The sequence below is a fragment of the Bos taurus genome, chromosome X (genome assembly GCF_002263795.3).
Source record: "Bos taurus isolate L1 Dominette 01449 registration number 42190680 breed Hereford chromosome X, ARS-UCD2.0, whole genome shotgun sequence".
NCBI lineage: Eukaryota > Metazoa > Chordata > Mammalia > Artiodactyla > Bovidae > Bos > Bos taurus.
In genome coordinates this window covers 119795629-119939807 of record NC_037357.1, presented here as the reverse complement: position 1 = coordinate 119939807, position 144179 = coordinate 119795629, and the positions used below count along the sequence as shown (strand labels likewise).

The 144179-nt window shown below is 42.1% G+C and overlaps 1 protein-coding gene across 1 annotated transcript; it reads left to right on the top strand.

The window, feature by feature from the left end:
- Window positions 1-66714: 66714 nt before the first annotated feature.
- Window positions 66715-119826, top strand: PTCHD1 (patched domain containing 1). Its single transcript, NM_001192881.1, has 3 exons — window positions 66715-67065; window positions 105798-106458; window positions 118172-119826. Exons 1-3 carry the CDS (start codon window positions 66715-66717, stop codon window positions 119824-119826), a joined length of 2667 nt encoding a protein of 888 aa, NP_001179810.1.
- Window positions 119827-144179: the final 24353 nt, after the last annotated feature.

Here is a 144179-nt window from a genome sequence, read left to right as displayed (position 1 = left end):
GGACTGAAGCAGGACAAAGGCTAATAGAGTTTTGCCAAGAAAACATGCTGGTCATGGGAAACACCCTCTTGCAACAACACAAGAGAAGACTCTACACATGGACATCACCAGATGGTCAATACCAAAATCAGACTGATTACATTCTTTGTAGCCAAAGAAGGAAAAGCTCTATATAGTTAGCAAAAACAAGACCAGGAGCTGACTGTGGCTCAGATCATGAACTCCTTATTGCCAAATTCAGACTTAAACTGAAGAAAGTAGGGAAAACCACTAGACCATACAGGTATGACCTAAATCAAATCCCTTATGATTATACAGTGGAAGTGACAAATAGATTCAAGGGATTAAATCTTATAGACGGAGTGCCTGAAAAACTATGGGCAGAGGTTCATAACATTGTACAGAAGGCAAGGATCAAGACCATCCCCAAGAAAAAGAAATGCAAAAAGGCAAAATGGTTGTCTGAGGAGGATTTACAAATAGCTGTGAAAAAAAGAGAAGCAAAAGGCAAAGGCAAAAAGGAAAGATATACCCATTTGAATGCAGAGTTCCAAGGAATAGCAAGGAGAGATAAGAAAGCCTTCCTCAGCAATCAATGCAAAGGAATAGAGAAAAACAATAGAATGGGAAAGACTAGAGATCTCTTCAAGAAAATTAGAGATACCAAGGGAACTTCTCATGCAAAAATGGGCACAATGAAGGACAGAAATGGTATGGACCTAACAGAAGCTGAAGATATTAAGAAGAGGTGGCAAGAATACAATGTAAGAACTATTCAAAAAAGATCTTCATGACCCAGATAATCACGATGGTGTGATCATTCACCTACAGCCAGATATTCTGGAATGTGAAGTCAAGTGGGCCTTAGGAAGCATCACGATGAGCAAAGCTAGTGGAGGTGATGGAATTCCAGTTGACCTATCTTAAATGCTAAAAGATGATGCTGTGAAATTACTATACTCAATATACCAGCAAATTTGGAAAACTCAGCAGTAGCCACAGGACTGGAAAAGGTCAGTTTTCATTCCAATCCCTAAGAAAGGCAATGCCAATGAATGTTGAAACCACTGCACAATTATACTCATCTCACAGGCTAGCAAAGTAATGCTCAAAATTCTCCAAGCCAGGCTTCAACCGTATGTTAACTGTGAAATTCCAGATGTTCAAGCTTGATTTACAAAAGGCAGAGGAACCAGAGATCAAATTGCCAACATCCACTGGATCATCAAAAAAGCAAGAGAGTTCCAGAAAAACATCTATTTCTGCTTTACTGACTATGCCTAAGCCTTTGACTGTGGGGATCACAGCAAACTGTGGAAAAAAATTTTTTTTTAATTTCTTTTAATTGGAGGCTAATTACAATATTGTAGTGGTTTTGCCATACATTGACATGAATCAGCCATGGGTGTACATGTGTTCCCCATTCTGAAACCCTCTCCCACCTCCCTCCCCATCCCATCCCACAGGGTTGTCCCAGTGTACCAGCCCTGAGCACCCTGTCTCATGCATCAAACCTGGACTGGTGATCTATTTCACATATGATAATATACATGGTTCAATGCTATTTTCTCAAATCATCCCACCCTCACCTTCTCCCACAGAGTCCAAAAGTCTGTTCTTTACATCTGTGTCTCTTTTGCAGTCTCACATATAGGGTTATCATTACCATCTTTCTAAATTCCATATATATGTGTTAATGTACTGTATTGGTGTTTTTCTTTCTGACTTACTTCACACTGTATAATAGGCTCCAGTTTCATCCACCTCATTAGAACTGATTCAAATGCATTCTTTTTAATTGATGAATAATATTCCATTGTGTATATGTACCACTGCTTTCTTATCCATTCGTCTGCTGATGGACATCTGGGTTGCTTCCATGTCCTATATTGTAAACAGTGCTGCGATGAACATTGGGGTACACGTGTCTCTTTCAATTCCGGTTTCCTCAGTGTGTATGCCCAGCAGTGGGATTGCTGGATCATAAGATCATAAGGCAGTTCTATTTCCAGTTTTTTAAGGAATCTCCACACTGTTCTCCATAGTGGCTGTACTAGTTTACATTCCCACCAACAGTGTAAGAGGGTTCCCTTTTCTCTGCACCCTCTTCAGCATTTATTGCTTGTAGACTTTTGGATAGCAGCCATTCGGACTGGCATGAGATGGTACCTCATTATGGTTTTGATTTGCATTTATCTGATAATGAGTGATGTTGAGAATCTTTTCACATGTTTGTTAGCCGTCTGTATGTCTTCTTTGGAGCAATGTCTGTTTAGTTCTTTGGCCCATTTTTTGATTGGGTCGTTTATTTTTCTGGAATGAGCTGCATGAGCTGCTTCTGTATTTTTGAGATTAATTCTTTGTCAGTTGCTTCATTTGCTATTATTTTCTCCCATTCTGAAGGCTGTCTTTTCACCTTGCTTATAGTTTTCTTCATTGTGCAAAAGCTTTTAAGTTTAATTAGGTCCCATTTGTTTATTTTTGCTTTTATTTCCATTACTCCGGGAGGTGGGTCATAGAGGATCCTGCTATGATTTATGTCAGAGAGTGTTTTGCCTATGTTTTCCTCTGCTGCTGCTGCTGCTAAGTCGCTTCAGTCGTGTCCGACTCTGTGCGACCCCATAGACGGCAGCCCACCAGGCCCCACCGTCCCTGGGATTCTCCAGGCAAGAACACTGGAGTGGGTTGCCATTTCCTCCTCCAATGCATGAAAGTGAAAAGTGAAGGTGAATGCTGCTGCTGCTGCTAAGTCGCTTCAGTCATGTCCGACTCTGTGAGACCCCATAGACTGCAGCCTACCAGGCTCCTCCATCCATGGGATTTTCCAGGCAAGAGTACTGGAGTGGGTTGCCATTGCCTTCTCCGATGTTTTCCTCTAGGAGCTTTATATTTTCTGGTCTTACATTTAGATCTTTAATCCATTTTGAGTTTATTTTTATGTATGGTGTTAGAAAGTGTTTTAGTTTCATTCTTTCACAAATGGTTGACCAGTTTTACCAGCACCACTTTTTAAAAAGATTGTGTTTTCTCCATTGTATATTCTTGCCTCCTTTGTCAAAGATAAGGTAGCCATAGGTGCATGGATTTATCTCTGCAAACTGTGGAAAATTCTTAAAGAGATGGGAAAACCAGACCACCTGACCTGCCTTCTGGGAAATCTGTATGCAGCTGAGAAAGCAACACTTAGAATTGGACATGGAACAACAAACTGGTTCCATATAAGGAAAGGAGTACATTAAGGCTGTATATTATCACCCTGCCTATTTAACTTATATGCAGAGTACATCATGAGAAATGCTGGGCTGGATGAAGCACAAGCTGGAATCAAGATTGCCGGGAGAAATAGCAATAACCTCAGATGTGCAGATGACACCACCCTTATGGCAGAAAATGAAGAACTAAAGAGACTCTTGATGAAAGTGAAAGAAGAGAGTTAAAAAGTTGACTTCAAACTCAACATTCAGAAAACTAAGATCATGGCATCTGGTCCCATCACTTCATGGCAAATGGGGAAGCAATGGAAACAGTGAGAGACTTTATTTTTGGGGACTCCAAAATCACTGCAGATGGTGATGGCAGCCATGAAATTAAAAGACACTTACTCCTTGGAAGAAAAGCGATGACCAACCTAGCCAGCATTTTAAAAAGCAGAGCTATTACTTTGCCAACAAAGATTCGTCTAGTCAAAGCTATGGTTTTTCCTGTGGTCATGTATGGATGTGAGAGTTGGACTATGAAGAAGGCTGAATGCCGAAGAATTGATGCTTTTGAGCTGTGGTGTTGGAGAAGACTCTTGAGAGTCCCTTGGACTGCAAGGAGATCCAACCAGTCCATTCTGAAGGAGATCAGCCCTGGGATTTCTTTGGAAGGAATGATGCTAAAGCTGAAACTCCAGTACTTTGGCCACCTCATGCGAAGAGTTGACTCATTGGAAAAGACTCTGATGCTGGGAGGGATTGGGGGCAGGAGGAGAAGGGGACGATAGAGGATGAGATGGTTGGATGTCATCACTGACTCAAGGGACATGAGTTTGAGCAAACTCTGGGAGTTGGTGATGGATATGGAGGCCTGGCATGCTGTAGTCCATGGAGTCACAAAGACTTGGACACGACTGAGCAACTGAACTGAACTGAAGAAGAGAGAACGAAAGGGTATGAGAAAATTTTTGAAAAGATTATAGTTGAAAATTTCTCCAACGTGGAAAACGAAATAGTCAATCAAGTCCAATATGTGCAAAGAGTCCCGTAAGGATAAACTCAAGAAGAAACATGCCAAGACACATGCTAATCAAATTAACAAAGACTAAACACAAAGAAAGAATATTAAAAGCAGCAAGGGAAAAGCAACAAGTAACATACAAGGGAAATCCCATACATTTAACAGCTAATTTCTCCTCAGAATCTCTGTAGGCCAGAAGGGAATGGCAGGATATATTTTAAGTACTGAAAGGGAAAAATCTACAACCAAGATTACTGTACCCAGCAAGGATCTCATTCAAAACTGATGAAGAAATAAAAAACTTTTCAGACAAGCAAAAGTTAAGAGAATTCAGTGTCATCAAGCCAGCCTCACAACAACTGTTAAAGGGATTTATATAGACAAGAAATACAAGAGAAGGAAAAACATCTACAAAATCAATCCCAAAAAATTAAGAAAATTGCAATAGGAACATATATATCAATAATTACTTTAAATTTAAATGCATTAAATGCTCCAACAAAAAGACACAGACTGGCTGAATGGATAAAAAAAAAAAAAGACCAATATATAAGCTGTATACAAGAAACCCACTTCAGACCTAAAGACACATATAGATTGAAAGTGAGAGGATGGAAAATATATATTTCATGCAAATGGGAAGCAAAAGAAAGCTGGAGTAGCAATCCTCATGTCAGACAAAATAGATTACAATCCTTAAAATAAAGATTACAAGAGAAAAGGAAGGACACTACATAATGATCAAGGGATCAATCCAAGAAGAAGTCATAACAATTGTAAATATCTATGCATCCAACATAGGAGTACCTCAATGCATAAGACAAACGCTAACAGACATAAAAGGAGAAATTGACAGCAACACAATAATAGTAGGAGACTTTAACAGCCCACTCACACCAATGGACAGATCATCAAAACAAAATTAATAAGGAAACATAAGTCTTAAATGATATGTTAGATGAGATGGATCTCATTGATATCTTCAGGATATTCCATCCAAATGCAGAAGAATACACCTTCTTCTCAAGTACACATGGAACATTCTCCAGGATAGACCACATCTTGGGTCACAAATCAAACCTCATTAAATTTAAGAAAATTGAAATTGTATCAAGCATCTTCTCCAACCACAATGCTGTGAAACTATATATCAATTACAAGAAAAAGCTGTAAGAAACACAAACACATGGAGATTAAACAATACATGTCTAAATAACCAACAGGTTACTGAAGAAATCAAAAGGGAAATTAAAAAAATTTCTAGAAACAAATGACAATGAAAACATGGCAACTCAAAACCTATGGAATTCTGCAAAAGCAGTTCTAAGAGGGAAGTTTATAGCAACACAATCCTACCTCAAGAAACAAGAAATACACCAAATAGACAACCTAACTTTACACCTAAAACAACTGGAAAAAGAAGAAGAACAACAACAAAAAATTACTAGAAGGATAGAAATAATAAAGATCTGAGCAGGAATAAATGAAAAAGGAATGAAAGAAGCAAAAGTAAAAACTAATAAAACTAAAAGTTGGTTCTTTGAGAAGATAAACAAAATTGACAAACCTCTAGGCAGACTCATCAAGAAAGAAGAATCAAATCAACAAAATTAGAAATGAAAAATGGGAGGTTACAACAGACAATGCAGATATAAAAAGGAGTATAAGAGATTGTTATGAAGTACTATATGACAATAAAATGGATAACCTGGAAGAAATGGACAGATTCTTAGAAAAGTTCAATCTTCCACGACTAAACCAGGAAGAAATAGAAATTATGAACAACCCAAGTACAAGCACTGAAATTGAAGCTGTGATCAAAAATCTCCCAAAAAACAAAAGCCCAGGACCAGATGGCTTCACAGGAGAATTCTATCAGACATTTAGAGAAGAGCTAATGCCTATCCTTCTAAAACTTTTTCAAAAAATTGCAGAGAAAGGAACACCTTCAATCTCATTCTGAGGCAACCATCACCCTGATACCAAAACCAGACAAATACAACACAAAAAAGAAAACTATAGGCCAATATCACTGATGAACATAGATGCAAAAATCCTCAACAAAATTTTAGCAAACAGAATTCAGAAACACATCCAAAAGATCTTACACCATGATCAAGTTGGGTTTATTCCAGGAGTGCAAGGGTTCTTCAATATATGCAAATCAATCAATGTGATACACTATATTAACAAGTTGAAAGATAAAAACCATACGATAAGCTCAACTGATGCAGAAAAAGCCTTTGACAAAATTCAGCACCCATTTATGATTAAAACTCTTCAAAAAATGGGCATAGAAGGAACTTACCTCAACATAATAAAGGCCATATATGATAAGCCTATGGCAAGCATCATTCTCAATGGTGAAAACCTGAAAGCATTCCCCCTAAGATCACAAACAAGACAAGGGTGTCCACTTTCCCCACTATTATTCAACATAGTTCTGGAAGTCCTAGCTGCAGAAATCAGAGAAGAAAAAGAAATAAAAGGAATCCAGATAGGAAAAGAAGTAAAGCTCTCCCTATTTGTAGATGACATGCTACTGTACATAGGAAACCCTAAAGATAGTATCAAAAAATTACTAGAGCTAATCAGTGAACTTAGCAAAGTTGCAGGTTACAAAATCAATACACAGAAATCACTTTCACTCCCCATATACTAACAATGAAAAATCAGAAAGAGAAATTAAGGAATCAATCCTATTCACCATTGCAACAAAAATAATTAAATATCTAGGAATAAACCTACCTAAGGAGACAGAAGAACTGTACACAGAAGATTATAAGACACTAATGAAAGAATCAAAGATGATATAAACAGATGGAAAGAAATTCCATGTTCCTGGGTAGGAAGAATCAATATTGTGAAAATGACTATACTACCAAACACAATCTACAGATTCAGTGCAGTCCCTATCAAATTACCAATGACATTTTTCACAGAACTAGAACAAAAAATGTCACAGTTAATATGGAAATACAAAAGACCCCAAATAGTCAAAGCAGTCTTGAGAAATAAGAATGGAGCTGGAGGAATCAACCTTCCTGACTTCAGGTTATACTACAAAGCTACAGTCATCAAGACCATATGGTACCGGCACAAAAACAGAAATATAGACCAATGGAACAAGATAGAAAGCCCAGAAATAAACCCATGGACCTATGGGTACCTTATTTTTGACAAAGGAGGCAAGACTATAGAATGAGGCCAAGACAGCCTCTTCAATAAATGGCGCTGGGAAAACTGGACATCTACATGTAAAAGAATGAAATTAAAATACTTCCTAACACCATACACAAAGATACATACACAAAGATAAACCCAAAATAAATTAATCCATAAATATAAGACCAGAAACTATAAAAGTCTTAGAAGAAAACATAGGCCGAACACTTGATGACATAAAGCAAGATTCTCTATGACGCACCTCCTAGAGGAACAGAAATAAAAACAAAAGTAAACAAGTGGGACCTGATTAAACTTAAAAGTTTTTGCAGAGCAAAGGAAACTATAAGCAAGGTGAAAAGACAACCCTCAGAATGGGAGAAAATAATAGCAAGTGAAACTGTGAAACTGACAAAGGATTAATTTCCAAAATATACAAGCAGCTCATACAACTCAATACCAGGAAAACAAACAACCCAATCAAAAACTGGGGAAAAGACCTAAACAGACATTTCTCCAAAGAAGCCATAGAGATGGCTAACAAATACATGAAAAGATACTCAACATCACTCATTATTAGAGAAATGCAAATCAAAACCACAATAAGATATCATCTCATACCAGTCAGAATGGCTATCGTCAAAAAGTCTACAAACAATAAATGCCAGAGAGGGTGTGGAGAAAAGGGAATGCTCTTGCACTGTTGGTGGGAATGTAAATTGATACAGCCACTATGGAAGATGGTATGGAGATTCCTTAAAAAACTAGGAATAAAACCACCAGCAATCCCACTCCTAGGCATATACCCTGAGGAAACCAAAATTGAAAAAGACACATGTATCCCATTGTTCATTGCAGCACTATTTACAATAGCTAGAGCTAAGAGTTGGACACGACTGAGCGCCTTCATTTTCACTTTTCACTTTCATGCATTGGAGAAGGAAATAGCAACCCACTCCAGAGTTCTTGCCTGGAAAATCCCAGGGACGGTGGAGCCTGATGGGCTGCCGTCTGTGGGGTCGCACAGAGTCGGACATGACTGAAGCGACTTAGCAGCAGCAGCAGCAGCAGCAGAACATGGAAGCAACCTAGATGTCCATTGACAGAGGAATGGATAAAGAAGTTGTGGTACATATACCCAATGGAATATTACTCAGCCGTAAAAAGGAATGCCTTTGAGTCAGTTCTAATGAGGTGGATGAATCTAGAACCTATTTACAGAGTGAAGTAAGTCAGAAAGAGAAGGACAAATATCATATTTTAATGCATATATACAGAATATAGAAAAATGGTACTGAAGAAATTACACACAGGGCAGCAATGGAGAAACAGACATAGAGAATAGACTTATGAACATGGGGAGAGGGGAGGAGAGGGTGAGATGTATGGAAAGAGTAACATGGAAACTTACATCACCATATGTAAAATAGCCAACGGGAATTTGCTATATGGCTCAGGAAGCTCAAACAGGGGTCTGTGTCAACCCAGAGAGGGGGGATGGGGAAGGAGATGGGAGGGAAGTTCAAAATGGAGCAGATATGTGCATCAGATCAGATCAGATCAGTCGCTCAGTCGTGTCCGACTCTTTGGGACCCCATGAATCGCAGCACGCCAGGCCTCCCTGTCCATCGCTAACTCCCGGAGTTCACTGAGACTCACGTCCATCGAGTCAGTGATGCCATCCAGCCATCTCATCCTCTGTCGTCCCCTTCTCCTCTTGCCCGCAATCCCTCCCAGCATGAGTCTTCTCCAATGAGTCAACTCTTCTCATGAGGTGGCCAAAGTACTGGAGTTTCAGCTTTAGCATCATTCCTTCCAAAGAAATCCCAGGGCTGATCTTCAGAATGGACTGGTTGCATATCCTTGCAGTCCAAGGGACTCTCAAGAGTCTTCTCCAACACCACAGTTCAAAAGCATCAATTCTTTTGTGCTCAGCCTTCTTCACAGTCCAACTCTCACATCCATACACGACCACAGGAAAAACCATAGCCTTGACTAGACGAACCTCTGTTGGCAAAGTAATGTCTCTGCTTACCTATGACTGATTCGTGTTGAGGTTTGAAAGAAAACATCAAAATTCTGTAAAGCAATTATCTTTCAATAAAAATTAACTTAAAAATTATATAGTATACCAATCCTCCCTATTTCCCACATAGTCCATATATCAAATCCGTGGTTTTGTTTCTGTGTACAGAATATATATATATATATATGTATATATATATATCTTCCTAGCAGACAGTGGGTAATAAATATACATCTTTTAAAAAGGAAACTTGGGGTTACAAAGAGAACATAGTTAAAGTGGATGACGTCTCGTACACAGGGTTTTTTATGGTGTGGGGAGGGAGGAGGGAGGAGGGTTTAGGATGGGGAACACATGTATACCTGTGGTGGATTCATTTTGATATTTGGCAAAACTAATACAATTATGTAAAGTTTAAAAATTAAATAAAATTTAAAAATAAATAAATTATAAAAAAAATAAATAAAGTGGATGACGTGTTTTTAAGTGTTTTATACTGAAAAAGAGAAGCCCAAATCAACTAAAAGTGTCAGGTAAGGTAAACACCCAGGCAAGAGGAGACTTGTGAAAGGATGTTCTCTTCAACACTGTTCATAACAGTGAAAACCTGGAAACAACATAAAGGTCCACTGATAGGAGGATAGATAATGCACACTATGGTGTTATGTCTATAACACCCAGTGTAGAGAAATTAAAAGGATATATAAGCATTCATGAGCATATGTCAAAAGCACTCTGTGATGATCTGGAAGTATGAGATGGGGGAGGCAAGGGAGGGAAGGGATGTATGTATGCTGCTGCTGCTCCTGCTAAGGCACTTCAGTCGTGTCCGACTCTGTGCGACCCCATAGACGGCAGCCCACTAGGCTTCCCTGTCCCTGGGATTCTCCAGGCAAGAACACTGGAGTGGGTTGCCACTGCCTTCTCCGGGATGTATGTATAATTATGGCTGATTGGCATTGTTGTGTGGCAGAAATCAACATATCACTGTAAAAACTATTTTTTAGTATTTAAATAAAAAATAGAAAAATGAAAGCAATTTCCTGAAACTATATGGCAGAATAATGTTAATATTTACCTTTTGCTATATATGGTAAATTAAAAACCATAACCACTGGGAAAAAAAGTGGATGGCAAAGCAGGAGTGGGGGGCTTCACTGTGAAGCTGAGGACACATAAGCTGAAGGCAGGGACCTGGACCCTCTGGCAGCATCTGGGAAGGAGGGAGTAGAGGCGTGCTTCGAGGCCTGCCTGCTAGATGCTCAGGTGGTTTCTGTGCAACCACAGTGGGACCCTGAAGGAATCAGACAGGCAACAAGCCTTTGGAGGGAGAATCTGCATATAGTCTGCAGTAAAGCAAAATGGAAAACCAACATCTTATTGAAATTCAGGTTCCACCTCAGAAGCAGTCCCTATCCCAACTCTATACACAGTCTCCAGGTAGTTCTCACCTAGGCCCTTCTGCCAAGACCTGGGAAGGGGATGAGGAGTGAGGCATTGGTCTCCTCTGGGAAAGTTCTGGAGAATCAATACAGGTGGTCTGGCCCACCATTCTGACTCAGTTTCACATTGCCCTTGGTTGACTATAGGTTCTGTTTCTAAACTTCAATCCCTAGTTTCTAAACATCATATGTTTGTAAGAAGTATTAGCAGTATCTATGAAAGGGGTTTAATTTCATATTAGATCTTTATGAGGCCCTGATTCTTTTTTAATTAATCTTGACAGAATCTACTGGTCTTTAGCCTGAACATCAAATAGAAAGGCAACAGACATACAAAGAGGAATAAGAGATTTTAAAAGTATGATGGAAAAACATAATAGCAGGAACATTCATTTAGCACTTTGTAGGTTCCCAGTTCTAAGTGTTTTCACGTGTCAACTTTGTTAATCATCATAACAACACTGTGAGGAAGGTAGTGTTATTATCACCATCCCCATTTTACAGATGAGGCAAGTGGAAACAGAAAGGTTAAGTAACTTCCCTAGGTCACATAATCAAGAAGGGAAAGTTTTAATTCAAATCCCATCTCAATGGAAATAGAAATGCAACAAAGAACTAGGAAAGGGGGATTCTCTCCCAAAGGAATATTGTCTTCAATCATGTATTTGTCTCTGTTCTAGTGCTGGTATTTCCTACTTAATCCCACATTTTGAATTCACAAGAACACTTTTCAATAAAATGTTTTCTGCTCAGAAAATGACTTCAAAGAAACATGAGTGCAATAAGCCAAAAATATAGGTCAGGGGCAAGGTAACCAACATAAAAGGAGACATAAAATTGTATTTTCCCACTTTGAATCATTCAGCTTCAAACAAGGCAAAGTCTCTTGAAATCAGATATCCTGTAGCAGGTCCTTTTCCACATTCCAGAAAGAAAACAGAGAAAATAGCTGAACCACCGTACATGTCACACGGCTGGCCCTGTGCATCCACAGGTTCTGCATGCAGATACAGAGGGCTCTGGTCTCCACCATTTTCTAGAAGGACTTCAGCATCTGTGGATTTTGGCATCCACAGGATGGGGTGGGGGTGTCTGTGGCCCCAGTCCCCTACAGGGACAGCTGTGCTACATCCAGTGAAATGGTGTGCTATTGGCCCACAGGAATGGTTCTCAAACATAGATTTGTGTCAGAATCACATACACAGATGATGAAGGACACAAAAGCCCATTCTTGTCAATGTGAACAGGGCCTGGGCCTTGGTATGTGACTAAGTTTCCAGGTAATTCTTATACCCAGCAACATTTGAGAATCACTGGTCTACAGAATTCTGGGTTCTGGTAACTGGTAGAAAAGAGTCCAGGACAGGAAAAGTGCTCTTTTAGCAGACACAAGCTTCATGCCACATAGCTCCCCACCACCTCTCCAGTGTATGTGTTCGCCATGGCTCTCATCAGCCCCACAGAATTACAGTTTCCCTGTCTTCGCCTCCCAGAATCAGCTGTCTTGCCCAGGGTTGTGTCTCCAGAATGGAATTCACTGTCTACACATAATAATTACAAAAGAAATAAATGTGCAGAGAATCAACTGATGAAAACCTACCAGCATTAAAATTACAGAATGGGAGTATTGAGAACAGTATCGAATTGTCTGTCAACCTAACTCCAAAAAGCATAAAATTCAAGTATTTGAACAGTTTTGCAATGTGTGCAGCTACTCCAGGGGTTATTCCCATTCAGTCCCAAGGAACTGGTTGGATATAACTAGTTGGTGATACTGAATTTGAAGCCTGCATTATCTCTTTCAGTGGGGAACCTGGGTACATATTAACCTCCTAGGGTTTCCTTAACTTCTCCCTAAAACATAGGTTATTCTATTACTCCCTCACCACATAAAGAGTATTTGAACTAATCAATTAATGGTTTAGCCATTTTTTAAAAAAATACTGAGTGCTTTTCAAATGTTTATTATATGGTCCTGGGCCTAATAATGCTGCTCTGAGAATTTCTTTTGTTGAATTATGTGCTGTTTAAATATAAAAAGAATGACTTTTTAATCATGAAACAAACGAATTGCCATCAATTGAACAGGAGTGATTTTTTCCACAACTTGAAATAAGCCAGTCTAAATAACCAAATACAAGGAATGCATACAAAAAATACTATCACAATGCTCTGAACATGGTTTCTACTCAACAACAGATCAGTTCCCAGCTCTCCTGCCATACTGGCATTGTGGTCCACCAATGGTGAGGCTGTGGAGGGGTGGTTTAAGGGCATGGGATTGTAAACAATGAGATCTGAGCTTGCTTCAAACTTGGAAAGTCACTGAACTAAATTGCAACTTCGATTTCTTCATCTCTAAAATGGGGGAACTAATTGTATCTTCTTTAATGGTTATCAGAAGAGATGATGCATGAAAAGTGTTGAGCTTAACGCCTCGCACCAAGTAAGTGTTTGATAAATGTTGCCCTGTTGTCACCGTCATTCTTTCCACGACAATTTTTGTCTAGGGCTTGGATAATAATCTATCTCTCTGCCTGTTCATTCCTTTCTATTCTGTCACAACCCTAAGTCAGTTCTATCCTACTGACCTAGACACTTAGGGAAAGTTTTCTGTAAATGGTAACAATTGAATTAGATCTTAAAAGATAAGCAAGACGGACTAAAGGGCCCCAGCTTTCATGCTCATCCATGGTCTAGTCAGCTGTAGCCAAGGAAAACTGGGGACGCATGGGGCAGAATGTGGCCACCTAAGTAGAGTTTCCTTTGAGTGGGACCAGTGTCCCTCATAGGATAATTTAGTTATAACCCTGACCTGTCCAGAATGCCCAGCTCAGGTAGCCTAACATTCTTACCAGTCTTTAAGCTTAGTTAGCTTTCCACATGTCCTTGGCACACTGGTGTGCCTGTGTATGTAATGAACTGAAAAAAAATTCTGGTAGCTGATCCCTTTATGTTTTACACAGACTTAAAGACTTTCCTTGGATCTGTAGCAGCAGGACACATTTCCATTTTCGTTTCTTTTTAAAAGACTTATTTTATTTATTTGTTTGGCTGTACCGGGTCTTCGTTGCAGCATGCAGGATTTAGTTTCCTGACCAGGGATCAAACCCAGGCCCCCTGCATTGGAAACACAGAGTCTTAGGCACTGGACCACCAGGGAAGTCCCCTCTGTTTTCAATATGGGCCTGCCATCAGTCCGAATACTGGCTTTCAAAGCACCACCTTCTCTTCACTGCTCTTTCTTTTTACCACACAGGTATATTCTCGACATTGTTTTCCACAGCACCATGGGAAATAATAACTGCTACTTTCTGGGTACCTACTGGAAACCAGGCACTTTACATACGATCTCTTGAGGTCTGGATACATATCCCATTTAACAGATGAAGAAATCAAAGGCTCTGAGAGGTCAGGAAATTTGCAAGATCATCAGACCTGGTAAAGCTGAGATGGGATTTGAACTGAGAGCTGTCTGACACAGTAGCAAGATCCTTTTCTCTCCCCAGTGCTTCTGGTAGGGTAGGGAAAGGATGTTTTCCTTTGAGTTATGTTTAAAGCACTTTTTCAGCCAGCTGTGTTCTGCTCATATCACTTGGTTTCACCAAAGCCACGTAAGCAGAAATTACTCCAGAACCTGCTGTCCCTAGGCTGGGCTTACATCCAGCTCCAAGCTGCACTGGGAGGGAGCAGTGTTTCTATTAAATTAATGTGCTCCAACACGAGTGCATCATTCCAGTCACCTGAGAAAAGGAAAAGCCTTATCAAGAACTTGCTACTCATTTTAAGCCATTTTAATACCCTCTGGTTTGATGCAAATTCATTTCATTAATAATTAACAGTACTTGGCAACGTTTTCTCTCAGTCTCAGTTCTCGTTCAGCATTCCACTTTGCTGAACCTGAGAGAAATCAGGGTCGAACCAAGGGAGAAAAGAAAACCAGAGAGCCAGCATCCAGCATTAACCTACCCACCCTGACCCCCATGGAAATGGCAAGCTAACTATTGAAGCCGCAGATATTAGCATTATCTGGGAGGCTGTTTGGATGATCCGTGCAGTTCATCTTCTTAACATTACATGTTTAATGAGCTCATCCATGCTTTGATAGTGTGGCTTTAAACCTTCCTTTTGGGTAGATATGATAGATCAGTGGTTTTCAGCCTTGGCCAGGAATCAGAATCACCTCTAGAGCTTAAAAAATGCACATAAAATCTACTAAAGCTGAACATCTGCATACCTTATGACCCAGCGATTCCACTCTTAGGCATATGCCCAACAAAAATACACACGTGTGTGCACCAGAATATGGATTAGAATACTCAGAGCGGCACATTGTAGCTCCAAGTTGGAATTCACCCAAATGCCCATTGACAATAGAAGGGAAAATATTTTTTCACACACACAAAAAATAATATACAGCATGTGAATGAATAATATACAACTACACACAATAATATAGAGAATCTCACATACCTAATATTGAGGATAAAAGCCAGAAATAAAGGAGTATATACTGCATCACTTTATCTGACTGAACAGCAAAAATATGCAAAACTAATCTATGGTGTTAGAAATCAAGATGGTGATTCAAGATGGGGGATTACTGACGGGAAAAGGTTTCTGGACTGCTGGTTATGTTCTATTTCTTACTTGGGTGTGTTCACTCTTGAAAATTCAACTTGTACACTTATGATGTGTATGTGCCTTTCTGTGTATATATTACCCTCCAGTACAAAGTGTAAAATATATACACATAAACCTATTACTCCCAGCTCAGTAGCTTCCACACCCCCAAAACACACATACACAACCACTCACTTCCCCTGGGGAACCTAATCCAGCAGCCTTGGGGCCACTCACATCTTCTTCTTAAAGTTTCCCAGATAATTTGATACTATCAATGACATCACAGTATCCTTAGTTTTCACTGACTTTTCAGCATTTACAATAAATTTTGGTGGGAAAACAACATAATTCCATTGTCATCTGCATGATATTAAAATGTGGGAACTGAAAAAAAAATCAAATCAATGTATTGAGAAAAAAATATCAACTGAGAACATTGTGAGGTTTATTTTCAAGTTAACAAGAAAGGAGCCATGGAGGAACTTGAACATTTTTGTTCATAGCCTCTCCTTTTTCCTAATAACAGTCACATAATAATGACAGCTAACACTTACACAAGGCATTGCTATAAAATGAGTTTACCTATTTATATAAATTTACTTATTTACAACTCATAGCATTATTTGAGGCAGGAATCATTATCCTCATTTCAAAAATGAGTAACCAGGCACAGAGAGGTTAAATAATTTGCATATGGCCTTACAGTAAGTAAGCTCCAGTACCATAATTTGAATACAAATAGTTTGGTTTCAGAATCCATGCTCTTAACCAGTTTACTATATTCCTGTATATTTTATGTTGTTTAGTATCTTGTTCCCATTTTAAATGGGCAATATTTAATATATTTATTATAAGTGGAAAACTATGTCCACTTGGATATTGGCATCTCTGCTAAAAATTACATGTGAGATAGAAATCAATAATACAGATTTTACCATAATTTCAAAGGTACATACACCCCAGTGTTCACTGCAGCACTATGTACAATAGCCAGGACATGGAGGCAACCCAAATGTACATCAACAGATGAATGCATAAAGAAGATGTGGGGTATATTTACAATGGAATATTACTCAGCCATAAAAAGGAATGAAATAGTGCCATTTGTAGAGACGTGGATGGACCTAGAGAGTGTCATACAGAATGAAGTAAGTCAGAAAGAGAAAAGTGAATATCGTATATTAATGCATATATGTGGAATCCAGGAAAATGGTATAAATGAATCTATTTTGCAAAGCAGAAATAGAGACACAGACATAGAGAACAAACATATGAATACCAAAGGAGGAAGGGGGTGGGTGGGATGGATTGGGAGACTGGGATTGACATATATATACTATTATGCATAAAATAGATAACTAATGAGAACCAACTGTATACCACAGGAAATTCTACTCAGTGCTCTGTAGTGACCTAAACAGGAAGGAAATCTAAACAAGAGAGGATATATGTATATGCATAGTTGATTCACTTTCCTGTGCAGCAGAAACTACCACAACACTTTAAAGCAACTACACTTAAAAAAGGAGAGAGAAATAATAGAGGTTTTACATCAATTCTTTTTTTTTTGCAGTTTCACTGACATGTTATTTACATATAACATATGTCATTGAAGGTATACCATATGATGACTTGATACACATATATAATATGAAACATTTACCAAACTAAGGTTAGTTAGCACCTCCTTCATCTCACATAATTACCATTTTATTGTGGTGATAACATTTAAGGTATACTCCCATAGAAGGTTTTAAGAATATAAATAATATAGTATTATTAATTATAATTACCATATACTGTACTTTAGATCCCCCAAACTTATTCAACTTAAAGTTGCAATTTGTTCTCTTTGACCAATATTTCCCCAATCCCTAAGTCCCTGGCAATCATTATGGTACTCTGTTTTTATGAATTCAGTTTTTTTAGGTTCCAGGTATAGGTGAAAATATACAGTGTTTGTGTTTCTCCATCTGACATTTCACTTAGCATAATGCCCTCAAGGTCCACCCATAGTGTCCCAAAAGACAGGATTCCTTCCTTTTTATGGCTGAATAATATTCCATTGTAGATATATACTATGTTTTCTGTGTCCATTCATCTATTGATACACAGAAGCTAAGTCACGTCAGTTGTGTCCTACGCTGTGTGACCCCATAGACGGCAGCCCACCAGGCTCCCCCATCCCTGGGATTCTCCAGGCAAGAACACTGGAGTGGTTTGCCATTTCCTTCTCCAATGCATGAAAGTGAAAAGTGAAAGTGAAGTCACTCAGTCATTTCCAACTCCTAGCAACCCCATGGACTGCAGCCTACCAGGCTCCTCCCTCCATGGGATTTTCCAGGCAAGAGAGTACTAGAGTGGGGTGCCATTGCCTTCTCCACTATTGATGCACACTTAGGTTATTTCCATGTCTTCACAACTGTGACTAATGTTGCAATGAACATAGGGGTGCAGATAAATCTTCACAATAGTGATTTCTTTTCCTTCAACTATATATCCAGAAATGGGGTTGATGGATCATATGGTAGTTCTATTTTTAATTGAGAAGTCTCCAGTCTGGTTTCATAGTGGCTGCACAAACTTATAGTCCCACCAACAGTACACAAGGGTTTACTTTTCTCCACACCCTCGTCAACACTTGTTGTCTCTTGACTTTTTGATAACAGCCATTCTAACAGATGTGAGGTGATGTTTCATTATGTTTTTGATTGGCATTTCCCTGATGATTAATGATGTTGAGCAATCTTCTGATTTACCTGTTGGCCATTTGTATGTCTTTTTTGGAAAAAAGTTTATTCAAATCCTTTGCCCATTTTTTAGTCAGATTGTGTGTTTGTGGTTTGTTTGTTTGTTTGTTTGCTATTGAGTTCTATGAGTTCCTTATACAACTTGGATATTAACCCCTTATCAAATAGATAGATTGCAAGTATTTTCTCCTATTCTGTGGAGTGACTTTTCATTTCCTTAAAATAAAGAATTTCCTTTGGTGGTGTCATGGCTCCTTGATTTTTCATGATTCATGTGGCTTACACTGGTGTCTCTATGTTTGAGAGGGTAAATGACTCTCAGTTTTTATGAACTGGCTTGGCAGGCAAAGCCCTAACCCGTCAGCCTGTCCAGAGATTCTGGTTGGGCCATCTGGTGGTCTGGATGGGCATTCTTGCTGCTAAAGTCCTTGGACAGGCAAGTCTGGTGCCTGTCAATAGGTAGGCAGGCCTGGTACATGAGTACAGGGACCAGCCTAATGACTGGGTCCATGGAATAGGCTTAGTGCTAGGCCTGCACAGGAGCCTGGGTTCACAGGGGCTGATTGGGAACCTGGGGAACTTCCCAGGGCCACAGAGGCTGGGAAGTCCTGGGATATGCCAGAAGCCCAGTGGCATGAGTGAGGCCTTGGCAACCATCCAGTGCCAGAACCCAGCTGGGAGCCTGGTAACGCAGGGGTTATAGAGGAACCTTAGTTTTCAAGAGCTCTGTAACCACCAGGAGCCTGGAGCCAGGGATGCTACCTGGGACTACAGGAGACACCTGGAGCTGCAGTAGCTGCCAGAGCCAACATGCACCAAAGTGGGGTGGGGGCTGGTTTCCCAGGAGCCGGCTGGAAGCTTACAGCAATTCTTCAACTGTTGAGAGAAACAAGCAGGTCAACCATGAAGCGAAAATTCCCTGACCTCAAGGACATTCATGTAGGTGTCCTTGTTCATTCATTAGCAAATACTGAGTGCCTCTGTGCCAGGCATTGTGCTCGGGGCAGTGGACCCAATGGTGGGCACAGTCAAGGGCAAGACTCAAGCCTCCAACAACCTCCCCATCCAGCAGGCACACTGTTCACATAGCAGAGGAGTTAGTATAAGTGATCACAGTGCCACAAAAGTGTATAAAATAGGAAAGCATCCTAGTCAGAGAGGTCAGGGAAGCCTTCCCTGAAGAAGTGATGATAACATGAAATCTGAAGGATGAGTAGGAGGTGAAAGGGAAGGCAAGTGGAGCTGCAGAAAGAGCTTAATATGACTGTATAAATAACTATAATGCAAATGAGAATGAACAAGCATGGTAATAGACACACAGAAAAGCACGATAGAACCTTTGGATCTTTTTCCTTTTTATTATATAAATCACCTGAAATTATCGTATTTCAAGCATGAACCCAGAAACCCTTGTATTAAATCTGGAGTTGCTCTCAAAGCCTGGAACACAATAAGGCAAAAAATCTGCAGGACAGGAATTTGAAATAGTACTTTCAAATCAGCATATGTTAGAAGGATTCAAGATATCAAAGTGAAAAATAAAATAATGGTGTCTACTATTTCTGGAGAAAACTAGCAACAAAAAAGGAAAAAGAAAAGACCCTAAGATACTAAAACCATCACTCACAGAAAGTATTACTGCTACACTGTAGGCCAGAATCCCCTCATTCCCCACCCACCTACTACTGCTGTCCTTAGTTCTATCAAAAAACTAAGAGCATCCCATTAGGCCAAAAGACCATGCAATATATGAAAAATATGGTTAAGGGCAAGTTCTCAGGTTGCCCAACTGCCTCAGAATAAATCCAGGTACAAAAAATAAATATTAAACCAGCTCCACACCACCTCCTGATATGACCACCTTTCAAACGTCTCTCTATTCACCACAGTCAACCAATGTGCTCTTTTGAAAATATAATTCTGTCCTGGGTTGCAACCCCGACCAAGAACCTTTCAATGACATCCACTGCTCACAAGGTGAAAATGCTGCTGCTGCTAAGTCGCTTCAGTTGTATCTGACTCTGTGAGACCCCATAGATGGCAGCCCACCAGGCTCCCCCATCCTTGGGATCCTCCAGACAAGGATACTGGAGTGAGCTGCCATCTCCTTCTCCAACACGGTGAAAATATATCTCCTTAAATTAGCCTGCAGGTGTGGCCTGGTCTAGCTCCTGCCAACCTCTCCAACCCTATGTTGCACCCAACTCACTTTCTCTTTGTGCTTCCCCAATAACAGTCTTCTTTCAGTCTCTCCCACTGACCATGCTCCATGCTAACTCACAGACTTTGCACATGCTGTTCCTTCTAACTAGAATGTTCTCTTCATTCTGTCTTTCACCTACTCAGTTCCTACCCATTTCCTACTCAGTTCCTCTAGCTCTTAGCTCTTGGCCCCTATTCAAGACAAACCATCCCTGGTCTCCTTGACTACATCAACTTTCCCTAATACAAACCCAGGTAACTCTTCCTCCATGGCACCTGCGAAGATGAAATTGTATATGTGTGCATGCTAAGTTTCTTCAGTTGTGGCCAACTCTGTGCAACCCTATGGACTGTAGCCTGCCAGGCTCCTCTGTCAATGGGGACTCTCCAGGCAAGAATACTGAAGTAGGTTGCCATGCCCTCCTTCAGGGGATATTCCCAATACAGAGATCAAACCTGTGACTCTTATGTCTCCTGCATTGGCAGGCAGATTCTCAATTATTTGATTAATATCTGTCAGCTCCTTAAACATAAGTGCAGAAATTTTACATGGTCTTGCTGCCTTTGTATATACGGTCCAAAGCATACTTTTGACTCATATTAAGGGCTTCACAAATATCCATGATATGAATAAAGAGGTTTCATGGAACTTGTCAGGCCTATGGATCTTTGGTTAGCATACCACTATGCTTCCAGATCACTCTCATAAGAACAATGTATAAAGCAAATACATTCTTTAAATACCAGTATATTATATCCCTGTAAGAGGCAAGAAGGAAGGCAAACAAAAGTTGAGGAAGATTTGGTACTCTAGTCAATTAGCATATTCTAACTATCTTGGTTACTCACAAGTACAGTCCAAAGTCTTACAGTGGAAAAGAGAAGGAAATACTTATTTAATTGTTTTAACCAAATGTTAATCAAGAGGCTTTTTAGTTCCTCTTCACTTTCTGCCTTAAGGGTGGTATCATCTGCATATCTGAGGTTATTGATATTTCTCCCAGCAATCTCGATTCCAGCTTGTGCTTCTTCCAGCCCAGCGTTTCTCATGATGCACTCTGTATATAGGTTAAATAAACAGGGTGACAGTATACAGCCTTGATGTACTCCTTTTCCTATTTGGAACCAGTCTGTTGTTCCATGTCCAGTTCTAACTGTTGCTTCCTGACCTGCATACAGGTTTCTCATGAGGCAGGTCAGGTGCTCTGGTGTTCCCATCTCTTTCAGAATTTTCCACAGTTGATTGTGATCCACACAGTCAAAGGCTTTGCATAGCCAATAAAGCAGAAATAGATGTTTTTCTGGAATTCTCTTGCCTTTTCTATGATCCAACAGATATTGGCCATTTGATCTCTGGTTCCTCTGCCTTTTCTAAAACCAGCTTGAACATCTGGAAGTTCACGGTTCACGTATTGCTGAAACCTGGCTTGGAGAATTTTGAGCATTACTTTACTAGCATGTGAGATGAATGCAATTGTGCAGTAGTTTGAGCATTCTTTGGCATTGCCTTTCTTTGGGATTGGAATGAAAACTGACCTTTTCCAGTCCTGTGGCCACTGCTGAGTTTTCCAAATTTGCTGGCATATTGAGTGCAGCACTTTCACAGCATCATCTTGATGAAAGTGAAAGAGGAGAGTGAAAAAGTTGGCTTAAAGCTCAACATTCAGAAAACAAAGATCATGGCATCTGGTCCCATCATTTCACGGGAAGTAGATGGGGAAACAGTGGAAACAGTGTCAAACTTTATTTTGGGGGGCTCCAAAATCACTGCAGATGGTGATTGCAGCCATGAAATTAAAAGACACTTACTCCTTGGAAGGAAAGTTATGACCAACCTAGATAGCATATTCAAAAGCAGAGATATTACTTTGCCAACAAAGGTTCGTCTAGTCAAGGCTATAGTTTTTCCAGTGGTCATGTGTGGATGTGAGAGTTGGATTGTGAAGAAAGCTGAGCGCCGAAGAATTGATGCTTTTGAACTGTGGTGTTGGAGAAGACTCTTGAGAGTCCCTTGGACTGCAAGAAGATCCAACCAGTCCATCCTAAAGGAGAACAGTCCTGGGTGTTCATTGGAAGGACTGATGCTAAAGCTGAAACTCCAATACTTTGGCCACCTCATGTGAAGAGTTGACTCATTGGAAAAGACCGTGATGCTGGGAGGGATTGGGGGCAGGAGGAAAAGGGGACGAGAGAGGATGAGATGGCTGGATTGCATCACCGACTCAATGCACATGAGTTTGGGTGAACTCTGGGAGTTGGTGATGGACAGGGAGGCCTGGCGTGCTGTGATTCATGGGGTCACAGAGTCAGACACAACTGAGAGACTGAACTGAACTGAATTGAATTAATCAAATAATGCTCTACCTATAACTGGATGTGACAGGTTTTTCATTTAATCATAACATGTATGAGGAATCTTTTTTCTGACATGAGAAAATACTAAGTTCTTGCTATAAAGGACAAAGAAAGTAAAGAAGACAACAGTGGGATTCCAGAAGGGCCTTTGCTGCTAATAATTTACACTTTAGACTAGTGTTTGTTTTCCTATTTTATAAAATTAAACATAATTATCTGTACTCCTCACCTGTCCCATTGGGAGTTTGGTGGAATTAATGAGATGATGTTTGTGAAGTGCTCAGAGCCCCTTAGATACACTATTATTAGAACTGTTAAGCAAAACATTGCCTCTGATAATCCATGGGGTGACTTCCAGATGAGCAAGGCTGACATCAGAAAAAAACAAAAGTGAAACATTAAAGGCAAAATTTCTATTTGGTGATTCTTCAGTAATGAAAATCATCGCTTCTTTCTGAACTCCTAACAGCACTCTAATCCAATAGCCACTAGCTACCTATGGCCATTTCATATAAACCAAGGAAATACATTTTAAATTAATTTTAATTTATTAAAATGACAATAACCTCATGTGCATCTTCCTCATCGGCTAGTACAAATGTAGAACATTTCCATCATTGAAGAAAATTCTGTTGGACAGAGCCATGAATCTAGGAGGGTTGTTTCCTTTCAACTCTTTGCCTGGGACTCCTGTTATTTCACACTTTTTTAACCCTTAACCCAGAGTAGTGATTTGGAACTTTATCAGCCAGAAGAGAAATTACTCCTAAAGCTGAAGAGAGATCATTCTTGAAAGACAAATGGTTTCCTTTCAAAATCATTTGTTTTACCTTTTTTTGTGCTGCCATTGCCTGGTTAGTGCTAAGACTATCAGCAGAGTAGGATGAGTTAAATGTTGCTCATTTTCCCCTCTCATATTTCTCAGTGTCCAGAGAGGACAATAAGTGCTGAAGTCTAGGCAGAGAGTCAACAATCTGAGTGACCATGAAAACAGTTTCATAGCTAGAACCTGCTATGTTTGGTTATCCATAAGCTAAAATACAGGTCACTAACATGTCCTCATAAGGAACAAATCCCCTCTTGCATGAAATGTGGCTGCCTTTCATTTTTCTCCGTATACTATTTTAATCTTGTTGGATTGGGGGGTGGGGGTGGGGTAGGGAACAGAAATGAGCCCAATGCATTCTAACTTTGTGTGGGTGTCTCTCTCTGGCTTGGTTACCAAAGAAACCATTATGTTCCATACTATTCGAATAATGGCTTTACTAGTGTTCTAAATACTTTCTTCTTTTCTAACCTGACTGCACTGCAGATTTAGAGTCACCATCTGTCAGTAGCCAAAAAGAAGGGTTTCTGGAAATGCTATGGCCCTTTCCACACTGTTTTAAACCTGGGTCTCAAGATTCCAACCTGAGAAGTCGGCTTCCAAGGCCAATATTTTCCCAGCAAACCCAGGCCAGCGTCTCCACGCACCACTGCACTGCCAAACTGTGGAAGTGAGAGGTATTTGCTGATGTCCCATTAGGCTGCCAAGCCTCCGGCCACCCATGCTGTGAGGTTCCTGTCTTGCTGCAGTTACAAGAGCAATGCAGCTCTGGCCCAGAAGTGTGGAGGGGAGCTGGTTGTCACAAGTGTCTGTCTGTCACTCTTGGCGCTGGACTCAATCATGTCATCCACCCACAGATCTGATTTCCAGAGTAATCAGTGCATAGAGCAGCTGAGGCCACTTCTCCTCTTAGCTGCCAGGTTGTGACCTCCAGAACCTCTAATCCCACAGCAGAATTCCACAAGGAGCCCAGGAAGTTTATGCCCTCGTGAGGGGTTTTGTAGAAAAGTACTTGGTTTTTACCCTCTATCGACGTTTGCCCTTCCCCACCCACATTTCCCCCTAAGTTTATTGAGATGTAATTGACATAACACTGGGTAAGTTTAAGGTGTGCAATGTGATGATGTACATGTACAACAATATGTACAACATGTACATATTGTGAAATGATTACTGCATTGTTAACACCTCCATCACCTCACATATGTAAACTTTTGGGGAGATGGGGGCATGAAAACATGTAAGATTTACTCTCTGAGTAAATTCCAAGTATATACTACAGTATTGTTAACTATAATCATCATGCTATACCTGAGGTCCCCAGAGCTTATTCATCTTATGACTGTAAATTTGTATCCTGTGACCAACTCTTTATGTGGATAGAGGCACAGTGCATTTAGCAAATTTCCTATGAATCTGATGCAACCAGAAACTAAGGAATGAGGTCTTCTTGCAAATCTCCAGGTCTTTGCAACAAAGGGTTCTAAGTTTCTCTTCCAAGCAGCCTGGCTTCTCTTTTGGAGATTTTACATAGATATTAAAGGGCTTCCAAATTTCTCTCCCTTGGGCATCCAAGTATAAATCTGGTGAAATTTTTTAGTTGTTCCAACCACAAGAGTGTTATTGATTGCAAATTAAAAATACGCAAGCTTGAGGCTTTCCCAGTGGTCCAGGAGCTAACACCCCACACTCCCAATGCAGGGGGCCTAGTTTCCATCCCTGATGAGGGAACTAGATCCCACATGCTGTAACTAAGAGTTTGCATGCCTCAATGAAAATTGAAGATCCCATGTACTGAAACAAAGACCTGGCACATCCAAATAAATAAATAAATATTTGCTTTAAATAAAAATAAGCAAGTTTTCCTAAGGCTAGTAGCTATTTCCACTAAGACTAGTAGTTATTTGCACTACGACAAACCCACACTACCACCACCCCTTTCTAAAATAGTACTTTAAGCCAGGGGTCTCCAAACTACTTGGATCAAGCATACAAAAATTGTTTACACAGTGTGGGTTTCCCTGGTGGCTCATCTGGTAAAGAATACACCTGCAATGGAGGAGGCCTGGGTTCAATCTCTTGGTCAGGAAGATACTCTGGAGAAGGAGATGGCAACCCACTCCAGTATTCTTGCCTGGAGAATCCCATGGACAGAGGAGCCTGGTGGGCTATAGTCTTTGGGGTCGCAAAGAGTCAGACACGACTGAGCAACTAACACTTTCACTTTCAAGTATGGTGGTGGTTTAGTTACTAAGTCATGCTCAAGTATATGTACCTTTATTTATAAAGTACTTATACTAATATATTATCACATTGCAAAGCAGGCTCCCAAAATGTAAATATTAAAAGCATTAAAAATGAAAATGCAATGTTATTTTAAAATGAAGCTCAATTTTGTTTCATTTATTAAAAGTACAAAAGTTGCTTTTGCTATGACTGGGAAAATATGAAATTTGGGGGAGCAATATGATCAAGCATGCTTTTAAACTTTTTTTTTAATTTAGCTTAGTTCAAAAGTCTTGTGTTGAGTCCAGTTGATTTTGATACTTGGATTTTAAAGCTATGGCAGCTAAAAAAGAAGAGAGAAAGAGAAAGATTCAAAAGAGATACACAGATCCAAAGGGAAGAAATAAGAGTAACTGTATAATAAAACTTGATAATACATGCTGTAAAAATCTAATAACTTTATAATTAAATATGTATAATAATAATACATTTAGAAAACAGATAATATCTGTAAATCCCTTAACAAGGTACATATAAATGTCAGTAAGTGACAACTCCTGAAAAAACACACATGAATCATGGGACCACTCTCAACTCCTCTTTCCTTTCAGGACATATGACAAGTGACCAAGTAACATATAGGCAGAGTGTGGGCATCTATGTCCATTTAGATATTAAATACTAGTAGAGTTGTCATATTTTGACTATAAAATTGTCAGGTGCCTAGCTAAAGTTGAATTTCAGATAAGCAACACAACTATTTTACCCCATTGGGACTTGTTTATACGAAAGAATTATTGTTTGTCTGAAATTAAAATTTAACTGAGCATCCTATTTTATCTGGTAACCCTGTGTGTGTGTGTGTGTGTGCACGCGCGTGCGTGCACATCGCATGCGTGTTAGTTGCTCAGTTGTGCCCAACTCTTTGCAATCTCATGGACTATAGCCCACCAGGCTCCTCTGTCCATGGAATTCTCGAGGCAAGAATACTGGAGTGGATAGCCATTCCTTTCTCCAGGAGATCTTCCCGACCCAGGGATCAAACTCAGGTCTCCTGCATTGCAGTTGGATTCTTTACCATCAGAGCCACTGAGGAAGCCCATCTGGAAACCCTAAATACTAGGAAAGCTTAATTTGTTTCTTCTTTTTTTTTCTTTTTTACCAGAAGTAAATAGAAATAGGAGTTCTAGCAATGGAGATCACTTCTAAGAAGCAATACCACCAGAACAAACCAGTTACCTTCCTCAAATAGCTAATACAGCCAAGTGCTAATAAGAAAAACACACCCTCCTTTCATTTAAGTTTCTAAAACTACTCCTTTCTCAATCCCTTCACTATATTTTAATAAAATCCCAGGTCAGTGGTATCACAGAAGCTTGAGCCACATGTGAGGGTACATGTGTCCTCCCTGATCCCTGACCTACATCTGGTTTACAAGAGTAGCAGCAGGCACACTCTGTCCTCTCCACCCCCACCACTGACATCCAAGATGTTATCAACATTGATAGAGATCACTCTAGGAATGCAGTGATTATGGCCTGGAAAGTTAAATAGAACACATGGTTGGACAATGTGTCTTTGTGCCCTTGTACTATAAAATTCTGAAAAGTAAATTTGACATGAGTGACTTATTCACTTTCCTGCATAGTTTGAATAAGTCTGTTCAGCATCAACAAATATGGTACACAACATCTGACAGAGTCACTGGAAGCCAATATTTATGGCAGCATGACAGCTGATGCAGCATCATGGGTAAGGAAATAGCCAGCATTAAGGAAAGGGTTCTAGGGAGGGAACTACAGTCCAATAAGATCTAAGTTGTTCCAGTATAAACAGGTTCCAAAGAGTCATGGCACTCAGAGTCTCTCTTTCTCGTGAAGGGAGGAGGAGGATGGGAAGGTGATATTATCCAGACATGGTGTATCTGACAATAAAACACACTAATAGATGGTACCTAGACCTGAGCAAGTGGAGATTATAGCTGGACATGAAAAAGAATCTTCATGCGTATTGATTTGACAATAAGCAAATATGTATATACTCCATTTCTACTAATTATCCTAGGTCTTCACCAATAAACTGCTATAGCTCACATGGGCCTATGAATTTTTTAAAGGCTTTACTCTTTTTAAAATTTTTTACTTATTTATTTATGGCTGCACTGGGTCTTTGTTGGCACACGCAAGCTTTCTCTAGTTGTGGCGAGCAGGGTCTACTCTTTAGTTGCAGTGAACAGGCTTCTCATTGCTGTGCATTCTCTTGTTGAGGAGCACGGGCTCTACAGTGCTCAGTAGTTGTGGTGCACGGACTTAGCTGCCTCACAGCACGTGGAATCTTCCCAAACCAGGGATTGAACCTGAGTCCCCTGCATTGGCAGGTAGATTCTCACCGGCTGGACCACCAGGGAAGTCTGGGTCTGTGAATTTTTATAATACATTTTACACTGAATCACTTACATAAATAGAGGTCCCCCACAAAATATCTGTCAGGGCCCCACACACTTTATGGGGGACCCTAGTGCCAGGTAGTCTCGAAATTCTCCTGTGTTGCTCCACTGTGTAACCTGGAAATGGCACACAGCCTCAGGACATTCTCGTGGGCACACAGCCTCAGGACATTCTCATCTTCCACATTCTAAGGGTTAATACTTATTGAGTGCCAACTTTGTGCCTGGATTTGGGCTCGGGGCTATGCATACGTTAACTCATTTTATAATCTCATTAAATCATGGGAAAGAATAAGTTGCTTTCTTTTAAGCTACTACATCTCAGAATAGTGTTAAGCAAGCAATATATCATTGAAATAGGTTAATTTGAGTTTTTTGTTTGATTCATCTCCCCCAGCTGCCATGGAGCAGGCAGATCTCAGACCTTTTCATCTCCCTTTTACAGCTGCAATAAGTGAGTCCTAAGAAGGAACAGGCAGAGAAGGCAATGGCACCCGACTCCAGTACTCTTGCCTGGAAAATTCCATGGACAGAGGAGCCTGGTAGACTGCAGTCCATGGGGTTGCTAGGAGTCGGACACGACTGAGCGACTTCACTTTCACTTTTCACTTTCATGCATTGGAGAAGGAAATGGCAACCCACTCCAGTGTTCTTGCCTGGAGAATCCCAGGGACAGGGGAGCCTGGTGGGCTGCCGTCTATGGGGTCACACAGAGTCGGACACGACTGAAGTGACTTAGCAGTAGCAGCAGCAGCAGCAGCAGCAGCAGCTATAAGCAAACCTGCCAATGTATTTTAGCCAGAATGTGAATTCTCATAATAAGACTAAGCTTTTTTTAACCAACTTAAAAGAATGGCAATTAGCCATATGGCTCAGGAAAGAAGGAGGGTAAGGTGGAAGGAGTGTTCCAGTCTACTAAATGGGCACTTTCTGTTTAAATAAGGTGATTCATAGATCAGTAACACAACTGTGGAGCCCCTGGTACCTATGGGAGCCTATGGTTAAAGCTTTATAGGACAGTGCCTCCAAGAGCAAGGTCACCTTCTCCCCATCACTTGGATCAATGCCCCACCCAGTTCCTATTTTGTCTTTCATCACGTCACTGACTCTGAATTTTTAAGGAACCCTAAAGTTCCCCATCCAACACTTGAATCCCCCATCAACATTCCAAAAAGATTTCCATCCAGGAGTTCACACTAAAAACCTAGGAGTAATATGGATTCCTCTTTCTCTAATAACACCCAACCTCCAAAAAGCATTCACAAAACATCATTTCTTTTCCTCCTGGTATATAGCTGGATTACCATTAGGAGGGACTGCATCATTAAGTTCTTGATAATGAAATGATAGTGAAATGTTGTGGTTAGTCTATACCACAAGACAGAAGGGAACTAGATCCCTGAACGACTGAGTGGAGAACAGTCACCAACACTCCTTACCTGAGTTGGAATGTGACATGAGTGAGAAATAAACTCTCGCAGTAAGCCACTGAGATTTTCTAAATGGTTTGTTTTGACACTTATCCTATCTTGATTTATACCGAGAATAAAATAAAGACCTTGTGATACTAATACTGTTAAATTTTCAAAGACAGACAATTCAACTTTCGGCAATCTCAGCCATTTTGGGCTGTTACAAATTATGTAGTTTTAACATCAGTGGGTGACAAGCAAAAAGCTAGCGGCTTCTTAGATGACATAAACATACTGTATTTGCTTTTCAAGTGCTGGAAATGTTTCTAACTAAAACATGAAAGAAATTTCTTAACAGGCTGACTTGGGGAAAATGTTCAACATGAAGAGACCAAAATGTTTTCTAAAAAGGGAAACAACTCAGTATGGTCCCAAAGCCCTGCCCGGGCTTTAATAGAGGGGCATCCAAAGTAAAGTAAAATAGCTGAAACTTAAGGGAAATTTTCTCATGAGGGTAGGATGTTATTATCATTTAATTTAATATTTATTTTTCTAAAGTGATTTTTTTTTTAATTAAGGGAACTCTCCAAAGTCTCTATCGTGACCTCCTGGGGATTCATAGGATGAAACTGAATCACTCTTCTACACCACCACCCTTCAGCTATTTCTTGCTAACACTGTGTATTCAGGCCATTACATCTTCCTAATAATCAGGAGACATTTTTTTCTGTGTAATTTTAGTTTTTCCTATCTTGGATTCCTCTCTATATATTAAGAAAAATAGTAATTAACAGTAATGGCATCTGCAGTGGACATTATACTTGACAGAAAGCTTTCACCTCCATTATCAACTTATAATACTTGGTAATTCTCAAAATAATCCATTTCTTTTTATAGTCTACATGTGGCATTTATAAAATTGTAATTTCCCGCTTCCTAATGTTCCCTGAACTACCACAGTCCTACCAATTATATACAGTAGTTAGAGGCATTATAATGTATTTTATTTGTAAAATATGGATATGTTTTACCAGAAAAACAAAAGGATCAATTATCTCTAACAAAACTGAACTTGGACTATTTTCTAAACACACTCATCACAATCCTACAGATCCATTTCTTTAAATCTTTTGTTTCTCTTATCATTTTCATTATGCCCCATTCTCTCATGCAATAGTCTCAAGTTTCCAGCTTCATGGATTTCTGGTTTGAAATCCATGGCCTGTAAATGTTTTAACTAAAGCAGAACTATAGAAAAATATACTAAATGGATACAGATGAGAAGATTGTCTTTGGGTAGTGTGATGGCTTTCTGATAAGTTTTCATCTGGGCTTTCTAAGTTTTTGGCATGGAGCATATAATTCATTTTGTAATTAGAGAAAAAGTGAAAAATTAACAGACATAAAGTATTTCTTTCAGTCACTTAGTTTTTGATACATAATTATATATATAAATGGGTTTTGGTTCATAGTGGTTTTAGGAGTCTCTTGTCCTCAACTTCATATTGAAAACAGTGATACAGCAAAATGCACTATATCAAATGGAATTCTTCCCCTCTAAAGAAGACTGTTTAGAAATGAACATCTTTTTGAGGCACCTGTTCCCTTTCAACGGGGATGACAGATAAAGTTTGATCGAGAGAAATGCCAAATGTGTTATGAGGCAGATGGATTAACTTTCTAATGTTTCTTTCCTGACAGTAAATCTCCAGTTTTACTCCTATGCTTAGCAAAATATTTTTAGAAATATCATTTGTTCAATAGAGATGATGCATTTTACTACTTCTTAGAGCAAATCATTGATCCCTATCACCATGGCATTAGGTGGGCCTCACAAATCACCCAAGCATCTGCTCTTAGCCTCAAATAAATCACTGACAGAGCAGTAAAGAAAAAGGAAATGCTAGTCAGAACTAGGTCCGAGTCAAGAGGAAAAGATTTTACGCTATCTCTATTTATGACATTTCCTTTCTCTTAAAGACTTTGCTTATTCTAATTTTTTTTTTTTTTTTTTGCAATTTCCTCTTGAGGATCTCCCTCATGAAGTGTATTTTAGCCTAGGACAAATTTTCCTAGCAGGTATTTTTGAGTTCTTGAAAAATTCTATGTTGAATATCATCCAAGGTGACTTTGAAATTAATAGGTCAAGCAATGATAAAATGTATAAAATTTACCCACATACACACACACACACACACACACACATATATATATATATATATATATATATATATATATATATATATACCTACACTGGTGGGCTTCCCTGGTGGCTCAGAGGTTAAAGCGTTTGCCTGCAAGGCGGGAGACACGGGTTCAGTCCCTGGGTCGGGAAGTTCCCCTGGAGAAGGAAATGGCAACCCACTCCAGTATTCTTGCCTGGAGAATCCCATGGACAGAGGAGCCTGATGGGCTACAGTCCATGGGGTCCCAAACAGTCGGACATGACTGAGCGATTTCACTTTCACTTTCACTTTCATACCTACACACCTCTCAGCATGTAATGATTCAATTTTAAAGTTCCTATTTTGAAAAACTATCAATTCTCCAACCTAAAAATTCTCATCTACTTTGTTTACATTCATTTTATTATCAAGAAGAAGAGATCCAGCTGAAGTTGCAATCTTTCTCACCTCCCACCAGTACCTTGCTGTTGAGACTTCCTTACTAAGCTGGCGGCCCTCTTGGAGGATACCAACAAGAAAGTTTATGTTCTAGCCATCTTCTGTGGTACCCACTCAGGCACAGGGAAAGGCCCACACTCTTGTCATGCCAAAAGGTGGGAATGCTGGCTACACTTGACACTCTGCCTCTCAGTTCTGACTTTTCACCCTTGCCATTACTGTGTGCCCAGAAACAGCAGCCCAGCACATCATGCACCCTGCCGGCTGGGTGGCTCAGCAATCTTGGTACAGCAGATAATCTTATAGTCAGATTTGATGGCAGTTCTGCTACCTTCAATCTTGTAGAAGGAATAGATAAGTTAAATGCCCCACAGGAAGAGGAGGAGGAGGGGATGGTTGTCACTCCATGAATCTCTAATCCTCCCCCACAAGATGGCTTCACATTCTATAGTCACACTGTACTTGAAGGAGGGGGAGGCAAGTACATGGGGAGGAATGGTGGTGCCTGTTATGCTGAAATGGTACCTCTCCGCAGGCAGGCTCAGGAGGGATATGACTGAGCCTACAGATTGGCAATTCTCTGAACTTGAAACGCAGCGGACTTGGTGACTTTTGTTCTCAGATGTGAGTTCTAGTCAAAATTTCATGGAAAGCCTACTTTGCACTTCACACCATGACTCTAAAATTATTTCTTTGTCAACTGAAGCTTTGACATTTTGGAGCATTTTAACTTGATTTCTGGCTGCCTAATCGGTGGGGTATCTCTGAAAGAAAGATAACATTACCTTATCAAAAACACGAACTATTCTGGACATATCATTTCTACTGTCCCATCCAGGAAAATCACAGCAAAAAACAAAATTTAGAGCATTTTTACTCTTGAAGTCTTATCTGGGATAAACGTAGAAACTGCTATGTATTTTCCATGTGCTTAGCACGTGCTCAGAAAATGATATGAAAGAATAGCATTAAAACATGTATATTACCATATGTAAAATAGATGACCAGTGCAAGTTTGATGCATGAAGCAGGGCACTCAAAGCTGGTGCTCTGGGACAACCTAGAGGGATGGGGTGGGGAGGGAGGTGGGAGAGGGGTTCAGGATGGGGGGACACCTGTATACTCGTGGCTGATTCATGTTGATGGTGAAAACCACCACAACACTGTAAAGTAATTAGCCCACAATTAAAGTAAATACATTTTTAAAAAAAGAATGAGTCTCATTTTATAGATAAAGAAAATGCTTAAGGAAATTTATTTGTTTAAGTTTACACAGCAAGTAAATGTAACAATCTGTTTTAAAACTTAAAAAAAAGAAAATGTCATTGAATTGAGCTAAATTATTTTGAAGAAATGAGGCTTTTAATTGCTCTATATAATTTTACTATCAACTCTCCCCACCGCCAGTCCTTTGGGAAGATACTTGCTTTAAAAATGTGTTAATACTTTGCTCCAAAACAGGGTCTAGAAAACCCCAAGTGGGGTCCAAAATCTGAGGTTCTAATCAGAATTTCTTTGGGAAATGCCCATTTTATAGAATAACATGGAATGGAACAGATAAACACATCCCTCCCACATAGACACACAATATATTGGGTTGTCCAAAAAGTTCATATGTATTTTTCTGTACAATGTTACAGAAAAATCTGAATGAACTTTTTGGCCAAACTAATACATGCATTTATATATTAACAATAGTTCTCTGAGTAGTAGAATTCTGTTATTTTAAGCTTTCTTTATGGCATTTCATATCTTATGAATTTCTATAATTAATATATATTAATAATGAGATAAACATTGGTAACATTTATTAAATTCTTGTATTTGTCCATCACTGTGATGCACTTTTTACATATATCTTGTTTAAACCTCAAAACAGGACAAAAAGTAGAAAAAAAGATTCATCTTACTTTACTGATGGGAAAGCTACAACTTGGAGGTTTTTACTGCACATCTGAAAAGATGGAACAACTAAGAGGGGGAAAAGTCTGTATACGAATCCATGTCTATCTGAATCTACACATGCATTCCTGCCACTACACCATGTGATATAACTGATATGGGAGAACCTTCACTGGACCACACATCAGAAGTGCCTCACTGTGATCAACATGTCCATGCTGATTTTCATGAGTTGGGATGTAAAATGTTGCCCTCCATCTGAAGGCAAAGCAGCAGATAGGCAGAAGGCATGTTTCGCCTAGCAAGCATATAAAGCAATGTGGAGTGAAGGGAGAGAGATAAATTCAGTACACACTCAAGACTATACGAACGCAGTTATGAATGGGAGGCCAACAATTCAAGAAAACCTCAACCCAGAGGTCCAGCTTGCAGCAGCCTCAACCAGCTGTAACCAAGGAGACCCCAAAATTAAAGGACATTTGGGTTTCACTGATACCTCAAAAAGCTATGAAGGCAATAATATCAGAAATATGTACAGATACTACTGGTTTCATCCAGGTAAGCATATGTGTGAAAACAACAACGGACTAACTAGATACAGACCACACTGAGAGCTAAAGAAAGTCTACCAGTGGCAAGGAATAAGAGATTAGCACAGAGGCAGAACAAGCAAGAGTGTCCAAGCAGAGCAGTTGGGTGAAGGTGGACATTTGGTAGAGGGACCATCTGAGTCCTCCAAGCTTCAATAGCCCCTAAAGATACTGCAATATTAGGTAAGAAAGGACACTGGAGGTTATTGACAGTCACCTTAGGACATCCCCCCTCCCCATTATTTGACAATGGAGTTGATAAAGTGACAAAACTACTGCTGCTAAAAATTATAATCTAAGATCATTAGGAAGAAATAAGGATCATGTCAAAATACTATGTATAAGAAGGCTATGGGAGACTTCCTTGGTGGCCCAGTGGCTAAGACTCCCCATTCCCAATGCAGGGGGCCCAAGTTTGATCCCTGGTCAGGAAATTGGATCCTGAGTGCTGCAACAAAGACACAATAAAGCCAAATAAATACGTTTAAAAAAAAAAATTTAAAGAAGGCTACAAAAAGTATAAATAGATGTAATGCCATTTACCCATTCAGTTCAGTTCAGTTCAGTCACTCAGTCGTGTCCGACTCTGTGACCCCATGAACCACAGCATGCCAGGCCTCCCTGTTCATCAACAACTCCCAGAGTTCACCCAAACTCATGTTCATTGAGCCGGTGATGCCATCTCATCTTCTGCTGTCCCCTTCTCCTCCTGCCCTCAATCTTTCCCAGCATCAGGGTCTTTTCAAATGAGTCAGTTCTTCGCATCAGGTGGCCAAAGTACTGGAGTTTCAGCTTCAGCATCAGTCCTTCCAATGAATATTCAGGGCTGATTTCCTTTAGGATGGACTGGTTGGATCTCCTTGAAGTCCAAGGGACTCTCAAGAGTCTTCTCCAACACCACAGTTCAGAAGCATCAGTTCTTCGGCACTCAGCTTCTTCACAGTCCAACTCTCACATCTATACATGACCACTGGAAAAACCATAGCCTTGACTAGACGGACCTTTGTTGGCAAAGTAATGTCTCTGCTTTTTAATATGCTGTCTAGGTTGGTCATAACTTTCCTTCCAAGGAGTAAGCGTCTTTTAATTTCATGGCTGCAATCACCACCTGCAGTGATTTTGGAGCCCAGAAAAATAAAGTCAGCCACTGTTTCCACTGTTTCCCCATCTATTTGCCATGAAGTAATGGAACCAGATGCCATGATCTTAGTTTTCTTTTTTTTAATTTTATTTTATTTTTAAACTTTACAATATTGTGTTAGTTTTGCCAAATATCGAAATGAATCCACCACAGGTATACATGTGTTCCCCATCCTGAACCCTCCTCCCTCCTCCCTCCCCATACCATCCCTCTGGGTCGTCCCAGTGCACCAGCCCCAAGCATCCAGCATCATGCATCGAACCTGGACTGGCGACTCGTTTCACACATGATATTATACATGCTTCAATGCCATTCTCCCAAATCTTCCCACCCTCTCCCTCTCCCACAGAGTCCATAAGACTGTTCTATACATCAGTGTCTCTTTTGCTGTCTCGTATACAGGGTTATTTGTTACCATCTTTCTAAATTCCATATATATGCGTTAGTATACTGTATTGGTGTTTTCCTTTCTGGTTTACTTCACTCTGTATAATAGGCTCCAGTTTCATCCACCTCATTAGAACTGATTCAAATGTATTCTTTTTAATGGCTGAGTAATACTCCATTGTGTATATGTACCACTGCTTTCTTATCCATTCATCTGCTGATGGACATCTAGGTTGCTTCCATATCCTGGCTATTATAAACAGTGCTGTGATGAACATTGGGGTACACGTGTCTCTTTCCCTTCTGGTTTCCTCAGTGTGTATGCCCAGCAGTGGGATTGCTGGATCATAAGGTAGTTTTATTTCCAGTTTTTTAAGGAATCTCCACACTGTTCTCCATAGTGGCTGTACTAGTTTGCATTCCCACCAGCAGTGTAAGAGGGTTCCCTTTTCTCCACACCCTCTCCAGCATTTATTGCTTGTAGACTTTTGGATTTCAGCCATTCTGACTGGTGTGAAATGGTACCTCATAGTGGTTTTGATTTGCATTTCTCTGATAATGAGTGATGTTGAGCATCTTTTCATGTGTTTGTTAGCCATCTGTATGTCTTCTTTGGAGAAATGTCTATTTAGTTCTTTGGCCCATTTTTTGATTGGGTCATTTATTTTTCTGGAGTTGAGCTGTAGGAGTTGCTTGTATATTTTTGAGATTAGTTGTTTGTCAGTTGCTTCATTTGCTATTATTTTCTCCCATTCTGAAGGCTGCCTTTTCACCTTGCTAATAGTTTGAATGTTGAGCTTTAAGCCAAATTTTTCACTCTCCTCTTTCACTTTCATCAAGAGGCTCTTTAGTTCTTTTATTTTCAAAAAATGTTCTTTTGTGAAATATCTTATTCTCTGATGAGGTCAGATATATTTGTCATTATGATAAAACCTAGTAATAATATTAGTGGAGGACATTCAGTTTTTCTTGGTTTACCATCTCTTTTCATACCCTCCCTATGAAATTGTCAAGATAAGTATTTGGTACAATTATCCTCACTTTACACATTTGTCTCAGTGAAGCCATTTAAGGTTGGCAAAGCCACTATTAAAACCTGGAACCTCCTAATTTACAGTTCTGGGCACTTTCTTCCATTTTTCATTGCCTGCAAGCTTCTGAGGAGATATGCTAGAAAAAATAAATATCTAAGAACAGGTGGCTATGTAATATCATTTATATACTTATTTTTTCAACAAATCAATTAGCCATTACCATAAAAATACTAGAAAAAAACACCCCAAGCTAAGTGGCTTTAAACCACAGTCATTATACTGTCACAAATTTATGTGCTGGTTTAGGGATAGATAATTTAGGACAGGTTCTGCTGGGCAGTTCTGCTGGTTTCGGGTATGGACTAACTGACCCAGCCAGGGCTTGGCTGTGGTAATGGTTGATACAGCTCTCCTCCATAATTTTCATCCTCCTTTTGGGGCTGGAGAGCAACCCCAGGCACATATCTCTCATGGCAACAGTAGAGGTACAGGAAGATAAGCCTCATTTCCAAGTTCTTTCCAAGCCTTTGGTCTGCCCTCCAAGCCTTTGACCCACAAATATTCCATTGACCAAAGTAAGTCACATAACCAAAGTCAAAGCTAAGAGGCAGGAAAAAAGTATTCTTTGTCTTTAATGGTACACACTGCAAAGTCAGATGGAAAAGGATATGGATATGGGAGGGAAGAACTGAGCCCATGAATGTCATAGGTAAGTTTACAGTCAACCTGCTCAGTCCAGGCACTGTTCTAGGCACTGGGGAAACAGTGCTGATCATGATGGGAAACTGGCCTCCTGAAGCTTACAGTCAAAAATTCACAATTAAACATCCATCCACAGACTTCACTGAAGTCTGCTACAACTATAATCAAAATTTAACAGGGAAGGTAAATCTGTTACCCTTGTCATATCTTACACTTTCAGGAGGATTAAGTGCTTGAAGAGATTATCCATTATCCTGAAATCCTTTCACCATTGCTCCCCTTCTACTGTCATGCATATATTATATGATATATTCTTTCAAGAAAATCATTGAATTGATTTAGAGAACCAATGGAATAGCCTTTCTATGCTCTTCTAGCTATGGATCTGTATGAGAATTTGTAGGTAGGATGAAAAACTCTCAGTTTAAGAAGCTGAGAGGAGACTTCCCTGGTGATCCAGTGGCCAAGACTCTGCACTCCCAGTGCAGTCCCACTCCCAGGGACTGGTCAGAGAACTAGATCCCACATGCTGCAACTAAGAAAGATCCTGCATGCCACAATGAAGATAAAAGATCCCGCATGCTGCAACTAAGACTTTGTGTAGCCAAATAAATAAATACTTTAAAAAAAAACAAAAGAAGTTGAAGACCTGCATTCTTGGGCTTCATCCCTTACAAGCATCGTATTGAAATCACAAAGTTGTGACTTAATTCCAAAACATTTACTGAGAGCCATCTATGTACCAGGCTCAGTGATCAGGGTTGTTCCATTTAATGACTCATCTAATCCTCAAGATAATGCTGTGAGTAAAACTAGTAGAAAATGCTCCCTATATTCAACAAATGGTTATTAAAGCACCAATTATATGCCAGGCACCCAGCCTGCCACATGAGAAACACATATATTTCTGGCCTTCGGAGAGACAGACGTGTAAATAATACAATTAAAATATAACAAGGTAAGAGCCTTTACAGGAGACAATGCACTTTAAAACATTATGCAAATATACTGTATTATAATTAAGCATAGCTGTAGGTCTCAAAGACCGCATCCCATTTTCAGAAGTGCCTAATTTATAAACAGGGAAATCTGTGGCACTGAGATGATATGAAGTGAATGGAGGAATATCCTGACCCCATGTGCCACCACTGTTTCCATCATCCTGAGAAAATCCAATTAAAAGAGGGGGAAAAGCATGATGTTTGCCAGCCCAGCAGTAAAGTAACAATCTTTGCAGATTCAAAAGAATACTGAAGAAATATATGTGCCCAGGACAGGAGTAAACACTTCAAAATTCATATAGATAGAGGGAACTCAGGGCATAAACGTAAACACTGAGAGTGTGGAGTGATCTTATTTAGGCATTGGTTCCAACTGCCTTGATATGAAATCAATGTCCATGAGTTCCAGACACAAAAAGAGTTTATCAGCTTCAGTACTTCACAAAAACTTGTTTAAGCAGATAATTAACCTAAATATGTATCCATCTCCCTATAAACTTTTTCTCTACTTCCTTCCTTCCCCAAATATTTTCTAAAGTGGAAGTGAAAGTAGCTCAGTCATGTAGCTCTTTGCAGTCCATGGAATTCTCCAGGCCAGAATACTGGAGAGAGTAGCCTTTCCCTTCTCCAGGGGATCTTCCCAACCCAGGGATCGAACCCAGGTCTCCCACATTGCAGTCGGATTCTTTACTATCTTAGCTACCAGGGAAGCCCATTTCCTAAAGTAAAGCAGGCTAAGTTCTGGAAGGCACATGATGACATCAGCCACTGAGTTGGCTTATCTTACCAAAACTTTCACTGACAAATAGAAAATATTTTTCATAAAACATGCACCCTCAGACATAAAAGGAGTTATTTATCACAAATTTAAAAGCCCCATAAAGCCCAATCACTGATGACTAGAAATGTTATTGTACTTAGAATATCAGGACCTCGATCTCAATACTGCTTTCATTAAATGCTTTTGCCAAAGTTATGAAACCTTCATAATTCCATGAAAAATGGGTGTCTCTAACAATACCATATATAATTAAGTATATATTGCTGTGCAGTTGGAAAATTCCATTGTCACCTGCATCAGCCTCAAAGACCAATTTGCATACACAGATCAAAGGGACCCTTACAGCTTGCTGGTTCATTTAAAAGTGAACCAGGACAATTTTAAGACCTTATTAAATCCCTCAAATTAATCAGAATAAGAATGCTTTGACGTGTAAACAGCAAAGTACTTTATGAGGGATTATGAAGGAGTGTACTCATCTATTGCTTGAGTTGAACTTTTCTGATGTGTTCATTTTCATTCCTGGTCTCTCTCAAGCCTCAGTATTCTTGAATCTTGTTTCACATTCATGATGTATTTTAAAGTCAAATCAAATTTGTATTATTCTATTCAATTAAACATCCAAAGCTTGGGCTGGTCCTCCAGCAATGCAGGAGTGGAAAAAATATTGTTGACATAAAGTAGAAACTGAAGCCCATCACATCTTCATGTTGCACAACATCCTTCCATGGGGACCAAGCAAGGGACAAGCCAGGCTGGGGAGTTCTTCATGGCCAGGATAGAGGGAGGGAATGGAAAGCAGAGACCAGGGTCAAGGACAAGGGCCCACTTCTATGGATGATAGAGGGACACTGGGACTGTCCTCTACCTATTGTTCCTCAGCTCTAAGATCACCTTTCTGTGAACCTGGAGCTCTGAAAACCACAGTTTCCCAGATCCCTTGCTAGCTGGCTTCCTGTCCAGTTCTGCCAGTGGGAGATGACGGGACAGGAACTTCTGGAGAAATATAGAACGTGGGAGGAGGAGAAAGGGGACTTCCTACTTCTTCTCCAGTGTCTATCAGCATCACTCCAACAGCAGCCTCACCCTGCACCTTCAGAGGTGGCAGGAGCGGCTGGAGGATCAGTCGTCTGTGCTTTGTCACCCCCTGGGCCATGCTACTCTAGGCTATCAGAACACCCAGAGGACCATCCCCTGCCTGGCCAAGTACCAGAAGCAGTGGGGCACCTGCTCCACAGAGGTCCAGGCACCAGTCCCGACCTGTTTCCTTTTCCATGCCCCTGGCTCTAAGCCACCCCTTCCCCCTCTTGACCTCCCACCCGGGAACTGCTCCTGAAGCTGTTCATCTCAAGCCTTCCAGGCTTCTTCTTTCGCTTAGTAGCCTTCCAAACCCCACGTAACCAATTCCTGTATCAAATCCCTTCCAGTTAAATTCCTAGTGAAGTTTCTCTTTTCTTGCTGCTGCTGCTAAGTCGCTTCAGTCGTGTCCGACTCTGTGCGACCCCATAGACGGCAGCCCACCAGGCTCCCCTGTCCCTGGGATTCTCCAGGCAAGAACAGTGGAGTGGGTTGCCATTTCCTTCTCCAATGCATGCATGCATGCTAAGTCACTTCAGTCGTGTCCAACTCTGTGTGACCCCATGGACAGCAGCCCATCAGGCTCCCCTGTCGACAGGATTCTCCAGGCAAGAATACTGGAGTGGGTGGCCATTTCCTTCTCCATCTCTTTTTTTGACTAGATCCTAATTGATATTCTCACCAAGGCAGCAACTGTCAATGAAGAAAGAAAGTGGATTTTTCCATCGCTGGCGAGGGATTGGGGAAAGGATCGATATGTTATTTTTAGAAGTTGTAGAGGTGATTCTGATAATATCACCATTTCCCACCATTATTCTTCCTGCCTTTCCTCCTCTTTTAACTGTAATGTGATTTCTGAGCCATCTTACAAGGGCATACTGTGTACATCTAAAGGCAGTTGAAGTGGAAGAGATCTATGGGAGTCTTCATGGAGTCTCTTTATCTATTAACCCCATCAGTAAATCCACCTACCACACAGGTGTCAACAGTGATGATTTGTAATGATGCTAGACCATGTACCACCATACTTCTATCACGATTCCTTTCAAAGGCTGCCCTTCATAGCCAGACATGGGAGGGGCACACAAGTCACCAACCTTCACAAGAATTATAGGTCACATATGTAATTGTGTCTGTGCTCCAGGACGAGGACACAGTCAACCCCACAGAAGAGTCAAGTAAACAGAACCTCAGCCCAGGGCTTAGAATAAGGTTCCCAACCCTTGACATTGAACAACCTCACCAGTGACAGCATTTTCAAAACCAGACTAAACATCTTCCAGAAATAAATTTAAGCTAAAAAAAATCATTTTGAAAACTGGAAACTCTTTAGCATTGGCTTTTACACATGAATGCTATAATTATGTTCTTATATCTGTAGGGTATCTTTATTTCTCTAATGTTTTGGTTGCATTCTATTTTGATTAAATATTAACCAACAAATATTTCAACAAATGGAAGAGGATGATTCCCTAAATAAATAACTTTGGTTTTCAAAAAGATCACTTCTAGAAATTAATGCAATGAATCAAGGTGCGTGCTTTAAAACCGAGTTCAGGCAGATGTTGACTGCAGCATTCAGCTTCCCTTTCTGAGCATCACTGAGCTCCTCATGCCCAGAGCTAATATGACCTCAAGAAAATGAAACCAGTCTTTGGCTGAGTGATTTAGAAGCAGTGGGGGGAGTTGGGAATAACTGCTAATGGTTTTCAGTCAAACCCAAAGCAAAATACAAGCCAGCCAAAGTAAAAATTTTTTTTCTTATGCTGTCAGCTGACATTGTGTGGCAGGATAAGGCCTTACCCTGATAAATAATTTTTTGAGTTAACAGCCCCTGCTTCAGTTTACCTGTCACTAGGGGAAAAACACAGGAAATCATTGGAAGCAAACAGGATAAGATGGGTGTTTCACAACAGTTCTACTATATTTACCAAACTCTTAGGCTAGCTGCTAGCTCATCTTAAATTTTGGTCTTTACCTCCACCTAATCTCCACCACACAGGACACACAGCTCCTTCACAAATCAGTATTTTCTCCATTATTTACTAGTATTCTTCCCAATACTTCTTCATTATATGCCTCTTAAGTAGGGCTGGTATCATAAACCCTTGTGTACATTCAGTGTAACAGCTCTTAAACTTGTGTCAAACAGCAGAGAAAAATATTTTTGATAAGTCTATCAGTTTAAATCCACTCATCTTTTCCCCATTCATTGCTGGGAAGTTGTGGGTAAAATATGTCAAGATAAGGATGCACATTCTTCTGACAACTGTTTTGTAATGTCTTTGGTATTTCTTAAATTTGCTCCCTGCCCCCAAATCCCACAAGTTTATCTAAGTGGCAAAATATACCAGTTTGCATTCAGAGTACACTCCTTCTTAATGTATCTAGTTTAATGTTTGTAGTTGCTGAAGATATGCCTATGCCCTGAACATTTACTACATATGATATATCCCTTATATCTGCCTTCCCTGATAGCTCAGTTGGTAAAGAATCCGCCTGCAATGCAGGAGACCCCACTTCGATCCCTGGGTTGGGAAGATCCCCTGGAGAAGGGAAAGGCTACCCACTCCAGTATTCTAGCCTGCAGAATTCCATGGACTGTATAGTCCATGGGGTCACAAAGAGTTGGACATGACTTGCTGAGCAACTTTCCCTTTTACTTTATATCTGCCTGAATTATCATCAATTGGAACCTATGAGCCTTCAGCAAAACATTACTTTCTTTTTGCCACTCCTAGCAACATGGCATAGCAGATATGGCAGAAGCTGGCTGGCACCCTGCCCACATCCTCTTACCATCCATTATTTTTTGCTTTCAACACAAACCCCTGCTGCCCGCTGCCTGAAAGGCCCCTCTAACCAGGAAGCAGGCTCTGTCCATGTGTGGGGAAGGCCTGAAGGTCCAGGAGTTAACACCACCCCCAGTGGCTGTTGATCAATGAAGGATGAGAGTGGACGGATTCACACCCCAGCTTCCTTGTCTCTCTAGTGGAATGACTCTGAGGCATGTTGCACACAATCTTGCAGAACTGACAGTCAGTCACCTACAACACTAAGGCTCTTGTGAGCTCGTCTCTTTATTGACTTCCTTCCCTTCCCTGTCTCACTTTGCCCCTTTTCTATCAGAGCTTTCTGGGATGGCTCCCAAATAAACTACTTGTATCCATATCTTGTCCTAAGGTCTGCTTAAGAGGCACCCCATGTTAAAACAACTCAGCAGACGTTTTCAGTGATATGTATGGGTCTTTCTGCCCCCAAAACTTGAAAAATCAAAGGTCTCATATTTGGGAATGGAGGAATAAAAATGACTTTAGAGCTTTTTTTCTAAATACAATACTCATTCCCCCGTAGGAGGTATGGACAGACACCAAAATCATACTGTATATTACTCTCAGTATCATCTTGCTTGTGACCTATAGGCTAGTGAAGCCTTTGCTAATGAAACACCTTGACTAAATCAGGGCCTGTGCCGGTAGAATTGAGCCAAGACTCTGGTAATACTGGTGGACAAATGGTTCCTGCTCCTCAGCCCATGGATCAATTTACAGCCAGGAATTAACACAGAAGCAGAGGAGTCTCTTGGAAAGAACAATGTAAGATTCCAACCCATTATGTGTGGGTTTCAACGTTATTAAAGCCACTTTATGACCCTGACCAATGGCAACCCACTCCAGTGTTCTTGCCTGGATAATCCCAGGGATGGGGGAGCCTGGTGGGCTGCCGTCTATGAGGTTGCACAGAGTCGGACACGACTGAAGCAACTTAGCAGCAGCAGCATGACCCTGACCATGACCAGATAACAGAAAAGTGTAATGAGGCCATGAGGGTGGCTGAGAGTGACAACTTGACTGGAGTTAGCAGCTAGGACTCATGATTGAAGTTGATGGTCCCTTAGAGTCCTCTCAGAGGCTGGCACTGAAATTTAACTCCACCCATAGTCCACTCCTGCTTGAGTCTAACCCGGGGGAAGACACATTCACCATTGCATCAACAACTACTCTCGTGCTTGGCAAGGCACTGGAGATTCAAAGGCGAGCAAAAGAGACATGTCCCTACCTTTGTAGAGTTTATAGTAGAGAGCAGAAGACAGATATTCAGTGAGCAGGAAAACAGGCAGACACCTACAGAAAGTGTATTTTAACAATATCAGAATTTCAGGGTGAAGGGAGCAGGCTGGAGGAAATAGCATATGTCAAGGTCCTGAGGCAGCAGAGAAGGTGGGACTTTTAAGGAACAGAAAGAATGTCAATGCAGCTAAGGTGAGGGAGAGATAGGGGTAGAGGGAGAGAGAGAGGAATGGAGAGAGAGGAACAGAAAGGGAATTTGGTGAAGGGCAGGGAAGCCTGGCATGCTGCAGTTCATGGGATCGCAAAGAATCAGACACAACTTAACGACTGAACAACCAATTTAACTGGGGATCTCAAACCTAGCTGCTCATAAATAATAATCCTTTTACATCCTCCAATCAATCAAATCAAAATGCTTAGGAGGTATAATGTGAGCCTGAGTATGTTTTAAAGCTCCCCAGTTGCTTTTCTGTGTGGCCAGCTTGAAGAAGTAGGCCAACATTTCAATGTGATTTAGTTTATTGCTGAACAGCTAGCCAGTCTGTCCCCAGCCCAAATGGGTTACAAGAGAGTTAGACTGAACTTGAAGTTGGGATGGGTTTGCAGAAAGCCTGCTTTGATATGGGCATTTTTCATACATTGTGCTATTCAGTATCAAAAACTTTAAAAAAAAATTTTAAGGGAATTCCCTGGCAGTCCAGTGGTTAGAACTGTACTCTTTCACCACCAGTATGTATGTATGTGTATGTGTTAGTCGTTCAGTCGTGTCTGACTCTGAGACCCCATGGACTGTAGCCTGCCAGGTTCCTTTGTCCATGGGATTCTCCAGGCAAGAGTACTGGAGTGGGTTGCCATTCCACCACCAGGGTCTGGGTTAAATCCCTGGTCAGGGAACTAAAATCCTGTAAGCTATACGGTGTGGCAAAAAAAAAAAAAAAAAAAAAAACTTTTTTCAAATTCAATGAGATGACTCTTTTCATCCCATTTCATAGAAGAAAAAGAACTGATACTCAGAGAAGCAAGTTGCCCAGGTCACACAACACATAAATGGGGAGGGGGGGAGCTGCAGGATTCAAGCTCCAGCCCCTTCATGTTCCAAACCCTACCATCTGTCTACTACCCCTACCTGCTTTCCAAGACAGAGGTGGATGATTGCAGCCCTTGAGAAGCCAAAAAGGAGTCCAAGGAGGGGGTGGCATTAGAAGGGTCACAGACGGAAGAAGCAGAGGCCACAAGACAGACTTCCCATAAGTCACTCTTTTTCCCAAAGGACTGCAGAGAGTGAAAAGTGGGAGAAGGTTTGAAGAAGACAGAAGGCTCCTACCCTGTTTTGGGGAATGTAAATTGGTAATAGCCAGGATAAAGGACACTATGGAGGTTCATCAAAATACTTTTAAATTGGGCTACCCTGAGACCTGGCAGTCCTCTCAGCAGTCTCCGCTCTCTCAGAAACTTCTCCCCGGGTTACTGAGGAGTCATCCCTGAAGCCACACTTTCTCTCACACCCTCAACTAACTCATCAGTTCAGTCCTACTAGCTACACTTTTAAAAGAGCTCCAGGAATCCATCCATTTCTCACTCTCCATACCGCTACAACCCTGGACACAGTGGGCATGACTAGGAGCCCCTGTGAGCTATGGTCAGAAAGAGAAAGGAAAGCAGAGTGTGCTGATCAAGCAGGTGGCTCCCCTTCAAACCCTCCAGGGCCTTCCTATTTCCACCAGACCACAATCCTGACTCCTCACCGAGATCTGGGGGCCCTCCAAGCTCTGGGCCTGCCTATGTCATTTCTGGATCCACCTCCTGCAGGGCCCCCTGGCCCTCGCCCCAGCCTCCCACCTGTCCCGCAAGGATTGCTGCCCCTTGGGCAGCCCTACACACCATTTCTTCCCTCTGAGAGGCTTCTGCAGGGCTGCCTGCTTCTCCTTGTCTAGCTCTTCAGAGAAGCCTCATCTGGCCACCGGAGCAAAGGAGGGCTCGATCCACCCCCACCTTGCTCCTCACGGGCCAGGAGTTCAACAACCACTAGCTCACTGGCGTCCATGCTTTCAAAAGTGTAACTAACTGTGTCCAGGGCCAGAGGGATTGCAATTCTTTCTGGTCAGAAATTCCATTCATCACACTCTGTCTGACGAGCTCGTCAGCCTTGAACTCATAGCCTGATCTCGTTCTCTATTTGCAAAATGAGAATAATGGTGAATGTGAGTCTTGAGGCGACCTTCTGACTGAGGATTCAACGTGTGTCAGCAATTAGATTCCCAGTGCTGTGTTCCAAAAAGAGGGACAACCCACAGCCAATCCTTATCTCCTACTTCCCTTTGTGGCTGATGTTGGCTTTTCGTTTGCATTTAGCACATTCAGGGAGGAGGCAAATAAACTTTCCACTGGCTGACACTGTGTGAACACACAGCACATTCAGTCATGGCCGGAAGGCTGGGTGCAAACCGTCCCCAGAAACCCTCATGGACTTGGACCAGACTCTAAATCCATTAATCTCCTGCAAGATAACCAAGTCCACTGCCAATAAAGAATTAACAGCACCATTTCCTGGACTTGGTGTTATCTAAGAGTCCACACAGACCCAGAAAATGGAGTGTGGCTTCTACTCCAGGCCGTTCACGAAAGGATGGATAGTGCCTGGAACAGGAACAAAGCTGGCCCCATGATGAGTGTCTGGGCCCCTGCTTACTCTCCCATCAACCTGCTTTTCTCCTCTTTGTGGTCAGAAGTTCTAAACCTGTGGGCCCCCATGAGGTATATGGGTAGATTTCAGGGGGTCCATGATTTGAATGGGGATATTTTTATCTTTTTGTTTTCAACCTCTTAACTGTCATGTTACATTTTGGTTGTAGAAGAGCTCGAAATACTGCGAGCGTTCATCACTACTTCAAAATTACAGCAGTTATTAGACCTAACACTAGATCTTGTTATTTCCCACATTAAGAAGCACATGTACTACTCTAGCAAAATTCTGGGGTTATTTTTAGTATTTTGATAGCAGTATTTCAATATAATTGATTTCCTTTGTTATCCTATATATTTCACGTATTTAAAAATATTTTCTGAGAGGAAGGTTACAAGCTTCACCAGTCTTCCAAAGCCTAGCTCCCACCTTAGATCCTATATTAAAGTAGCCAAATCCTTGCACTGATCCTTAGAGAAGTTTTTGCCTGAGGCAACTCTGCAATGTAGATAAGTTTGTCTTCCTTGTCTCCACAATACGTCGTACTCTGCCCCGTGTCACTGTCCCTAGCAGTGTTTCTTAGCTTCTGTGGGCCGTGCCACCTTTTCATAAACATTCATGCCCACCTTTAATGCCCTCTGAAGTGCAGGACAAATTAAACACTGTGATTAGAAACCACTCAGTGGGCAAAGTGCTGCTTTGTTTTAAATCATCACATCTATTTCGCCAGAAATCCAGATTTCTCAATCACAACAACTGTTTAAGAGGGTACCCTTGTGAGCGGACACACACTGAGAAGGCACCCTCATCCTTGGCTACCCTCTCCAAGGTATTTGCCTCACTAAGCATCCTTCCCCTACCAGAATCATAGGCTCAGACAGGTTGGCTTCTCCCACTCCGGGCCCAGAACATTATGAACAGGATCTCATTGGTATGATGTGGGCAACTCCTCTTTTCCTTTTGTTTTGAGATGATAACGGTAGGGTTTCTGGAAATGTTTACTAAGACACTAAAGGGAAGGGCAGAAACCATGTAGAAAATGCAGAAGTTCAGAATCGAACTTGTCTTCAGAGAACAGATTTCTTATCCCAGGGTGACTGCAGTCTGGCTTCACACTGACTGGCCTGGCATCGACCATTGGGCACTCAAGCCCCTGTTATTTTCCTCCTTTCTATCTGGCTGGGATGTGAGACTTGGCAACTCTGAACCCTACTCAGAGGGAGCTCATGGTTGGCACAGCTACCAGGCCTGGCAGGAGTCAGGCCTTGCCAATGTCAGCTTCCTGACTTGTCGCCAGATATGGGCAGAGTGAGAAAAGAAGGGGGCCAATGACAGAATAGAAAAGAAAGCCAACATTTGAGGGACAGGGCGGGGATCTGGATTCAGGGGAGCAGTATAGAAGCAACAATGGTGGAGAGGAGCCACCCCAAACAGTCAAGAAATGAGCAGTGTGGGGCCCAGCAAAGTGTCCTTCTCTTTGGTTCCCCCTTGAGGCTATTACTGGTTCTGCACCTAGTCCTGCACCAGGGCACAGAAAGCTCTGCACAGACCAGCAGGCATGCGCTTGCACACACACACACACACACACACACACACACACACACACACACACATAGAAACCCTAGTTCCTGCTTGGTCTTCCCAACACATATTTCCTATATCCTCCATTTTCTGACAGACTTAAAACCCTAATCACTTTCCCAACCTCTCTTGATTTTAGGAATAGTCATGTGCTACAGGTCTGACCATTCAGACATAAGGGGAAATTTGCTGGGGTGCTTCTGGAGAAAACATTACTTTCTTTATTAAAGGAACAGACATAACTTTGCCCCTTTTTCCTGTCCAAAATGCATATCTCATATCCAGAATTGGAATAGTCGCATTTCAACCCTAAGGCAACAAATACAAAGGGCAAGCCAAGAGAAGGGCAGAGATGCCATCGCTAATGTTCTTGAACCACTGAACCAACACCCAGCAGCTGCTTCCAGATTTTGGATTATGCAGACAAAATCAGTCCTTTTGTGTGAAAGCCATTTTTAGTTGTTTTTTTTTTTACTTGTAAACAAAAGCATTCCTAACTCATAAGGCAGAATAGCCTCCTCCTTTCAATATCTACCCATCAGCTCAAAGTAACAGCCCTGCTCCATTCTCCAACTCATCTGTTGTAAGGCCTACTCCTCCCTGGCAAGCCCTGAGACTATTCAAATACTTATGCCACAGATGAGAACCCTTGGATAATACTAACTGGGTTCAGATTCAAGGCCAAATCCTTCTCTTCTGGTTAATCATATCTAGCTCCTACTTAAACTAGATCTCGGGCTTGTCTTATCGCCCAATGCCCTATGCATAGCTGCAGACAGGCGAGGCATGTGCGGTTCTTGACATCAACTTTCGCTTAAACCCCACTCCTTCATGAAGTCCTTCCTCCTCACCCCAGCATGAGTAGCCTCCCCATCTTTGAATGCCACTTACACTCGCATCACTCATTTTGTGCTAAACAGTTATAACACTGTTATGCATTGGTCTTAATCATCTTCCACATCCAGGAAGCCTCCCTAACCCTCTCAGTCTGAGTTAGTCACCTCTAATACCAACTCTTGCAATGGCCTATGAATTCCTTTATTAAAGTCCTCACCAGGCTTTTGTCACCTTCTCTACATCCTCCAGTACACTATGACCTTCTTTAGAAAGGGGTGGTATCTTACTCACAACATTTATTAGTTCTCCAGGTGGACAGAGGACATATTAGGTGCTTAACAAATTGATACTGAATAAATGAAGCATCACATCTCCCCACCAAGATACCAAGTTCACTGAATCTGGATTTGTGCCTCCTTCCATCCCCCTAGTAATACACATGGTGGACTTATAATAGATATTTGGTCACAAATTTGTGTAGAGAGAAAACCATGTTTTACTTCAATAACTTCTACTTGACAACCAAGGAACATGATTTTGTTTGTATATGTACATATATTAACATGTAATTATGAACATGCATCTACACAAATATGCACAAGAGGTATATAGCTAAGAGGTGTTTAGTGAAAGCTTGACCTGACAACTTTTTTCTACCAAATTGGCTTAAATCAACCCTTCAAATGGTCCTCTATCATGTATACATTGCCTCTATTATTTTCTTACTAAAAGCTTTGCAACAAAAACAATCACCAATTAAAAGGAGCTGTTTTGTCTGTAAATGCGGTTGGTTATTGTTCTTTTACCACACTGACTGGATTGACAGGTGGGTTTTGGCATCATAAGGCATAGCCCAGACTCTTTTATGAGTACCAGGAGACCAAGCCAGAGGTTCTCAAATGAAGAGGTTCTCAAAAGAAGCAGAGCAAGAAAAAAGAGTTTATCATAGCTAAGAGCAAACTCTGGGAAATGGTGAGGGACAGGGAGGCCTGGCATGCTGTAGTGCATGGGGTCATAAAGAGCCAGGCACAACTGGACTACTGAACAACAAGAGCAAGTTGCCCTCTAAGGCCAGTTTTACATTGATACAAATATCCTGTGACATTACTTAGAAAAAGTCTACCAGAGCACTGCTAGCGATGTTCTCAGGGAAGAAATAACCTTATAAAGCATAATCCAACACTCACATCAAGGGTTTTCCACTTGATGGTTCTAACCTACGCATTTCAGATATTTAAAAGGATGACCTCCAACTCCTTTATTCCAGATGGGAAATGATAGCCAAGTGATTCCCACAAATCCAAACAGAAAGCCACCCAAGGGAGAGGAAGGGGTAGATGATGGCCATGGTGCTGCATGAGGAATGGGGACATTGGCAGGTAAACAGGCAACTAAGGCACATGTTGTCAAGTAAAGTAGAAGGGAAGACTCTGAAAGCATATTTGTTAAAGATATGAAAATTCATGGGGGGAATGCCTCTTGTGGGAAAGATAATTTTATAAAAATAAAAAAAGAAAATATTCATGAGTCATCTGACACAAAACTTCAAGTTGGACTGGAAAATATATAAAATATACAAAGTAGGAATTTTCTTGTGTTATAATTTTGAAGTCAAGGGGAGACCTAAAGCACTTCCAAAAAACATGGGAGAGTCACCAAAGTTTCTCTTGGACTCCAAATATTACAGTAACTTTTAGTCCAGTTCTCTCACATGTGGAGAGGAGGCATCAAGAGGGCAAGAAATGCAAAATGAGTATTTTATGTCCTTAGTGTCTAGTTGACAGCAAATTTCTACTTTGCCCTGATCTTCACCCTGAACCATCCTATCAAAGAGCTCACAGAGACATCTGGGCCTCTGTGGAAGTGGTATTAATCTCTATACCCAAAAAGTAATCTATACCACATGTGACAGGCTGACCAGTCCACCTCCCTCCATATATTAAAGGCCTAACCCCTCAGTACCTTATTTGGAAATAGGGTCACAGCAGATGTCATTAGTTAAGATAAAGGCATACAGAATAGGGCAGGCCTCAAATTCAACATAACTGCTGTCCTTATAAAAAGGGTGGAATCTAGAGACACACACAGCCAGTGGGATGACACTCCCCTCAGGGGTGCCAAAGGTCGCTGTCACGCCACCAGAAGGAAAAGAGCATGGAATAGATTCTGCCGCACAGCTCTCAAAAGGAACCAAACCCTGCCCGAGACACCTTGACCTCAGACTGGCAGCCTCCAGAACTCTGAGAGAGTAAATCTCTGTTGTTACCAGGTCCCCACCTCTGGGATCTAATGTCTGATGAGCTGAGATGGAGCTTATGTAATAATAATAGAAATAATGTGTACAATCAGTGTACTGTGCTTGAATCATCCTGAAACCATGGTCCTTCTCCCTGGTCTGTGGAACAATCATCTTTCATGAAACTGCTCCCTGCTGCCAAAAAAGTTGGGGACCATGGGTTTAAGTCATGCAGTTTTGGGTGTTTTGTTACAGCGACCCCAGGAATTTAACACAACAGATTCATCACTGCAGGCTCCAATGGGTGAGCTCCCAAGGGTCAGCTCCTCCACATACTATCTTAACCACCGCTAAAGAACTAACACCACCACAGTTTTCAGTTATCTTTAAGTTGCCTTCTGTCTCTGGTCCCTTCTTATATATTTACTTCCTTATCATGGTTAGAAAAATCTGTGTTTACTAATTTCTAAGATGGGACTGATGCAAAGCCATCTGTTAAACGAGAAAAATTTCTGTATATATGAGATAATCAACAAATACGGTTCCAATTAATGATTTTTAAATTACCATTTAAATATTGACTTGGACTGTGCCCATATGATATCAAAATAACTTATTTGCATGTGAATATTTCACTCAAACAATTAACTGTTTCGTCTGTATAATGCCAAGTAAATGTGGTTGGTGGTTGTTCTATTACAATATTGACTGGTGGGTTTTGGCATCATAAAGCAGAGCCCAGATTCTTTTATGAGTACCTAGAGACCAAGCCAGAGATATAAAAAGGTATTTCTTTCCTTTAAACTTCCAAGGACTATTAATAATGAAATATTACAGTGGAGGGAATTTTCACCAAGAAAGCATCACTTATTAACATGAGTTAATAGTCCTTCCTGTGGGATTCTGTCATCACCTTATTTCACCTTTATTGTTCCATAGGGGAGTTCATTACCATGACTTAGGTAATACAACTGCTTTATGGAAACCAAAGTGTTATTGCTTCAGGTGAGGCAAATTAAACAGAATGCCCACCGGGCTGATAATAAATAGGGAGGTGCAGAAGTAGAGGAAGGGTCATGAACACATATGTTCATATTATTCTCTTTTTCACACTCCTTAATTTTCCTCACCACCCACAGGCCAGATTGATGGGGACTGGATGGAAAAATGTAGGGTAGAACTGGAAGGAGTAAATTGGGGTAAGTAGTTTCAACTGGAGAAAGGGCAAGAAGTGAATTTGACAAGTTTCCAAGTAGATTCAAACCAGATCCACTATGGTACCTCAGGCACTAACGCCTCTGGCTACCTTCAGAGCTATAAAGGATAGTTGGCACATTAGGTCTTTATGATCTTCCCACAGCTCTCTCTGAGTTTTTTATCTTCTTTTGGTCTCCCCCTCCTTTCTTTCCCCTTCTGATTGTAAAATGAGAGAGCAAAGATAGTGGCCCCAATGGCCCCAACTGCCATCTTTGCTGTTCCATGACTTAAAGGAATGCCCTCAGATTGGGGATTCTGTGGAGGTTTGGGCATCCCTGGTAAGATGTGGCCTGCACAATCTGAAATTCAAAATCCCCAAACAATGAGCTTCCACGTGTATCTAAGTAATACAGTAATCCAAGCTAGTGTATTTTCTAGACAATCTCATTATTTGAATTTTTCTTATGATATCATGGGGATTTTCAAGTAACATTTTGAGATGTATAAAAAAAAAAAAAAAAAAAAAAACAACTCTTTCACCAAAAAGGGAGAATTTAAAAGACAGGCAAATCCAGAAAGAAATTGCAAAGGTTTTGTGAAACTACCATCTAATAATGGTCTTCCCTTGTGGTTCAGACGGTAAAGCGTCTGCCTACAGCACGGGAGACCTGGTTTCAATCCCTGGGTCGGCAAGATACCCTGGAGAAGGAAATGGCAACCCACTCCAGTACTCTTGCCTGGAAAATACCATGGACAGAGGAGCCTGGTAGGCTATAGTCCATAGGGTCACAAAGAGTTGGACACGACTGAGCAACTTCACTCACATTCACTCACCATCTAATAAGTAGAGAAAAAACTAGCATAAATAATGATTAAAACAAACAAGCAAATAAACAAAAAAACATTGCTGGTGCTAATGTAAAATGGTTCAAGCCCTTTGGGAAACAATTCAGTAGTTCCTCAAAGTGTTAAGCATGGAGTTACTACATGACCCAGCTATTACATTTCTATATGTAACCAAAAGAAGAAAGAACACACATCCATACAAAAACTTGTACACAAATGTTGATAGAAGCATAACTCATAATAGGATTAAAAATATTTCATTAATATTTATAGTGCCCCCATACAGACATCAGTAAAAGAATGAAGGTCTAATACTATAAAATATCGGTGTCTATTCTCTTCAATGTGATTGCTAATTGTATAAATTAAAGTACCCACATGTTGCCTACACGTGCATTTCCTAACAAAAATATAAGTTTCCACCAAGGAATGGGGCCTTATATTTAGGGTATGGTCTTTGGTCACCTTCAGGAATGGGTTCTAAAAGGTTTTCAGAGGGGAAATCCTCAGGGGTGCACTACAAAGAAGAGAACTTAGATGAACCAAAGAGGGAGGTTTCTGGGAAATTTCACTCATGAAAGCCATATATTTCACTTTCCTCCCCACCCCCAGCACCTCCTCCTTATTTATCTCCTTTTCTTTCTCCCTGCAATGAAGTTGTCTCATTTAAGCAAACTGGCCTTAGGATACAATTCAATCCACATGAATCACCATATTATGGATTTGACCTAATTGACTTTAGCCTCCACATTGTTGTCTCCTCCAGGTTACTGACCTCTCTTGTTCAACTCTTATGTCCAAACCATTACATTCAATCCCTACTTGGTGTAGCTTAGAGTTTAGCACAGTCCATTTTTCCCTTCTTCCCTTACCCTGGCAAGAAGCTCTGTTCTCCAAAAGAATTTGGCAAAACAAACTAAAAGTTTTAAGGTTGGATATAGTTTAGACTAGCTCTTTGGAATGAAACTGTCTTCAAAACTCATGATGCAGTGACTTAGCTCCATTCTGCAATCACATCAGTCCTATCAATTCTATCTCCCTAAAAACATATCACTCCTTCTCTTACTCTCCATCCCACTAACCTCCACCTTACTTCAGGCATTAATCTCTTCTTGTCCTAATTATTATCATGACCTCCAATCTTGCTGTCCCTTTATCCACCTTCCATGTGGCCACTGGTATAACTTCATAAAGCATGTTGATGCTAAGTCACTTCAGTCATGTCCGACTTTGTGTGACCCCATAGATGGCAGCCCACCAGGCTCCCCCATCCCTGGGATTCTCCTGGCAAGAACTCTGAAGTGGGTTGCCATTTCCTTCTCCAATGCATGAAAGTGAAAAGTGAAAGTGAAGTCGCTCAGTCGTGTCCGACTCTTCGCGACCCCTTGGACTGCAGCCTACCAGGCTCCTCCATCCATGAGATTTTCCAGGCAAGAGTACTGGAGTGGGTTGCCATTGCCTTCTCCATAAACCTAGCCATAAACTTTCCTGTTTAAAGCCCTGAAATGACTCCCCAAGACCTTCAGAATCAACACAAAGCTCTTCATCTAGGCTTATAAGTCCTTTTCTAACCCAGCTCCTCTCTACTGTTGCAAACTACTGCCCATCCATCTTGAACTATCTGTAGTTCCCACAACAGGCTATGCTTCAAGGTGAAGGAGACATAAAAACTTTCTTAGACCAAAAAAATGACAATTCACTGCCTGCAGAAGCTAAACTCTCTATGGCCATCCTTATCATTGCAAATGTTATTCTCTCTGCAAGAAATATTCTTTCCCTCCATAGTAGCTTGGCCAATTCCTTTTTTTTTTTTTTTTTTTCCCAAACAGATTTACTAAAGTATAATTTACGTACCATAAAATTCACTAGGCTTGACTAACTGCTAACCTTTGAGATTCCATTTGGATGTCATCTCCTGTTCTCAGATAGGTTCCCTCAAAGACAGATCCTGAAACCAAGATGTGGGGGTGGGTGGTTTATTTTGGATGGGATTTTCAGAAAACAGAGTGAGGGAGTGGAAAAGGGAGATAGAGAAGAGAGAAAAGTCAGTAAAGGGTGTGTTCACAATTGGGTTCTTACTGTGGGCAACTGAGGGAGGGGGTCAGTTCACTGCAGTATCTTTGAGAGCCTGTGTGAAACACCTCTCTGAGTTGTCCTACAGAGCCAAAGCCATTGGGGTATTTTTTTTCCTGTCCCTCATTAACTGAGGGTCACTCCTAGAGGTGTTGGCTCTCTGGTGCTTCCAGTGTGCCTGCCATGGTCAGACAATATCTCAGCCAGAGAGAGGAAGCCATCAGCATATATAGGAACTACCTAGAGTGAACTTCTAGAGCAGGCCAAGAGGGTAAGGATGGAGCACCAGATAGCAGCTCTATACACACTCTTTGCGGCCTTTCCAAATCCTACCTCTGCCTTTCAGATTGGGTTAGAGGAACCTTCTCACTGGTCCCATAGCACCAATATCCTTGCCACACTACACAATTTTCTTGTTTCACTAGTTGGCCTCTGGCCACTGTAATGTAGACATCTCAAAAGCAAGGTCTTTATATGTCTTCATTCTCCATATTTAGCAAGATACCTTGGACTTATCAAGCTCAATAATGGGTATGGTTGTTTCAAAGCATTTCATATTCATTATCATGTTTTATACCCAAAAATCTCCCTGCTCTGGAGACATCATCATCTTTATTATTCTGATTTTTATGTATAGAAATCTGAAATCCAGTGATGAGACAGAGCTAGATGGAAGACCATATTTGCTGATGGCTAGGCCAAACAACTTGAGTTTCTGCTGAAGGTGGACCACAGGAGGTAATGGCATTCACCCGAGGCTAAACCTTTCAACTTATGGTAGAAAAGGCTTTTCACATCTAGAATAGTCCCCTTTACAATATTCAGAAGATGCCTGAAGGTGGAAACAAAGCAGCCCTAGAAATGCCAAGTCGTGTGCTTTGTCTGAAAAAGGATTCTTTGATTTTTTTTCTTCTCACATTTACACTCTCCTAGGAGCTGCCTCCTGATGTAACTTTTCTACAATTCTAATATTTGTGAATATGTAAATCAGATTTTACTATTAATTAATTCACCAGCATCATGCCATTCACCAGAAGGAAGTGATCAGCCATGGGGAACAGAATGCCTTGTAGCTCTGTATTTTTAAAAGTCAAAGCAAGAAGTACACAGTTTTAATAACAGAAGGGATGAAGTGCTTTGTTCTTAGGTTATGCTCTGGAGTCCAATTTTTAAAGGGATTAAGTATATAAACATCAAAGAAAGACTGCCCTGAAGCTAAGAACTGTATCAGGAAACCCCCTGCTTTCTTATGTCCCCTATGCTCATACATAAGACAATACATCTGGTGATTATAATGGTCTCTGTTCACTTTATACAGCAAAGCAAAGGAAGAGAATTAAAGAATCTTTCCCTTTGCAGTCTAATGACTAGTGGTGAACCACTAAAAAATGGAAGAATTTCAACAGGCATAAGGTCAGAGTCTTTTTGGTTGCTTTTTCTGCTATGTATTTTGGAAACCACTTGACAGTTTTCCGTTTTAATATTCGAGGGATTTTCCTTGGTAGAATCTAGACAAGGACTGCAGAAGTTTTGCCATCTGCAAAAAGAGTGGGTTGCAAACACTTTGGGTTCCATAACAATATTTTTGTTGGTCCACAGAACTCCTCTAAGGAGTACCAACATCAGAAATGAATACAAACACTGAAAAACTGATTAATGGATCAGCCATTGATATTGCCACTTTACAACACTATTAAATGAATGGCAAATACAGAAAGAGCATCAAATTATTTATAATATTCAGGGCACATTATATTATCTGATTACAACATTTCTGACTGACAGTATGATATCAAGTCAAGGTATTTTAGAAAAGGAATGAAGTGATTTTCTGCTTAAAAGAATGATTCAACAGAAAAACATGAATTTTTATATCAGATAGGCCTGAAAAGTGAAGTCGCTCAGTCGTGTCTGACTCTTTGCGACCCCATGGACTGTAGCCTACCAGACTCCTCTCTCCATGGGATTCTCCAGGCAAGAGTACTGGGGTGGGGTGCCATTTCCTTCTCCAGGGGATCTTCCCAACCCAGGGATCGAAGCCGGGTTTCCCACATTCCAGGCAGACACTTTAACCTCTGAGCCACCAGGGAAGCATTCAGACAGGCCTGGGTTCTATTTATACTTCCATTACAGTACAACACTGCACAAGAGAGTTAATCTCCTTAATCCTCAATTTGCTCTCTTTAAAATGGGTTTGACAATACTTAATAGCTCACAGAGTGATTTTTGCAAATTACATAGGCTAAGATAGGGGAAAGTGCCTAGGGTTAAACTGCACATAAAACACAGGAAAATATTCTTTTCCCAATTTTCTATCATTCCTGTGAGTTTTCAGAATAATCACTCCTAAACTTCAAAAGATTGTATTTTAGAATTAGTTCTAATGTTTTCCTTTAAATGTTGCCCCCGGTACAAACATATCACAAATGAATATATTATTAGGCACAATTTTAAATATGATCATATTGAATTTAGCTGTCTGTTTAAATTTATTTCCATTTTAATTAACCTGGTTTAGAAAAAGTTATCAATTTCCTGATTATGTTAGTTCAAAGAAACTCCTTAGCTCTATAATTTCCTTAAAACCAATATGGAACTGATAGAGGCTTGAAAAGGGAGGAGTAACTCGGTTTGAATGGATCTGTCCGTGGTGCTGAAAATGAATAAAGTACCTAAACTCTCATTTAGATACAGTGGAAGGAAAGCTAGTTTAACTTAAAGAAAAACCTGAGTTGCACTGAGATTTCAACAAAGTGGCATTACTCAGGAATTCCCAGAATGAGAAGTGGTCATCTTCTTTGACCAAGCTCAAAACTTTAGGACCATTCCAAGGGAAGAGAGAAAGGGACGTCTATCAGCCTAGCCCAGCAATCAAAAGCCTATCAAAAACTGACATAATATTTACATCTCATCAACATGTAGATATCTATAACACTAGATAACAAAGAAGCTCAAAACAGCAAGATGTTAACTCTGCTGCTGCTGCTGCTGCTGCTAAGTCGCTTCAGTCGTGTCCGACTCTGTTCGACCCCATAGACAGCAGCCCACCAGGCTCCCCCATCCCTGGGATTCTCCAGGCAAGAACACTGGAGTGGGTTGCCATTTCCTTCTCCAATGCATGAAAGTGAAAAGTGAAAGTGAAGTCGCTCAGTCGTGTCCGACTCTTAGCGACCCCATGGACTGCAGCCTACCAGGCTCCTCTGTCCATGGGATTTTCCAGGCAAGAGTACTGGAGTGGGGTGCCATTGCCTTCTCCATGTTAACTCTAGGCTAAAAGTATTCTAAGACTGGAGACCAACTAGATATCATCTATGTATTTTTGGTTGTGACCTCTCCTCTAAACATTTCCCTTACTCTGGTTCCTATTTTAACACTCAGTATATTTATTCAACCCATTAGACTAAAAATTTCATAACAGCAGGGAATCCCTTGCTCAGTTTCTCCTAGCTGTTGACCACAGTAGAAACTTTCTCACTGAAATAATTCAAATAAAATTGTTCAATTGAGTTAAATTAATCAACATTGTTTTGGCAGTCAGAAAAAGCTTATTAGATATACAAGCTAGGATTTTAAGAGAACCATGAAGGACAGAAGAATTTTGAAAGATAGAGAAAAATGTTAAGGCCATGCTTTCAGCTTTTTAGGAGGAAAAAAAAAGCGAAGCAAAGATCTGGAACCTACTGACGACATAGTGAGCCCAGACACCCAAAGAGTGTCTTCCAAAATGTTTCTTCCTGAATCAGTGCATGAAATATCATTCATTTCCTTAGCCCTGAGTCCTATGTTTATTCAAAAAAATAATTTTGCATGACTTTTTTCTTTCATCATGATTGATCATTTTTCTAAAAGACTCATGATAGGAGAGACTACTGAGTTGGCAGGATATCCTGAAAGACTCAAATATTCAATCAGCACACTTTTGAGAGGGGATCATCTACACACAGCAATGTACCTCTTTATCTTAAGCAACCTATTAGGACATGCCACACACAGGTTTTCTCTTCAGCTGCAAGTTTAAACTCTCTTTAGAAGCCCCCTTTGTGTAAACTTTCTGTGAATACAGTGTTGCTTTACATAAAATTGTTTTTTGGTCAAAACAGGGCTGAGTGCCAGTAGATATTTTATACAGGCATCCTCACACATACACCCACAAAACAACAACAACAACAAAAAAAAAACCTGATGTTTGCCAGGGGACCTTCCCCACTCTGAAAAAAAAAGTTACACTTTTTCCTTCCCTGCATGTGTTCCCAGTCTCCAGAAATCTTACCTGGATGGCATCTTTTAGGATGGCAGAAGCACCCAACACTTAGAAATCTATCAGGGTTATTGAGATTAGGATAGCATAAAGTGATGATAAACACACTATGCTAAGAACCACCCTAAATTGCAGCCACCCAAATATCATTTGCATGACCCTGCTGTGCACAATGATTTCATGGGTGACAGAGATCAGTTTAGGTTTAAGATATATATTAATACATGAAAATATTTTGTTGTTTCTCAGGCAGAAAATGGTGGTGTGATTATTGAAAGCTGCTGCTGCTGCTAAGTCACTTCACTCGTGTCCGACTCTGTGCGACCCCATAGACGGCAGCCCACCAGGCTCCCCCATCCCTGGGATTCTCCAGGCAAGAACACTGGAGTGGGTTGCCATTTCCTTCTCCAATGCATGAAAGTGAAAAGTGAAAGTGAAGTCGCTCGTCGTGTTCTACCCTCAGCGACCCCATGGACTGCAGCCTTCCAGGCTCCTCCGCCCATGGGATTTTCCAGGCAAGAGTACTGGAGTGGGGTGCCCTTGCCTTCTCTGACTGAAAGCTAGTGCTTGACATACTTGTTTCTAACCTTTTCAAACCAAAAAAACTTTTGTTTTGGGTCCACATTCCCTCCACACCATGATCAATCCCTCTAGCATCTCTGAGCAATAGTGAGCCAAGAGACTGATTCCAGAATCTGTAACAGATGACAGAAATTCCCAACCTTGCCCTCCAAGCAGGAATTCTTCGCTTATTTGAGCAAGGAATTTAGCTTCCCAGGTGGTTCATGGTAAAGAATCCACCTGCAAAGAAGGAGACTCGGGTTCGATCCCTGGGTCAAGAAGATTCCCTGAAGCAGGAAATGGCAACCCACTCCAGTATTCTTGCCTGGGAAATCCCATGGACAGAGAAGCCTGGCAGGCTACAGTCCATGGGGTCACAAAGAGTCAGACACAACTTAGTGACTAAACAACACGGTGTTTCCAGTAGTCATGTATGGATGTGAGAGTTGGACCATAAAGAAGGATGAGCACCGAAGAACTGATGCTTTCAAACTGTGATGTTGGAGAACACTCTTGAAAGTCACTTGGACTGCAAGGAGATCAAACCAGTCAATCCTAAAGGAAATAAATCCTGAATATTCATTGGAAGGACTGATGCTGAAGTTGAAGCTCCAATACCCTGGCTACCTGATGTGAAGAGCCGACTTATTAGACAAGACTCTGATGCTGGGAAAGATTGAAGACAGGAGGAGAAGGGGATGACAGAGGACGGGATGGTTGGATGGCATCACTGACTCAATGGATATGAGTTTGAGCAAGCTCCAGGAGATGACGAAGGACAGGGAAGCCTGGCATGCTGCAGTTCATGGGGTTGCAAAGAGTCAAACACGACTGAGTGACCAAACAACAACAAACATTGCATATGCCTTGGCAAATCTCTCCTGCCAAAGACCACCAGGATCATGCCAGTAATTGCACAAGTTGGTTTCATTTTTCTTTGCAGCCATGGAGAACTTGCACCATGGAGAACTGAACGGCATCTCAAGAAGTAGTTGTTAGAAAGGACTTATTAGCAGATTTGAGCTCATGTTAAAGATTTGGGATAAAGTTTAAGGCAGTGGGGCTTGTTCTGGTTTCAGTGCTCTTGGGAAATTGCATAGTTTTATCACTGGGTATCTTACTGAATCTTTATCTGGAGGGACAGAAGACTAGAGCAAGGCTAAAGCTATAATGTGTTTTTCAACATGCCACAGTAGTCTCTCATATTAGCCAGGGTAGAAACATGTTTGATCATTTCTGTGGCTTGGATAAAGTTCCTGTTTTGTCCATGTTCAGACATGATTATGGAGTGTTTCTAACTTTGCCTAGATCTATCACAGTTACAAAATGACCTTATCTGCCATTAGTGTTTGCAGGAATTGATATTGCTCCACAGAACACCAAAGCTTAGCTGTGAGTATCAGGACAGGTCCTAGTAACCCCAAGTCCCAACAGATTATACCAGGCCAACTTGTGGATGGCAGGGACTGATTTTCTTTTTCCCACACGCACATATTCAGTCAGAAAAGACTAGAATGTAACAAATATCATTTACTGTTTGTGATACTCCAGCACAGTGTTAAGTGCCCTACATCTTTAATCTATTTAATCTTCACAGTGACTCTATTGAGTAAGTACAACCAATATTCCCATTTTCCAGAAGTGAAAAGTGTGGCATAAAGAGGTTAAGTTATTACCCAACATAAGCAATAGAGCAAGAATTCAACTTAGCAGCTATAGACCAACAGCTTTAACCTCTCTACCTATTGTAGAGGTTATTGTCTATGTGTACAATAAATTCTGAGCAGAGATTACCTTTTAAAGATGATGGGAGTACAGGGATACAGGTGCCTTTTTCTCTTCTCTTTCTTGTCCTTATTTTCTATATTATCTACAATTAATATGTATTCATTTTCAATCAGAAAAAGGAATAATTTACGAATGTACTTATGGAAGCTCTGTACCCAAGCCAAGGTCACCGTCCTAATGCAAACCCAAGTCTTGGGTGCTGTCAAAGCTCCCCTGAATGTCTGAATCAAAAGAGAAGACATCAAATGGGGAGGAGGCAACGCCCTCTCTGCACACGCGCTTTCTCTCTCTCTCTTACTCCAACTCAATTACTCCAACTCAATTTAGATCATATTAACTGGATTTCCCGCATTAAAAAGTGGCAGGAAGACCCACTCTGGGGCCATTCCGTGTCTCTGAATTAAAGCCGGGAGAGTGGAAGTCCTCCAACATGCCCCATATACAGAAGAACAATTAGGAATTGAATTGGGAGGACTAGAACCAAATACCTTGGTCTCCAAGGAAAGACCCTTTCTTGGTGGGAGAACAACACTCCCACTCGTCAGGTGAGCTCTGCTGAGTTTGTCCCGCTCTAGGACGCAGCCCAGGCACTGAGAGCGGGACGCCAGCACTGCAGCCTGCGTGAGGGCTTACATGAAAGGGCTGAAAATTCTAGGGAGGGCAGTGAACCGAGGTTAGGCGGGAACCATTGGGAGGGACAAAGACTTCACAATGAAAAGAGCTCTGTGGAAATGTTAAAGGTTCCCGATCAGACCTGTCGGCTGCTTTCCCTTCTCTCACTGCGCTGGCGGCAGAGCACACGAAACATCTTTGTTTGCTCCCCGCGCAGAGACCGACTTTAGGCCTCCTGAGAGGTGCCCACCCACCAGCTGCCGCTGGCTCGGCCGCAAAGAACTGGGCTCGCAGTCATTCCCGCTGCCATCGCACCCCCACCCCCCACCCCACTCCCCCGGCCCTTTCCTTCTTTCCGTCTGCCCCGGCCGAGAGCCACGAGAGGCAGCCTCCCTGCCATTTAGCACCTCGGCTGCGCAGTGGTGGGTGGTTTCCCAAAACGTGTGCCCTCGCAGCCGCTCGCGCTCGAGTCGCCGCTTGCAGGGGCACAAGTCAATGAGGCTTTTCCCTCCGCGATCATCGTGAATCAGCAAAGCGCTGCAGAGCCGCGGCGTCTCCGCGGGCAGAAATTAAGATGATGGGGGAAGGGCACAAGTGGAGTGTTGCAGGGGAATTTCTAGCCCCTCCCGGGAATGGCAGTTCGGGGTTGAAGGGTGCGTGGCGGGGGGAGGGGGGGGGGCGATGTCAGCTGGAAGCTGCCAGAGGGAACCTTTGGAAATCGAGAGCGGTGAACCGGAGGGAGCCTTTGGAAACAGAGAGCGGTGTGGGGAAGAGTGAGGCTAAGCTGAGAAAGTGGACGGGAGTCTGGCTAGGCAGGAGGACCCCGGGAGCGCAGGCTGAGCTGAGCCGGTGCGCCCCCGGGGTAGGCAGCCCTGCCGCTGCAGGTGTTGCTGAGGGAATATAGATTGGAGGGTCTGGAGTGGGGGAAGGGAGGAGAGGAACCAAAAAAAGGAGGATTTCCCGGCCCACGACTTCCTGTTTCTAACGTGCAAGTTCCCAAGTTCAGTTGGAGAAGTGGAGGGCCGCTAGGCATTGGGAAATCTGCGATGGGAACGTTAGGGAAATACCTCCCTCAGTCGCGTTCTCCCATCCGTTCCCCTGTCCCTCTTTTCTTTCTCCTCTCTCTCTCTCTCCGGCTTCTTCCTCTTCCTCGTCCTCCTCTCCCCATCCCGTCTTCCTTCAGCTTTGATTAATATGCATGTCCATGCTCAATAGTGCGGGCCACACTCCAGGGACCGCGCCTCCTGTCACCGCCGCCTTTCGCTAGACCCTTGGCACCAAGAGGCCAAGCGGGAAAGACTGGAGGCGTGGGATGAGAAGACCGAGCGCTCAGAGCGCGAAGCCCGGGGACCCCTCTCCGCGCCCCGGTCCCCACCCCCCTAGCTGGACAGAGCGCCTCAGTGGCCCAGACACGCTCGGTCTGCGTGGCAATGGATGGATCCCGCGGCTTGGAGCGCGCAACAAACCGCGCTAAATTGTACCTGTGCGTGGCCGTTCCCGCCGCCGCCGCAGGTCTATCCCGGGCCCGAAGCCGGCGCCCGCCTTCTCGGGGAATTCTCTGGAGGGGGTGTGCGAGGGGAACCACCGTGGCCGCCTGCTAGCTCACGCCTGGCGCGCACAAGCACACGCCCAACTTTGCCGAGCTGTCGGCGGCCCCCCCGCCCCGGGTTCCCCCGCGCCCCCTGCGGCTCAGCACTCTCGGAGACCAGAGCTCTCCATGTCTGAGATAAGGTGTCCCCCACTCCCACACTCTCGCATTTGAGGAGGAGAGGGCAGGGTGGAGGAGAGAAGGGAAGTAACGCTACTGACTCCCTGACCAGCTGTTCACAAACACTCTACGCCCGCAGGGGCGCCCGCTCCAGCCCCGCCAGTTCCCCCAGACCCGCCAGTGACGACAAAGAGAGGAGGAGGAGGCAGTGCGGAGAGGCGGGAGTCCGGTAGCACCAGAGCCCTGGCGACCGGCGGCTCCACGGACTGAACACCATTATCAGCCACTTTTATTACTGGGGTCGGGGTGGGGAGGTTGAGGGGCGCACAGCAGAACTGTCTAACCCACTCTGGAGAGACCCTCATGGAAAACGAGTAGACTCTCTACAGGCGCCTTCGGAGTGGACGTGTCCCAGACGCACAAGCGGACTCTGGTCCCGCGGAAGCTGCAGTGTTGGGGATATTTTAAATGGCTCTTACTTGAGAGGAGGCGTGATTTCCACGTTCGAGCGTCTTCGCTCCCCACCCCCTCTCCGCACCAGCCAGTGCGCGCCACCACCTGAGCCTGGCGAGAGCCGGGGCGCACGCAGTCTTCAGCCTCCTCCTTTCCGCCTCTGGGGGGGATTCGGCTCTGAGCCCGTCCGCCCGACGCCCCCCGGGACAACTCTTTACTTTTTGTTTGGAAAATCAGGGCCATTTCTTTATTCGTCTCTGGGTCTCCCCGGAGGAGGACAGGGGAGGGGAGGGCGCGCGCGGCGGGCCGGGCCAGGGGAGGGGAGTGCTGGGAGGGGAGGGGACTGGGTGTAGCCTGGAATTCTCCGTCCTCGTGTTCCTAGGCTGGCGCGCAGAGTCTCCCCGCGATAGCGCCGCCGCCGCTCCCCGCGCCACCCCGTCGTTGGCTTCGGGGGTCGGGTGAGTGGGGTCATGACGCGCCGCGGGGGCCGCCCCGGGCCCCTCCCGCGCTGAGCCGGGACGCTGCCCCGCCGCGCGGAGCCCCTCGGGCGGGGAGGCGGCGGGGGGTGGGGAGGGCGCACGGGGTAGGGCGGGGTGGGGGCGGCGCGGAGGCCGCCAAGCTGGGGGGCTCTCCGGGCGGGCGCGGCCGCGGGCAGGAGGGCGTGTCTCCGGCCCGAGGGGACCCTCCCGAGGCGCGGCGCGGGACTCCCCGATGGTGGTGCCGCGGCTCCGGGAGAGCACCGGGTCTCGCCTCCGCCGCCGCCGCCGCCGCCGCCGTCGCCGCCGCGGGCGCCACCACCGCCGCCGCCGCCGCCGCCGCCGCCCGAGCCCGCGCCGAGCGTGCGCCTCGCCCTCCTCCCGCGCCCGCTCTGCTCTAGGATGCTGCGGCAGGTTCTACACAGGGGCTTGAGGACGTGTTTCTCCCGGCTCGGCCACTTCATTGCCAGTCACCCTGTCTTCTTCGCCTCGGCGCCGGTGCTCATCTCCATCCTGCTCGGCGCCAGCTTCAGCCGCTACCAGGTCGAGGAGAGCGTGGAGCACCTGCTGGCGCCCCAGCACAGCCTCGCCAAGATCGAGCGCAACCTCGTCAACAGCCTCTTCCCGGTCAACCGCTCCAAGCACCGGCTGTACTCGGACCTGCAGACCCCTGGGCGCTACGGCCGGGTCATCGTCACCTCCTTCCAGAAAGCCAACATGCTGGACCAGCATCACACCGACCTGATCTTAAAGGTGAGAGGGGGGCGGGCGCGGGCAGCCTCTGCCGGCGCCGCTGCCGCGGTGGGGCTGGCTGTGCGCAGGGGTCCGGGCTGAGAGCGCCGCCTCTCCCATCCCAGGCGACTGCCGCAGGGGCTCTGCTGCACCTCGCGCCCCTCGAAGGCCGCCCGGAGCCTCCCAGCCTCCCGGACGGGTAGTGTCCGGGCCCGGCCCGGCCCTGGCCGCCGTCGCCGCCACCCCAGCAGTCGCTGCAACAGTTGGGGCGGCGGCGGCCACCGTGCTGTGATCGGTGCGCTTGTTTTGGATGCAGTGGTCCTGGGGGCGGGGAGGCTGTGGGGTAACTGGGCCAGAAGGAGCCCAACTAGAGAAGACATTCTAGAAAGTCCTGCTACTTGAAAACAAAATACTCTCTGGGAGGGGGGCGGGGGGCGGATTCAGAGAGCCTGCTCCCCTGTCCTCGTTTCTTCTTCCTTGCTCCAGTCGGGGAGTGGAGTGTCTTGGAAAAGGCTGCTCCGAGGGGCTGTGAGTGGGCCGAGGAATGTGAAGCGGGATGGTAAAGAAGAAGTGTGTTCCCAGAAAGCAGGGGCTGCCCTCTTCCCCTCTTCCCCGGGCGAGGTGGCCATCTGTTTTCCCGAGTGGGAAATGATGTTTGTAATTCGCAGTCGGTTCATATTTCACAGTAGCTCCCCTCCTTCAAGATGCAAAAAGTTCTCTGGGAAAGGGGGTAGGTGGTTCACTGGTTCACTTGTATGTGGGTGCGTTTGGGGGTGAGGGTGAGGGTCAGAGCAAAAGAGTAAGGACAGAAGCCAGGGCTGCGTGGCCATGACAAGAGCACAGTAAGCCGAGCAGCTGCTTAAAGGGTGACACTGGAAGAAACAGGTTGTGCCACAGCCCTAGGTGAGAATTTGGTGTAAAAAGTGAGGTCAGTGGTGATAACTTTCAGGAAGTTCCCAAGAAAAGCAGAAGAGTGAGGACTAGAGATGGAAAAGTGAAGACCTTAGGAAAGAAAAGCCAAGATAGGTTAGAATGTTCCATCCCAGTCCTGGTGGGGATTCTGGGTCTTGTTTACTGAAGGTCCTCCTCTGGGGAGGGCACACAGGAACCAGTCCAGCTGGAGCCCTGGGGTGGAGGGGTGGAAGGTGCTGGTCTTGTGTGGGTCCAGATCTAGGATTGGAGGCTGGGTAGATTTCTAATCTACTTCTCCCACCAGGAGTCAGCCAGTGAGCCCAGGGAACTCTTTCCTTTCTTCTCTTTCCCTCTGCAGGTAACCCCCTAGAGACAAGCTCTTTTTCCTCTATAGTTTTCCACCGTCTTTTGTTGACATCAATCAGTAATTAGTAGTGAGGGGAATCTGAGTAGAGACTCAAGGGAATTAGGACCTTCCCACATTGGGTGGCTTGTGATATTTTTAACGACACACACATCATCACACACACTCATCACAGAACCTTAGTAACATCAATCCTGAGTTGTTTGCTTTTCTGATGATTACACTCCCAACATCAAAGTGTTCCCCCCCCATGCTTCAGTTAATGTATTTTGACACACACATAAATACTGCTACAAATGCTTTTCCCAGAAAATATGTAATAATTTCACCATAGGCTTAAGGAAACTATACTTTAGCCAGTCCTGACAGTTAGAAAACTGCTCCATTTTTTGATATATGATCTATTTAAATGATGTTTCTCTTCGTTTTTATTTTTTGAGGTGATGGTTCCACTGGCTCTTTATTTCCCCTAACAATCCGTCACGCAACTGTGATGGGCAGTCACCAGTTACGTTCACTCTCAAGGTTAATGAGACATCAACAGGCACGTCAGATCTCTTTTCAACTGGATTGTTTCTCTCGGATTTGATTTTGATCTGTTCAGGACAGAAAACCGTATTAGACGAGAAAGTTGGGAGTGGAGAGACAGGGAGGCTGGCTTTGCTTCATACCTAAAGGGCAACTTTAAAGGACTGCGGTCTTGTGAGTGAATTGTTTTAAGAAATTGGGTGTTTTTTCATGCTGTAGGTTTCTGGGGAAGATCAATCCAAGTAGACTAGTGGTGAGAACTCATTTCTAGCTGATGGCTCTCTGGTGAAAGTGAATTCACAGAGCTTATGAAAACCCAGACTCGGGCAACTGAGGGAATTGCCTTCAATTTTATATATCCATTGTTTTCTTCTTATATCCAACCTCTCTATGTGGTAGGTGTGGAGCCGGGGGCCAGAAAAATGGACCCCTGGTAGTCATGGTAATGTAAAGTGTAGGAACAAGCACTGACTTTCTTCCTCTCTTTTTCTACGAGAGACATGAAAGATTAGTCCTTTACAAAAGGTGTTAGGAGTGAGAGTCACCATTTTCTACCCTTTCTGGTGTTTCTCTGATACTTTGTTGCTGCCATCAAGGAGACCTGACACTTAACATTGTACACACCACCAGCTGGCCCCTGCCTGTTTTATCACATCACAGGGGAAGTAAAGTGGACAAAGCAGAACCAGGCTTTGAGGCTTTCCCAGGCCCCATGACAAAACTGAAGAAGTAGCTCCCAGGGTTATGTCACGTACTCCTCCTCAGGCTCTGGGCGTGTACCTATGCAATGAAGGCGAGCCTGCTTGGAATATTAGTCCAGCTACTTTCTGATCCAAAACAGACTGAGGAAGGGATGATGACAAACAGTGAACACCCGTTTGATGTTTTTTAAAATATTGGGCTGGCCCAAAAGTTCATTTGGGTTTTCAGCATGCTACTACAAGAAAACCCAAATGAACTTTTTGGCCAACCCAATATAATTGGGAGTATCACAGAAAAAAAAATAATAATCCACATTTGCAAACTCAGCTCATCTGCCTTGGAGGAGCTTTCTCAAATTCGTGCAAGTGACATGACTGCCATACACTGACCACTGACCTCTGCAGTGTAGAATCTGATCACAAACTACAAGAAGAGGGATTCTCCCTAGCAATGGTTTCCTCTGAAGGATACAAAGCAAAGATGTAATTTGGGGTGAAAGTAGGGGGGGCCTGATAATGCTGGTAAGAGGCCAGCCATTAATTTTTGAACCCTTTTAAATACATGTTGATCTTCAAAAGTCTTCATTTTTGCTAGAAGATTAAATTTAGCTCATTATTATATCTTAACAGAAAATCCAGGATGTTCATCTCAGAGCAAATTTCAGAGTAGTGCCTCACAGGCTTATATGGACATGCTTCTTTCTGATCACCTAAAGTGAAGTGTGAGCAAGACCTAGTTGATAACTGATCTGGCTGTGACTACGACAGTACTTGATTTCTTCCAGGATCATCTGTGTAAAGAACCAGTTCAGCTTACTCCTTCTAATAATGATATCACCTTTATAACAGCTTAGTTATAAACCTGTAATACATTTAAATACAGCAAACACCAAAGGGTAGGCAGGCAGAAAAAATGGTGTGGTTCCATTATACAGTTGAGAAAACTGCTCCTTAGAAATTAACTGACATACTATAGAAAAAATAAAAAACTAAGGACAGAACCAGGACTGTGACCCAGGGTTTTGACTCCCAGCCCACTGCTTTTCTCACTATCATATACTAAACTCCTTGAGTGATTTAAAATGTACATTTCTGGTATCCAAATATATTTGATCAAAATCTCATCCCCATCTAACAGCAACAGTAGAATCATAAGGACATTCTCTTGACTGACACTGCCCCGTGTCAATGGAAATCCACTAATACAAAGTCCACGTGCCCAAAGTAATACGTTTATCATTAGCAATATACAAAGAGAATATTTTAGGGGAAAAATCTCTGGATGATTGAACAGCGATTTCCTGTTTGAGTGCTGTCCACAGGCCAGGTCAGGGTGGATTGAACCCCAGTGCTCACTAACACAGTCCCCAGCACATGACAGACCTTCAATAACTGTCTAAGGGATCTGCCCCCATCTGCTCATATGTTTACGTGATGGGCAAAGAAAACGCCACCAGAACTACTCTGAAAGGTATTTTCAAAATGACATTTTTATGTTTACAACTTTATAGGCAGCTTCTAAGGCTTTTCTTCTTCCTAGATACCATCCTTCCTTTCTCTTTTTCCAAGATCACCTGTGTAGTCATATCAAAAACCATCTCAATTTTGAGATTGGGTAGGGGCATCTCCTTCACATCTTGTCCTCTTCTTCAGAAGAACCTCATAGGCTGTTTGACTCCAAACCAAGGGGAGGTCACGTACTCACTCTGCAGACATTCTTTCTGTTACCGGGGAATCTCATTTTGTTCAAATATCGAGTGTCTATGTTATGTAAACTTTTTATGTTTAAATATACTAAGGAGAAAAAAGTTGTGAAATGAGATTAATAGAATTTAACTTGGAACTCTTTAACTCAAGCTTTCCATGAAGGGCAGCACAACTGCTAGCTCAGGGTCACAGAGACCTGGTAGCTGGATCAAGATCTCAGTTTTTCCAAATACTGTCTCAGCACTTTCAATCATTACAGGAAGCGCCATCATTTCTTTCTCTCCAGTCTAAGGATTGGCAAATGCCAGCCTTTTTTTGAGCTTAGGCATTTTTACATTTTTAAAAAATTGTAACAAAAACAAAGAATAATATGAGACAGAGATAGCCCATGTCTCTCAAAGCCTAAAATATTTACTTATAATATTTACATAAAGAAGTTCCTCTACTGTATTCCAAACCTTCTATACTGTATTCCAAATCTCCCTGACTGGAACAATTTCAGAAGTTAATGCTGTTAAATCATCTCTAAGGCAGTGGTTCTGAACCAGGGGGGACTGTGCCCTGCAGGGGACATTTAGCAATGGTTGGAGACATTTTAGCTCACATCTAGGGGTGACTTGCTCCTGGTGTTTAGTGGGTGGAGGTCATGGATGCTGTTAAACATCCTCTGAGTGCAGAATAGCCCCCCACCACTTCCCACAGCAAAGAATGATTTGGTCCCAAGTCCTGCCTGAAAGGGTTCATTTGTATATTTCTTTTGTTCTGTCAGGATTTTTTCATCTGCATTGATTATGTAAAATGAAAAAATGCCAAAGAGACGTTCACATCCAAAAATTTTATAGAAGTTTGACTGGGGACAAATAGTACAACCTCTGAGGACATGCTCGTATGGGTGGTGAGGCAAAGACCAGATTTGCCAGCGTTAACATTCCCCAAGAGACAGCTCTCTTGCCATCGTACAGCTCTGTCCTTTATGGTCCAAATTCCACTCCAGAGGAACCCAGGAAACTGAATACAGTCTAACTGCCTGAATGGTAAAGCTGGCCTTGAGACTGGTCAGAGTGTCTATTACTGGCAGGCCTGGGCCCCAGTCCTGGCCGTCACCCACTAGGCCCGGCTTCTCCTGATGGTACGTAAGCTCCCACTGTGAGCAGTGACCTGCCGAGGAGGCAGAAGGCGGCACTTTATTGCCTGGCCTAGCTGCTTTGCTTTGCTGAACATTAAGTGACAAAGGAAGGGCTTGTATCCAGAGGACAGAGATGGAAGACCCTTGGGTTTGGAAGGCACCTTAAAGGTCATCTCCATTGACACTGGAATGTGCTCTTAGAATCTCGGGGTGCTTTGTCTGGTGACAGGTACTATGATGCTTTGGGTAACCCAAGTCCCTTCAATGAGTGACCCAAGTGGCAAGTACTCTTAGAGAAGACTGAGGCCAGGCTTGAAAGAGTGGTGTGTGTGTGTGTCGGCTGCACCAGGAGCAAAGTAAGGGGAGGGTGAGATCTCGTTTCATTCTCTTTGCATTTCATAGAAGGTGCATCCGAAAAATCCAAGTTCAGTGTCATTCTAGGGTTGTCTGATTTCTAAGCACATGTCATGTGTGTGAATAGCATCCTCCAGTGCCCACGCTGTTTGTCTCATTTAGATTTGAGGTGCCATCTTTTACTCTCCTGTGTAGATAAGCACTGGGGCCAAACTTTGGGTAAACTGCTAATTTAAACTGGAATTTAAATATAAAGCTGTCATGTGAGAGGAAGCCCACCTTTTTAATGGCTCAGAGTATCTTGACAGATGCCACATTAGAGTTAGAGAAGGAGGCTTTTTTTTTTTTAACGAACACAAAGACTGAACCTCTCAGGATTCACCAGACTTACAACCCTACTATAGCAGCTGAGCATTTAGCCGGTGACTTCCTGTGATAATAACTAAGAGAAGGAGAAGAAAGCTAACAGAAGTTATTTGCTTCCTGCCTGAGAGGTTGCAGCATCCCTGGCACACGAGCTCGGGGATCTAATCAGCTGTGACTCTGTGGTATACGCCATCTGGTACCTGACTTTGGGGCTCAGTGTGAGCCCCAAGTGATACCTGAGATAGGCTTGAAGCAGACCTTTGAAGTCACCTGCTTGCTAGCACATCACAGCAAGCAGGCCTGTCTGCAGCCCTGCCTGTGCTGCCGCCACATGCCCGGAAGGCCACAGAACTTCCGAGGAATCCTGCCAGACTGATTTAATGACCAGCAGGGGAGGTGAGTAATCTCTAACCTTTAAAAGACAAAAAAAAAAAAAAAAAAAGGAAATCAACACCAGTTGTTATTTCATATGGGAAGCCCTGAATAATATGTCATACCTTCGACTCCAGAAGTCATATTTTGAACAAAAGAAGGCAGTGAGGGAACAGGGAAGCTATTTTTATCTTCGTGCTCTCTAAGAAGTCCTCCTGAGAATATTGTTTTGGGTATTTTGAATGAGCCTCTTTGTTAGGTCTTCTACTTTAGGTTTACCCTGTGGGCTTCAGATATGGTCAAGGTGAGGACTGGAGTGCTGCCTTGGGATGTGATATCCCAAAACATTGGCAAAGAAGTGAGGACATGAAGTAGAGAGTAGCGGGAAGCCAGTCCAAGGGAGTGTTCTCAAACAAGCATCCACTGTGAGCACCTGGTGCCCAGCCTCACTGGGGAACTCTGGGAGATGCTGGATAACTTCTGTACAACTTATCCCAGCTATGGGTAAAGGACCCGGCTGTTCACCACTGCCCCCCACCCCCCATCCCCAGCCACGTCTCCAGCCACCATTAGTTGATCTGGGACATGAAATAGTCTCTAGCGATCCCAGATGCCACATGTGTCCCTGTAATCAGAATTGTTTTTGTGGTTGCTCTTTTATGAAAGTGAAAAGAAAGTGAAAGTGAAGTCGCTCAGTCATGTCTGACTCTTTATGACCCTGTGAGCTGTAGCCCACCAGGCTCCTCTGTCCATGGGATTCTCCAGGCAAGAATACTGGAGTGGGTTGCCATTTCCTTCCCCAGGGGATCTTCCTGACCCAGGGGTCGAACCCAGATCTCCCGCATTGCAGGCAGACGCTTTAACCAAGGCACAGGCAAAGAGCTGCGGGCGTTCCCGGTGAGTGGCCTTGACCTGTAGAGGTGAGTGAGAGGAGAGAATGTGGGTGGGACTCCGAGAGCATCTCCACCCATCTAGAGACAGACAGCCAGGAGTGTAGGGCCTGCATTGCTAAGGGGTGTTCCTCGCTTCTGGGCAAGAATCATCTAGCATAGCTGTTCACTTATTCCTGAATTTTGATAGGTAACTGCCGTTTTCAGTTTTGCCACTGGATGGTGGTAAAGAGGATTCCAGGCTGGACCTGGACACTACCTGGATGTGTGGTTTTATAAGGCAGGCCCCCACACTTGAGTGGCCGGTGTCCAGCCCCTCTTTCCCTCCCACAGTCCCCTTCTTCACACATGTACCTACCTTGTTCTCTCCCCTAGAAATGCATTCACTCCTTATCATGAGGTCAGACTTACATGCCTACTTTATGAGGCCTTCCCAAATTCAGGGCTCCCTCCCTCCCTTAAATCCATCTGTCTTTCAGTTATATCCACATTCTTTAATGCTTAATTAGATAGTATTATATAATTTGTTTCCCTGATAACTCAGTTGGTAAAGAATCTGTCTGCAATGCAGGAGACCCTGGTTCAATTCCTAGGTCAGGAAGATCCCCTGGAGAAGGGACAGGCTACCCATTCCAGTATTCTTGGGCTTCCCTTGTGGCTCACCTGGTAAAGAATCTGCCTGCAGTGTGGGAGACCTGGGTTCGATCCCTGGGTTGGGAAGATCCCCTAGACAAGGGAAAGGCTACCCACTCCAGTATTCTGGCCTGGAGAATTCCATGGACTGTATAGTCCATGGGGTCACAAAGAGCCAGACATGACTGAGTGACTTTCACTTTCTTTCATATAATTTGCTGTAATGTCATGTGATACTTTCTCTTAAGCAACATCATAAAGCTCTTCAAGGGTAGCACCATGTCTTATACACCCAAATCTCTCCTAGAAACCAGTATAACATGGAGTGTGCAGCAGGTGCTTAATAAATTGTTGCTGCTTGACGGCTCAAAGGATATAGAATGTGATATGCCTTCCCTATTCATTTATTTTGCTCAAATATAATTTTGCCAGATAGCATGGCCATGTGATTTTTTCAGATCTGTCTTTATTTCTCATCCTTGATAAATTTTGGTTTCAAACTTGATGATAAGCAATAAGCATACATTCTGCCTCAGGATCTGCTGACACTTACTTTATATGAGGAGAAACTCATATAAAGAAAAACCAAGCCCAAACCCTGAACACCTCTTTCGCTTCAAGTAGTTTGGCAAGGTGTAAACTTGACCTTGGTCTCCAGGGGTCCATTCCCATTTGGGAAAGCAGAGCACTCTGCAGTTCCCAACAAACACCCTCAAAGTCAGCTGTCCACTACACACATCCTTACTTGCATAAAGTGAAGTCTCAAAAACCACTGGCCAAACCCATACTGAAATGTAAACATGAAACACATTTTTTTTTAAATCAAGGACAAGTGGTTTTCACAGCTATTAGCATCAGAGTTCAAGAGATCACTGTTGTGATGTCCTTCAGCCTTTCATTTTTCAAGAGGGAGCCCAGGGTAAGAGAAAGACTTGTTCTTAGAGATAAACTTAAAAAATGATGCTGGTACAAAATCAGTGTATCTCTGGTGAGTTTAACAGACACACTTGTTGTTCAGTTGCTAAGGCACGTCTGACTCTGTGACACCATGGACTGCAGCACACCAGGCTTCCCTGTCCTTCACTATCTCCCGGAGTTTGCTCAAATTCACATCCATTGAGTCAGTGATACTATCCAACCATCTCACTAGAACTGTTCATTTCTCAGCATTCGAGATTCCTTTGCCCATTCTTCATGGGCTCCACAAATTTGTTAAATACCATGGCTTTGTCAGTTTCTTATAACTGTCTCAATAAAAAATGCATCTCTACTAAACAGCTAGCATAAATGCTCAAAAATTTTTTTCAGATGCTCAGTACCTTAACTTTTGGGTTCTGCATTGTTGTCTCCTGTTTTTATTCTAGTTGTGGTACAGCATGTAGGCAAGTAGTCATATTGAGTAAAGACTGGCTGCTCTTAGATGCTTTATGCCCACACAGCACCTGGGCATCTCGTGAAAATACAGATTCTGATTCAGCCTGGGGTAGGAGCTGCAGTTCAGCATTTCTGACAAGCTCTCTGATGATGCTGCTGGTCAGTGGAGCACAACATTGAGGAGCAGGGCTCAGATCTGGCTGTTGTGAACAGAGCACTGGAGCTGGAAAGCCAAGCTCAAATCCCATTTCTCCTAAAGATTGTGACTTTGCGGAAGTAGCCTAACATCCGTGAGAAGCAGGTTCCTATCTGCAGTGAGTGTAACAGCATCCTGCACACCCGCTCAAGGTGAAGGGTGCGGTGCAATAACGTATGTGAAGGCACTGCATAACCATTTCCTTCTGTAAGTGTGTTACCATCATTTGTATTTACTTTGAAAATGGCTGTTATTTCTGCATATATGCCAGCTCTTTCAGAGCCATTATTGCCTGTTGAGTAAATTCACATAGGCATTTTTTTCCTTTGATCCAAGAGGCAATAATGGGTGCTCAATCTACATTCTCAATACTCACACTGGCAATTTGTTGGTCTTTAACGACTCCATCTGAGTCATTACACATGATTGGATTCATCGTATGCTGAGCATACAGCTCCTAAGTTCGCTGGTGGGCAGAGCCTGTCAGTGGAGATGGGCAGATTGCATCTCAGCTCATTGAGGTGGTTTCTCAGGGCTCAGAACCTCTTCTTCACGCTTGCCAGGGCTTTGCACAAAAAGGAAGCATTCACTTCCTGTCCAGAAGTACCTTTGGAATGAAAACCTCTGGGAGGCTGAGGGGTCCTGTGTCAAGGTTCTCTTCACTATTTTTCACAGGCCGCATGCTAGAAAGGGATTGTCCCGAAACATAGGTGAGAGAGTCAGTAACTCTCCCCTCTCACTTAATTTACATGACTACAGTGCTTCCCTGGGATCTTGCTCACATAAGTAGATCTGCAAGCACTTCAAAGGGAGGAGTGTGTCAGAATGGCCAGAGACCAGGAGAACCAGGCAAAGTGATAATTCTGAAGCCCTTTGAAACTGTGAAATGGAAAATTTTGCTGACTACGGGTTTTAGCCATTTAGGTCAGTGCATTTCCCCATCTTCCCTTTTCTACAATTTCTTTTCAAAGGGTTAGGAAAGAAATCTACAATTATTTAGGATCAAAATCGAATCCACCAAAGAAAACGTCTCAGCCTTCCTGATTCTCTACACCTAAACTCTTCACATGAAACTAACCTCAGGTTAAGAGAAGATGAGCAATTCTTCTCAAATTTGAATATGCTTTCAAATTTCCTGGGAATTTTATTAATGTTCATATTCTGATTCAATAGGTCTGAGACAATAGGCCTGAGCTCCTGCATTTTGAACACACTCCCAGCTCTGCTGCTGCTGCTGGTCTGAGAGCCATGCTGACTAGATCAGTGAATTGGTGGACCTGAAGAAGAGCCTTTGTGTATCCTGACTAACTAGTACCATTTAACTGCCTCCATACTCTGAAGCAGTGGTTCCTCACCTTGAGTGGACATCCCATGGAGGGCTTGTCCAAACAGATTTCAGATCTCACCCCAGAGTTTCCAATTCTTTGGGTCTGGAGTGGGGCCTGAGAACATGCATTTCAAACAGGTTCACAAGGTGATGCTGTACCTGCTGGTCCAAGGACCACAGTTTGAGAACCACTGATATAAAGCATCCTAGTAATTAGCTGCCAGGACTAAACCTAAAAATGCCATTTCTCTCTCAGTTGAAACCTGGACAACATATACAGCAGGGTGAAAGAGTTATTTGTTCAGCCGTTAATTCTGGGTGATGTTGTCATAGCTAGTATGCAAAGGATACTGTTTAAGCCTGAACCTTGAAGCTGGCAGTTTAACGCATGCGTATTGAACAGAGGGACCTGTCCCTGCTGTCTGTCTCCAGGAGCTGGAGTTTAGGAGAAAGGGGCTGAGTAGAAGAAAAGATGCTCAGAGATGAGGGAGAGAGAGAGCCCCCACTTCACACATATACAGTGTGGATGGTGTTGCTACCATCACTGTATGATTCCCAAAGCTTCCTTCCTTCCAGAAGCTTCCCACACAGGGCCACCTGCCATTTGCTGTTGCAGAAACATAATTTACATCAGACCAGAAGGCAGAGCAGGTACAAATAGGAGCTACATGCTGTGTTTCTGAGACAAGGGCCCAGCTCTGTGGTTGCCAGAGGTGAAGGGTCCATGGGGAGGGCCCTGGAAGCTACTGTTCAGTTTCGACTACTGACTGATGTCAGGTGCAGTTAGAGGTGAAGTCGAGCTGGAGCGAAGGTTAGTGAGTACTGATTTTGGAACGGTGGAATCAGCATTGTTTCAGAGCCCTGAAGTTCTGTGTTTGACGCTATGAACCATCAAAGTGTCCATGATAAAGTCATTTATCCTCTCTGGGGTCTTAATTTCCTCACCCATAAAACTGGATCGGCAATATCATCATCATGGTGTTGGAAGAGAGAAGGAGACACAATGTGTGTAAACAAATTGTAAAGTGCAGCATGCCTAAAGCCACACAAATCTCCCGGCAGCTGCACTGAATGCACACGTGTTTGTCTGGGGCAAGAATACAAGCTCCTGGGGATTCCTAGGGGAGACGACTAACCACCTTAGTCACTCAGCTGACACATTCCACATTACCATCTCCTTTTATAAAAAGTGCCTTTACCATCAGTGACTGCCTTTTACTAACCAGAAGCTTTGTTGACATGGCCTCATGCTCCCAGATGATGTAATATTACATTAGTCTGTGTTGTTACTTTGAATTACCCAAGGAGAATTTTAAAATAGCATATCTGATCATCCATCATCTACACTTCTAAAGCCTTAGACCTACACTGTCCAATTCAGAAGCCACTAGCGATGTGGCGCTATCTGATTTAAATTTAAATTAGCTAAGATGAGAAATTCATTTCCTCACTTGCACTAGCCACTTTTCAAATGCTCAATAGCCCCATGTTTCTGTAATAGAGAGAACAGGTAACATTTTCATCACCAGAGAAGTTCTACTCAACAGTGCTGCTTTTCACCAATGAAAAACTGATACATCACATAATCTAACAAACAAGCAGAGGAGTCCAGCAGACTTCGAAAGAATCATTAAAAAATAACTACCCCAGACTGCCCCCATGAAATAGAGAAACAGACAAGTAAGGCATGGCTCCTTGTGTTGGATGGCCTTGAAATAACATTTCAGTTAGTAGCAGAGTAAGCTGAAGCTTTCAGTTTCAACATGTAAAGAGCTTGGAAGTTGTCATCCCCATCCTTACAAAAGGAAAACTCTAGACAAACTGAAAATAAATGATTTTTCTTGAGCACACCGGAGAACTGAGGTCATGGGGCAAACTGACATCCCAAAATCTGCAGAGGCAGTCACGTCCATAGATACAAAGAAACGATCTGCTTACCTGGAACAGATGTCACTGGTAGAAACACTTAATTGGTAATTTTGACCAAGTGCACGAACCTTAGGGTGGAGTAACAGGAGAGTGGGTTACAGTCTCTGAGGGATGAGGGAGCTTATACTTTCTTAAGCTTCCCCTCCAGAAACCCCACCAGATACCCAAGGAAAAGATCTGGCAAGAAGTGGAAGAGAAGTCATCCTCCTGAAATTCACCCGTCTTCTCCATAACGAAGGGCTACACTCTAGGGAAGAGGACTTTGTCAGAGCACAATTCTAAAACTTTATCCTAAGTTTCTCCTTCCCACAGAAGCCCCTATAGCTTTTCTGTCTCAGATAAGTTGAAGATGGGGAGTTCACAGGTGTCAGGAATTTAAGGAAATAGATGCTGCAGCCAGGAAAAGGAGTAGAAGGCAAGGGAAGAAAACTATACCACTGGAGAAATATCTGTGAAGGCCATAGCCCCAGGGCAAGGCCCACTTAAAGACCGAGATTTCTTCAAAAGATTACAAAGCATTTCCCTTCCCAACACCCTACCACCACAGCAACAGGACTCCAGTATAATAACAGTGAGTTACAGGTGAAGAGCTGCAAGACACAGATTCTCTCTGAGAAGGAGTACTTAGGGAAGACAGAGTTAAGAAAAGAGACAAAAAGAATAACAATAGAGAAATTTGAAGCTCCTGGCACTTAGAGCCACAAGAAACATTAAATACATCCAACCTCATAGATTAGCATAAGTCTTTACTATAAAACTCCATATAACTCTATTTACCTCAGTTCCCACAGACTGATACAACATGTCCAGCTTTGGGAAAAAATTACAAGACATGCAAAAGAGAAAAAAATATAGTCTGAAGAGACGAAGCATCAGAACTATACTCAGATATAATACAGATGTTAGCATTATCAGACAAGAAATTTAACTACAATATATCATGAACTTTAATGGAAAAAGGAGACAGCATCAAGAACAGATAGATGCTGTAAGCAGAGAGATGGAAACTCTCCAGATGAATCAAAAGGAAATGCTAGAAATCAAAAGTGTAACAAAAATGAAGAATGGCTTTGATTGGCTATCATCAGTACACTCAATACAGCCCAAAAAAGAATCATTCTATTTTCATCATATATTAAAACCAGAGAAGGCAAAAAAGTAAAGGGGAAAAAATAATGAACAAATGCAACAAATAGAGAATAGTTACAACTATGGTAGATATTAATCCAACCATATCAATAATTATTTTAAACATGAATGGTATAAATATACCAATTAAAAGGCAGTGATTATCAGAGTGGATCAAGAGAAAACAAGACCCAATTCAGTGTTGTCTACAAGGAACCTACTTTAAATATAAAGACTCAGGTTAAAAATGAAGGGATAGAGAAATCTGTATGTATCTTGCTAACACTAATCAAAAGAAAGCTAGAGTAGCTGTATTAATTTCAGGTACAGCTGACTTCAGAACAAGGAAAATTATCAGGAATAAAGAGGGGCATTACATAATGATAAAGAGGTTAATTCTCCAAGAAGACATTAACAATTCTAAACACATATACACTTAAAAAACAGTATTAAAGTACATGAGGGAAGAACTAAAAGGAGAAACAGACAAACCCACTGTTATAGCTAGAGACTTCAACATTCCTCTGTTAGTAATTGACAAAGCAAGCAGGCAGAAAATCAGTAAGGATATGGATGACTGTGACAGAAGTAAGGGCCAGGATGTCTAATACTCTGGGGAGAGTCATGACCCAAATTTTATAAGGATAGTTCTTACAGAAGTATAGGGGTTAAGTTGGAGAGGCAAGATGTTAGAGAGGGGGCGATCTGCTCCTCCACCCATGAGAGTTAATGTAAGTTTGTAAGTAAGAGGCTTTGAGTAGAATAACTGCAGAAGGAGAAAAATGGGGCGAGATTAGACCATCATTTTCCAAAATGTGTTTAGTAAAATCTTCTGTGATACTGCAAAAAAAAATTGGGTTCTGTGACCAAATAACTCTGGGAGACAATGCATGTAGTAGCCTATATCAGATGGCCATATTGAATGCATATTAGCATATCAAAAGCTTTTAAAAGTTCCTTTGTAAAGAAATCTATTTAACTCTACCCAGTTCAGCATTTCTGAAATTTGTTTTGATCATGGATACTTTTTGCATTTTTGGTGACCCTTATTAATATCCCAAGGAACTAATGTGCTTCTGAATATAGACTGAAAATACCACCCCAAAAATAGGGAGATGGAATCAATAGGATTTGACATTCACTGGATCTGTGTATTGTTGTTGTTCAGTTGCTAAGTTGTGTCCAGCTCTTTGCACCCCATGGACTGTAGCATGCCAGGCTTCCCTGTCCTTCACTATCTCCTGGAGTCTGCTCAAACTCATGTCCATTGAGTTAATGATGCCATCCAACCATCTCATCCTCTGTTACCCCCTTCTCCTCCTGCCCTCAATCTTTCCCAGCATCAGGGTGTATAAAAAAGGGAAAAGGATAATGTCGGCTTAGAAGTTTCATAACTGGCTAAGGAGAAAGAGGAGAAGGATGTTAACCATAACAGGAAACAGATGAAAAAATTTGCAGGAAAAGATTCAGCTGTTGTATATATGCCAGTTGAAATATTGCCGTAATATGTATTTGCAAATCTTTAGAAGGCAGATGGAAATTCAGATTAGGAGTTTGGAAGAGAGGGGAAGTATTGATGTGAACTAAGGATTGGTCAGCATAAAGATGACAAGCCAAACTGTGAGATGGAACTCACTGCCCAAGAAGAGTTTATGAAGGTGACAAGATCAGAAGTGCTAGAGATAGAATCTTGAGTAATATTAAATTTACAAAGTATATCTTCAGTTAGGTAGATACTGGAAAGCCAGGTTGAGAGGTAGGAGGAAAGGATACAGTTGTACCATGGAACTCATCATAGGAGAGAGGGAGGGTTTTGGTCAAACCACACATATTGAGCACCTTTGTCTGCCAGATACATAGTCAAGGATATAGCAGTGAGGAAACCAAGCCCATGCCTTAATGGGGCCTACTGGATTCACATGAAAACCTCAAAATGCTTAACCATCTTAAGTATGTTGAAAATACTATTTAGACTCTGCATGATTGACTTCACTGTGTATATCTGCTGAGAGTTTAGGAAAATGAGGACTGAAAAGTTGTCATTGGATTTACCTGCTTTGAAGTCATCGTGGACTTTGGTAGAGTGCTGGGACAGAGTCCAGAATGGAGTGGTTTGAGAAGTGAGTGGGAGGTGAGGAAATGAAGTTAGCGAGCATGAATCACTCTTTCAAGTGCAGTAAGAGACAGCAAGTGTAAAGAGCTTCTTAAAGGAGAGCTATGGCAAGAGTTGGAAGGGGAGTGGGGTCAATGAGGCTTTTTTAATATGGGAAAAGACATAAGCACATTTCAAAGCTCACGGGAAAGAACTAGTAGAAAAAGCTTGAGGACACAGGAGAAGAAGAGATGAGCAATACTAGGAAGAAGGAAAGGAAAGCCAGAACCCAATGTAAGCAACTGCTCTTAGAGGGAGGGTCATGGCCTTGATTTTCACATGAGAGGAGGAGAGAAACGGATGGATGTGGGTATTTTTAGAGACAGTGGCAGCCAGTTGTGGATAATTTCCATTTGATGGCTTGGGATTTTCTCTGCAAGATACTCAAGGTCAGCAGCTGAAAGTCTTGTCAAATGCTGAAGAAAGTGAGCCTCTGCCATGATAACTATGGGCTTGGAGGCCAGTCGACAAGGGAATGCAGAGACCAAGTGGTAAACTGGAGGCAGTCTGTCTGGAATTTGGGTATGAAAGTAAAGGGACTATCTCTTCCTCCCTTTTTCTTGAGATGGGCAAAAAGTATTGGGTTGGTGAAAAAGTTTGTTCAGGTTTTTCTGTAACATCTCATGGAAAAACTCACACGAAATTTTTGGGCAGGCCAATATAAAGAAGAAATTAAAGTGCAAGTGAGAGGCAAGTTGAAAGAGCGCACACTGTTGGTGGTATTAGTCGCTTAGCCATGTCAGACTCTGTGACCCCATGGACTAGCCCGCCAGGCTCCTCAGTCCATGGGATTTCCCAAGCAACAATACTGGACTGGGTAGCCATTCCCTTCTCCAGGGGATCTTCCTGACCCAGGGATGGAACCTGCATCTCCTGCATTGCAGGCAGCTTCTTTACTGTTTGAGCCGCCAGGTAAGTTAGAATTCACACTGAGTACATTTAAATTTCAGAAGAATATGAATCATATAAAAGCAAAGATTTCTTAACTCCAAGAGTTGTCTGGCATTTGAATGGCTCATCAGAGGAGATTGAAATGACCCTGAATGGTTCAAACAGAGATTGGGATGGTGTGATCTCCAAGGGTGATATGGCCTTAGAATTCCATCACATATCTCAGTGGTTTTCAGCACTGACTACATGGTAGAATCCTGGAGGAATTCACACATACCATGCCTAGGTCTCACACCCAGGGACTCTCATTCCACTGGTCTGAAAACAGGGTGGCCTACTCGAAACGTGGTCTACATACTGACAGCAACAGCAGCAGCATCTGGGACTTTGTTAGGTCTGCCAACGCCACCAAGGTTCCACCCAACCTACAAGACCTGAATCTGTTGTTACAAGACCCCAGCTGAGTTATGTACATATTAAACTCTGAGAAACGCTGGATTGAAGCATGGTATAGAGCAGGGCCAGTCATGGGTCCTTTTTAAATTCCCCTAGGAATTTCTAATGTCCAACCAGACTTGAGCACCACTGCTACATACAAAATGAGATTCTTTTGCCACTGTCTTAATTAAGCTCACATGATAAAATGGCATAGTATTATACACACATACACACACACACACACACACACACACACACACACAGAGTATATGTAAAAACTGGTGAAATCCAAACATCTGTAGTTAACAGGCTTGTACCAAATCTGTTTCATGCCTTTTATCGTATACTCTGGTTATGTAAGATGTTTTCATTAGGGGGAAGCTGAGTGATGAATACATAGGAACTCTGAACTGTAACTACAACTTCTTGTGAGTCTTAAATGACTTTAATATAAAAAGTTAAAGAGAAAGCATTTTAAGCTAAGAGAAAGCCTGCCTAGGATAAGAAGCAGCTGTTCTCCATCATCATCTAAGAAATAAACAGGCTCCATCATTCACTCGGAGCGGAGCCATTAGAGGATTTAAAGCGGAGGGATGACAGGTTGGGATTTGTGTTCTAGAAAAATAAATCTGGTGGCAGTTTGGAGGATTGACTAAAAGCAAAAAAGATGAGTTAGGAACCTGTTTCTGTCATTCAGATAGGTGATAAGGGCTAGAACCAAATCAGGAGCAATGGAAATAGAGCACGCGAGGATGGACTGGAGAGACCGGGAGGGAAGATCAGCAGGATTTGATGAATGGTTCTAGGACTGTCAACCTTGGCTACGTTGTACCCGCCCTGGGAAGCTTTTTCAGATAGAGATACCCAAGCCTTTGCCAAGGGGTGCTGATGGAAAGGTGTGAGGGGAGCCCAGGCATGTGAGTTTGTGGACTCCACAGGTGGTTCAGATGGGCAGGGCTGAGAGCAGCTGGCTCCGACTGAGGAGGCGGGAAGTGCAGGGTAAACCTCACAGGTTTTCAATCCAGTCGTGCTGGAACCAACAGAGGATGAGGAGGAGGCAGCAGAGAGACAGCCAGGATAAATTAGGGAGGTAGTCCGTCCTCTCCCGTTTGTTTTGAGTAAAATTTGTAAAACGCTTGAGTTAAAATGTGTAAAGCCATTATCCTTGCAACCTAGCTGTCTTCCCATGGCATATCTAAGCATATGCTTTTAAATGAAAATAAAACCTTAGTTCAGTCGTTTCTGCCATCCAAACATAACTTCGGCTTATTTAAAAACGACAACAGCAGAAATTAACATAGTGTTGTACATCAATTATACTTCGGTTAAAAAGAAAAACCAACGACAACAGCAACATTCTCTGAAGGATTTATACAAACAAATCTTCAGGAAGCTAGGCTCAATGCTTTGAGAACAAGGTGAGAGTCCTTGTCTTGACTGCTAGTGGCCTGTCTACATATTCTGGAATGCCCCTCCCCACCTTTCTCCCAAATCTTTGCAGATACCGCTCTCATTTTCTTCTGAACGAGTCTCTCCTTTGGGGTTGGTGTTTGGGGTTGGTGCGGCTGTTTTTTGGAATTCACCCAAACACTCACTCCTCCTCCCCCCCAATCTCCTGGGCCAACAGGGCAGCAGGTGCATTGAAGCCTCTGCAGTCAGCACTCACTGCTAATAAACCCCAGATTCCAGGTACGGGCTTCAAGAGACACTCACTGTGCCCTCAGAGCTTTGAGTCAGAAGCAGCCAATGGCTAATGGTTTATCTTTTTCAGGGTGACCCCCCAAAGCCACCAGTCCCCACCTCACATAAACAATCTGGGGTTTCCCCACTGAGAGTCCCTTGCTCCCTACTGGGAGCTCTCTGTCTTCATAAACTTGTGTGAAAAACACCATGAATACGTTTCCATCTCAAAACAGTCTTTTTTTTGTTGTTTTAGCATTTCTACTTTCCCCATTAAGATATTTCTGCCCCTTTTTTTAACTTAAAAAGTTACAAAGCTCACTACTATCCAAAGCTCACTATTATTCTATAATAATGCAGAAGCACTTCATAACATATAAGACGCACACTGTGGAGTATAACAGTTATTTAAATGGTTAATGTGAGATAGAAAACACTAAGGTGGCATTTACAGGGCTACTACTGTGTTTATGTCTCAGCTTTCTACTAAGTATGTTATTTACAAGGTAACAGAGTAATGCCTAAGTTTATGCATTTTTTAAATGAACCCAAACTTAGTTTGAGATCTGAAGGCTATTTTATATTGATTCTGATGCAGCCACTTCAGCTTGAAAAAGGAGAGAGGAAATGATAGACTGAGAATTTAAAATCTCTTTATTCCTAATTCCAATATCCTATTCTTTCTAGAACTGCCTTTATTAATAACTGCCTGGGTATTCCCTTGAGAGCTGGGCTGGCAAGGCATTACAGTGCTGTTTTGTTTTGTGTTTAAATTGTCACAGCATCTTTCCTTTTAGACATAAAAGTACATATACTCATTGTAACAGTCATCATCTCTCCCCACATGTTCTGGTTCCTCTTGCTGTGTGTTTGCCTTTCTGTTTGTTTTCTTTTTTCCCGCTGAGTATTTGAGAACTAGGTAGTTCTTCTGCTTGATCACTTCTCAATATTTAACTAGGTTTCAGGCCATGCAAATAGAAGCTGTTTAATGCATGCTAGTGATGCCAAGGCGATTGGACACAGTGTGTTGGCTTGTCCGGAACATCTCTGTCTTGAGTACTGTGTGCCTGCACTGTGTGGGGCATGGGGCTGCAACAAAGAATAAAACTCAAAGAGCAGAAAGAAGACAGATGTGTCCACACGCAGGGGGACCAGAGAGGACCTCATCTCATTTCCAAGGCAGGCTTCTTGGAAGAGGTGATGCAGGAGCTAAGCCCATCACCCCTCCGAGAAGGGAGGACTGGGGACCACGACCAGGCTGCTTGCTCACTCTGCAGCCCTTTCCAAATCAGCCTCACTTGCTTATTTATTATTCCTGCTCCGCAGCAACTTCTCCCCCTAAACAGAGTATTGCTCTAAAAAGTGCCCTGCAGATGCTTCCCGCCTCACATCAAATTAAAGCACTGTAGAATATTATGTTTAGTAAACCTTGCCATCGTGCCTCCCACAAAAAGAGAAATGCTATTTCTCACGAAGAATTAAACCCTACATCAAGAGACAGGTGGTAGCTCCATGACAGGAACACTACTAGACAGCCAGGAAGAACATGGGATTTCTAGGCATTAAAACCATCACATGCCTCATGAATAGAAGCTCACAGGTTAAGATGCCAGATTCACGTTCTGATTGAGATGTGTTGGACTCTTAGGGGTTCCAACACTAAGAACCTGTGATGTGTATCTCTGCCAGGCACTCTGTCTTCATTGTCCCATTCAGAAATCAACAACACTCTAGATAGTAAGCCCATTTTGATGATGTTGAAACTGAGGCTCAATAAGGAGATATGCTCAGCATTGTCAAGTGGTCACCAATTTGGCTGGATATGAACACATGTCTGTATGACCCCAATGTCAGGCTCTTTTTAGCATGCCAGGCTGCCCCTGGAGCACTTCTTTTTGGCTTTCTTTACAGCTAGCCCCACTTGTCTTGAACTTAGATATTCTCTTACAAATCAATAAAGATACAACAACCCAATAACCAAAGGGACAAACAGCTTGAAGGGACACTTTGGGAAAGCGTATAGCCACATGGCTAGTGAGCATATGCAGAGGTGCTTGGCTTCAGACATCATGGAAATGTACCTTAAACCAAAGTGAGATACCACTACACATACCCACCAGAATGATACAACTTTTAAAGACTGGGAATCCAAGTGTTACTGAGGATATAGGGCAACTGGAACCTATATACATTGATGGTGTGAATGTAAAATCGTACAGTCACTTTGGAAGACTTCAACTAAATATATGCCTACTCTCCCATTCTGAACTTCCACTCCTGGGTCTCTATACCCAGTGGTATGCTCAGGCTGGCTCATAAAAGCTAACTGAGCACTTCTCTTCCTACATCCTACATCCCCCTGACATTGACCATGGTGGGGGTTGTTTACTAATGGTACAAGTCAGAGCTATTTTTGTTAGAGAACTTACTTTTTCACATCTACTAACATGCCACTGTGTATACCTGAGAGAAATGAGTGCAGATGTCCACAAAAGGACTTTACAAGAATGGCCATTACAGTTGTATTGATAACAACCCTAAAGGTCCACTAATGAGAGAATGAAACAAATGCATTTTTTTTATGCAATAAAATACTCTGCAGTAAAAATTAAACTGTAAGCTATAAACACAATATGGATGAATCTTAGGCCACGGTCTGAGTCAAAGAAGGGAGACACAAAAGAGTACAGTTGACCTTTGAACAACACAGGGATTAGGGACACCGACCCTCGGCATGATTGAAAATCCATATATAACTTTACAGTTTGACCTCCCAAAGTCATGGTTCTGCATCCACAGATTCAGCCAACCACAGGTCATGCAGTACTATAGAATGTATTGATATTTCCTGGAAAAAAAGCCTGAATGTATGTGGATCCATGCAGTTCAAACCTATGTTATTCAGGGGTCAGCTGTACATAATGCCTGATTCCATTTATTGGAAACTCAAGAATAAGCAAAGGTAATCAATGTTGATAGAAGTCAGAATAACTTTCCTCCGGGGGTTTGTGCAGGTACTGACCAGAAGGGGCACAAGGGGGTCTTCTGGGTGCTGTGGATGTTCAGTGTCTTGATCCAAGCAATGTTTATATAGGTAGGCACATATAAAATTCATTGAGCTGTCCACTTAGGATTTGTGCCCATCCCTGTATACAGGTTATGCCTCAATAATGAACAGTGAACACACATACACATTTTATTCAGTGACCCTGTTAATTAAGGCAGACGTGACCACCCTCCCAGCAGTGCAGAGTGTTCCCCAGTGGTGAGGACCGACATGAAGGAAAGCTGTCTGAATCTTGGCAGACCACTCAGCTCAGTTTTACTGACATCCAACATGCCGCCATCATGGAGGCTTTCAACACCTGTCCTGGCAGCGTTGCCGATGCATGAAGAATTTGCCTCCACCAGCACATCCTCCCCAGGCACATCACTGCCTGGGAAGGAATCCAGTGAACACATCAGCTGTCTCTCCCACACACCTACCTCCGTGAGAGCAGAAATCCAGAAATGTAAAGATAGGGACTCTCATCCAACTTGGGCAATATTCCAGCACTTGCTGTCAACAGAGAACACTGAAGCCCAAGACCTTACCTGCTAAGATGTTCTAGAAGGATGCAAAGAGGCTGTTAACTGTGTCTCTGAGTGGTCTTTTTTTTTTTTTTTTCAAATAAAGAAATGCCTGCTTCCTTTATCATCAGCAAGAAGAAAGATGAGAGAGCATGTCATCTCATAGCTCTCCATTCCTGGCAGGATGCAGGCCTTGTCCTTTCTTGAGGAGTTATGGGGCATTCTTGTCATCAATATACCTTGGACTCAACCTTAATGAAAAGACTGGACTATGCCCCAGACAAGGGAGAAGTGCTGTTGGCAGCATCTAGACATTAACATTTATGAACACAGCAGAGCCCCTTGAGAAATGTTTGCTGCATACCTACTGCATGCAAGTTGCCAACATCAAAGAAATGTTTCCACCATCAAAAGACAATATGAAAAGAAGCTCAAAAGATCTTAATTTACTCCCTAAGGGTTGAGTTCTGACATAACCAATTCTTGAATACACAAGAAACTGGGGATTGGGTGGTTTTAGAATGGTGCAGTGTTTTGAGGATATTCAGTTCAGTTCAGTCGCTCAGTCGTGTCCGACTCTTTGCGACCCCATGAATCGCAGCACGCCAGGCCTCCCTGTCCATCACCAACTCCCAGAGTTCACTCAGACTCATGGCCATCGAGTCAGTGATGCCATCCAGCCATCTCATCCTCTGTCGTCCCCTTCTCCTCCTGCCCCCAATCCCTCCCAGTAGCAGAGTCTTTTCCAAAGAGTCAACTCTTCCCATGAAGTGGCCAAAGTACTGGAGTTTCAGCTTTAGCATCATTCCTTCCAAAGAAATCCCAGGGCTGATCTCCTTCAGAATGGACTGGTTGCATCTCTTTGCAGTCCAACGGACTCTCAAAAGTCTTCGCCAACACCACAGTTCAAAAGCATCAATTCTTCGGCAGTCAGCCTTCTTCACAGTCCAACTCTCACATCCATACATGACCACTTAGAAAAACCATAGCCTTGACTAGACAGACCTTTGTTGGCAAAGTAATGTCTCTGCTTTTGAATATGCTATCTAGGTTGGTCATAACTTTCCTTCCAAGGAGTAAGCATCTTTTAATTTCATGGCTGCAGTCACCATCTGCAGTGATTTTGGAGCCCAAAAAAATAAAGTCTGACACTGTTTCCACTGTGTCTCCATCTATTTCCCATGAAGTGATGGGACCGGATGCCATGATCTTTGTTTTCTCAATGTTGAGCTTTAAGCCAACTTTTTTACTCTCCTCTTTCACTTTCATCAAGATGCTTTTTAGTTCCTCTTCACTTTCTGCCATAAGGGTGGTATCATCTGCATATCTGAGGTTTTTGATATTTCTCCCGGCAATCTTGATTCCAGCTTGTGCTTCTTCCAGTCCAGCATTTCTCATGATGTACTCTGCACATAAGTTAAATGAGCAGGGTGACAATATACAGCCTTGACGTACTCCTTTTCCTATTTGGAACCAGTCTGTTGTTCCATGTCCAGTTCTAACTGTTGCTTCCTGACCTGCATATAGGTTTCTCAAGAGGCAGGTCAGGTAGTCTGGTATTCCCATCTCTTTCAGAATTCTCCACAGTTGATTGTGATCCACACAGTCAAAGGCTTTGGCACAGTCAATAAAGCAGAAATAGATGTTTTTCTGGAACTCTCTTGCTTTTTCCATGATCCAGCAGATGTTGGCAATTTGATCTCTGGTTCCTCTGCCTTTTCTAAAACCAGCTTGAACATCTGGAAGTTCACAGTTCACGTATTGCTGAAGCCTGGCTTGAAGAATTTTGAGCATTACTTTACTAGCGTGTGAGATGAGTGCAATTGTGCGGTAGTTTGAGCATTCTTTGGCATTGCCTTTCTTTGGGATTGGAATGAAAACTGACCTTTTCCAGTCCTGTGGCCACTGCTGAGTTTTCCAAATTTGCTGGCATATTGAGTGCAGCACTTTCACAGCATCATCTTTCAGGATTTGAAAGAGCTCAACTGGAATTCCATCATCTCCACTAGCTTTGTTCGTAGTGATGCTTTCTAAGGCCCACTTGACTTCACATTCCAGGATGTCTGGCTCTAGGTCAGTGATCATATCATCATGATTATCTGGGTCGTGAAGATTTTTTTGTACAGTTCTTCTGTGTATTCTTGCCACCTCTTCTTAATATCTTCTGCTTCTGTTAGGTCCATACCATTTCTGTCCTTTATCGAGTCCATCTTTGCATTAAATGTTCCCTTGGTATCTCTAATTTTCTTGAAGAGATCTCTAGTCTTTCCCATTCTGTTGTTTTCCTCTATTTCTTTGCATTGATCGCTGAAGAAGGCTTTCTTATCTCTTCTTGCTATTCTTTGGAACTCTGCATTCAGATGCTTATATCTTTCCTTTTCTCCTTTGCTTTTCACTTCTCTTCTTTTCACAGCTATTTGTAAGGCCTCCCCAGACAGCCATTTTGCTTTTTTGCATTTCTTTTCCATGGGGATGGTCTTGATCCCTGTCTCCTGTACAATGTCATGAACCTCATTCCATAGTTCATCAGGCACTCTATCTATCAGATCTAGCCCCTTAAATCTATTTCTCACTTCCACTGTATAATCATAAGGGATTTGATTTAGGTCATACCTGAATGGTCTAGTGGTTTTCCCTACTTTCTTCAATTTAAGTCTGAATTTGGTATATTAAAAAACATTAATTCCAAAGGCTTTGAGCATTATTAGGATTGCTCTGTCTTCTTGAAGGATTTTGTTTTGTTTTTTGGCAGTGCAATGTGGCATCTGGGACTCCCTCCCCCCAACCAGGGATCGAACCCATACCCCCTACATTGGAAGTGTAGAATTTTAACCACTTGACCACCAGCTAAGTCACTTTGAGCATTATTAGATGTCTTGGTTTGGGGTCCCCCAGAAGCAGACCTTAAAATAAATCAAGTTGTTTTTGTTGTTGTTCTTGTTCAGTCACTCAGTTGTGTCCAGCTTTTTGTGACCCCATGGACTGTAGCACGCCAGGCTTCCCTGTCCTTCACTATCTGCTGGAGTTTGCTCAAACTCATGTCCATTGAGTTGGTGATGCTATCTAACCATCTCATCCTCTTTCATCCCCTTCTCCTCCTGCCTTCAATCTTTCCCAGAATCAGAGTCTTTTCCAGTGAGTCAGATCTTCACATTAGGTGGTCAAAGTATTGGAAATCAAGTAATCAAGTAAAGGTAGTTTATTTGGGAGTTACAGGGCAACCAGAAGGGATGCAGGGAAGTGAGACAAAGGGGAAGGAGATTCAAAGGGCATGTGATCCAGAAGATCATGGCAGGTTCTTTACCACTGAGCCACCTGGGAGAGGTGCCCTTCCCTTAATATCCAGTATTTCCCACATCCTAGAACTCCATGCAGATTTTTTTATTGCCTCACTGCTTGTCTGTATCTCCCATAGGGCGGATGTTCTATGAGGGGAAAGCCATATCTATCTGGTGTCAGCAAGGTTCGTGTAGGTTGTTGTTGTTATTTAGTCACTCAGTCGTGTCTGACTCTTTTTAACCCCATGGACTGTAGCTCACCAAGCTCCTCTGTCCATGGGGATTCTCCAGGCAAGAATACTGGAGTAGGTTGCCATTTCTTTCTCCAAGGTATCTTCCCAACCCAGGGATTGAACCCATGTCTCTTGTGTCTCCTGCATTGGCAGGCATGGATGAAGCCATATCTATCTTGTTCACATAGCTTGATGTAAGATTTACTAACAATGACTAAAACATATGCATTAAATGGTTGAATGGGAAGATCCTTCATCATCTGGCCCATCTCCTCTCCATATTTGTATTTCATTGACCACCCCCCCACCATGGCTACACACAAACAAATACACACACCCCAACATGTTAGACTCCCTGTACCCCTGTTACATCCTTTGGCTACTCCTATCACAGAATTTTAACACTTCATTCTCCTAACCAATTCTGAGAATCTATCTATAAAGTCCTTCCACTAGACTCTAAGTTTATTGAGGGTAAAACTACATCATAATATTCTTTACCTCCCCAGGGCTTATATTAATGTCCAGCATAGTGTGGAGACTTAGTACCTGTTGAGTAGATGGCCCACTGCTCTAATTGGTGATCAAATGCCTAAGACTTTCTCTCTATGACCTCTAACTCCCAAAAAGCAAAAATTATCTGGCCTCCCACCTGCCACCTGCCTGAGAGTCATCACAGACTTCACATCTGGGAGCCTTTAAGAAACTTTATCAGCCAAGTCTGTGAGCCACTGTTGGCATATTACATCAAGATAGAATCACCCAGAGTGACACCTTTGGATGTAAAAGCAACCTCTACTCCTGGCTGGATGAAGCCACATGTCACTGAGACAACCAAGGGGAAGCGCTCTGTGGATTCCAGCAAGGTCAGTGTGCTCAGGGCAGGTGGATGGAATGTTCTAAGGGTGCTGTGGATGCACTCTGCCTCTGCAGTAGTGAAAAGAGCTGGGCTACATGAGAGCTGAATCTTGTAAAACATCAGAGCCTTGATGTGCATGGAAGGAAGTTGCAACGCTGGGAAGGGAGGTGTGATTGGAAGTAGTTAAGAGACAGAAGGAGTTTCTCCAGATTCCCAGAGGCCTGTCTGATGACAGGATGGCATCACATGCAACAGTCCAGGTTCCATCAGCAGTGATGGGTCTGCAAACCAAAGGACTGCCATCTCAGTACTTCCCTTGAGGTCCAGTGGTTAAGAATCTGCTTTCCAATGCAGGGAAAATGGGTTCGATCCCTTATCAGGGAACTAAAATCCCACATGCTGCAGGGCAACTCTACCTGCATGCTACACCTCCTGAACCCACGCACTCTAGAGCCTGTGCTCTGCAACAAGAGAAGCCACTGCAATGAGAAGCCTACGTGCTTCAATGAAGGGCTCATGCACCACAATGAAGACCCAACAGAGCCAAAACAAAAAACCAAAGGACTGCCGTTTTACAGCCACTGTGAGGCATAAATAGATGAGGTAACATCAATGCTCACATCCTCTGAGACTGCACAAGTAGGGAGAACATTCTGCTTTGCTTACGATGATCCCACTCTGTGCCTGGTGTTGCTATGAAATTACTGCCCCTGTCTTGCACTCTCAAAAGTGTTCCAGTTTGCATGATAAATTATATGGTCACCCTACCCATGGACAGCATTAACAGCAGGCAGAATCTTCGAACAGACATGACACTAGATATAGGTACATGGGAGTTTTTTATATTAGTCTCTAAACTTTTCTGTGTTTTAAAAAAAACTTTTCCCTCTCCAAAAAAAGAAATACAACAAACAAAAACACTAGAAAAACTTCAAACTACTCTATAATTTAAGCATAACACATAATTATTTCAGAACCCAATCTCTCCTACCTAAATTGTTTCTCTGCATTTGTATTTTGTAGATTATAGTCTAACCATATCCATTTGTCTAATGAGGTCAGCCATTTGTCTGCAGTGTGTAAGTGACAGGATTAAATTCAATGTCATCTGTTTATTTAAGATGGAAATGATATGCATGTAGCACAGTAGCCTTTGGGTACAAATGAAGTATCATTCAATGTCACCAGAGAAAATATAAATCATCAAGAAGGAACAAACATTGAAGGCTCAGGTGGCATGGCTTTGCTTGGCTTCCTCTATGTGCCAGGGAGACAGGATGGAGAGAAACAGAGTCCCTGCCCTCACGGAGCATTTATATTCTGATGTTAAACTGCCTTTGGGGAGGGATGATACCCAAATCCTGTAGGAACCCCCAACTGCAACCTGATGTTTTGCAATAAATCCCCAAATTGCCAGCTCTTTCCACAAATATGTCCTGTAATACTTTTTTTTTTTTCTTTTTCCTGTGTGTGTGTGTGTGTGTATGGGGTAGGGGTGGGGTCACACAGAAAACATACAGGATGCAAAGGATGCTATCTGGACTGATGAGATGCTTGTTTCATCATACACCTGTGGTGCTCATCTCCAGCTCGGGGCAATGTGCCTGTAACTGGGACCAAGAATGTGGCTTCCCTCTGAGGTCTCTGTCACAGATACCTGGCATTCGCTGGGCCTCACTGGTCAGTAAACATTGGGATCCTGGTGCTCAGTCATGTTTGACCCCTTGACTTTGTTACATCATCACCACTTTTAATTCATAGCTGCTGCTAACCATGTCATCCTGTGGCTTGACTGTGCTTAGGCCTAATACCACCAAACAGGTTTATCAATATTCAAATGGTCAAAGCAGAGATATGAGGGGCAAAGTCTTGACACTGTCAAAAGAACTCCCATGAGGGGACAATCTTCTGAGCCCAGGATTTCAATCTGGGCTGATCCTCTTACTAAATGTGTGCATGTGTGCTCAATCATGTCCAACTCTTTGTGACTCCTGGACTATAGCCTGCCAATCCATGGGTCCTCTGTCCATGGCATTTTCCAGGCAACAATACTGGAGTGGGTTGCCATTCCCTTCACCAGAGGATCTTCCCGATCCTGTGTCTCCTGCATTGGCAGGCGGATTCTTTACCACTAAACCACCTAGGAAGCCTTACTAAATGTGTGACTGTGAGCAAGTTACATAAGGTCCTTGAGGCTCAGTTTCCTCACCTGTAAATGCAGTATAACAGTGACCTCTTAGAAAGCCCAACCCTTTGCAGGCAATTAACACCTTTTAGGTTCCTTCTTTTGCCCACCCGCCATAGAGCCTAGTTGGATGCTTATGGTAATCTAACTGGGAGCTAACATGGAAAAGGTTGAGTGGTTTTAGGCTGGGAGCTTATCTGGAATTAGGGAGTGCTAACTTATAAACATGTACCATCCAGGTCTTCTCTTAAGATATTTGTACTGATGTACTATTAACCCTGTTTACTCTTTAGTCTCTCAGTACAGATGTAAGCAAAAATCTGTCACCTATACATTTCATTGACTATATTGGGTTGGCCAAAAAGTTCCTTTGGTTTTAAATAAAAATAAAAGACATTTTTTTGTGTTCACCAAGAACTTAATTGAACAATATATTCAGTAACTGAATGAACGTTTTGGCCAACTTTTCAAGAACAACTGAGAAAGTTCTATGCATTAAAGAAAAATATTAAGGGAGACAAGTCAAACCAGAGGATAGAAAAGGGGTTTTTCGCTGGCTCATTTTCATTTTTGCTAACAAACCTCTACTGGGTACCACTTGTGTGTCAGAGACCAAATTGAGTAGTTTATATTCAGTTTCTCACTTATCCTCTAGCAACCATAAGGAGATGGGTCCTGTGACTGACCCCATTTTACTGATGAGGAAGCTGAGGCACAGAAAGAGCTACTAACAGCTTAGTGTTCAGGATCCCACATCTACTAAGAGTCACGGCTGGCAATTGCACCCACACTAGGCCACCAACATTCACACCTCCCAGAAAGGTCAAAGCCCTGGCAAGCTGAATCATAGAAACTGTCATGGCATCAACCATTTGCTCTGTAGGACCTCTTTTCAGATCCCAAAAAGGAAGGTAGCAGCTGAAACACCCCTGTGACTTTTAAGGTCAGTAGCTTTGTAAGGTCAGCAGATTGGAAGACAGAGAAAAAACATTTCAGGAAGAAAAACTGCTATCAAGTAGCACACTCTTTTATGAACTAAATCAAGTACTCACTCCAGTCCACCATTCAGGAGTGCCATCACCATGTCATAGGTGGAACTTCTTCCTTGCTCCGTGCCCCTTAGAAACAGTGAATCCTTTGAAAGAGAAAAACAATTGTCAAAGATCTCATCTGATGGAGACACTTGCTCATCATTTTGTAGATTTAATGTTGTTATTAATTATCTGCAGTTTCAAATATTTCAAGGGTGTGGGTTATGTGGCATTTTTTCTCTTAAGAAAAATCTGCTAAAAGCATGCATTGCACTTGCATGCAGGGACTCATGGCCACAATATCTGCAAGCATCACTCCCTTGTAAAAGGGAATGAGTTGATATTCTACCCAGAACTGTTGTCTTTTTCCTAAAAGCCTGTCCGCGACCACCAAATTAGCCCTTGGAAACCAAATATAAATCTGTTCCCCCTACCCCACAGGGAGCTCTGGTTCTGACAGGACTTTTGGAAAGGAGGAGGGGCTAGAACAGGGAAAGAACAGACCCTCAATGAAGGTTAGTGAGCCACATAAAATTGCCAACACTGACCCACTCTTTTACCTACAGAAGTGGCAACTTCATATGGTTTAACCCAATATTGAATGCTAGATCAGACACCTTTTATATGTTATCACATTTGATCTTCACAATGATCCTATAAGATCAGGTTTATCCCCCCTTTACATATAATGAAACTGAATTAAATGCCTGAAGCTTAGTTTGGGTTATCCCCGAAGTTGTCGCAGAGTCAAGAAATTGATGTGAGTAGTATCTTGGAATACAACTTTGTGAAGCTCTGGTCAGAGAATGGCCACGTAAGACAGGGAAGGGAAGAAGTGAGTTATGGGGACACTGTCCAGCTGGTGGCTCTGTGGGCAACTGGAGCCCAATCCCACTGGGAAACTCCAGGAGCCAATGAGGAACATATGCCACAGAGTCAACCCACCTTGGGGACAAGGGAGCTGGGCTATTTATACACAAACTGTTTTTAGTCATCAATCTAGGCCTCTTGGGATTGGGACAGTATGTTAATACCTCATCATTTCCACATCAGGCTGGAAAGAGGGCTGGTGTGCACTGAAGTGGTAAGGAGACAGGGCAGCTATCTGTGTTGGCTATGGTCTCATAGCTAGAACAATAGACAGGGTTTGAACTGGTGGTTTTCTGACCTCATGTCCTTCCCACTAAAGCACAAGATGTCAAATCACAGGAAATACCACAAGCTCCAGGAAAACTGGGAATCAATTTTAGGGTTGTATCTGGACAGCTAGAAGACACTCACCACTCCATGCTTCCCTGCTGAAGAATAACTACATGTGTGTGGCCCTCCGGAGTTTACAGAATGCATGCAGATCTATCACCTCATGGACCCTCATCATGACCATGAGACAGACTAAAATCTACTCACTCACAAGATTATAATAGTCACGTGTATACTATATAACTATTGAGTATACGTTCCAGGAACTATCCTACATAATAGAAAGGTAGAAGTGCACCAAAGAGATAAACACTCCAGCATGGTAAAACACCGATTCTAGTGGGGAGAGCAGAAAAAAGAAACAAAGAGGTGCATCATGGAATGCCATATCATAACAGGTGTCATGAAAAACTTAAGCCAAGATAGTGATGGCCAGGGACATTTTTTTTTTTTTAATTCAGGCTGAGGTCAGAGAAGATGATTAAATTTGAGGAGGGAAGTAAAAGAAAGATGTTCCAGGCAGAGTTATGACAAAGGCCATATAACTAGGGCACCATGAGATACGAATCCGGAGAAATCACCCAGGGCAATGCCTCATCTTGCTGGCTACAGTCGGGACTTGGATTTTTGCTCTCAGCATGATGAGGAATCACTGGAAAATTGAGGGCAGCAAAGTGGCACGGTATATGTTTTCAAAAGTTCATTTTTTATTTATCTCTAACTCATGGTCCCCAACCCAGAACGGGGACGAACCCAAATGGAATTCTTCTGATTCCCAATCCAGTGGTTTTTCCACTTAGGTTCACAGTTGTTCTCTATACCTAGACGTCCTTGGTGTTCTTTTTGTTTTCCTGTCCCTTGCATAGTTATTTGTGATCTCCTGACCAAATCCTAATACTGTTGTTGCCAGTTCCCCAGGCATTTGGCTCTTTGGGACTTCTCTTTGCCTCTTAGCCAATCAGCGTTAACATTCTCCGATTTCTGAGAGCGCCCTGTTCTCTTAGAGTTACCTAGCAAAACTCATGACCCACAAACTTGCTCAAGCAGAGTTTAAGCTTGACCATGAAAGTCAAGTAAGAACAGCAGGATTCAAAAATAACCACTCTAATCAGAAAGTTTAACTTTAGAGATTTCCAGGATTCTTCCTATCAAGGAATTTTAATAGTCAAGAACAAATCAAATTTCTTCCCAGGCTATGGGGAAAAAAGAGAGTATTGAACCTGTGGTTCATCATATTCTTTCTCATCCAGAGCAACATGGAGTCAGGCAAAAGTCACAATGAGATATTGCAGTTGTCTTTTCCTTCATCATGACTATATTTTGTTTTGAAAATCTCAGATTTATTTGCTTCAAATCCAGAGCTACAGTGTCTTTCCAGTCAGAGCTGCAAAGACAAAACAACCTGTTCAGGGAATTATACTGTGGGGCTTTTAAAAGTGTCAGTACCCACAGTACAGTGTTTACCCCCTGGTAAAACAAGGAGAAAAACAGAAACATTCCACTCTTTCAGACCTGCACTGGCTCTGCAGTACTGACAAAGGTGACCATTTGTCTCCTGTCACTGGAGCAGGTCAGCATGACAGCGGGCACACATGGGTAGAGGAAGCGTGTGGATAGACAGTCATTTGTTTAGCTATATCCACAGCTTAAATTCGGTATCCTCTGAACATGTTATGTTTCAAAGGCAGAATGATATTTCTGTTCACTTATTAAGGGATGACTAACTTGCTTTTGGCTGCACTACAAATGAATCACAGTAACAATCCCCAACTTGCAACTGATGTTCTGATGTAATGCATTTCTATTAAAAGAAGAGGAAAGAGAGTGGGTGAGAGTGAGATCATGCAGCTACAGAACAGAACACCGAGGGAACTAGCGTAATTGATGAACTGCAGCGACCAGACCCATCCACTTCAAGGTGTTTTCTTGTGTCCTGGGGGAGAACACCTTGCCAGTCTGTTCCTACCCCCTCAACAGGGGCAGAATATCAACCCTGATCAAGGCATGGAATCTGGAGGGGTTCAGTGAATAAAACGCTTCACTTAGGGGTGAAATCCTGATATTCTTTGAAAGCATTCTGAAGCAGTTTTGATCTCGTGTCACTTCGAAGGAAGTATTTGGGGGCAAATAATGTAGGTTAGGTTAGACAAGCAAACCAACAATTTCCCCTTTTCAACTGTTTTCCCGTGAGCAGCTTATTTGGGAGTAGCAAAAGGAGGGAGCGGCAAGGTAAGATAGGGAAAGGAAGGCAGCCCATAAAGGTGGTGTCACCAGACTGATACCCCTGGGGACCTGCACCCTCCTCACAGCCTCAATGCAGCTGAGCTTTCTGGGGGATAGCAGAGGGTGTTAATTGCCCTGCCTGGCAGGATGGCCTTCCACCTTTATCTGTCCCCCCTTTTCAACATGAAACAAATACAAAAAAAGCTGGAAGGTGTTGGAAGAGCTCTTCTGAACCCACAGGTATTTTTCCTATGTTAATTACCACTCAGGAGCAGACACTTCCTCCTGGATCCCTCTGTACTCTCCTCGACAAGGTGCCCCTGCTGTCTTCTGAGGAAGATCTGCCTGTGCCAAGGAGAGGCAGAGAGGAAATGAGACTCTGGCCTGTCGTGCCCAGCAGCCCACACTGGCTTTGTCCCAGGCTCTGGCAGAAGGGGATTATAAGAGTGAGTGCCTCCCCAGCCCGGGAAATCACTCAGAGGAGGGAATCTTTTTGTTTTTTTTCTCTCCAGTAAACCTATTTTTCCCTACCATGTGGTTTTCTTTCTGGGTTTCATCTACTATCAGATCTGTCATTGACCTAAAAAGTACTTCAGTGTGTTGAAAAAGCATACTTCAAGCAGCTGTAATAAATCTCAAATTGATATTTATGGAGTTAACTTTCTCTTGCTGAGGATCTGATTGTATACTTTGTGGATGTCACTCATCTTAGAATTATGTCATGTTAGAACCAAATGGTCTGTCCTCAGAGATTAGTGGGACCAACCTCCGTTTTTTACTGAAAAATCTGAGATATGAAGTAGAGTGACATTCCTAGGGTCTCTGACATTCCTATCTCAGCAGCAAAAGCCAGATTTCAACTCAAAACTTATTACTGAATTCCATTATGCCCCACAGTCTCTTTGCTTGGTAAGTCTGTTTTAAAAGTTTTCTTTGGCAACTGAAGAGGCTGGATGGAGAATAAGCAAAGTCAGTAAGTTCAAACCCATCCTTCGTTACTTGTTCACATCAGCATGTTCCGTTGCTGCCTAAACATGAAGTTGGCTCTTTGGATTATTTCTGGTCTCTCTCAATGGACCCCATAAACCCAGGTGCAGCTGCCCCACAGCTCAGTCACATCAAGGCTGGTCACGTAAACCAGGTGGGCAGACAATTCTTCATTCTTCTCCACATCCTCTTCATCCTTACTGAAGTTCTAAAGCTGTCCTGGTCTAGATTCTCTAGGCCTCAGTTGTTCCAATTATAACATGGAAATAATGATTTAACCATTTCCATAGGGTCTTGTATTGAATAAAATTGAAAACTGTATAGAGAGTACTAAGCAGACTAGTTACTATTACTATCATCATTCTTAACCTGAAGGGTAATGAGAGCAAAGAATATAACAATTTAAACAGAGCCTTAGAATGAATCTCAATTTAACATTCAGTCTGGCCTCTTTGAGGGGCTTCCCAGGTGGCTCAGTGCTAAAGAATCCGCCTGCAAATGCAGTATATATGGGTTTGACCCTGGGTTGGGAAGATCCCCTGAAGAAGAAAATGGCAACCCACTCCACTATTCTTCCCTGGGAAATCCCATGGACAGAGGAGCCCAGTGGGCTACAGTTCATAGGATCACAAGAGTCAGATGCAACTGAGCACACACATGTACAAACACTGGCCTCTTTGGCAGCAAATACAATAAACATATTGTGATCAAGACTGACACTGGATTATGCTTTGCTAGAGTGCTCAGCATTGTCTACTGTTAGGATCATTCCCTTGTTTTGGACACCAGATCTTTTATGTGATTTTCCATATGTAAGTGTGAGCACCCTAAATTCATGGAATTTATCCTATTATTGACAATACAGTAGATTTGATGAGTACTTATTGAATGTGTGTTGAGTGAATAATCTAAAAATCTATAGAGTTATATAAACATGGATTCTATGTTGAGCCACATGACAGATCCAGACTATATTAAGGGTCAGGACTATTACTTCACGATGTTTCCCTCTCCTTTTCTTTTCCAAGGGTCTGTAACTAATAATAAGCTTGCAGCAATTGAGACTGTCCATTCTGTAGACTGAGGTGTGTTGGTAACCATTTCACTATCACACTTTGATGTTTTCCTATCTTTCTTTCCCCCTTCTGCCCCTAAGAGCAAAAATTTATTTAAAGGCTAAGATGAAGTCACTGTAAACTAACTTGTCATCATTTTCATCTTGCTTTTCTTTTCCAGTACAGAAATTTAAAGTAAGTATAGACCAATGACGACAACACATAGCTGTGATCTCTGGTTTCCATTTTACCCTGTAAATGGACTAAGATCATCTACTAATGTGTCTGCTGTCCTGAGTGGGGCTCCTTTAGGAAAGTAAATCTGGGCATTCTAAAACGCTATACAGGAAGAAGTCCAAGTAGCATGTGCAGTGTGTCTGCCCATGGCTCCCTGAAGAGCCACACCCACTCCAGAAGTCCCAGGAGGGAATCTCCACTCTCCTTTCCCAAGCCGCTCACTATCCACTCCCCTTTTACCCCCAGGAGAATCATGCAGACTCCCCCTGCCAGGTGGGTGGCTTCAGCAAATACCCCATCTCTGGCTGCTTTGTCACCCAGCATCTCCCTGCCACTGAGAAGCGAGAGTGACACATGTTCTACCCACCTGACCTTCAGAAATTCAAAGCAGGTGAATCCCGCAGCAGCTCTGGTACTGAGAGTTAAGAAACCTCCCCTCTCTAACTTCACTGAGGTTCTCACTTTCCAAGCCTCCCTCCTATGTGCTGGTGGTACAGGGGTTAACAGCATGTCTGCTTTCTTTGGTCTGTGGTCTCAAGGGTCCCAGCAGTAGATCTACAGGGCTGCCAGATCACTAAATGGTTTACAACTCCCCACCCAGCATGGCATGGTCGCATCAGAGAATGGATGGAAAATATCCCCTTGCTATAATTGGGTTCAGCCCTGTGGCTTAACACCATCTTATTTGGCAATCTTTTTCTCTTGACATATTTAGTAATCACTCCAAGGGAGATTTATTAGACCGTTCATGGGAACAAACAATGCACTAAATATTACACATATGCATGCTTTCAATACCACTCCTTTTCTAGCCTATTCTGAATCTTTCCCCCAAAGTCTTTCTTTTAACTCTCTTGTCACTAAACTCCTCTTGGTTCTTCCCTCCTCCACAGTAACCTTTCATATTTTGGAATTTTCTTTTTTAGTTAGGAGTTCTTTTAATCAAAACTCACTGGACCAAGCTTAGAACACACTCTTGGTGTGTCTAAACACACTCAATGTTTAAAACCATTCAAGTCATTCTGCTCCTCATCAATCCCAAAGCATCAAAACAAAAATTTAGCATATGGTTAGAGTTTGGTGAAAACAGTCTCCTAGGTATCTCTGGGACATCAACTCTGCATGTGTGTGTGAGTGTGTGTGTGTGTAGGAAAGGACTCAGAATATTTCAGCCAAATGTAATACAGTGAAGTGTTTCCTGAACCTCAGGGTTGTGGCCTATGAGGAGATGTGAGGGAGGAGCCACTGAGAATTAGGATTAACAACTCATGCTCTGCACAAACTAAAGGACTTTGACAGCTGGTGCCCCTCAGACATTTTCTAAAACCATAATCAATATCCCATTCATCCTGGCACAGGCATGCACAGCAAAATGTCTTAGCAAATAAACCAGCTACAGCAGATTTCAAAGCAAATCTATCGGGGTCATGGAGACACTCAGAAGGTTATGAATCACAATGGTGCAGCACCAGTATGGCAAGTCTGGGTGTGAGACTTTCATTCCCTTTCTGTGGGGAGTGTTCTCCACTCACCAGGTGTGGAACAGTGGCCAGCTCTACTCAGGAGAGTGCTCTATGCTCTGCACGGTCCTAGGTGTGCTCATGTAATTCATATGGCCACCACTGGCCTCATTTTGGAAACTGGCCTCATTTCACAGGGAGAAGGCCTTACTTTCTCACCTTAGACCACAGAATACACATGTTCTTACATATCTGAACTTGATGGAGCACTTGTAATTTCTTAGGGGTGGGGTGGTGAAAGCCCCAAATCAGGATTTATCCAGCTGTTGGCATTGCCAACCTGGAGGTGTCTGGCGAGGAGCTAGGAGGACAAGTGCTGGAGCCAGACTGCCTGGGACAGCCCAGCTCTGTGTGACTTTGGGCAGGTGACTTGGCCTGTCTGTGCCTTAGTTTCCTCATTTGTAACACAAGGTGGGTACTTGTACCTACTGCAGTTTCTTGTAAGGATTAAATGACATAATCTGTATGAAGGGCATGGAACTGTGTCGGGTATGTAGTAGGTGATGTTACGTGAGTGTCTGTATTCCCATGGGCACCTGGATCACAGGCATACAGAACCAGGGCATGGCAAATTTGACTTAGGGCAAGCTTCAGAGAATAAATCCTCCTGCACTTCCTTAGCACAACTGCCCTGTACCCCAGCCAACCTCTGCAGCTACAGCCCCCTTCCTGTAGAAGCAGGACTAAGGATCCTCAAGGTGAACTGCTTGTCTTATATGCCTGAGTGATTGCACCGAATGGGGAAATCACTTCACTGCCCTCCAAATCAGCCACAAGGGATGGGCCTACATAGGACCTCTGTGCTTGGACTTGTGCTTTAGTTCACTTTTGCCATTATATTTTGAAGGAGGAGACTGAATGGTAGACCTGTTGAGATTCTCAGATAGTTACAGACCCACTGAATCACACTTAAAGAACACAACATCCAACTTTAGCTGTATCGGCCTCCCTTGGAGGGTTTGTGAAAACCCAGATTCCTAGGCCCCACCCCAGAGAGTGTGACTTACCAGGTCTGAGATGGGGCCTGGGAATTTTCATTTCTGACAAGTCCCCAGGTGGTGCTGATGCTGCTGGTCCAGGGACCACGCTAGGAGGCCCTCGAGTCAGATGGGTGTCCTACATCCTTACTACTCAGTTCTGATGTAAGGTCCTAACATTTCATTTGAACTCTTTAGCTTGGAGATGGCATGAGTGACTCCCTTTCCCTTCCCCTACAAAAAAATAGAGACCTTTGGATCCACAGAGCTGTCAGTTAGGAATGTCTTATTTTTGGTCATCAACACTGACTTTCATTTTTTTCCCCATAGTTGCATGCTGCTGTAACCAGGATCCAGGTTCCAAGGCCTGGATTTAATTACACATTTGCTCACATCTGTATCCTGAATAACGATAAGACTTGCATTGTGGACGACATCGTGCATGTCCTAGAGGAGCTAAAGAATGCTCGGGCCACCAACCGGACCAATTTTGCTATCACGTACCCGATCACTCACTTAAAAGATGGGAGGGCAGTTTATAATGGGCACCAGCTGGGAGGCGTCACTGTGCACAGCAAGGATCGAGTGAAATCCGCAGAGGCCGTCCAGCTCACCTACTACCTGCAGTCCATCAACAGTCTCAATGACATGGTGGCGGAGAGGTGGGAGTCCAGCTTCTGTGACACTGTCCGACTGTTCCAGAAATCTAACAGCAAAGTCAAAATGTACCCTTACACATCCTCCTCGCTGAGGGAAGACTTCCAGAAGACCAGCCGTGTATCGGAACGTTACCTGGTCACCAGCCTGATCCTGGTGGTCACCATGGCCATCCTCTGCTGCTCCATGCAAGACTGCGTCCGCAGCAAACCCTGGCTGGGCCTGCTTGGGCTGGTGACCATAAGCCTCGCCACCCTCACCGCGGCTGGGATCATCAATCTGACTGGTGGGAAATACAATTCCACCTTCCTGGGAGTCCCTTTCGTCATGCTAGGTAATTACTGTCCTTTTTTTTCCCTTCTATTTCCTTCTTCTTATGGTGGTGACAGGGTTCCTGAAAGGCCAAGAGCAGCTGTCTAACAATTTTGTTTCATTTATAGCATCTTCTTTTAGTCCAGAAGCCCTGAGACCAATTCTGTAAGGTGGTGCTGGGTCTCAAGAAGTAACCGTATCTGGTTGATATGCTGGAAGCCCAAAGCCCTGACTTCTAGCCCTGGCCCTCCATGAAGTAGCTGTAGATATTAATTTAAATTCAGCAGATATTAATCTCTGTGCACCAGTGTTTTAGGTCGGGCTTCCCCAGGAGCAGACCCTGAGACAAGGATCTGGATACAAATAGTTTATTGGGGAGGTTAGCCTGGGAGACCACAACCTGGAAGCAGGGACATGAGACAGGGAAGGAAGACAATCCGGGGTTATGTTAATCAGCAGGTTACCACTGTGGGCATCTGTGGTTCAGTCTCACCGGGGACCTTCGAGAGACCTCAGAGGTGTCCTTGAGGGGTGATGACTCTTTAAGCTGCAGTATGGACCCAGAAACCCTCTGTATGATTCACTGAGGGTTCTCCCCTGGGTCATTAACTCCCCAGCACTTCCCGGGGAAGACTGATCACATTCATGAAGCTGGAGAAATCTCTCAGGTTACCAGTGTTTGGAGTAAGAAGGCTTCTGTGAGCTCAAGAATGAGGGCTTGGAGGGCCACGAGTGGGGCACCAACAGTGTCCACCAGCCCATGGTTTCCCTATCCAGTGGGCAGGGTGGACGCGAACATCACACGGAAGGATATGGTCAGTAGACAAGAACTCTGAAGGCAACAAGTGAGACATAAATAGGAAGGTAACTTTTTCTTGTCTTTGCTATGAACTCAGGAGAATATTTTAAAATGAATCCTATTATGTAGTCTCTTGGGGGCTGCAGAAATTTCCTCATGGAGATTCTGGTATATGTAAAGCCATAGTGCTCATAATATAACGTCAGTTGCTCTGTCCATCTGATATTGATGATGGCAGAGGTCCAGCAAGCCTGGTACCGAGTTTCTCATGAGCCAAGGACCCAAACACTTAGCTTCTCCCTCTTCTTTGGCAACTTCTCATCAATTCCTTTAGAAAAATTAAAATGTCATTTGGAATCAGATACTGACATGACAAATGAAGTGGCATTTCTCACTGGCTGAGAAATAACTGTGATTGAGTTCATTAGTATGCCTGATGCCCTGTTTAGAGGTAGTAGGAAAAAAAGGAATTTACTCAGGCCATCTTAGCTGCATGATGGTTAAATGATAATATGCAGGGGCTGGTGGGGCCACAGAATTATGTGCTGCCCTCCATGCTCTTCTCTGGTAGCTCAACTGGTAAAGAATTCGCCTGCAATGCAGGAGACCTTGGTTCAATCCCTGGGTCGGGAAGATCTCCTGGAGAAGGGATAGGCTACCCACTCCAGTATTCTTGGGCTTCCCTGGTGGCTCAGCCAGTAAAGAATCAGCCTGCAATGCAGGAAACCTGGGTTTGATCCCTGGGTTGGGAAGATTCCCTCAAGAAGGGAATGGCTACCCATTCCAATATTCTGGCCTGGAGAATTCCATGGATGGAGAAGCCTGGCAGGCTACAGTCCATGGGGTCACAAAGAGTTGGACACAACAAAGAGCGACTTTCACTTTCACTTTTACTCCATGCTCTGCAGGAACTGCAGAGAAGGCAATGGCAACCCACTCCAGTACTCTTGCCTGGAAAATCCCATGGATGGAGGAGCCTGGTAGGCTGCAGTCCATGGGGTCACTAAGAGTCTGACACAACTGAGCGACTCCATTTTCACTTTTCATTTTCATGCATTGGAGAAGGAAATGGCAACCTACTTCAGTGTTCTTTGCCCGGAGAATCCCAAGGATGGCGGAGCCTGGTGGGCTGCCATCTATGGGGTCGCACAGAGTCGGACACGACTGAAGTGACTTAGCAGCAGCAGCAGCAGCTGCAGGATCTGAGACCCAAGCAATAAACATATACTAGTAGCTTTTGTGGAAAAGTGGGGCACTGTGTGGAGACTGAGAGAGCTGTGGGTTGAGTCAAGATTTAAATTAAGATGTTTTGCTCATGATTAGTCACATGCTTGGGGTGTTTTGTTTTTTTTTATTTAGCTTTTCATTTTAAAAATACAATGTTTTTTTGCTGTGATTGTTTCTGTGGGAGGAAGATAAACAGGGATAAGGGTTCACAGGAAACTGAAGGGAGACAGGTTCTTAAGTGAGGAAAAAAGATGTTAGGGCTAGAAAAAGAAATATCATTCCTGGTTTTTGACACTCTTAAGTAATTATCATGAGCTCAAAGAAGGGTACAATATTTAAAACTTCCTAAAAACTAATTGCATTCAGTAAAACTACAATATTTAGAGCTTCTTAAAATTAAATTTTTTTAAATTTTATTTTATTTTTAAACTTTACATAATTGTATTAGTTTTGCCAAATATCAAAATGAATCCGCCACAGGCATACTTGTGTTCCCCATCCTGAACCCTCCTCCCTCCTCCCTCCCCACACCATCCCTCTGGGTCGTCCCAGTGCACCACCTTAAAATTAATTTTTAAGCAAAACACAACAGTAACATTCAAAACTTCTTCCCATTAATTTCACTAAAAATATTTCATTGTAAGTAAAAATGAAATTAAATATTCAAAACATCTTGAATTTTATTAAGTAAAAGAAATCACAGTATTTCAAATCTCTTAAAATTGATTTTTGTCCTTTTTAAATAAGTTTTAAATATTGTAAGCAAAACTCAATGCAAAAAGGAATACACCAGACAGTACTGGTATGGGGAGGGATAGAAGAGATGGAAAGATGCTGTTAGCCAGGGAGCATTTTTAAAAGACAAATTCATAAAGAGTAGTGCCACAACTCCACCAAGACCTAGTATCAGTGAATTTCACATGAATTCAACTCAGAAAAACCTAGCATCTGTAGCGAAAGAGACCAAGCGCTGCAGTGCCCAAAAAACCCTTGTTTGTAATTTGTGAGGAATGTCACATGCATTGATTTGATGGCAGTTTTCCCTGCTGACAGTCAGTAGACAACCTTTCTGTACATTTTCAGCTCAAAGAGATCTCAAATTACTTAGTCACAACATGAAAGGAAGCGACGTGTTTTAGTAGCTGAGGCCCATTTGCAATAAATACTTTGCACCACGTAATGGATGCTTAATACGCTCGTAAAGCCAGCAGCACCTGGATTTAGGATGGCTGCCCTTCTGTATTTCTCAGATAAACTCATCGTTCTCAGATTTGATTGTAAAATGAAATCTAAGCAAGAGCACGTTCATAAATGTTGTGTTCAGGACCAATGTTTAATTCTGTTTTTTTGATAACCAGTCCTAAAATGCCAATAAATACTTCAAATGACCAAGAAGAAATGCGGTGCTAAGGGTTTTGCAGTGTGTGACTCACTAAACTTGTCCAGTTTCTAAATTTGCCCGTCTATAGCATCAAATGGTTATGCTTAAACTAAGAAGATTTAAGCAAAACTTCTTGATTTTCTGTGGTATTAATATACAGTCAAATAAAACTAAAAAATATATGGCTTCTTTTAGAAGGAAAGGTGTCTTAGAAAAAAATCTCTTAGTCCTTTCCAGACGAAATTTCCTTGGCCGACAATAGGTCTATAATGTGATACACAATTATAGATTTAAAATTCAACAAACTAAACATTCTCAGTGTGATGCCGGTCACTTAAGGCCAGACCCAGCCAAATGCCAAAATGGCAGCAGATTTAGAATGGAAAATTTTAAGACCACGTGTGTCAAACCGTATTAACCTGACAAAATTCCAGAATAGGAAAGGATTTGGATAAACTCTGAGAGTTCACCATAATGGGATGTGACTGTGTGTTTGTAGCCAAGACGATACGTGACATCTCTGGCAATAAGAATATATCCTACACAGATGAATCATTTGGGCAATGATGTAAGCATAGATACATCAGGATTTAGAATGTTTTTAATCAGTGTCAGGCATATTAGACAGCCCTACTTCTGCCAAAACCCCTGTTCATGAGTCAGATCAGTTTATTTAGAGCTGAAATTCTTAAAGGTCTACAGTATCATAAATGCTCATTGACATTTTTTAGTTATTATACTTTGGAGAGGAGCTTATTTCATCCACACCCTTTGTGTGTAAAGTAATATCGTTTCTTTCCAAACCATATTAACACCAGGCATCGAGGTACTTGAACTGCCATTTGTAAACATTTGACACTCATCATGTTAATCCATTATGGAATTTCCTTTAAAGGATGAGGATTTACAACATTGCCCGGCAGTTGGGTATGATTTAAGAAATTGGCACAGGTTTTGTACATGCCAGCTCTCCTTACAGGCTTAATATTTCCACAGCTTTGCTGATCAGACACAAATCAGCAAAGGAATGGAATATTGGGGAATATAGAAGGGAACAGAAGGAAGGTTTCTTCCTTCTTCATCTGGTAGGTTTGGTGTTTCATGTACATTCTGTACAGCTAAAAGGGGAAAATTGAAGTCGTGGTGAAAGGTATTTTGAATATTAGTTTATATGTGGCAATCTAATTTATAAGGGTAGCTTTGCATTTATTAAGATATAAGAGCCTCAAAGATCAGATGAAATGAAAAATATTCTTCAAGAAAAATGTTCTTCAAGTCCTTTAAAATGTTTGGGATTTTGAGAAGGTCTAATGTCAGATCCAAGGTTCCCTCTTCCTTCTAAATTATCCAGCCAGGCCATTCAAATTCAAGGATAGGAAAGAAGCAAGGATGTGATTAAATGCTAGGAAGAGACCAATAGCAAGGACGTTTGGCTTCCTTCAGGTATACATCCTAAGATTATCTGTATTTAACAGAAACCAGAAGATAAGGTTCAGTTCTCTGAGAAATTGTTTTTATTTGCTGCCAACTGGAATGTGATGAAGTATACGGAGCTCAGGCTTACAAAGAGGTAAAAGGTCCAGTGCAAGAAATTTAGTTCCAAGAAACTGGAACTCTTAATTATCTTGGCTCTAAATTTAAGCAAACTTGCAAAGTTGTGCTTGCCTGATGACTAAAGTCATGAGAAATGTGGGGGAATAAATCAGCCAGATAATAATAAAGTTCAAAGCAAATACAAAATTGTCAATATTCAACCAGTCTTCACCTACGAAATTGGTGCCAATATGTGGCTATTTTTGATCTCCAAAAGCAGTCATTTCTTATGATTCAACCTCCTACATTATGGTATACGTTCATTACTTGCAACAATATGACAGTCTACATGAGGAGTAAAAGTATGTTAAGAATGCTGTGGAAATACTCTGCTTAGGTATAAATTACTAACAGGCTCCACGGTGTCTAGAAAAAAAAAAACTGATTTATAGATGTTTTGTTGTTCCCATTGTTGCTTACATCTGATTTGAAATAAGAGAGTAATTCCATATACTATTTTCAAAGTGTTTTTGTCCCTGAATATCCTTTTTGTAATGCTCTATGATCACTGTGGGACTAATTTAAAAGGATACTGTGTTATTTTGTGTCTAGTTCTCATCTTTTTATTCTTATCTTCCACCAGTCATACTACAATGCAAGGTGGATTGGGAGAAATAGGTCTGAGGGGATGGATCAGACATGTTTTATTGGTCTATCCTTAACCACAAAGGATGGCAAGAATGGGACTAGGGGCACAGGTCCAGGGAGGCAGAGAACAATCAGGCAGAGGAATGCAAAGGTATTCGTCTCTGACCCAGGTCTCCTGGGAATCCTCTGGATGGTTTTGCCAGCTAGTCTAGGGAATAAGGGGTGGCCAATTCCATGAAGGTATGGCAGCTGAAATCAAGGACACTGAGCTGGTTTAAAAAAAAAACAAACAAACAAACAGAAGGAGGGACACCTAGTTGGTTGTTGCATTTGGATTAACATCTCCGAAAGTCATTGCTGGGGCCAGGTAGTGTTGACTAGATGGATTTGCAGTAGTTCATGATGCAAGCAGATTCATAGTCATTGTCAAGGAAACCCTGCATTTCACCTAGACTATTTCACCAGCCATGAATCAAAATGTAGATGGAACCTAAGGGAGGGATTCTAGCCCCTTCTCTGCACTGACTGGTGCAACAACACTAACATTTCTCTTCCTCACCAGTAAAATAAATTGCACATCAACCTACTAGTCATTTTGTGTATATATCTGTGTGTGTGTGTGTGTGTGTGTGTGTATAATCTGGGTGTATAATATATATTATATATCACATTACCTATATTATATGTAATGTGATATATTATGTAATAAGTTCATGTTGTATATATATATTTTATGTGTTTATTACATATTATGTATACATATTGTTTGAATGTTTGAAGAGAAATACAGTACATTTCTCTCTGTATTATACAGTATATATTCACACATTTTATATATAAATATATAAAATGTATTTGAATAAGATATGCCACATATATAAATACTACATATGTCTTCTGTATGAAGAGATATCACACAATGACCGTAGCATATATTATGAGCTTCAGTTGTGCACACTGATTTTATATAGTGCGTGTGTGTGCACGCACACATACACACAGAGTATGTAAATACTTTATCTTTAAACACAAAACAGCTATTCATTTCTTGGACTTTTATTTGCAGCTCTTGAGCGAAGGAAATCATTTCTCAGATTAAAACACAATGCTGTGATTAGAATTACCAAAATGTGACAAGCCTCTAGTAGAAGGAGTTTAGCTGTATGTATTCGCCCTGATGTGAGCATCTGTCTTAGCTTAAGCAAAGTACACCTTTACTCTCACTCTTAACTGTGAGACAAAACAGGCTGTGATAAACCAAACAACTCAGCACAGAAAGTAAATGTTTATAACAGGAAAAGTGTAAATGTAACCCAATTAATGAACTTCTCTCTAAAAACAAATGTTACTCAAGCCAGACACATACACACTTTAAATTTCTTTTCAAAAAAAAACCATGAATTTATGTGGATGTCATGGAAGGAAAAGCTTTTTATAAACATGAGCTACTTAGTGGAGCTTGTCTAAGAATAAAATATGTTTTAAGCAGATTTTGCTCATGCATTCATTATACTCTATGGATTTTCTAGAAGAATGTAGTAATTTTATTTTCATATAGGAAATCTGGCACTGCCCAGGCATGCTATAAATGGCTTTATTATCTCCTGATATTAAATGTTTTCACATTGAAACTCAAAGCCATCCCATTTCCCCTCCCCATCTTCGCAGTTATTCCTTACTTGTAGGAACTCAGGATGAGGAAATCCTGCTAGGATTAAAGGATTAAAATACGAGGAGAGCCCAAAGGCATTAGCCTCTGTGCTGTGGCTCTGTGTGCTGGAGAAGGCAGGAGGTTCTGGGCCTCAAGAAAAATCTGCCTTACAAAATCCCAGTGTACCAAGTAGATTGATTTGCCTATGATATTCATTGACAAAAAATAAAAATAAACAAATCACCCAGATTGCCTCTGATAGCAAAACCATTAAATACATTAAAAATATCATTGACTTTATGAATAACTTTCCAGATGTGTATCTACTGGGTAAAGTTAGGTTAACTCTACACTATTCATTTGTCAATTCCTTGGTCAGTGGATTGTAAACAATCCTGAAGGCTTCAGTCAGGTCCCAGAAAAGAGTCTGGGTAAGAGTGAGATTTTATTTAATTTGTGAATATTCCTGAAACTCACTCTAAATGATTGGAGGATTTTCCACCATTAGTATTATTTATCATCTGTGCTGTCTTTTCATTGCCTCCAAAATCTGAAAGGTAACTGCACAAAAAGATAGAAAATTCTTTGGAAAAGAAGAAAACTGATTAGCCTAAACCCTTTAGTATTTGATTTTACTAGATGAAAATCCCAAAGTCTACTGCTAATAAAATTTAAATTGCATTCGTAGTACAAACTGTGTCTGAACACCAGTGAAGAGCTCTACTGTCCTTATCCCAGGGCCTGGCTAAAAGCCTGTGCTGCCAGAAAGCAGTCACTCATGAATAATTAGAACTTAGACTGGTATGTTTATGTCTTGACGCACACTGATAGACATGTGTTCATATGCATTTAACTCTACAGACATGCACTGAACGAAAACAGAAACAAACATCTTGAATGTGCTTTTCAAAGACTAACTGAATGCTTTCAAGTCTTCTTTACCTTCAGAATTTGATAGCATCAGTATGTGTGGTTTAACAGTTCCCTCTGGCAACAATTCAGCTTTAAGTAGTGACCAAAAGAGAGGAGGGTCCCTGGGTGCTGGGAGGCAGCTGCTGAGAGAAGAAAGTGGAGAGGAACAGAATCTCCTCAAATCTTTCCTCCCTGCCTTTCCTTGGTTTTCACTGGCCCAGTTTCTGACATGGATATAAAAATGAAGCCCAGGGCTGGCTGCAGGAAACACTGTGAAGGAGTTAAGTCTCTGTGAGATCCTCTTACCTGGATGTCTCTGCCCTCCCTCCCCATCTCCCTTCTTTGTCCCACTCCCCGGAGTGAAGGGAAGTGGCTTCAGTCGACAACTATTGCACAGGAGGTTGCATTTAAAAGAATCCCGTGAAGGTCAAACCAAAGGGAATTCAGCTGTGGTGACAGACAGAGCAGGCCTTCTTGGGGAACAGGGCATTCTTCAAGTCCTACAGCTTATGGAACATGTCTCCCTGGAGTCCAGGCCAGAGAACGGGAGCCCCACAGTTGAGCTTTCCATTACAGTAACAGGCTAACCTCTTCAACATAAGTGCCCCAGCTGTGAATCAGGTCTGGTGCTAGCTAGGCACTCCAAGCTATTCTTCCCTGGGAGGCACTGGCAGCCATGTTGGTATGCCCTCCCCCCTTGACTGACTGAGCTTCAGTGAGGAGGCCCAGATAAAGTATTACCAGTTGTCCCTGAAATCCAAAGAGTTCTCTAAAGACAATGCACAACTGGAATTTGGAGTTGAGGGTATAGGCATCTGCTAGTGGGAAGGTGTGCTTGAGAAACAAGAGTCTGGCCTATCAGAAGTAATGGTGCGGGCCTCGGCACGGGGCCAACAACAACTACCAACAAAGGCTGAATGATCAGGTAAAACAGATTCTGTCTCAGGGCCTCCTCTTCTGGCCTCTATAAGTCATGCAGGCACAGCCCTGAGAGGAATGAAGGAGAAGCAGAGTTTCCAAAAGCCCCTATGAGTAAAATCTGAATCTTCTGGAACTGCCCCCAGAACCAAGAACGTGTCATGTGCAATGAAAGGGATCAAACTCAGAAGGACAAGGCATTTAAGATGCAGCAGCCATGTGGCTGAGTCCCCTTGCCGTTCACCTGAAACTATCACAACACTGTTAATCAGTTACACTCCAATATGAAACAAAAAGGTAAAAAAAATAAAGTCAACTGATTAGGAGATTTCCCGATATAAACATCTTTGATATGGTATGATATTCTTTTAATATTGTATTGAATTTTTTGCTATAATATTAAAATTTTGTAGCAATATTCAAAAAAATGCAGCAACAGAACTCAAGAGACACTCTAACAGCCTACTTCCACATTCCTTGAGTTTGATTATTTTCACTCAGGACCCTCAGAGGTCTTACTCTTTTTACCTAATAGCTCTGTTAATTCAAAATCCTTTTCTCAATTAGCTTCTAAGATTATTCAATACCAAGGTAATAAAGGAATTCTTATTGTATTTTCCAACAAGAGTCAGGGTCAGATAATGTCATTATAAAATACACCCATTGTAAAAAGGGCTGCAAAACTGATTTAATTTAAATCCTACCATACCAGTAATTCTAATCCTGCTTTATGCATCTTTATTTTCTTACCATATTTGATGACTCAGCACCAAAGCCTTGTTTTAAAAATTCTTTTTCTTTCTAGAAAGAAAACACTTATACGATTCCATTTGCCTTTTCAGTGAAACTCTAAAGTGTGTTTGCCTATCAGAATTTATTCTCCCTGGCCCCAGATGAAATGGTCAGTACTGTTTCCCCAGGGGGCAGGTGCCTCAGAGGTACTTTCTTTACCCTCATTTCAAGGGATCAGTTATTTTAATCAAAGGTTGGCTGATCCTTCCAGAGAACCCAGTGGAAACAAACTTAATAAATAGTTTTCCCTCTTAAGACTAGATGTTAACTATCTAAAACATAATTAAAAACAGTATGCCAGTCAACGAGTGGACTTTTTACTTCTTGTCTAGGGAGTTTAGGTGTCTTCACTTTAATAGGGGTCATGGTGCCAGTTATCAAATTGACAGTCTTGACCTGACCTCTAAAAGTGGCTGTAAAATGATGCCCAGTAAATTAAGATAAATGCCAAATTCCTCTGAGGAAACAGGCTTATATCATGACTGTGAAATGGGTGTGCGGGTTTGAGGCCAAGACTTCACAATAAGTATATAAATACCAGCCTGGGCACGAGGGCAGACGAGCGCTCAGTTATTGTACACACAAGAGCACAGTGACTCACTTCACTCAGCATTACGCTTGGCTGGAGATTTTAAATTCCTTTTTAAAAACAAGACGATTGTACCACAGGGTAAAGATTTTATTATCCTCAATAATGGGATTGAATATGCCAAGGCAGAGAAGCAGAAAATGAGATCTGCAGATCCCAGTGCCAAGACAGGGCTGAGAGAAAGCCACAACAGGTCACATTGGTGGGGGGGGGGGGGGGGTTTCAATGTTACAGTGGCCTAGAAACCCAGGGAAGCCCCTCTGGGAAATGTCTGGCTCCCACCAAGAGAGATTAGAGAAGTTAAACTAGATCCAGTTGCAGGCAGTAAAGTCAAACAGGAGCACTTACTGTAAGTCTGCTGTTGCAGGGTTACTGGAATACTAACCAAGGAGGAAGGGCATTAAGTAGTTCGGGAGAGAGGTTACTGATCCGGCCCTGGCCCTCAGAGGCCGTTGCCAAGTAGTGTAAAAAAGCCAGCAGTCACCACTAGCTTGAGACATCATCCAACCCAAATGGGGCAGATAGGTCCCTGAAGACCAGAGACAAGCCATAAACCTTCAACCTGAATTCATTTTTATCCACTGCAGGGAGAGTTCCTGTGAATCTCGTTCCTTCTTCCATCCTTCCTATTCACACAAACTTGTCCCTACTTATTTTGTTCCCCTCTGTTTCTCAGATTTATTGCATCCTGCATTGATTCTTGGAGAAGAAGGAAAAAAAAAGAGGCTGTGATTTAGTTCCTGTCAAGGCTCAGATTAAATACAGCACTTCTTTCTCCCTAAAGCTTTCCACTTGGCCAAACTTAAATGAGGTGATGAGACACTAACTCAGACCCCTCTGCCCACTGCCTTCCGCTGTGCTAACCTCCAGCCTTGTGGGGATGACAAGCCAAATGCTGAGTGGCCAGGCATCCTCTCTGGAGTGTTCCACCAACGAAATACTCTGAAAACTGCAACCACAGTCCTAAACCATCAGTGTGCATAAGCCCCAAGAGACTCAGGTGCAAGTCTACTCAGATCTCTTAGGCTAAAGTCCACCCATCTTTCTTCAGCCAGAAGGAAGCATGAAGATCTTAGCTCCTCTCTCTGCCCTCTCTCCCTTAACATGTCTGACTCACCAAAACACAAGTCTGGTCTCCACAGGAGAAATCACTGACATTGACCTGTCACCGCTAGTATGGTTTACATTTCCTTTGACCCAGTTGTTCCCCAGAACCAAGTCGGTTCCCCTCTTTAGAGACCTTAGTATTTTAAACTTTTGATCTGGTCTTTTTCTGCCCCCTCAGGTCATGGATTATATGGGACTTTTGAAATGTTATCCTCCTGGAGGAAAACTAGAGAAGACCAACATGTTAAAGAGAGAACTGCAGCAGTCTATGCAGACTCCATGCTCTCCTTTTCTCTCACCACTGCCATGTACCTGGTCACCTTCGGCATAGGGGCCAGCCCTTTCACGAACATTGAGGCAGCCAGGATTTTCTGCTGCAATTCTTGTATCGCAATTTTCTTCAACTACCTCTATGTACTCTCGTTTTATGGTTCCAGCCTGGTATTCACTGGCTACATAGAAAACAATTACCAGCATAGTATCTTCTGTAGGAAAGTCCCAAAGCCGGAGGCATTGCAGGAGAAGCCGGCATGGTACAGGTTTCTCCTGACGGCCAGATTCAGCGAGGACACTGCGGATGGTGAGGAAGCGAACACTTACGAGAGTCACCTATTGGTATGTTTCCTCAAACGCTATTACTGTGACTGGATAACCAACACCTATGTCAAGCCTTTTGTAGTTCTCTTTTACCTTATTTATATTTCCTTTGCCTTAATGGGCTATCTGCAGGTCAGTGAAGGGTCAGACCTTAGTAACATCGTAGCGACGGCGACACAAACCATTGAGTACACTACTGCCCAGCAAAAGTACTTTAGCAACTACAGTCCGGTGATTGGATTTTACATATACGAGTCTATAGAATACTGGAACACTAGTGTCCAAGAAGACGTGCTAGAATACACCAAGGGGTTTGTGCGAATATCCTGGTTTGAGAGCTACTTAAATTACCTTCGGAAACTCAATGTGTCCACTGGCTTGCCTAAGAAAAACTTCACAGACATGTTGAGAAATTCCTTCCTGAAAGCCCCCCAATTTTCCCATTTTCAAGAGGACATAATCTTCTCTAAAAAGTATAATGATGAGGTTGATGTAGTGGCCTCCAGAATGTTCTTGGTGGCCAAGACCATGGAAACGAACAGAGAAGAACTCTATGATCTCCTGGAGACCCTGAGGAGACTTTCCGTCACCTCCAAGGTGAAGTTCATTGTCTTCAACCCGTCCTTCGTGTACATGGATCGATACGCCTCCTCCCTGGGAGCACCCCTGCACAACTCCTGCATCAGTGCTTTGTTCCTGCTCTTCTTCTCGGCATTCCTGGTGGCAGACTCTCTGATTAACGTCTGGCTCACTCTAACGGTTGTGTCCGTGGAGTTTGGAGTTATAGGTTTCATGACATTATGGAAAGTGCAACTGGACTGCATTTCCGTGCTATGCTTAATATATGGAATTAACTACACAATTGACAACTGTGCTCCACTCTTATCCACCTTTGTTCTGGGCAAGGATTTCACAAGAACGAAGTGGGTAAAAAATGCCCTGGAAGTGCATGGGGTAGCGATTTTACAGAGTTACCTATGCTATCTTGTTGGTCTGATTCCTCTTGCAGCTGTGCCTTCAAATCTGACCTGTACACTGTTCAGGTGCTTGTTTTTAATAGCGTTGGTCACCTTCTTTCACTGCTTTGCCATTTTACCTGTGATACTGACTTTCCTGCCACCCTCTAAGAAAAAAAGGAAAGAGAAGAAAAATCCTGAAAATCGAGAGGAAATTGAGTGTGTCGAAATGGTGGATATCGATAGCACCCGAGTGGTTGACCAGATTACAACAGTGTGAGGGCATCTGCTTGTTACAGTTTCACCCTAGGTCTTATCAGGAGCAAAGGGATGATGTTCATGGCAACACATTTAAAGTTGTTTTTTGGTTTTTAAGGATAAGAAACAGACATTGCCAAAAACAGTAAAGGACCAGGGGAAATGGGGAAATTGTCAACCTTTAAAACAAAAGGTTGTCATCAGAGAGAATTTACTTACACACACACACACACACACACACCCTAGGAGACTCATAGTCTCTTAAACTAAGATCGAATAAGAGAAAGCTTATTAGCAAGCAGAATCCTATTTTATTCACACTGCAGATGTTGCTGGTATGGTGACAAAACCCTTCTGATTGAAAGGTCAGCTGCCAAGGCAGAAATAGCTTTGAGCACTGTTCAAACAATAAGGCTTCCAGAACTTTTGCAAAGCAGTAGCTCCAAGCAGGGTCTATGGTTTAGGGTCTTCACCATCTCATCTAGCTCCCCAACACCCCAAGGAGATGCTTGTGAAAGTTCTGGCCAGCAAAAGCAGCCAGAACCTCAGAAACTGACACGCAGTGGAATGGCCATCACCCATGGGCTGAAACTGAGTCAACTCTAAAGTCACCCGGGTGAGGCAGTTTTCTTGTCGAGAGTTAATTTATCATACCCCCTCATGCACCCACCATCAATACACTTTTAATGTTTGTATGATTTGGTCAATATACCTTTAAACCAGTGACAGCTTCAGTAATGAAAAGTTAAGGCCAGTCTATTTTGGAATATTTTGTCACTTGTCACCAAATGGATCTGCAATAGTAATTGCAGCTTTTGGCAGGAGGCTCTGAGTACCCGGAACCACGGAGCCAAACCCAAATACCTGGCATGATGGAGAAAAAGCAGGTGTCTAAATGAACCCAGAGACAGTGTTTCCATTTTAACAACAAAAAATGGCCAGCTGGTACAGCTGTTTGTGGTTTGGCCCTACATGCATTTTTTGCATGGATGCCCAGAAACAACATCTGCCCACGCATAGCTGAGGAAGGAAAAGTTATTGGCCACAGCTTGCCACTTGTAGTGCCAGTCCACCTTTGCTCAGGAGACCTGCCTGCTCAGAGACACAGAGAAGAAAAGTCCTGAAACTTTGTAAGTCCTGAAACTGAGAACTTCAGGCAAAGACACAAAGGGCTGAAAATGACATAAATGGAACTGATGGGAAGATGTAATCACCAATATAAATCTATCAATGATGACAGTCAAGCTTTCCTGCTCACCCGGCTGCACTTTAATCCTCCTGGCCCCCCTACACCTTCGTTGGTGCCCCCTCTCCTTCCGTGCACGGCCTTTCTGTACATTATCAAGCCTAGATGTTTATACTGTGGGCTTGCAGTATCTACAGGATCTAAACAGAAATGGTTTGATCTGAAGAGGCTGTGTATGTCACCCCAGATCCCTGCATTTCTTTCAGTCTATAAAAATGAAGCTAAAACCTGGTCAAACTTGAGGCAAATGTCTACAGTATTTTTCCCTTTTAGAGATGTAGCTTATTTAGACATCTGTAGTGATAAGCATTTCCCCAAAGCACCTTGCCTTTCTGGACCTTAGCGGACGTACTGTGCAACTTCCCCATCCCTGCAGAGGAGGAAACTGAGACCTAGGAGAATAAAGCAACTCACCCAGGGTCACACCACTGGAGGGTTTCCATCATTTCAGCATGCCTAAGACAGGGCAGGCCAATTTTAGATCTTCTCATAAGAGGGCTATTACTCCCTTCAAAGTACATTTCCAAGGAAGAAACATAGGACTTATTGGCCACAAGGCAGACTTTTTTTTTTTTAATGTCTGGGTAATGTTTGGGATTTAGGTTTACCATTGTCTTTCCAGACAGCAAAAATGCCCAAATGATTCAGATGTAACTACACCAAGTGCAAACCTGTGCTTTCTATTTCATGTACTGTTGTTCACACAGTTCTAAATATATGTGCAGGGGATCATAGCTAGTGCATTACACACTTGTTCAATCTCTCCTGCAAACACACTAAGTGATCATACCAACGTGTTATGCACTCAACTAGAAGATAATGAGCTTTAATCTAAGGACAAATGCAATCCTCGAAAAAGGGCAAGTTCTCATAATAGATCTGCGATCAATTCTCTCTCCAAGGGGCCTGCAACTAGGTGGTTACTGATAAAACACAGCTGAAGAGGGGATTGGTTTTATTCCTAAATCATATGTTGCTAAATCACTTTCTGAAAAATGTGTTTTAAATCAGCCATTGATTTAGTGTTGGCCACATGGAGTACCTTGGGTTACAGTGACTCCATAAAATTGATACAACACACACACCAATTAAGTGTATTTTGTTGAGAATTTAAGCATTCAATTGGGTCAACCAGAATGACTTACTGTGGAACTTTATTTTATGACAGATAGTAGTTTTCCAACTTGACTGGGTCTCTGTATACCTTGGGATATTGTATTTTTAAATGAAGGGCATTTTAAAACTTGTCAACTTCTCTTTTCAGTGCTTGAAATCAAAGCTTATGGAATTCTGATTGTGGAAAGAATGAATTATTTTTACTGGGGGACTCTGCATGCCAAGATTTACTACTTATTATTTATTGTGAGATCATTATTATTTATTTGTTAATATTGATTATTAATAATTGCTCTAATAACATTGGTTTAGCCCCACCATGGATAAGACATTTTAGAAATAGCTCAGAATCACATCTCCTGCAAATTTAAGTCCTTACTTCATGAAGTTTTACTTTTATAATTGCTATCAAGAGGGAGGGAACAGTCCTAGCAAACACTTGCAAAAGTTTTCTTTTTCAATTAATTCCAACCAAGACATTAATGTTCACTTTACCAAAGAAACTGATTTGGTTGGTTTTGAGTTGCTATTTATTGTTTGTTTACCAAAGAAAACATTCCATCCATCAGAAATATTTCTCCTGCTCAACTAAAAGAAAAAAACTGTGATACTTGGGCTTTCTTGGCCATTCATAAGGAAAAAAAGAAAAATCAGGGTAAGGGTGATATTCTTTCAATGAGTGAAACAGCAGAAGGTGTAAATTCACAAGAAACTTGGGGTTTGCAAGAAAGAAAATGATACTTGAAATAGGGTGTTATTGTTAGTCCTATAGCAATGGCCCAGCAAACAGCATGAGGGCTCCTCAGGCTAAAAAGAGTATGTCTGTTCCACAGGAAAAAAAATAAGATAAATGCCAATGAAACTCCTTCTCCACTGTTCCAGCTCATAAGTTTTGTTCTGGGTTTGGGGGTTTGGGGATTTTAAGATTTTGGGGGGTTGTTTTGCTTTGGCTGTGATGTTTGTGTTAGCTTGTTTTCCTCCTGCCTGTCCTACCATTTTTATTCCCTCAATTTTCAGGCAGAAGTGAGATAATCCCATCTGATGCCATCCTCCATGGCTACAGTTACTTATGCAATATGCTGCTCTGAACAAGGCCCTTGATAACTCTTTTATTTTAACTAACCACCACCCAATTGTTCTAAGTGGCATTCTGGGACCGTGACATCACTTTCCTCCAGCCCCAGCAATGAAGCGTGGCTGTGTCTATCTCAAGAACGGGTGGACTGGGCAGCCGCCCTGGGGGGTCTGGTGTGAGGCAGAACCTCTTGGACACAAATGATATCCTCCTCCAAATGGCTTTTTATTCCTTCGGATCCTATTAAAGCAGCCCTGCAGCTTATAGTAGTGTTTGATTTCTGTGAATCTGTTTTCTCATTTGTAAAATGGCGATAATACAGTAACTATCTTTCAATGCGTCAAATACTTACAGAGTGCCTAATATCACCCAGGTACTGTTCTGGAGACTGTGGACAGCAGTGAACTAATGAGACTGTTAAAAAATCTGCCCTCGAGAGTGTACATTTGAGTGATGTTGCGGACTTGCTGAAAGGATTAAATAAGAAGGTGTTCGGAAAGCACTTGTGGCAAGGCCTGGTGTAAAGAAAGAACTCAAGATATTATTATTTGTAATTTGTCCATTCCACACAGTAGCACTTGAGCTCAGGATGTAAAGCTACAGAGATGTGGATTTCTGTAGGCTGGAGCCCAGGATTCAGGCTATATAAAAATGCAATGAATTGTCCTGGTCATTTTAAGACATTCAAAATTTGGCTAGATCATCACTTAGTGGGGCGAGTAGGAAGGGGGCACAGGCTCTAGATGGTGGAGGTGGATGGTAATCCTTGAAAGAAAGAGGCACAGGCAGTCCGGGATGGAGTTGCAGGGGGGCACATATTTCATTACTGTGCCTGGCTTGTCTGAAGACACTCCTTTACGGTAATTTGCTTTTGAGTCTTAGCTACATTAAAAGCATCAGGTATTTGAAGACAAAGTTCCCATTTTCCACACGGAAGGAAAACATTAAATTAGTACTACTGGATTCTCTGGCAAAGAACTGAGAATTGCTTCAGCCAACACATTGCAGAGTTCCTCCCCGTGGTGGTTACAACTGTTTATTTCTGTTTCATGCCAGTCCAGGAGAAAGCAAAGAGGAAAGTGAATGAGCTAAAATCCATTCACCTGAATAGGCAGTGTCAGGATGTCCTCCCCAGCCTGTTTCTCACCTGCCCCACTGCTGCCCAGGTGATGTGTTTGAAGTCCTCTTTGATATCTGTGAGGGCACCATGCAAGGAAGACGAAGTGAGGGAGCAGAGCGCTCTGGCCTGTGTATTGATTTTCAGGTTAGATTAAAATTAGCGTGGCAAAGGTTTGGAGAAGTTGATCTGGAGAAAGAAGGCTTCTTTTCAAAGTACAAAAAAAGCAATATGCACCAAGGAGGCAACCAATGAAGGGTCCTTGGTGGATGGAATGCTGTTGCTGTAGGATGCACCAGCCTTTCCTCCCTCCAAAATGTTGACATGAGATAAACCTTTGAAGAGAATCAAGCTTACTCTCCTGTTTCTCACTTAAGAAAATGGAAAGCTGGAGAACTGAAATGACATGCACAGAGCTAGTTAGAAGCAGATACAGGGCTATGACTGCAGTCTCCTAGTTCCTAGCCTCACTCCTTTCTCTACTCTGCCCCTTTACTGCCAAATTCTGTATGTCTATATCATGGGGTCTTCACCTGGGGGCATAGATGAGTTGGTGGGAGGGTGGACTCTGCACTCCCTAAAATTAAATTATATGCAAAAATGTGTGTATATGTTCCCTATGTGCATTTTCCTAAAGAGAGTTCATAGTTGTCATCATATTTCAAAAGAGGTCTACGACCCAAAAAGAGTGAAGAACCACTGTCCTAAATTAATAAAGACCTCATTGGGGGTGTCATCCTGGTATCCTCATTTTGGCTAATGGGCAATCAAGAATTTCTCAACCATCTTTTCTCCAAGGAGCCAAAACTGCTTGTAGGTATTGGTCTCTTCATGCCCAGTGAAGTGCCTATCACTACTCCTTTTTTCCTCATTCATTCATTCATTTAATCTGCATACATTTTCATTGTCCAATTCATGTTCCAGCACCAGTTAAACACACTCCAGGGCAAGACAGGTAAAGGACCCCTCTGCATCATGCTCTCATTGGCAGAAAGAATACACGTGGATGTGGGAGAAGAAAGAGCTGAGCAACCTATTTCCGAGCTTTCTAGGTCTACGCTTGTGGCAGCAGCATGCCACAGCCTTGAAGGGCTGCTCCCAAGTGATTCTGGTTCAAGATAGGGAGAGAATGTGTCTCATTCATCTTGGAGATATTTGCAGTGAACAAACAGGAAATCATGGCCATGGGCATATGGTTCCACTTAAGGACAGGTGTATGTGCAAATTGAAGCTCAGTTCTCTTGACTGTCAACCATAAGTTAGATGTAGTGGCCATTGATGGAGCAAGCTGAAGAATAAATGACTCTACTCGTACTGTTTGTTGTGCTTCTTCTGGAATGATTTTAGGCACAGCAGAATGCAGCTGGGTTGTCCAAAGGGCCAGGCTGGGGGAACACTGCTTGGCCCTCCCTGAAGCAGAGAGGTGGCACTGGTGACATTTACACAGTCCTCTGTCCAGCCATGACAAGGGAAGTCTTCTGATGAGGGGGAAGAATATGAGCCCCACTTTGTAGCATGTGATTTGAATCCTGAAGGCTTTGCTCACCGAGATCTATAAAATGCTTTGTTTGATTCTTACAAAATGGCAAAGATTCAGCCCATTTCCATTACCTATTCCAGGTTCATCCTGGGGAAAACCCATAGGATTCTCTTTGGCAAAACAATGTATTTAATTTCCAGGGTGAAACTTCAACATGTTTGGCTCAGACTTTCATATCTTTATTCTTCAAATTAACATTCTGCCAAAATTGCCTTTTCCCCCTTCTAGAATCACCAAAGCAGATTCCTCCTGCCTCCCAGGACCACAGGTGACTGGCCAAAACTAGTAATGACCCATCAGCGCTGCTACACACACACATACACACACACACACAGTGCATGTACATTAGCAGGCCAAGTGCTGTGGTTCTGTGGGATCTGGCAAGCCAAAGGCTTCAGCTATTTTAGGAAACCATAAAAAAATATTATCTTCACCTTTTATATGTTTCCTGTACATGAGCATGTCTGAGACCAGCCAGATAATACAGCTTAAAAAAAAAAAAAGAAACCCAAGGAAGTGAATGTTTCTTGGAATTTACAGAGTGCTAACTTACAACTTTCTAGTGGAAAACTGCATTTGATGGAAGTTTTCTAAGTCACAGGTGAGAATAGCAGTAACCCAAAACCATAGAGATCTCTCCCAAAGCCTGGAATTGTGGAACTCTATCTAGAATTTCTCCTTTGCAATTCAGATAAAGACAAAAGGAGTGGAGAGGAAGGGAGAAGGACATATGGGGTGGTCAATCTGTTTTGGCAACTCATAGTTTTAAGGAGGCATGGGCATTTCCCATTTATCTATAGTATTAGTTTAATGGGAATATCAGTGCCTTTCATCCACCTCAAGGAAAGCAGGTGTCACCCAGGAAAACCTAGTGATAAGAAACCTCAGTTGGGAGAAAAGTCATACAAGTAACAAACTATCCAAGACCAGAAACGTTTAGACCGCCCCCCCCAGCCCCCACAAACACAAACACAGGGAGTGGACATTAACAGAAGTTGGGGAGAGGAGCCCTAGCACAGTTCCTAAGATTTGGACAGAGTGTGGCAGGAAAAACAGGTAATTATTATGAAAGAGAAATGAATCAAATCTGTGTGCAGTGAATAAAATTATGAGCTGAGAATAATGGAGCTGTTCAGGAACCTCTATAACATAAATATATGGAGCCTGAATCTATGCTTTTTAAATAAAAGGACCCCACATTTTCTTTTGAATTCTCGACTTATAATTTCTCCTTAGTAACTTGATGAGAACACACTCAGGTTCTATTTCTATTGTCTATGATTCCATAATTCAACCACCCATGGCTACATATTCACACTCCAGCTTAGCTGCTCTGAGCAGAGTTGTTGAATGCTAGGCCCAAACAAGGAAGATTTCAGCTTCGGTTTAATAATTCCTTGGCCAAATTTATCTCATTCCTCTAAACGCACAAATGTTTCAAAGCTATAAAAAGTGTGTCTAGATAGCCAATGCATTTCACTTTTTTAACATCAAAGATAACTCCTGCCAACAATTATTAACAATGAAATAGTCATAACAGCTGAATGTTCCTTTAGCAGTCCAATTTCAGTGTGTGACAAGAGGGAAGAGTCTGTATCAAACATTAGTGATGCTGGAAAAGATCCTCACCCTAGACATACTATAGTGTAGACAGCAGAAGATGGTCCCTCTCTTATTGTCATCACTAATTAAAGAAGTTCCTGAAACTGCATATATTAGTCTGTAAAGTTTTGGGCTAAATCACAATGACTTTTAAAGTTGGATCCATGGCAACTGATCAAAAGATGACATCTTGTCAGTCAGATTAATCATTCAATGCAGCATTCAGAAGTCCTGTCTATTTCTCCAAGAGACCCCAGTGTTATACTGTTTCCCACTCTTTTAGCTGAGTTTCTTCACAATAGGAAAGTAGGTGATTCTGGAGGTAATAAAATTTTTTAAACTAAAAAGGAATGTTCAAATCCTAAAGCACATAATTAGTTTATATTGGTCAGATCTGAGACAGATAAGCATCAGACCCTACAGAGAAAATTACTACAGTTGCACCCTGCACTTGACAGGGTGTGAGTCACACCACTTTGACCTATGACGGGCAACACCTGCTCAGAATGAATTGAAAACTTGCCCAGAAAAATTTCCCACAAAGAGTTAAAACACTTGTCTACTGAGATTTAATCAACTACACTGTTTACCTAAAGTCAAGACATTTCAAAGATGTTTAAAGAAAATCAGGAATAAAAAATGACTAGCTCCTTCAGGAAAAAAAAATGATGTCCTATATTCTGTACCACTTGAGTTTCTCTGACACCTAAAATATGTATTGATGTCATCCCACACCTACACAAAAACAAAATCAGCAGGGCAAACCATCCCACTGATGATTGGCAACCCCACAGTTCCTCTCCATCTGACCAGCTTTCACCAGAGGGCAATACTTCAGGCTTCCACATGGAATTTCTAGGCTGCAGCAGCCCTGGGAACACTTAGCACACTAGCCCTGGGAAATGCCTCATGCCAAATACTTTGAGTCCTGAGTTAACTGCCCTTTCATATTGAAACCCCATCTTCCCATAAAGCATCCTTCTTTCAATCCTGTTATCAGATTCCCAGACTTCAAACTTCTTGCTTTCACTCAGATTTCTAATCCTCTCACAGACACACCCCAAAGAGTGAAATGGCAATGAACCAGAGAAATGTCTTCAGTTTTACTTTTTTTTTTTTTTTTTGCCTTCCTTTTCTTTTCTTAATTTGGATATTTCTGAGCTTTTTAACAGCAGTTAGTATGCATTCTTTTTTGTTATTTTGTTTTTTCCAGATGAGCAATCAAAAAAGTTTCTATGACTTAATGTCTTATAGATACAGGTTTGGGTTTTTTGTTTAGCAGCAGATTTTTTAGAAAACCTTGCATATGGTGCCTTCTTTGGCTTTAATGGCCACCATGTTACATTTCTGTCTCTGGAGAAAGAAAAGAAAAACCCATTTGCTGGCTTCAGTTTAATATATAAATATATATAAAGAGAGGAATAAAATTGTTGCAGGAAGATTCCTATGCACCTACATGTCTGGGCATAAAAGAACTCAATAGAGGCCAAAGCAAACTACAGTTTTGGCTTCTTAATTCCATAGAATCTTGATCTTCCACGGGCATTTAGAGTGGAGGAGGAAATGCTCTCTATGTTAGTTATAGGTAAATAACCTGTATGGAGAGGGAGTAGAAGAGCTTGAGAGGGGAGTGACAAAGCAGTATATAAGCATGCAATGTCCAGTCAATTGTTGGAGGAGGTAAGTGGGCTTTTAGTATATTTCACAGGGCTAACAATGGATGCATGATTTCACTGTCACAAAGAAAGTTTGAATCCAAAATTATATATCACAGGTACCAAATTACAATACTGACCTTGTAAAAAATGTAACAGATTTGGTTGATTTCAAATTTTCTCTCAGTAGTTCTGAGCTGGGAATAGCGAAGAAGTTGCACTCATACTCCTGTCTGTTAAAGTCCTTATTTAGCCCATTTCCATGGAAACTGAAATCAGTTCTCTCTCACTGCCCCTCACCCTCTCTTTCCCTTCCTTCCTCCCTCCCTCTCTCTCTCTCTCTCTCTCTCTCTCTCTCTCACACACACACACACACACACACACGGGAAAAGCTACCTAGAGTTTGGTGGGTATCGTGTGTGTGTGTGTGTGTGTGTAAGTAAACATTCATAGGCTAATATCTGTGTGGACACTCTCTTATCTGTCTCTCATCTGTGTTAACTTTCCAACCAATGGAATAAAGGCCAGAATGGCTTCCTTCTTTAGAAGCCAACCTGCGCAGATAAAAATCTTGAGGTTCAGAAAACTAAGCATATCACATCGGGCCTTCACTAGCAAATCCTTGAAGAATTCCATTTCACAACTGCATGTTCAATTAATTTAGTTAAGTAACTTGGAAATATTTTGTGCTAGGAAGACATACATAAGAACTAAATTTAATCCCTTGGATTTCTGCCCACTTTGCTTTTACTCTCAAGTATCGACATTTCCCTAAAATAGCCCAGAAAGTAAGGACCAAGAGAAAAGAGAAAATGAATGAGCTCATTTTAATATTTCAACATATACTCAGTTAAGTTTCCACCCTAATGCAAATAATGTGTGCACATTCCAGGCTTATGGAGATATTTAGTAAACGATTCTTAGTCCAAATCTCCCTTGAAGACAGGCCAACACTCAAGCTGCTGCCTATAAAAGGGCACTGCTGAAACCTACAGAAAGGTTGGAAGAAGAACGAATACTGGCCCTCTCCATACTCCTGCAACGATGTCATCAGGCAAACTGGGTGCCTTCTATACATGGACAATTGTCTGATAGGGGGAGATATTTTACTTTCCATATCTGTCTTTTTCTCCATAGGAAAAGATAAAATGGGTTTTATTTTTAAAGAATTTCCCTTAAACATGAGATTTTTGCTTTCAACCTCACTCACCATATTCTCCTTTGTGCTTTATGCTTGAATGAGTAGTCTGAAATAGGGCTGAGGGTGCTGACCATCTGTAATCAAAACCTGAGGGGAGTGGGCAATGATTTTAAAATGGAAAAGTCATTTTTGTAGGATAAAAAGATACTCAGGAGTAAGGGGTGGAAAACTATAATTTCTTGTCACCAAGGCATGACTCAAGATGCCAGCCCCTCCCCCGGCTTGGGAACCACTGTTATCTTCCCCAGGCTATTATGTAGAGATGATATTTCATCATCTACATGAAAATCTTCATTTCTGCAGAGAGCATCACTGATTCACAAGAATATAAAAACACAAATTCCCTTGAGTCATAGCACTTCAGTCGCCAAAATCAAGAGCATCCAATGAGAGGGAGCCCTAAGAGAATGTGTAATAAATTATTTATCACAACAGCTTGAACAGGATACAAGTGTGGAATAGGTAAGAATGTTGAGTCCCATGAACTGGAGGTCATCAAATGAAAGATCCCAGACTGTAATATTGTCTGCATTTCTGAAAATTAAGAAATGTCAAGTGTTGGCAAATGGGCCCACTTATTCTTTCACTTCAGTTGACCTTGTATTGTAGAAAAATGACCAGAAGAAGAAGAAACCCTGGAAGTAGTGCTGAATGTTCTTAACAGGCCTTGCCAATTGACCTCCCATGGTTAAAATGCGAATTTTAGAGGGAATCAGTACTCTTGAATAATTTTTATAAATATACATGCTGAATCCAATGCTTAAACTTGAAATAACTGTAGTGTTGTAGTCTGAGATTTGTACCCCTGCATGCCTCTCATGAATGCAAAAAGAAAATTCTCCCCATTCCTCACTCTTTTACTGTTTTAGATGTTCCAGAAATAGCCCTAGACTTGAGCCAGTGTGGCTCGAATACTCCCCCAACAAACTTTTGCAAGTGTAAGCACTCAGGGGTTCCACTAAAGCTTCTGGATGAATCGTATCCTAAAAGTTATAGAATTATGCATCAACAGCTAAAGGACACAATTATAAGCTGAAATATTGTGACACACTGTGTAATGCCACACGATCAATGCAATGTTCAGTAAATGTATATCTTTTTGTCATTTTGTATTTATTTATACAGAATTAAAAATAAAGCACAGGACTAAAACCAAGGATGTGTGTGCGCCTTTTCCTTTATTTTGATGATAGCAAAGGAAAAACAACAAGCAACACTGCAAAAAGGTTTGGTCCTCACACAGTATTTAAAATAAGGATATGTCAAGCTGAACCATTATTAATATGTGATGTGCCATCCAAGAGTCTTCTTATTCAGGTATGATAACTCAATAACTTTTCAGAATATGGAGCAAAAGTTCCTTCCATTCTGTTGGTGGCATAAAAATGAGGGAGATGAGAGTCTTAGGTTGGTTCTTCCCCAGAATCAGACACAGGGACAAGGATGTGGGTACAAGTGTTTTATTTATGAGGTGATCCCAGGAGCAACAGCGGGAGGGGGGGTGGAGGGAAAGTGATGCAGAAAACGAAGGTGATGGGGATATGCAGACAAACCACTCACCACTATATGCAACAGGGATCAGTCCCCTGGAGACTTCTGGGATATGGTTGTGGGAAATGTACCAGACTTGTTGCACTGGAGGAATGAGGAAGCTGAAGTATTTAACTGACAACTGCCATTAAACACTGGACTGCAGGTGTTCTGCAGATGCTGTTGGCATATACTAAACTAGTGCATATCACAGGATATGAACAGAGCACCAGCAACATCTGCTATGAGAAGGAATATTCTTCAAGATATACACAGATAATGAACAGAATCTTGTCTAATTCTCTGAGACATCATGGGTGTTAGGGCTTTACAGCCATAAGCCAGGACTCTAGGCAAAATGAGGCCTAGTTAAGGTCTCCAGCAGTTACACCATCAAGGGCAAAATAAAAACTGGTGAAGGATATGGAAGAACAAAGGCCATAGGGATGGTCAATGCAGATAAAGATCATGGCCCAGCAGGTGCCATGGAAGCTGGGTCATCCTGAAGTATGAATAAAGTTAAGAAACTGGATGACTTCAGAGAAACCAGGTCTTCAGTGTTAGGACCAAGAAGAGCCCCAATTCTACCTTTATCTTTGTATACATAAGATGCCTCATATCCAGTGGCATGCTGAGAAATTTTAACAACTGGCTTTCTGGGGAAATGTATGTGGATGATGGTGGAGCAGGCATAGCCAATTTCAAGCTAGTCACAATTTAGTGACTAGCTCAAAAATTCTTAAAAAGTCAATAATTGTCTCACAAGCTGGTATGAGCCCATCCCAGGACACCACTGCTTATTGCTCTCCACCCAACATCCAGCCATTGTTTGAAGTTTGAAAGGCCAACCACTCAAATGGATCCAGATCCTAATGTCAGAGGTTATGCCTGTAACTACCCCAGTACCATTGTGGGTAGATGACACTACTGATTTGGGCCATGGGGTTACTCAGAGGAGACTCTTCTCTGAGGGGTACCCCAGAGAGGGGTGCTGTCTGATTCCCCCTCATTGTTATCTTCCTTAGAGCCTCTGAAACCCTTTGCGGCTGGAATTAAGATGCTGGCAGAAGTGCCTCTGGGTCAGACTGTGGTAGTCCTTTACTCCAACTTGCACATGGGCATCTATTGATATACTGTATCTATTTCATTCCACGTCTATTCCCATAGCTTCTTCCCTAACATTTACACCATGTATTTATAAGAAAAGCAATCTATACTCATATCCAAAGGCAGAAGAACCTGGGACTGGCATGAGTACTTAAGTTAATGAACTCTTACTGCCACAGCCTTGTGCACAGCCCTCTTCTGGATATTGTAGTTGATGCAGATTTTGTCTGCCCCAAACCATGAACAAAACGTTGCACATGCAATTCAACAGAGAGGCATGTTCAGTTCACACAACGTCTAGCTTCTACCTCAAAGAGAGGTCAAGGACTCCTGTCTCTCCCCATCACCAGTCACTGTCAACTTAAATGCTTCTGCACAGCAAAGGAACCCATAAACAAAATGAGAAGACAACCTACAGACTGGGAGAAAATATTTGCAAATGATGGTACCAACAAGGGATTAATTTCCAAAATGTACAAACAGCTCATATAGCTTAATATAAAAAAACAAACAACCCAATCAACAAATGGATAGAAGACCTAAATAGATACTTCTCCAAAGAAGATATACAAATGGCCAACAGCCACATGAAAAGATGCTCAATAGTGGTAATTATCAGAGAAGTGCAAGGCAAAACTACAATGAGGGTATCACCTCACACCATTCAGAATGGCCAACATCAAAAAGTTTACAAATAATAAATACTGGAGAAGATGTAGAGAAAAGGGAATCCTCCTACATCATTGGTAGGAATGTAAACTGGTGCAACCACTATGGAGAACAGTATGAGTTTCCTTAAAAAGCTAAGAATAGAGTTACCGTATGATCTAGCAATCCTACTCCCGGGTATACATGCACCCCAGTGTTCATAGCAGAACTATTTACAATGGCCAAGACATGGAAGTAACCTAAACACTCACTGACAGATAAATGGATGAAGAAGATATGGTATGTTTATATACACACACACACACACAGAACCATAAAAAAGAATGAAATAATGCCACTTGCAGCAACATAGATGAACCTAGATATTACCATATTAAGTGAAGTAAGCCAAAGACAAGTATCATATGATAGGCCTTAGAAGTGAAATCTAAAAAAAATGACATGAGTGAACTTATTTACAAAACAGACTCACAGACTTACAAAACAAACTTATGGCTAACAAAGGGAATAGCGGGGTGGGGGTGGGGGTAGACAAATTAGATGTTTGGGATTAATAGATACACAGCACTATATATAAAACAGACGACAAGGGCCTACTGTATAGCACAGGGAACAATATTCAGTACAATAACCTATAACAGAAAAGAATCTAAAATATATATATATATATATATATATATATATATGTGCATAACTGAATCACTTTGCTGTACACCTGAAGCTAATACAATATTGTAAATTAACTATAGTTCAATTTTTAAAATGGTAAAAAAAAAAAGACCACTTTTCAAGCAATGGCTTGAACAGCCGCATGCCACTAATTGGCATTGACCATAGCTTTCATACTTTAAAATAATTATTGACTCTCAAGTAATTTATATCACCAAAAACCTATGTTTCTTTAACTATTAAGTTCTAGATTTTTATAAACTCCCTGAGAGCCATGGCAGTTCTGCTCTGGATTCATGCTGAACTGTGTTCCAATTTCTTGGTTGTTTCTCCCCCACACTGAAAGATCTATTTCAAAGTAAAACATTCCCCTTCCTCTGTCTGTCTCTGGTCTTACATAAGTTTCAAGTTACTAAGACACCTCTCACAGACTCTTCAGATTTCTTTGCACCTCAGTAAATTCTCCCTATACCTCTCCCCTGCTAAGGTGGCAGACTGGAGTTAAATTCTTCTATTCCCATGTTTTATGACAAAGAACTTTTAAATTATGTCTATTGGAGTATTATATGATAAAAGCGTACAAAGTTCCAATTATTTGTACACTGATGCTTTGCAATTTCTAGCATTCAGAAGGCATCTCAAGAAAGGCCTGGAAAGGAAGGCACCATCTAGTTCACAATTCTTTATCTGTTTAGGGCTTCTCTACATGGTAGCTGCCCCTTGCTTTTGACCAAGGGTATGATTTTAAACTCCTTTGTATCATTTTCTACTCTCATCTGAAGCTGAGTAGCAGAAAATAGCAATGTCAATCACAAGAACTTTTCAATTCAGTTTCAACATTTCCTCAAGATGTATTCAAAGAGAAGTATTTCTTTACTATTACCTGGCAGATTTGCCTTTGGAAAAGCTGTGACCTATAAAACATCTCATTTTCCACTACATATTTCCCATCCTTCTGTCCCCAGCAGCCAGATAGTTCTTATTAGTCAAAGAAATAATCAGATAAGAACAACTGGCCTTTGAACAATGAGAAATATTGCCTGATATATTTTTCTCTAGTACTCATTCTTGGTTTCAGGTAGCAAGAATGTGTCAGCTTAACATTTCCCAGCATCTTAGGTAATGTTTCTAAACCCTCAGCTTCATCTCAAAACTGAACTAAACTCAAATTACATGATAGGATTCAAGTCAGAAAGCTGTCACTTAGGAATCACCCCAGGACTGGAGTGTCTGAATGGGCAAAAGGAGATAAGACAGGGGGGTGGAGCTGGGAAGAGAAGAGTGCCTAATCTGTATTTAAATGAACTTTGTTATTTTCTTAATATGGTATTTTTACAGTATTTTTTCTCATCAGGTGTTTGGCTGTTTGGAGCTCTCATTTCTAGCTATCCTAGAACTCATCAATTGGTGGAAGAATACCTTTGTAAAAAAATACATAATATTATTAAAATATACCTAATTTTTTTAGGTGAAGGGGATTGAGAGGCATAAACTACTAGGTATAAAATAAATAAGTTACAAGAATGTAATACACAGCACAGGGAATATAGTTAATATTTTATAGTAATCTTATAGGGAATATCGGAGAAGGTGATGGCACCCCACTCCAGTGCTCTTGCCTGGAAAATCCCATGGACAGAGGAGCCTGGTAGGCTGCAGTCCATGGGGTCGCTAAGAGTCGGACACGACTGAGCGACTTCACTTTCACTTTTCACTTTCATGCACTGGAGAAGGAAATGGCAACCCACTCCAGTGTTCTTGCCTGGAGAATCCCAGGGACGGGGGAGCCTGATGGGCTGCCTATGGGGTCACACAGAGTTGGACACTACTGAAGTGACTTAGCAGTATAGGGAATATCATCTATAAATAAATACTATGTTGTTCATTGGAACTAATAAAATATTGTAAGTCAACTACACATTAATAAAAAAATATCTAAATGGATTTTTTCTACTGAAACCCTGATGATTAATTTATCATTCCAGAAGGTTTTTTCTTAATTTCAAATTAATTTTCAATTAAGATCCTCTTGGGTTTAAACTGTTCTGCCCACCAGTCTTTTGACTAATGATTGCCAAATAAATTCCTTAATGAACTAGGGCTTCCCAGTGGTGCTAGTGGTAAAGAATCCAGCTACGAAGGCAGGAACCACAGGAGACACAGGTTCAATCCCTGGGGATGGGAAGATCCCCTGGAATAGAAAATGGGAACCCACTCCAGTATTTTTGCCTGGGAAATCCAATGGACAGAAGGGCCTGGTGGGCTACAGTCCAAGGGGTCACAAAGAGTCAGACACAACTGAGCACACATCATTGTTGTCTTAATGAACTAGGGAGCCTCCTATTTCATAGAACCCCTTGGTTAAATGGAATCACAACATATATCACTATAAAAGTGAAGTTCTAGGGAGTAAGGTTATTTCCCCCAACTGACAGGAAGATTAAAAAAAAAACCACTTTGCTGATTTGACTACAAACTTTATATCTTAATTGATTCATGTGAAAAATATCATCTCTGGCAAAGTGGTCCTCTGTAAGGAATGAATTTGATTATTAGCTGCTGCACACAAATCATAATTTTCTGTTACTATTAATTAATAATTCCTCTTAAACTCCTTGCATCCAATCACCCATCAAACCTTCCAATCTCCTCCACAATTCACCTAAATTTTGCTCAAATCACCCATCCAAAAAAAAAAGAAAAAGAAAAACCACAGACGATACTCAGAATCTATGAGACTTGTGGGAAATTAAGTGCTATTTAAATATTTCTCATGCCCATAGTAGCTTCTAATTTACTACTAATATAATAAGTTGCTTCAGATGATGAAAAGTGAGAAATAATTCTCTGAAATAAAAAAAAAATGTTCATATCTCGAGGAAAAGAATATTTGTAAATTTTTGCCACTGCTGGAAAACTCCAAATATATGCTCATTTAATTGCAATAATGTTAGTTTTCATGTCTGCCATCATTTTTGAAACAATTGTATGCATTTATGAATATAATGTCAAAATAAATATTATAACAACTGAATATTTTTAACAATTTTATCTAAATTTTGTGTATAAGCTTTCTGTTATATTTTATAAATTGTTTATTTTATATAGAAGTAAATTTATGAAAAATTCAAGCCAAATGTGATTTTTTTGGATACTTCATTTATTAGAAGTCTTAAAATTGTTGCTTGCCTCTAATATAAAATAGATTACATTCTTTGCAGCATTAATTTGGAGGCCTATGATATCATTTGTTTCAAAAACAGATACTAGATAATGTTTAAAGGCCGGTCTACTCGGATCGGCTACTGGCCCTATGTTGTGGTAGGGATGAGCTGTGATGGTACTCATGGCGAGGAAAAGAGAGGAAAGGTAACATGGAACCTCCCTCATCCAACAGAAATACATTTCAGGCATCTTATTGGCAGCAAGTATGTACTGTCAGCATCTTACAGGAGTGAAGAGTGTTTTGTTTGTTCTTGACTGGTTTTACAAAAAATGGAAGTTCCCTGATACACACGCATTCAGGAATAATGAGTATATAGTATAAGTGACACTGAAAGATGTAGGGGTCAATACAGCTCAGAAAAGAATTAAAGAGGGCAAAGGAGTGACAAAACATTTTGGAGGCAACTACAGCAAGAATGAAGGCTTAATTTGTGCTGCCTGGCCTTCCTCTGCTCTGTGGCACTATCTGTTTTCAGTGTCCTATAAAGGGTCATCACCCATAACCCCAACGAACTATTCTTCACTAAAAAGCCCAAATGACTCAGAATCTGGTGGACTGTGGAAATATGACCTCTTTGTGACACTACTAAATAAACTAAGAAGTGAATAGAGGAGGTGTACATGCTTTCTGGTAGCACAGCAATGGTTTCATTTCACTGTAAATGATAGTCATTGAGTATGCACTCAATAATAGGCAGCCATGGGAGAAATGCAGACTACAGGGGAACCTACACCTAGACAGAAAAAGAGGATGTGCACACCAATAACAGCATCTAAGAGCCTCACTCATCTCTACAATGCCCTCTACCATCCCCTGCCCTCACCTTGAATTCTTCCACTCCCAAGACATCTCCTCTGCTTATTTGGAAGCATGGTGGAAATTTGTCTTAATTTAACCATAACCCTCAAATCCCATTTCTACTCACTATATTATTAGGATGAATTAGGTTGTCAGTAACCCAAAAGTCAACTCAAAACAATAAAAGGCTTGTGTAATTTGAAAGTCTAGTGTCAGGGCTTGCAGGTTTCAGGGCATGTCTGGTTCAATAATTCAACAGTGAAATTGAAGTCCTAGGTTCTTTCCTCCATCTGTCAACTTTATCCTCAGGCTATTTCCCCTTTCTGGTCTCAAGATAACTCTAGAGACTCCTAGGGCTACATCCCCTTCAACACAGGGAGAGAGTCAATCTAGCTCTAAAGGGCCTGAAAGCTTCCTACCCAGGGATACTTAGTACTGTGTCACAATTTCACCTACGAACCAGTATCTATGACCAAGGAATGGGATTATTCTGAGACACACAGGCCTAAGGGACAGATCTCACCCCTAGTGCCAAAGATAGGATCCGTTTCCCCCAAAGAAACTGGGGGAATGGAACCAAACTCTCACAGGTGAGGAACGGCTATGCAGAAATACACTTGAGGTTACCAGGATGAAGAAGGAAGCCCACAGAGGAGCACTCTTTCCCTACAAGGAGAAGCCGCCACCCATGCTCCACCCTTCCTCATTGTTCTTCTCACACCGTAAGCATCAAGGGAGCCCAGACGAGGTGTTTTGTGTTTTGAAAGATAAGAAACAGGTGAGGGCATGGCATGTATAGGCCTGAGTTCAGAAATATTCCTTTCCTGTTGAACAAAATGAGCCACTTTTTTAAGCTAGATGATTTGAGCCAACAGTGGGTCCCAGGCCAGGCAGTGTCAGCAGGGGCTCTGACTACTACAGGCCTATGACTGTCATATCTAACACACCAGGCAAGTCTACACACCAGTGATTTGGGGGACTATTAGCACACAGAAAGGAGCTGCCTGGTAGAATGGTTTTCAAAGAATTCGGGCACATAGGAGCGTTCTAGGGCTTCCCTGGTGGTGGTGGTGAAGAGTTCACCTGGTAATTCAGGAGACACAGGTTTGATCCCCAGTCTGGGAAGATTCCACATGCTGTGGGGCAACTGAGCCCATGCACCACAACTACTGAGCCCCTGCTCTAGAATCTGTGCTCAAGAAGAGAAGCCACCAAAATGAGAAGCCTGCGCACCAATGAAGAGTAGTTCCTGCTCAATGCAACTAGAGAAAGCCCACATACAGCAACAAAGACCCAGTGCAATCAAAAATAAATAAATAAAAAAAAAGAACATAGGAGAGTTCTATATCATAGCAAAGGATGGAGGCAGGCACTCTGGAAGAGTAATTCCCAGACACTGCTTGTCTGGGAACCCACTGCTTTCATCTATGGCCAGCATCTGCTCTTCACATCCTGCTATCCACACACCTTCCAGAAGTGAGGAGAACAAGAACACCCACATCAATAGAGGGGGCACCACCCTTTTGCTCTCTCATCAGTCATGGCCTCACTTTTGATATTTTAATCCTTGCACTTATTTTTTAAGCAGAAACTGGAGGACCTACAGGTGTCCCATTTCATCAATAGATGAAGTTACTGAGGAGCAAGAAGCTATAAAACCAGTCATAGGAATATGTCACTGGCAAGAAGGGGTTTCTCTTCCCTTTGCCAGACAGTAAAGAATCTGCCTGCAATGCAAAAGACCCAGGTTCAATCCCTGGGTCAAGGAAAATCCCCTGGAGAAGGAAATGGCAACCCACTCCAGTATTCTTGCCTGGGAAATCCCATGGGGCAGAGGAGCCTGGCGGGCTACAGTCCATGGAGTTGCAAAGAGTCAGACACAACTAAGGGAAGCCAGCCCCTCTAGTGGTTTCTGCTCCTGACCGAATTTCTCCAGTGCCCATCATGCATACCAGGTCATATTTCCAAAATACTTCCCTCTGAAAGGAGTTGAACTAGCTGTAGTAAATGTCCAAGCCACAATTTCTGCCTGTAACTCTATGCCCTAGCACTGGAAAAACTACTAAAATGACCCATATCCTAGGGCAGTGACAAGGCTCACCAACAGTATCTCTCTATATGGAAGCTGACATGTTACAAGGCCATAAAAAATTTCTTCCTTTAGGGGGATTTTCTCCATGTTCTCTTCTCTGTGTCACTCCAGATCCTTGTTTCTTTCAAACTTGATAAATGGAGGGGCTTATGGTCAGAACAGTTATTTTCTATCAGCAAAATTTAATAGCACTCAGTTAATTTATAGGAAACAACAGGCTTCATTAAATGCCAATGTCTGCTTGAATCACTCACCTCGGCAACAGAGGTGTGCTTGGCAGCTGATGGGTTGTTTTTGTTTTGGCTGCATGACAGCAGGCTGCGTGACTTTACATACTGCACCAAAGGAGTGCAAGCTAATTCAAGAGCATCTGCACTGGGGAGTCCAGCATGCTGTGTGTTTATGTGGTCCTACTCAGACATTTATCATGTCTGGTTTGTGAGGAAATGTTTTTATATTAATACTGTAATTCTGCAGATTACAACTGAGCATGGGTTTACAGTAAAAACAACAGCACAGGCTATGTTTACCTGTACAATTAGTGATATAGCCATAAAATATTCCTGGCTAATTTTGAGGATGATGGTTCTAAAACTTACAAAGTTATGCCATCGTTTTGTTTGTTTAGTTTCCATTGGCTCCATATTCTGCCCCAGAGTGGATTATTTAACTATATTAAAATTAATTTTGTTTTGAGGCTTACTTTTTTGAGAATTCCATAACAATCTTCAAGGTCACTGAAAGCTCCAGGACTGAAATAGAATCTAAAGTGAAGAATCAGTGATTTGGAGTTTCAAGAACTAAACAATACAAGTTTAAACTAGGCCAACATTCCTTAGGTTTTCATGGCTAAAAATAGAATTTGCCTCTTTTTTTAAAGCATTTCTTACAAATCACCCAAATTTGGCAAGATTCTGGATTATTGGCCTTCTCAAACTTTGGCAAAAACATCACCTTGAGGGTTTGTCAAAATACAGATGAGCGTGCCTAATCCCCAGAGATTCTTCAGTAGGTTTGGGTGCAGACAAGAATCTGTGTATCTAGTAACTCCCAGTTGATGCTGTTGCTGCCAGCCCATGGATCACTTATTCTAAAGGAGTCTTCACAAAACTGAAGTCTATATTATGTGTTAAGACGAAGCCCCAAACCCTTACCTTTTCCATGAGGTATAATAAGGACCAAAAAAAGCAACTGCAATATTTGCTCTCACTGTCGCTGTCATGAGAGCTATTAGGAATGCCCCTAGAGACAATGAACACAGCCACCGAGGATGTGGAAATAATGGCAAAAACTAAACTCAGGTTCCAGAATCAGCCATTTAGGTTAATACCAGAGCCCCAAGGAACAGCTGTCCATTTGGTCAGGTCAAGTTTGACTACCTACTTTACTGCCTCCAATTCACAAATTCATATTCTTTCATTTAGGGCAGGAAATTCTGTGGCCACAAGAATATTGCCTGGAAATGTGAATGTTCCCTAGGAAGAAGTAAACAAACCTAGACAATAATGCACGCAATGTGAATCCAGCCGGGTGCAGAGTGAAAAATTCAAGCAGCTGTGTGTTCACTCTCTGAGATGCTGTATACACAGGTTGATTAATTTTTTCCTTTACCAAAGCTCCACTAAATTACCTGATTAGCAGGGGTAAGGAGGTGATGAGGAAATAAGATTTTAGCTTCATTAAAATAAGCAATAGTCATGTTTTTGCTTTTGTTGTGTTAGTGAGGCAGTAAACAAACATTTGTTAGCATCTCTAAGTACCAGCCCTGCATTCGTTCCATAAGCAGATCAGCCCAGAGGCTGGTATATTGATTATTTTCCCCATTTACTACAAGGAAATGAAGGTTCAGAATGCTTAAGTAACATGCCCAAGGTCATTATGCTACCAAATTGCAGATCTGGGTTTCAACAAAATCACGCCTTTTCCTCTACACATACTAGTCTTTCTGATACAGCTTCTCTTACTGTGAATCACTAATATTTAAGAGCTTTCTTAGCATTTGATATATATTCTCTTCCAATACTCACAACAACCCTATTAGATAGGCACTAATAGTATTTGCATTTTACACATGAGAAAGCTGAGATATGGAGAAGTTAAGTAATTTGCCCAAAGTCACTCAAGTAACCAGTGGTAGAAGTCAGACTTAGGATCTAGGCCCAGGGTCTCAACCACTACTATATTACTACACTGGACAACAGAAAAGGAACAGCTTGGAAATGATTAAAAACAACCAGTTATCAATAATACACCATCAACTACAAAGGTGAGACTTTAGACTCTAAGTTTGACAGTGATGGAAGAGAGAGGGAGTTAATCTTAGAAGACTTTCTGAAAGGGTAAGTTTTCAGCCACATTGAGAGAACTGAAGGACATGGTGGGTTGGGGCAAGGCTCAAAGGCAGAGGCAAGAGTGATTCACAATTGGGAAAGATACCATTCAACTTGTCTTTCTAGAGACTCTCTCTTTCTTTTCCTAAGAGGCCACTTAGCTGAGTCTGCATATGTTAAGAATATGCTATGCTCTGTGCCATGATTCAAAAAAAGCAGAATCATGTTCAAAAGCTGTAAAGCAATTTGCCAGAAAGAGCACTAAGTGTCACTATCTATCTTTGGGCCCTGTGCTTTGACTGTTGATGTGCACTGATTGCTCATTTCTCTCAGTCATTTTACTCCATTTACTCTGCCATCAGTTCCCAATACATACCTCAGGAATGCAGTCTCTAATCTCACTGGAGTCCTCATGGGGCAATGATCTTTTTCCCTTCACCTGCAATATTTACAACCCCTCATCTGGAATGTCCAGCTTTTGGAAGTCAGAGACTTGAATACCATAGTTCCAAGTGGTTGGAAGAGAAAATCAATACTCAATATTGATTGGAAGCAGAAGAAAGCATGCAGACATTATATTGATTGAAGGCAGAAGAAAGCATGCAGACATTATGTAATGCATACATGTGGAATAAAGATGGGACAGGAATGGCAAGTCAACTACCAGGGGACATAGCTTGTTCAATAACAAACAATTAACACCAGAATTAGGCCCTACCTCCAGCCTCACTCACACTCACAGTTCTTCCCCCATACTAATTAACTCACCTTGTTTTCTCCTGAGTACCTCATTCGGCTTGTTCTAACACAAGCCTATGCCCTGAAGAAAAGCACATACAGATTTTCAACTGGGGCAAAATGTACCTTTGTTCCAGGATCTCCTTACCATAGTCTACTGCTGTCTTCACACCTTGCCTCCATCTTGGCATCCTGTCCATTCCCCCTGCCCTGATTGCTATCCTAAGCCATTTAAAATTTTTCTTTACTTTTTTGTAAGAACCCTTTATATTTAAAGTTCTGTGTTTCAATTATTTTGCCTTCTTAGTCATAAGTTTTCTATTCTCTTTTCAAACCCCTCTTATGTGATTACTGGTCTATTAATAATCATCTCTAACTTTTTATGGTATTTTTCTAACCCAGTTTTGATCATATTACATAAGTAGTTATGAATTTGACTTTTTCACTCAGAATTACAACATAAGCATTTTGCCATCATGGTGGTTTTAAAATATATCCACAAATTCTTTCATACTTTTCAATTCAAAGAGTAGAGCCTAACTACCTCCTCTCTCTAGACTGCAGGCTGTATTCAGTGACTGGCTTCCAAGGAAAAGAATGTGGCAGCAAAAGGTGTAGACTATGTCAATAAAAGGCACTGTGGCTTCCTCTCTGCTCGTTCTTT

Coding starts and splice junctions, on each gene's coding strand:
- PTCHD1 (NM_001192881.1), top strand. CDS start 66,715: ATGCTGCGGCAGGTTCTACACAGGGGCTTGAGGACGTGTTTCTCCCGG. Junction 67,066..105,797: donor ACACCGACCTGATCTTAAAG/GTGAGAGGGGGG, acceptor TTTTCCCCATAG/TTGCATGCTGCTGTAACCAG. Junction 106,459..118,171: donor AGTCCCTTTCGTCATGCTAG/GTAATTACTGTC, acceptor CTGCCCCCTCAG/GTCATGGATTATATGGGACT.